Source organism: Sebastes umbrosus, chromosome 2 (genome assembly GCF_015220745.1).
Source record: "Sebastes umbrosus isolate fSebUmb1 chromosome 2, fSebUmb1.pri, whole genome shotgun sequence".
Lineage (NCBI taxonomy): Eukaryota > Metazoa > Chordata > Actinopteri > Perciformes > Sebastidae > Sebastes > Sebastes umbrosus.
Window position 1 is genome coordinate 830,751 of NC_051270.1, and position 125,000 is coordinate 955,750.

General features: G+C 42.1%; 1 protein-coding gene and 1 long non-coding RNA gene across 4 annotated transcripts; one reads left to right on the top strand and one right to left on the bottom strand.

Annotated features, from left to right (window-relative positions):
• Window positions 1-8,050: 8,050 nt before the first annotated feature.
• Window positions 8,051-96,513, top strand: large2 (LARGE xylosyl- and glucuronyltransferase 2). 3 transcript variants are annotated; one of them, XM_037793728.1, is made up of 16 exons: window positions 8,051-8,573; window positions 41,562-41,661; window positions 76,763-76,996; window positions 81,313-81,605; window positions 83,079-83,161; window positions 84,745-84,868; window positions 87,145-87,316; window positions 87,620-87,724; window positions 87,865-87,977; window positions 89,789-89,914; window positions 90,867-91,022; window positions 92,278-92,441; window positions 92,664-92,942; window positions 93,545-93,691; window positions 93,790-93,985; window positions 95,076-96,513. In XM_037793728.1, the coding sequence occupies exons 3-16, from the start codon at window positions 76,897-76,899 to the stop codon at window positions 95,271-95,273; spliced, it is 2,256 nt and encodes a 751-aa protein (XP_037649656.1). In that variant the 5' UTR covers window positions 8,051-8,573; window positions 41,562-41,661; window positions 76,763-76,896; the 3' UTR covers window positions 95,274-96,513. The 3 variants fall into 3 exon arrangements, with proteins under 3 accessions (XP_037649656.1, XP_037649665.1, XP_037649670.1); XM_037793737.1 differs by lacking the exons at window positions 8,051-8,573; window positions 41,562-41,661 and adding an exon at window positions 61,529-61,856; XM_037793742.1 differs by lacking the exons at window positions 8,051-8,573; window positions 41,562-41,661 and adding an exon at window positions 61,869-62,036.
• LOC119502760 lies at window positions 92,841-112,873 on the bottom strand. Its single transcript, XR_005210157.1, has 5 exons — window positions 112,444-112,873; window positions 94,879-94,957; window positions 93,855-93,998; window positions 93,512-93,695; window positions 92,841-92,973 (listed from the first exon to the last, which is right to left on the bottom strand). It is a non-coding gene; the product is annotated as an uncharacterized LOC119502760 (long non-coding RNA).
• Between the last annotated feature and the right edge of the window lie 12,127 nt (window positions 112,874-125,000).

Below are 125,000 nucleotides of genomic sequence, written 5' to 3' on the forward strand. Positions count from 1 at the left end.
ATGTTTAATATTTACCATTTGAAATGGTGTGATGCAGGATGGACTTCACACCACAGGAACATCTGGAAAGATCATCTTTAGATCCATCAAACAATCGGGGCTTTGCTGACGATCATCAGGAGGAATCAGACCCCGATCAGCTTGATTCTAATGTAGTGTTTGACCTGGTATAAGTCAAAAATAATGTGTGTATCGTTGTGATTCAGATCCAAAATGGAACGGGTTCTTCCGTGGCCCGTGCTACGCTTTTCCGCCACGTTTAGTGAAAATCAGACCGGCAGTTTTTTCCGTAATCCTGCTGACAAACAGACCAACAAACCAAACTGAAACATGACCTCCTCGGTGCAGCAGACAGTATTCAGCCCTTTTATCACAGCAGCAACTCAACCGCCCCTGACGTCCTGTAACCTGAACCTTCAAGATCTCCGTGAGTGTTTTCATAGACGGTTCTTCTTTCCACTGTATTTTATTTAATACGCTACAGCGGGACAGACTGTCAACTTCCCAGATGATTGACATTCATGGTTTTGAGAGAAATGTCTCAACATCTGTTGGATGGATTGTGATGAAATGTGATTCAGACGTTCATGTTCCTCTCACGATGAACTGGAATAACTTTGGTGATCCTCTGGTTTTTCATCCAGCGACATCGTCATTTAAATCAACAATCTAAATTAGATTTATGAATAAATACCTGCAAAGTTCACTTTATCTCCTTTAGTACGGCTGTGTGTGTTTTAGTGCTGTTTTATCCATTGTCTGATTTAGTGTGGTTTTTTATGCTGCCATCTTGGCCAGATCTCTCTTTTAGTTCCCAACAACGAACCAGCTTAAATATGGGTTAAAGAAAAGGAAACAGAAAAAATACAACAGTCTCACGGCGGTAATAGTCACACAATTTAATCTATTTGATTCGTGTACATAGACACGAATTTCCCTTTTGTTTCGTGACGCTCAACGCGGCTTTCAAAAAGGTATTTTTCTTGTGCTTTTTCCTACGAATGTCCAGCAACACGTGATGCATGTCTTAATTTCCGCTCCAGTCTTTTCAAAATAAAACTACTTAGTTAGGCTTAGACAACAAAGTACTTAGCTAGGTTTAGGAACAGATGGCGTGGAAGTGCTGTAACTTAAGTATGGACGTTACGTGACAAATAAATCAGCTTTGACGTGTGGTTTCTCTTGGGACACAAACTTTTCATTTACAAGCAGATTCCTCATCATCTACACAAAATAAAATATAATATAAGAACTGTGGAGAACTTTACTTTCAGATACTCTCGTCTATTTCTGGCAGATATTTTAAGTCCTCTTCAGTCTTTGTCTCACTTTTAACAGTGTGTGTGTTAAATTATTGATGTGTGCGTCTGGCTCTTGACTTGTGTCTGCCATTGGAGTTGAGTTCTTTGATCGCAGTAACCCCGCCATCGAAGCACCCACACACACACACACACACACACACACACACACTGGTTGACTACCTATGTGTTAAAGATGCTTATCAAAGGCTCCACTGAGCCATCTGGCAGCTCATCAAATATTAAAGGTCTGTCTGCAGCGACTGCACCGCACATACAAATCCACTGAGAACATGTGAGGACGACACGTCCTCGTAATAGTCCTACTAAACTTTAATGTAACCTTGGAGACGTTGTTGTTGCAGTAGTCTCATCATTTATTGATTCTTTATAGAAGATTTTTCATAATTATCACTTCCATACTTTGCAATTACGTCTGTGCATCTCACAGTGATGAGACGGATATTTCATAATTACAAGATCTGTATAATTACATGAAAAGAATCTCATAAGAACAAGATGTTTTTAATCTTCTTCCTTCTAATTAGAGCTTTGCATCTCATAATACTCAGATCTTTTCTCCTAATAATGAGATGAAAAGTTATTACAAGATGTGACGTCATGATGGAGAGAAAATGTCTCCATTTATATTTTCTTCTGTAAAAGCAATTCTTGTATAATTAGCGGCTGGTTTTCTCTTTTCTGTGCTCGAGAAGAAGACCTTGTTTACTATAAACTGCAGATTCGGTGTCTTTTGGAAGCACAAAGACTTTTGGGTGTTTGCAGAAGTAAAATCCGGGGATCAACGACACGTTTCAGTCATCGTCATCGTCATCGTCATCGGCGTGCTCGGAAGTTTGTTTTAAATTCATAAAACGTGTCAAAATAAATTCAAGGGGAAATGATCTCATGTTGCACATCACAAGATGTGTCTTAGTTTGTTTGGTTTAACGGGATCCAGATTTAAATCTGTTTTAATTCAATGTTGCTCCTTAAAAAACTAAAAAAACACAACCGCGTCTTTCTGATGAAAATCAGTAAAAACCAAATACAGTGAGCTGAAAGCAGAACGTAAAAGAGGGACGTATCCTGCTCATTTTCAGGTTCATACTTTTATATTTTGGGTTTCTACTAAGGCTGTGGGCATGTCTGTAAAGGGGAGACTCGTGGGTACCCATAGAACCCATTTACATTCACACATCTGGAGGTCAGAGGTCAAGGGACCCCTTTGGAAATGCCCATGACAGTTTTTCCTCGCTAAAACTTAGCGTAAGTTTGGAGCGTTATTTAACCTCCTTCATGACCAGCTGGTATGACATGGTTGGTACCGATGGTTCTCTAGTTTACTCTGATGCCAGTATCTTCACTCCAGCTTTAAAACTAATTTGCGTTAACGTGTTAACTTTGACAGCTCTAATTTTAAACTTTAAATACATCATCAAAGTTTTAAATGGAAAAGATGAAGAAAAGAGGAGCAGAAGGCCGGAGAAGGTTAATCACATTGTGTGTGTGTGCGTGTGTGTGTGTGTGTGTGTGGTGTACAGTAACGGGCTTCTCAGGACGGTCGTCCAGCTGTCCTTTAGGCGTCCCATCTGACCTCTGACCCCACCACCAACACCAACACACACACACACACATACCACACACAGAGTAGCTGTGAGGCTGCTGCTGTGACAGGCAGCACATATGGGCTATTTGCATACGATGCCTCTTCTGGATCTCCAGCCTCACCTTGAATATATTTGTATATATATGTATGTGTGTGTGTGTGTGTGTGTGTGTGTGTGTGTGTGTGTGTGTGTGTGGTGAAAGTACTCGTCTCAGAGATGAGTTGCAGCTCAGTGAAAGTTGTCCTCGTCTGATTTATTTTCATGCTCTTATAAAAACAACTTGTCTGAATAATTTATGATCTGCAGGGTTTTTGCTCCTCGTGCTGCTTCACCTTCTTTTCCTCCCTGAATCTAAACTCCCCTCTTCTCTCTCTCTCTCTCTCTCTCTCTCTGTGTCTCTCTCTCTTATATCGTCTTTTTATAACCTCTGTTTTCCAGTAGCAGCGTCTCTGAATCTCTCTCTCTGTGGTGAAGCAGAGCTGCTCAGTGCTTTCTGCCCCGTTGACCACCGTGATGACGTGGTGATGTCAGGACGCCGGCCGCCGTTTGGCCACCGCTGGGCCGTCGTTTAACATCTGTGATGGACCTCCTGTAGTTCTCAGTGTGTGTTATCGGTTCCAGTCAGCGTTATCTGTAGCTGCTGGGTTGACTCAGCATGCTGGAGCAGAGAGAGAGAGAGAGAGAGAGAGAGAGAGAGAGAGAGAGAGAGAGAGCTCTCTGATTGGCCGTTTCACCCAATGAATGAGTGATTTCATCCGTTTTATGTACCGTCCAACTTTCACAGCTGGTTACATGCATTTATGCTCTCGTCTCTTTACCATCATGCAGCACAACAGAGCAACCAAACACCCCTACACATCTCAGGCAGCCGGAAAGAGAAAGTATAAAGCGTTGGATGGTCGTCGTGGATACGACCTGCACCCTCCCATGTTGAGTCCAGCGTGGTAAACACTACACATCCAGTAAAGGATGGAAACACTTTGGGTTTCACACATTGACAGGAAAAGCAGAGCTAGACAGAGCAGAGCTAAAGCTGCATGCTAACTTCTAAAAATGACCAAAATATGTCTGAAAATAAGTCAGAACAAAGGCTGAGAAAAGTCAGAAAAAAAAGCCGAAATACGTCTACATTTAAAAAAAAAAAGGCAGAAATATGTAAAAAAAAAAGGCAGAAAAAATGCCAAAGTATGTCCGAAATATGGCCCAAAAAAATTCCCAAAAAGGCAGAAATATGTTCAAACAAAGGTCTGAAATATGCCTGAAAAAAAGATGAAAAAAGGCAGAAAGCCGGTCGTCGCTCTTGTCTCTGTGGTCAAACGGGCCGGCGCTACGACTGTAGAGCACCCAGATACTGACAGTTGTGTTCTCTGCATTGAAACGCCCCCAATGGAGCTGACCATGGATGGATAAAGAGAACGGAGCTGACGGGAGAGCTAGAGACCACCTTGGAGAAGTTAGAGGAAGTAGACACGTGGGACTACGTCCGCTTTTCAAAATAAGGTGTTAACAAAGAGAACTGTAGATACTAAATACATCTATGGAAATAAGATTGATGGATTATATTCACCAGAAGTATAAAACATTACAAATTAAAAAGAAAACACCACTAATCTGTGAGGGAAATGTCTTTATTCTTTGATTTCTGAGTTGCTGGATAATAAATAATTCCTGACAATGATCCTGATATATTTGACTTCAGGTCATCTCTGACTACATACATACTGAAAATCAAACAGTTTTACTGGATTCATTTAGAGATTTTACAAAGTAAAAGTCCCTAGAAGTGGATGATTCAACTTTTTCCCTTCATGGTTTAGTGGTAAAAAAGTTATAGTATCCAATCGGGAGATAGGTGTATCGTCCCAGCCCTACTTTATATACAAGCAAAGATTCTTTTAAAGCAAGAAGCCTCTTTACTGTGGATGGAGCTACTTTGTAGAATAAGTTACAGAAATGAATCAGAAATGCTGTAATGTGCTTCAGTCGGCTTTATTTTCCTAAAGTAAAGTCATACAAAACAAACATGCACTACATATATTCACTGATATATACACATGTGGACTATACATATACAGCAGTAGTAATTAATCTTCTCTCTCATGGAGGTCAGACAGGAATGAAAAGAGCTGCTCCGTGTCGTATCCGGTGTAATCAGCGAGCTGCAGTCTGATTTACAACAGTTTTAAAATAGCATGTAAACAAGTATAAAATAGAGAGTAAATACTGTTGGTGGTTGAGCAAATGCACGGCGTGCTGTTGCACGCCGTGCATTTGCACGCCGTGCCGTTGCACTGACCTTTCGGTTTTTCTGTGTCACGTTTGACCGTCACGTTCCCTGAAACAGGTTCAGTAAACAGTGAAAATGTTACGTGGTTACTTTCTATTTTTATATCTGTTACTTCTTCAGTCTCTCTTTGAAACTCTCAAACCAGAGTTGGTGTTGGAAGAGTAGAAAACTGTTTTTACGACAAAATGACTGTTTCTGTCAATGGAGTCTGGTGGTTTTGAGGAGAGCATATATCAACTGTTTCTTTTCACATCTAACTCGTGAATTAAGGGTTTATTTCAACCGGGTCTCACGGGAAGGCGTAAAAATACCACGACATTCCACGGATATTCTGCGTGTCATGAGTACGCATTTTAGCGTTTTTGTGTGTCATTTCTCACTCACTCACTCACTCACTCACTCACTCATTCACTCATCTTTAACTCTTATCCGGGGTCGGGTTGGGGGGGCAAGAGCTCCAGCAGGGGACCCCAAACGTCCCTTTCCCGGGCCACATTAACCAGCTCTGACTGGGGGATCCCGAGGCGTTCCCAGGCCAGTGTGGAGATATAATCTCTCCACCTAGGCCCAGGGGGCATCCTGAACCCCCTCAGCTGCACGCAACGCAAATGTCCGCAGTTACCACTTAGTTAGGGTAAGGGAAAACATCATGGTTGGGCTTAAAATAAGTACGTTAACTAAGTAAAACATGTACGGAAACAACTACGGAAAACACGTCACAAACGTCAAAAAAACACGTGACAATCGGCACTAACGTAACTTAACGTAACTTAACGTAAATTAACTTAAATTAACGTAACACCAAGACGTACTTATTGCACGCTGAACACCTTGCGCATTATCGTGGCATTTATACACTTTTGTTGTGCGAACGGGCCGGTTTATTTAGACCAAACCAGAGTTGGTGATTGTTGGAACAGTGGAAAGACTTACGAGTTTTGAGCATTGAGAAATGCATGTAAATGTAAATGTTCAGCTAATTTGTTTTGTTCGTCGGTGGATTATGAAGACTTAAGAGGGATGCGTGGAATACTAAATGAGTGCGACACTAAACGCGTGGAGCGCTCAGTGACTGTGTTATCAGTTTGTACTTGTGTTGTCTCGTAGGTTTCATTATTCACATCGTTTTATCTGCGAGGTCATTCGGTGTCTCATCCTGTTCGTTTACTCGCTCACCTGTTTAGAAAAATGACCGTCTACAGTCTCTTCTAACTGTCCCCCAAAGGTCCACACTGATAACACAAAACTGCTTTTTCTCTGTCTCTTTTGCTGCTCCGATGATGCATTCTTCATATAAAACAGGATTGTTGAGAAGTGGAAGAGCTCCCGTGTTGATCTTAAACTGAATATGAAAAGATGTTGAAGCAGGGATCAGATTTATCTCCACCTGACAGCTAAAGTGTGACGTCTAATCTCAGACTTCGGACTGCTTCTCTACAATCTCCTGTTTCTGCAGGTTTTCTATTTGTCTTGGCAAACTATCGGCCTCTTTACAGACAGGAACAGAGACTATTAGTCTCAATAACACTGTGGTTGAACTCAAACGTCATATTAGAAGGTTAATAATTGACTGAACTGTGTCAATATGTCATCAGAGTTCATTCAAAGGGTCTTTCAGTCACAAGGTTAATGCTAAAGTTTATTCTACTCTATAGTTAGTTTATGAATCACTTATTTCATTATATTCAACTTGTAACATTTTATACTATTTTATTGTTATTTTATTAATCGCTTATTTTATTGTATCCAACTTGTATAATTGTATTCTTTTTATATTGTTATTTTATTGTATTTAAGTTATGTAATTTTATTCTATTTCATTCCTTTTATTCACTTATTTTATTGTTGTATTTAAGTTGTATAATTTTATTATTTTTTATTCATATTAATCACTTATTTTATTGTATTTAAGTTGTATAATTTTAGTCTATTTATTGTTATTTTGTTAATCACTTATTTTTATTGTATTTCAGTTTTCACGCATAAATACATAAAGAAATAAAGAAAGAAAGAAGTAAATAAATACATAAATAAACACATTTAAAAATAATTATAAAATAAAAAAAATAAACGCAAAAGTAAATGAAATACAAATAAATAAAATAAATGCATAAAATAAATAAATAAAGGGGGAATTAAACAGAAGAGTAAATAAATAAATAAATACACACATTTAAAAATAATAATGAAATAAATGAAAAATAAATAGAAAAATAAATAAAGATACATGCAAAACTAAATGAAAAATAAATGCAAAATAAATTACAAATGAATGCAAAAATCAATTAATACATTTTAAAAAACATAAGAGTAAATAAATACACATTTAAAAATAACTATAAAATAAATGCAAAAATAAATAAATAAAATATATGCAAAAAAATAAATGAAAAATAAATACATAAATAAATAAAAGGAAAATTAAACAAAAGAGTAAGTAAATAAATAAATAAATACATAAATAAATACACACGTTTAAAAATAATAAAATAAATGAAAAATAAATAGAAAAATAAATGAAAAATAATAAAAATAAAACAAAAATGGTATTAATTTTAAAATGTATTTGTTGATTTTTAATAAATAGATAAATAAATAAAAGGGAAAAAAATAACAGAAGAGTAAATAAATAAATAAATAAAAATACACATTTAAAAATAATTATAATATATATATATATATATATATATATTAATAAAATTAATTATTTTTGCTACATTTAATGACAGATTTACTTATGTATTTATTGAGTTATTTATTTGTATTAGAATGCAGTTAAATGTGTACAGAAGCGTTTCTCCAGCTGACTGAGTGACTGTCTGCTTCTATTAGAGCTTCAGTCTCTGTGATTGGCTCCCAGCTGAGTCTCAGAGAGGGAGGTCCTCTGCTATTGGCTGAGCCTGTATAGGGGGCGTGGCCTCCTCCGGTGGGGGGTGGTGCTGCTGCAGTGAGCCTCATTCTTCTGGAGGAGCTGAGCAGAGAGAGACTGTTCTTCCTCCTCACCGTGCACATAGACCGGCTCATGCACGAACAGCAGACTCACTGACAGCCAGCAGCACCGACCTCTCTCCTCCTCCGTCCCCGGGTTAGGGTGCACCGTCCTGGGGCTGAACTCTGCGCAGAGCAGCCTCTTCTCTCTGGAGCTCTGGAGCTCTGCAGCCTCGCAGCACAGTCTCTCTGCTGCTGCTCCACCACCTGGCTCTCTCTCTGGCTCTCTGGCTCTCTCTGCATGTGTGAGGACAGTTGTTAATCTCTCACACCTTCTGGAGCCTTTTCCCTGTTTCTGGGTGGATTTGTGAATGATTTACCCCCCTCCTGGATTAAGACATGGAGTGATTCAACTACAGTGGAACTAACAACCTTCAACTACAGACACAGGTGAGGAACATTTACTCTTTATTGTGGCTGTAGCAGAGGAGGAAGCAGCCAGTTTGAGTCTGTAATCTGCTTTAATGGGACCATTAAAGAGTGTGTGCATCAGGTCCATGTGACCTGTGTCCTGGATCAGGTCTTAACTGAGCTACATTCTGATCCTCTGAGCCATGTATGTTCAACCAACCCCCCCTCAGAGCACACACGCACGCACGCACGCACGCACACACACACACACACACACACACACACACATACACACCACCCCCCCCCCCATGGCTTTTCTACAGAATAATTAATGTAAATATTTCTGTGAATAACAAACCACTCCAGTTAAGTGAGTAATTCTGCCACATTTTAAATATGTAAATCATTTAAAATGCTTTTTTAATTGAGCCATATTTATTTTAAGGTCATGGCTGATGACCTAATTCTACTCTTGGATGCATTTTAAAATCCTTAAAAACAAAACATGCAGCTCCTGTAGATGCACTAAATAGTGAAACCGAGAAGAAAATACTCACTTTACTTTTACTGATATATTCACTGACATTCTCCTGCTTCTGTAAGTCAACATCATTTTATTTTAAACAGTTAAGATGAAGGTTTTGCCTCCTCTTCCTTGGATAGGGAGTGGATTATTCCCCACTGATCTAATGCATTTATTCATTTATTAAAGGTTTAATAGTTAAAAATGTTCATTATTTGGAACCATATTCCTGTTTGTTCGGCTGCACTGTGAACAGATAGATGCATCTCTGACTGCTGTCCTCAGTGGTCCATACATGTGGACCTTTAGGGCGTCTCTGGCTCTGAGGTAGAGCGGGTCGTCCACCATCCCCGGCTCCTCCTGTCCACATGTTGACGTGTCCTTGGGCAAAGATATTTAACCCTGAATTCCCTCCGAAGGCTGATCCACCGGTGTGTGAATGAGTATTTAGATCCGATCCTGATGGGCAGGTTGGTGACGACAGCCTCTGACATCAGTGTGTGTGAATGCTGACATGTAGTATGAAGAGCTTTGAGTGGTCGGAGGACTAGAAAGGAGCCTTATAAATGCTATAAAAGTCCATTAACCATAACCATGCGTGATCTGAGAGGAACTGTGCAGTTACCTCCAGGTACCACAGCTGTCTCCAGATCAGCCAGGACTGAACTCTAAAGGATTATAACACCGTTTAGTACCGCCGAAGGCCTCGGGAGGAGGTCATGTTTTCACCGGCGTTGGTTGGTTTGTTGGTTTGCTGGTTTGTCTGTTAGCAGGATTACTCCAAAAGTCTGCGAAGGATTTGAATGAAATCTTTCGGAGGGGTGGGGTGTGGCACAATGAACAATCCATTAGATTTTGGTGGCGAGCCGGCACACCTGGTGATTGTTGGAAAGAATAACGACGACTGTTTACGTGAGTTTTATTGTGTTTCTGTCCAGTTTGAATGAAGTGTTTTCGATGCCACGCTACGTACAGCTGATCTCAACATAAACAAGAATACACGTGAATGATGGCGCAAGCTGAACGGAGAGGGGGGGGGCAATCGTACTCGAGCAGTTTGGCGGAGGTCTGCGCTCTCCGAGTGCCATTCTAGTTACTTGTTAATTTATAGAGGACAGTGCACATGAATCAACTCTGACATTTAACAACATCAGTGCTATAGATGTGCTGAAGTTAGCTCATTGTAACATGACACACGGACAAGAACAGTCTTTTGTTGAACCTGCGTTAATTCTTTTTTTTGCCTATTTACACAAGCAGCAGACCGGCCTAGTCGCATGAAAAGGTGTGTTAATGACATGATAATGTGCAAGGCAACAATAAGAACGCCGCAGGGAGGGGAGGTGGATGGGTCCAACAAACACAGGACTTTCAACCAGGAGAACGTGCTTTGTTTTGTAAGTTTACGTTACATTACGTTACGTTAGTGACGTGTTTTTTAGAGACGTTTGTGACATGTTTATCTGTACTTATGTAACATTGTTTCCATTTGTTGTTTACTTAGTTTCCGTACTTATTTTAAGGCCAACCATGATGTTTTTCCTAAACCTAACCAAGTGTTTTTGTTGCCTAAGCCTAAATTATTGGTTTTGTTGCCCCCTGCTGGTACTGCACATTCATGCACGTGTAATATTCACGCCTCGCTCAGGCAAAATGTGACCTTAACAAGCTGTGCTCAGGTGGACAGGACACTCTTTGGCTTGATCTGGGGTTGAGCAGACACAGAGCAACATGGTCATTCATTAGAAGTTGTATTTGTCTAATATTCTCTCTCTCTTTTAGCTCTGGTTTTGGTCTCCACCATCTCCTGAGAAAATTATCTGTCTCTTTAAGCTGCTAGATTTTCCACTTTCTTCACCAGCTCATCTCTAGGTGTGTCTGTGGAGACACTGAGACGGAACCAGACAGGATGTGTCGCGCAAAACCAAAACGCTATGGCTAAAAATGCTCCGTAAAGCTGAGAGGACCTGCTGAGTCAGGTGATAATCCTTCTGGGTTCGTCACTACGAGAGACACCTCTCATGTTGACACATGTTCATATGAGAATATTGATGAGAGCAGCTTTAAATAACAAAAAGGGCTTTGTAGAAAAATATGCATCTGTTCCATATCTCAGGAATCATATCAGGACTAGACACCCGTACCTCGTCTCCGTTAGAGACAACGTCTACAGAAAACACACACTGTTAATCTCCGGGGTTTACGTTGTACCAGCTGTTACTTCTCTGACACTCTGCTGCTTCCTGTCACTCTTACACCCTGAAAGAAATCCTGCATGCTTTGCCATTTGGCGGATGAAATGCATCATGGGTTTATTTGACTTTCTGCACTTTCTGCTTCCGTCTCCCTCCGTCCCACCCTCTCCGTCCCTCCCTCTCCGTCCCACCCTCTCCGTCCCTCCCTCTCCGTCCCTCCCTTTCTAATAACCGAGGTGAGCACTTCCCCCGCTTGTTTCAGAGAGCAGTATATTTAAATATGCATCACTTGTTAGAAGGTGTTGCCAAAGCGCTGCACCGTGAGGGGGACGAGCGCCGAAACCTCCCGTAGTAGCAGCTCTGCTTGGCTCTCCCCGCCGCCGCCACGGCTGACTCCACACTTAACCCGACCAGGAAGCGTAAAATCAGATTTAGGAAATGAGAAATTCTATTTTACATTCGCTCGGGAACCCTTTAAGTGTGCGATTGGAATTCTTGATGACTCGCCGTCACACTTCACCTCCAGCACTTTTATGTTAATGTTGGTGGCGAGGAGCGGCGACGCGTGTCAGAGTGTATCACGGCGTGGAGGCTGTGGGGGGCGGGCCCAGACTCATACTGGGGGTTTGAGGCCCATATTGATTGATATTTTAAAGGGGCACCACTGACTTTACTTGTCATGTGAAGTACCAGTACTACTACTACTACTGCTGCTGCTATTAGTACTACTACAGTTGTATGATGTCATTAGTGATGAGGTTATTAGTGATGGGGTTATTAGTGATGAGGTTATTAGTGATGAGGTTATTAGTGATGAGGTTATTTCTTCTGCATGGAGTCAAATTTATGACACAAAGACTTACAAACCTGCAGGTGTGGAGTTGGACAGTGATGGGTGTTTACCAGGCAGGGAGTGTCTAATAAAAGGATACCATCAAGTTGCATTATGGGAAATGTAGGATGGAAGGACAATCTTTAAAAGTAGTTAACACAATTTAGTTTTAAAGCTGCTAATTTCATTAACGCAACTTGTGATTTCTAGGTTGTAGCGGGCTCAGTTTTAAAGCTAGAGTGAAGAGACTGGTATCATATGAAACTAGAAAACCTGATGAATCCATCGGTACCAACCATGTTATACTAGCTTGTTGTGAAGGAGGTTAAATAACGCTCCAAAACTTGCGCTACATTTTGGCGAGGAAAAACAAGGGGCGCCCTTGACCTCTGACCTCTAGATCAGTGAATGTAAATGGGTTCTATGGGTACCCACGAGTCTCCCCTTTACAGACATGCCCACTTTATGATAATCACATGCAGTTTGGGGCAAGTCATAGTCAAGTCAGCACACTGACACACTGACAGCTGTTGTTGCCTGTTGGGCTGCAGTTTGCCATGTTATGATTGGAGCATATTGTTTTATGCTAAATGCAGTACCTGTGAGGGTTTCTGGATCAATATCTGTCATTGATTTGTGTTGTTCATTGATTTACAATAATGAATATATACATACAATTTTTGCAAAATCGCAACACCAACTTTTTCCAGAAGGTGGTTGAAGGAATGAAAGAGGAAGGCTGTGTTCGCTGCAGTTTACGTTAATCAGAGTATACACAGCTGCATGTAAACAGGAATATTAATTTTCATTATCCATGTAAACAGCTTAGTAGGAATATTGTCTATTTCTGAATAAGGGGTAAAGAAGTGAATATTTAGTGCATGTAAACGTAGTGGGTGTTGGACCTCTTGTTCCTGATGGGAGTGAATCCCTGCAGCAGGTTCAACATGTGGAGGCTGTTAGAGCAGCACATTATACTGATCATATCTGTGATGAGCTGAAACCTGCAGTGCGTTGGTCGAGCTCCGGTGATTCTGTGTGTTTCTTTTTGCTTCATTAGAAACCAAATCAATCCCATTCCTGAACATGTGGTGACTCACTCTGCAGAGTAACGGAGCGAATAATTACAGAGCTGTTTGTCTACATGTGAGCACACACTTCACAATCGATGGTAATTTTGATCAGTCCGCGATGCGGTGTGACCTGTTACCGTGGGCGACAGATGGCGGAGTTGGTTATTAATCATAAAGAAAGCAAGAGGAGGAGGAGGAGGAGGAGGCTGCAGAAAAGAAATAAAAGATAAAAATGGAGGGAGAGACAGAGAGAGGAAAACAGCAGATGTTCCACAATTATTCTGCAGAACTATCTGGGGAGGTTCAGGTGTGTGTGCGAAAAGAGCTTCTTTTTTTAGTTTATTTTGATTTGTGAAAATCCATAATCCTTAATTTATTCTGTATCTAAAAAACAGAGAATTTAGCCATCAATAAAATACATCAGTCGGGGATGTGAAGAGGTAAAGTGCAGATGTATGATTGAATTAATAACGTGCTATAACGTGATAAATATAATGCAGGTGTTTATGAATTTTCTTTTGGCACCAGGTATTGCTTATTTTATTAATCTAGGGTCCTTCTGAGTGGAAATCTGTGTTCCCTTTTAAATAATAGGATGTTTTGTGGTAAAACATTTATTGTGGTATGAGATGTTCTTCATTGGAGCTGCCGGCAGTTAATTAAATGACGTCAACATGATGACTTTGAGGTTAATACAGTAATTAAAGCACGACACGGTCTGATAATGTACGACAACATGCCTCTAGTGTTGTGGTGCTGCTGTCAGAAGCTGAACTATAAATCACTTCCCACGTTGGAGGTGTGTATGGCACGATTAATGCAGAAGCATAAGTTCACCTGAAGTTGTGGAGTTCCTCAGGGCTCCTTTGTGGGACATGTGATGTTTATGAACCGTGGCTGTATTTATTCACTAAATCCTGTTAGAAAAGTACATTTTTCAAGTTAAGGTAGTGATAAAAAGGTAATTACTGCTGTATTAAGTGTCTTTCAGAATGTATTTGGTGTTGCATATTGGTAGTAATACGCAACAATATTAGCGGTATATAATAATAATTACTGGGAGACGAGGTTGCCTTTCAGACATTCAGATTGGGGGTTCACATTGCTGACATTTGTCGTTGTTTTCATTGAGTAAGAAGTCAAATATAGTCTTCTTCACAATACTCCCGTTCGTACTTCCTCCACCGTCCAAACTCAGCATGTGGAAGCAGCCCTACAAACAGTACTCTACCCTTTTTCCACCAAAATTAGCACATATATGCAGTTTTTTTCAACACTAAAAACAGGTGTCTTTTGCCTATTTTTAGTGGGTTTTCTACACTCTTTCCCATTGCCAGTAGACGAGTACCTTTCTGTATTTATTTGGTGCGATACGCATGTTCAACGTCACGAACGTGCCAGAAAACAGTGTTAGTAAACAGTGAAAATATTACGGTGGTTACTTCTATTTCATTTATGTTACTAATTCAGTCTCATTTCAAACTCTCAAACCAGAGTTGGTGATTGTTAGAACAGTGGAAAGACTCACAGAGACGGTTCTGATGAGTTTTATTTTGTTTCTGTCCAGTTTGAATGAAGTGTGTTTTACGACAAAATTACTGTTTTTGTCAATGGAGTCTGGTGGCTTTGAGGCGAACATATATCAGATGTTTCTTTTCACATCTAACTCGTGAATTAACGGTTTATATCAACCCGATCTCACAGGAAAGCGTTAAAATACCACAACATTCTATGGATATTGTGCGTGTCATGAGTACGCATTTTAGCGTTTTCGCGTGTCATTTGTACGCCATGCAAAAGGCCGTCATGTTAGGTTCAGGCAAGGAGGAAAGAAAGTTAGGGTAAGGGAAAATGTCATGGTTGGGTTTAAAATAAGTACGTAAACTAAGTAAAACACGTACGGAAACAACTACGGAAAACATGTCACAAACGTCAATAAAAAAACACGTAACGTAACGTAACGTAACGTAACGTAACACTCATATATTTCCATCACTGTCGATCGGAGCTGGAGCCGATAAATTACTACTACTACTACTACTACTTGACTACTGCAGAGTTGTTTGTCCCGGAATGAATGCAGATTGTAACCTTTCACACTGAAGACAAAAGCCAGATGTTGGTGGATGATGGTATGTTTTTATCCAGAGGGAAAGGGGCTTCAGAGAAACACATGTGTATGTGTGTGACGTACTCGAACATCAGCTCGCTGTAATGTTTCCAAGTTGAGTTTATACTGTACCTGCTATTATTACCAGAAGATGATCATTATATAATCACTTCCAGTTGATCTCAGCATCAGTTCAATGTTTTATTGATTACTTGGAGGGATGTGAATAGTTTGGAGCAGGTTTATAATCCAAAGCTTTTAAGCCGGTAGAGCTTTATAGTCACAGATCTACTGACCTCAAGCTTAGTTTAGCATATAGTCTCAAAGCAGGGGGGACACAGCTGGTGTGTATGTAAAAGCAAGTTCTGGTTTTATGTGTATTATTTTTTATGATTGGACAAAGCAAAGCTAGCTGCTCCAGTCTTAATGCTAAGCTAAGCTAATGGTCTTCTGGCTGTAGCTTCATATTTCAGGTTGTTCTCATACACCGTTCGTAGCTATAGACACACAAGGTGACACACTGTAATTGGTTTATATCCCAAAAAATCAATTAGTATGTAATCCACGTAATCGTGAACCAGGAAGTAGAAAGAGCGACAAACGTCGGCGTGGATGGGTCAAAAACAGCAGACGGGCTTCATGTCCCGTCTGAAACCAGAAGTCAACGTTGATTTATTTGTCACGTAACGTCCGTACTCAAGTAACGCCACTTCCACAGTTATTTTAACCCAAAGCACCATCTTTTCCTAAACCTAGCTAAAGGCTGCTCCACACTAACAGATGTTCCAGATGTTACCAGATGTGTAAAATGTGAGAGAGCCGACACATAACGACATGTTGTGTTAAATTGAACAGTTTAGTTCCTATAGTGTGAGGAGAGAAACAGAAACACTACACACTAACAGATTCATTCATCAACTACAAGAGTCCCAACTAAAACAACGTTAATCTCTCTAAATCTCTAAATCTCTGAGATCAGACGGGACTTTAGTGTGAACAAACATGGCGGACGACGGAGAGGAAGAATCACTGATGTTAGTTTTTACTTTATATTGAAAACTGAGGATGGATGAAGTCATGGAGACACGTTGAATAAACACTAATCAACAAGTTGCTCCTCCATCTCTGAGCTCCATCTTACTTCTACTTTATACTTCACGTTTAGCATTAACTCATGCGTTAGCTCATGCATTACCTCATGCTTTACCTCATGCATTACCTCATGCTTTACCTCATGCATTACCTCATGCTTTACCTCATGCATTACCTCATGCTTTACCTCATGCATTACCTCATGCATTACCTCATGCTTTACCTCATGCATTACCTCATGCTTTACCTCATGCATTAGCTCATGCTTTACCTCATGCATTACCTCATGCTTTACCTCATGCATTACCTCATGCTTTACCTCATGCATTAGCTCATGCTTTACCTCATGCATTAGCTCATGCTTTACCTCATGCATTACCTCATGCTTTACCTCATGCATTACCTCATGCTTTACCTCATGCATTACCTCATGCTTTTACCTCATGCATTACCTCATGCTTTACCTCATGCATTAGCTCATGCTTTACCTCATGCATTACCTCATGCTTTACCTCATGCATTACCTCATGCTTTACCTCATGCATTACCTCATGCTTTACCTCATGCATTACCTCATGCTTTACCTCATGCATTAGCTCATGCTTTACCTCATGCATTACCTCATGCTTTACCTCATGCATTACCTCACCATGCATACCTCATGCATAACCTCATGCATTTACCTCATGCTTTACCTCATGCATTACCTCATGCATTACCTCATGCTTTACCTCATGCATTACCTCATGCATTACCTCATGCATTAGCTCATGCTTTACCTCATGCTTTACCTCATGCATTACCTCATGCATTACCTCATGCATTAGCTCATGCATTACCTCATGCATTACCTCATGCATTAGCTCATGCATTAGCTCATGCATTACCTCATGCATTACCTCATGCATTACCTCATGCATTACCTCATGCATTAGCTCATGCATTACCTCATGCATTAGCTCATGCATTACCTCATGCATTACCTCATGCATTACCTCATACATTACCTCATGCATGAGCTCATGCGTTAGCTCATGCGTTAGCTCATGCGTTAGCTCATGCGTTAACTCACGCTATTTCGTCAAAGTAGTAGATTGGTTTAAGAGTTGTACTAAAAATAGTATTTCTATCTTCCAAATGTCTTAATCCAGCACCTTTTGAATATCTAATTCTCTCTGTTGTCTCTCCTCCGTCACACTGCCGACCTCCAGCAGTGTTGTAACTTCCCCGTTGGACTCTCCGTCTCTCTGCTCGGGTCTATAAAGAGCTTCCTGCTCTATTGTCTGCATAAAGTGGACCCTAACCATTAAAATATGGCTGATCAATATTTCAAAGCTGCTGTATAATATTAATGTTACGAGCTGTGCTGAGTGAGCCTGAATGGACTCCTACAGCTGATCGTATAATAATACCTTTTTATTCTACCTCTCTTAAACTATAAACTTCTGTCATTTACAGCATTTTTACCTTTAAATGAGAATTCTTCTCTATTAATATACATAAAAGTTTTGACTTTCTAGTTACCGTATTATCTCCTTTTATTTCATGTGATCCTGTTTTTAATTGCTGACCTATCTCCAAGCAGCAGGGCGGCAGACGGATTCATCATAAGCTGAATTAACAACTATTATCTGCTGATTATTGCGCCCATGGCTGCGTTCTCCTCCTCCTCCTCCTCCTCCTCCTCCTCCTCCGTCGTTTCCCTCCATCCTCTCCCTCCGTGCTAATGGTTTCTCCATTAACCCCACCTGATGGCTGTGTGGGTAATTACAGATTTATTTACGGCCCGTGGACACACACAATGAGAAATAAATAACGGGTTTGACCAAGCAGAAAGAGACATTAGCCAGCCGTCCCTTCAGCCACACAGAGACACTGTGACTCTTCTCTTTAATGGAGGCTGCTGCCAGAAGGTTTGACGGTGGCGTCCTTTGTCTCTAGATGTCCTTGCTGCTGCTGCTGCTGTATCTCCAGTTTAACTCGAGCTGCTGCTCTGATGTCAACAAAGTGTTTTAATATAAAATCAATACAGAGTCTGATGTAGGTTGAGCAGAATGCTCTTCACACCGTCATCACTCGCTTTCTCTGTTTTTTGACCGCTTGGGGGCAGCGGACACAAGACCGAACAAAACGCTGACATATCGTTACCTTTTAAATTGACATGTTGAACATTATTTCCACGTCCAGCTGTTACATATGGAGGATGGAACCTGCCAAAATGAGTTAATGAATAAATAAATGACTCAATAAATATATGTTATTAAATGCAGCAAAAATTATAAAAAAAATAAATGTAGCCATTAATTAATTGATAAAAAGTGTTTTAATTTGCTTTTTAATTTTTTTTGGTATTAATTCCATTATTTATTTACTGTTCTGTTTAATTTTACATTTTATTTATTTATGTTTATATTCTTATTCATTTTTAAATTTATTTATTTTTGCATTTTCTTTTATAGATATTAAAAATTACAATTATACAATTTATACCTAAATAAATAAATAAATAAATAAATAAATAAAAGGGAAAATTAAACAAGAGTAAATAAATAAGGGAATTAATACAAAGATAAATAAATAAAAAGCAAATTAAAACAGAAATATCAATTTATGTCACACAATTAATTAGTGGCTACATTTATGACATGTTCATTTATTTTTTGAGTCATTCATTTTTTATTTTTTATTTCGGCAGGTTCCGTCCTCCATAGTTACAGAGCAACATGATGATTCATTAGGACTCTTTGTGTTTGTGTCACCTGATGAATCTGAGTCCAATATTTTCTCTCTTTTAGCTCTGTTTTTGGTCTCCACCAACTCCTGAGGGAAATATGTCTCTTTAGCTGCTAAATGCTCCGCTATGTTCACCAGCTGGTCACTAAAGGCCTAGACACACCAACCCGACATCAGAGAACTAGTGGTGGTGACGAAGGCCACCAGTTGCGTTGCCTTTGTCTTTGCCAAAACGTTGCGCTCGAACACACCGCAAAGACGACAGCTGACGGCCGACTACCTCGTGCGTTCTGCTAGCAAAGAGTATAAAAGAAAAGAGACGAAACTCCTGTGTTTTTTTTTTGACAACAGCCGCTGACGCCATTTTGGACTGAAAACGATTATTATATTTATAATATTTTATTGTTCAATACAGGTCATTTCAGTACAATATGACAATCAAATAGTAATAATGTAGTTTTACTTTGTACGTCACTTTTTAGGCAGACGTTTTACTGGCGTCCGGTAGTCGCTTTCAGTCCAAAATGGCAGAAGCTCTGCTGCTGGGCGCTGACGTTGCAATGGAACGAACAATTGATTTTCACTTCTTGGTAATAAACGTTCTTTGCGGTAGTCTGTATTCGTCATTCAAAAAGGGAAACAGGAAGACCGAGGACGGTGGATATACAAGCTGTTGTTACGATACGTACAGGAAACCTACTTTATCTTTAAGTCGATAGATTTATGTCGGGTTTAAATATTACCTGTTTGTTCATTAAACATTGATGCTGTTATCTCAGACAGGTTTCTTTCTATCTTAAAAACTCTAAAGATGAAATCCTCCCAGACCCGGGGACTTCTTTACTCACTTCTCCATCTGTTCATTTAGTTTAATGTAGAATAAAACGTTACTCTCTGGTTCTACTACATCCAGCTACTGCTGAAGGTAAACACTCATTCATCAGACTGTTTCTACTCCAACTCGTCTCCGTCATCTGATCCTCTCCATGTGTTAGCGTGTACGCAGCTCGTCTTCTCATCATTCCCTGAACCGGATCCAGACGCTCAGACGACCGGTCGGTCTGCCGGGCTGCATGCTAATAATCCCTCTGAAGCTCTGATTGATTTCAGGTCGTTATCCGCTCGCTGTGTTTGTGCTGCTGAGGGTTGTTTGTCAGATCTAAGTTGGCCACAGAATTGAGGATTAAACGGTAACAAGTGAGAGAGTCAGATTCTGCCGTTGGGATGTTTATCACCGCTTTCACAGCACATTTCTACATTTGTTCCGTTTTAGATTTATTCTGTGTCGTTAAAACGTCTGCTGATGGGAGGTTTTACTGACATTTATTCAATCAGGAGCCGGTCTAAAGAGCCTTTTTGTGATTTTAAGAGCGGTTGACATTTTTAGAGAATGATGGGAGCTCGGGAGGAAATTAAATATGAAAATGTTTCTTTGTTCCTCTGAGTGGTTGGATGTTCTAGTTTTATGTTTTTATTTCAGTTGATCGCATGAAAAGTGACAGAAACAGTTGAGTGAAGAATGAAAAAGAGAGCTGAGAGAGAAGTTCAGAGTCTGGATGCTTTCTCACCTTCACCCAGCGCCCAGCGCCCAGCACCCAGCGCCCAGCGCCCAGCGCCCATCACCCATCGCACAGCGCACAGCGCACAGCACCCAGCACCCAGCACCCAGCACCCAGCACCCATCACCCATCGCACAGCGCACAGCGCCCAGCACCCAGCACCCAGCACCCAGCACCCATCGCACAGCGCACAGCACACAGCACCCAGCACCCATCGCACAGCGCACAGCACACAGCACCCAGCACCCATCGCACAGCGCACAGCACACAGCACCCAGCGCACAGCACACTGTGTGGTGCTGGAGGAAACTGAAAAGGGTTCATCCTCTGGGATCTTTCTTTCCATTTACACTTAAATATTGTTGTGTACAAGAGGAAACTTAAAGCCTGTTGGTGTTGACGGGACAAACATCAGGAGGTCAACTACAAACTACAACAACAAAACCTACCAACGCATTTAGCAGGTGAACCAGAACTCTGTAACCGTCTGTAGCTTCCGAGTCCCCTTATCTCTTCCTTATCTATTGGTGAGAAAACCTTTCTTACTGTCTAAAGAAGTTATAAAGTGTGTAGCGTGTCATTGTCACGTTCTGCCTTGTCGAGGCGTGAATATTACACGTGTGTAAATGAAGGTGCAGAACCAGCAGGGGGCAACAAAACCACTTCAATAAGTAGTTGGTAGCTGTTTTGTGTCTCTTTGTAGCCACTTTGTGTCTCTTTGTTGCTGTTTTGTGTCTCTTTGTAGCTGTTTTGTGTCTCTTTGTAGCCACTTTGTGTCTCTTTGTTGCTGTTTTGTGTCTCTTTGTAGCTGTTTTGTGTCTCTTTGTAGCCACTTTGTGTCGCTCTGTTTTGTGTCTCTTTGTAGCCACTTTGTGTCTTTGTAGCTGTTTTACGTGTTTTTGTAGCAACGTTGCGTTTATGTGTTCTTTTGCGTCCTGTTGTGGTTGTTTTGTGTTCCTTTGTAGCCACTTGTTATCTATGTGGTTGTTTATGTCCCTTTGTAGATGTTCTGTTCCTATTTGTAGCCGCTTTACGTCTCTTTGTAGCCGCGTTGCGTCTCTACGTGGTCATTTTGCGTGCTACTTTTGCATCTTTGTGGTCGTCTGATTGACTTTCCCACAAGAACTATAGCTGTAATATGTTGAACATGAGGGTTCATCCTGTGGAGACCATGACTGTCAGCAAACTGATGGAAATGTGGCCTGTAGATGTTGAAATGTGTCTCTTTGGACGGATAGATGGACAGGAAGAACAACATGTTTAGTCTCTGCTGCCGCTCGAGGTGCAGAAAACCGTTAATGGATAAACATCCACCAACATTTACCTGAGAGCAGCAGAGAGCTGATATGATTGGTGAAACCTGGACTGAACCTGTGTTCATATCTGGTCACATCACCACACAGTGCTGTTTGTGTGTGAAAGGTGTGAGAGGTGTTCAGGTTGAATCCAGCAGCAGCAGGAGGAGGAGGACGAGGGTAAAGCCCGACTGACCCGTGTCCTCCTGCTCTTCACGCCGCTGTGTGATGTGAAGCAGAGCTGCTGCAGCGCCGATCGCCTTCAGCGGCGAGCTGCACGTGGGAGTCCATCTCTGATTTAACGCCTTTTATAGAGGACCCTGCTGCTTCTCTCTCTGCGCTCCTATTTCTGTGCACTATGAAAGGTGTGTGAGTGGAAACAGAAACAGGTTTGTAGGTTCTCACATAACAAGGATAGAATATGTGGAATATATCTGGTTTTGAAATGAAAAGCGGAGCAACAAAGAGGATGGACTGTGCAAAATAAGAATCCATGGAGACTTTACGTTAATGTAATGTGTTATAGGTCCAGGAGGAGATCAGAGCCTCGTCACGCTGCTGGCGTTTGTAGCATATAGTGAAAATACTCAACGCTCCCGTTGCAAAGAATTCAAAAAAGAAAAAGCATGAACATAGTGGTCGTGGTGGTTATTGTGACAGTCCTAGATCCTCCAACTGGAGACATGAGATTTGTTAATTTAGAGTTTGAGCTGCAGCTGGATGATGAGACGACTCTACACAGACACCAGCGTTGTTGCTTTATATAGAGACAAACAGAGACAGATGTGTGTGTGTTGCATTAACCCGGTTAGCTACTGCTCAGTAATGGATGAAATAAAACAAACAGCTGCTGGAGGAGAACTCAGAGGCCCAAATGAATCAGGGACGTCGGACCATTTTGACCTGGTATGACCTGGTATGACCTGGTATGACCTGGTATGACCTCGTATGACCTGCGTTTGTGTCTTTCTTACTGTATAAAGACTTCTGGATCTGATGTTTGATTCTTCTTCTGTTGTGTGAAGGATAAATAGTTGAGTTGGGGGTGTGATGTGGCTTCTCAGCATGCCTGGGTGGGGAGGGGACTCCTGCAGGGGAATATGAATGGAGGATCAGGGAGGTGTTGGAGCCTCGGGAGGTGTCAACACGGCTCTTTTGTCCTCGTCGTTCGGCCTCTCGGTATTCAGATAGTGAGAGGTGATCTGATCTGATCTGGTGTCAGTGTGAGAAGAAGCTGCTGGCTGCGTGGAGGAACAGGAGCTCTGCTGCTCAGAAGGATTCGTGTTTCTGTGGTGATGATGATGTTTGTGTCTCTGATGGACGGGATGATGTTTCTCTCCTGAAGCTTCACCTTGAGGTAAGACGTTAACCCTGAACTCAGACCAGTTTTAAACTGATGGAAGCGTAGGAACGGAACGGAGAAGACAAAAACAAATATTGTATGTAGTCCTCATTTCATTAAGTCAGAGTAAACATACATGTGTTTTTGGACGTTGGACCAGGAGGACTTGGAGCTGCACTCAGATACAAAAGACTTCTCCGCTCCTCAGTGAAGGAAGTATGAAGAGGTTAAAGTAACTGGAAAATATAACTGGAACAACTCAAAGGAACTTCTCAGTATAGCATGTCTGATCCTGGTTTAGTGTAGGATATCGATATGAGTTTAAATTATAAAGAACATTTGTAAATAATTCATATTCTGTAGTATTTAATTTGCCACGAGCTATACCTCCGCCATTTTGGACTGAAACTAAAGGACTTCTGGAGGACTAAACCTCATCACGCTGACTTGTTGTGTATACTCACGCTCATGTGACCGTGTTGTAGTTCGTTCATTCACACTTCAATAATCATAAAGTGGTGTTGATTAGTGGACATTATCTTGATGAACAAAATGTTTAAGTATCAGAAACATTTGTTTGCCACAGAGCTGATTTTCTGCAGAAAACCTTCCTGGTTGTTCTGCAAATATACGTCATCCTTGCAGCGCTCACTATAAACTGAACTACTCTGCTGTCCGGGTGTCTGCAGCTGTCTGTGTAGGCGTACGTTCGGGAGTATAATCAAGTCTTTAGAGTGTCGATGTCAGGAAACGTCCAAATGTAATGTAGATAAATCTGAAAACTGTGAAAAGTTGCAGGCTGTGTGCACACTAAACGTTTACTGTCTATTCTAAAAGCAAACACGTTTTATCCAGATGTTTTATCCAGACGTTTTATGCAGTGTTGTTTGTTGTTTACAGATGAGGCATAAAGTATGAAGTGTTCCAGAGGAGAGAGAGATCACATGACAGTCGTGGTTCAGTTGATTGAGTGACAAGTCAGCAGAAGAAGATTGTAAAATGACATTAAACTGAACCTGAACCTTCTCACAGATATTTCTTACAGTGTATTCTAACGCTTTTAAACCGTGGTGCTGCTTTAAGTGCTCGTCTGATTCCCTGGAGAGGAGCCGGCGTGTCATCCTCTCTGCATGTTTCTATCTCGTCTCAGTTCGTCAATCCGACCGCAGCTGAACTTTGCTCCCAGCATGCAGTTATTGTTCCTTTTGATTGACAGCTCCGGGCCCCGGCGGGGGCGTCCGTTGTGACAGCTGATGACGGATCAGCTGGCGACGACGCGTTTGTGTCAGATTCAGCCTTTTTGTGGTGGCGGCGGCGTGTGTGTTTGCTTTGTTTCCTCTCCTGACGTGTGAGCGTGAAGTCCTGATATCTGACTGATATGATCAGCTGGTGGTGCTGATATCTGTCACATGAATCTGTATTTAATAACAGACGAGGAGAAAAACACGAGATGTCTGATGTGACTGAGTGACAACGGCGTAGAAAACGTTATATAACACTAGTTTAACTGTTTCATGATGCAGGTATCGCCCCACTTTTTAATTAATAATGCATATTTCTTTTAACCGTTTTAACCCATCGCGTCAATCGGTTAAACGCTTAATTATTAACATCCCTAATAGCGTCAAATCATAACAGAAGTTATCTGGAGACGCTTTTCATGTAGAGCAGGTCTGGACCGTACTTTATAACTTAGAGACCCAGCTAGAGATCCCCATGAGAGCATTGCATTGTTATGTGACAGTGGCAAGAACTAGTCCCCTTTAGTGGGTAGAAACCTGGAGCAGAACCCGGCTCTGCCTCCACCGGTTGGGTTTAACCCTGTACATCCTGGTCGCTATAGTCCATTAGTTTACCGTTCCAACGTGAAACAGATCCATTAATCTGACAGCGTTCTCTTCAGACTCGTTGGACGTTTTAGTGAGATGTTACTAGATGAACACAGTGAGACTGCCGGACGAGGACACAGACAGTAAAGCCGTTAACACAGTTATGTAACGAGGTCTGAAAGTGGCTTCATGATATATATGATCTGTCTATGTCAGTTTATAAAGTGAACTAAATCATGGAGGACAGTGGCTGGTTGGTGGGAGCCGTTCTAATCCTCCGTCTCTTCTTCTTCTTCTTGTGTCCCGGGCTGACAGGAAGTCGGCCCGAGGCAGCTGGAGGCTTCGTCCTCACTGACTCAGTCAAACTTTGATGATGCCACTCGGCTCCATCCCTGACAGAACACACACTGAGTCTCACACAGCAACCAGTAGAACCCAGCAGAGTTCAGATGTGTGACACGGAGCAGACTGCCGGGGGGTTTACATGCAGAGTTTTTAGATTTGGAAGCGTCTGCTGTGAGCTTTTTTAATCTCCGGCTTCTGTTAAAATGAGCCTCGTCGACGTGTGTGATCCATCACAACAAGCACAATGTTTTCTAAGAAAGTCTCATAACTCTTCCAGCAAACAGCCTCCTGGATTTCATTTTGAAAAACAAAAAAAAAAAGAAGCTTTTTCAGCGTCCAATTATCAAATCTGAGACGTCTGAGTGTCCTCGAATGCACCAGAAACTGCAGCGTCACATTATGATAATGTCACTTTGGCAAATTCAATTAAAGGCAACAAAAAATGTTGACTGTGATGGATGGACTCTCTGCACAACCATTCTGCAAGTAGAATACTGAAATATACCGAAGCCTGGAAGGAAGGACGTCTACAAACTTATAAACTGCTCAGCAGATATTCAGTCAGTTAAAGGGACTGTTTGTAACTTTTTAAGCGTATAAATGTAGCGGGTCGGGACACATGCGCGCTCGCATATGCGCAATCGCGTGTGGCCGGAGCTCGTCTCCTCTGCCTGCTCGCCTTCACTCAGACGGAGTGCGCGTTCTCACGTACTCGCTCCACCTCTCACGTGCATGCTGCTCACTCCACACTGCAGAAGAGTTAGTTTAGCTCTGAGAATATCTAGTGAATGTTCAGTGGACGTTTGTGCAGAAATAACTGCTGCAGCTCCTCCAGACCAACAGAGGTTTCCCGTGTCTTGTGAAGTGACGGGGCTCCTCAACGAGTTACGTTGTTGTCTCGTTCCCTGCTCTCTCCGGCTGCGGCCAGAGTTCCGGAAAAGCCAACGCTAGGATCAGATCTAAATCATGTTCATGGAGAGACCTTCGTCTGGTCAGCTAACATTACTGCCAAGCAGCTGAAATATAGAGTGATATTGTGCTTTTAGCTGACGTGTGTCTCCTCACTGTGTTGAGCGACGCTCGTTCAGGTATATTTAGAGCGAGCAAGCGCAAGCCCGACGCTGACTTTAGTTGATTTCACGCCCACAGGTGTCGCTGTTAAGAAGCATTTCTAAAGACAATCATATATATATGAGAGAGAGAGAGAGAGAGAGAGAGAGAGAGAGAGAGAGAGAGAGAGAGAGAGAGAGAGAGAGAGAGAGAGAGAGAGAGAGAGAGAGAGAGAATTGAAGCCAGCGTTTCAGTTCTTCAGCTGAAACGTACAGTTAGCTCGTAGGTTAAAAGCAAACACTCCAGTAGCTAACATTAGCTTGCCAGTAGCCCCGTTTGGGACAGTAGTTAGCTAACGGGAGGACACGTCAAAGAGACACGTCTTGATCACTCCACAACTCCACCACTTCCTCCATGTTGACTTTCTACTTCCTGTTTGGTGCTTCCTGTGTGGTGCTGGAGAGAGCGCTCCTATTGGTTGTTGACGATGTTCACGTCATTGAACTTATGATAAACTTGATTGAGTTTATTGGAACGTCAAGACGAGAAAACGTTTTATGACCACCTAACTGTAAACGATCTAGATCACGGTAGGACGCCGCAACTCTAGAAAAACTCTCCTGGTTTTATTCCCACATTGGAAATAAGTCTGCGACATGTCAATGAAATCGGTGTCAGGTCGGCCAAAGTAAATGGAGATCTGCTTTCTCTGAGGTCAAGAATGAACTTTAATGCTAAGAACAAAAGATTGATTGGTTGAATCGCGGGCTCTTCTCTGACCGGTAGAGCCTCTACATTCTGAATAGAGCTGTAATTTATACCGTGTTGAACCGAGTCAGAGCTTCAGCTGAACCCATGAATAACAGATGGGCTCCCTCTCATTTACCTGCTCCCCTGTGAACCTGAATGTGACTGTGATGGCAGGAGCTCTGAGTTTGTTTGTGACAAATGGAGGCACGGAGGAGGAAGAGGAGGAAGAGGAGGAGGAGGAGATGCTGAGAGGATGCTGAGTCAGGGTGAAGCTGTGACAGGAGGAACAGAGAGAGGCTGTTGAATATTTCAGGAAGGTCGAGTGGAGCTGCATCTCTCTGTGGGTGTTCCTCCTCTCACAACTGCAGAGCTACATTAAACACCATCTTCACCTAAAGAGGACTTTAGTTTTACTTTTCTCGGGTTACTCACCGGGTGCTTCAGGAAATCACACATGTTCATTCACTGTACAGTAAGTCCTCATATACTGCACATGATGCGGCTCAGTAATCAGATCTTTCAGATTGTCCTGACGTTTGGACTGACGCAGTGAGAGGACAGACTTTGTAGTGAGAGTTGGGGATGCAGAGATTGATTTATGAAATACTCAACACATTATTGTACTTTCACATTTGATGCAAAGATCATACGTCGTCCTATGTTCACTCAATTACGTTTGGAGGGAAGCGTATTTCGTCGTTTGTCTTTGACGTATCACAAATATATTTGTAAGGATAATCCGTGGACGGCCGCAGCAAGTCACGTAGTATATGGAGCGACCGTTAATGAAAGTTACGTGGATTCATAATGAGTATAACGAGCGAGGAAGTCCACTAGAGGTAGATGATGGGTCCAACAGACACAGGGCTTTCACCCAGGAGACCGCTGAAACTAAAAGAACTACGTTTTTTGTTAAAATGTTTAATGATAACCACGTGTTTAAAACTGCGACTGTTATCAGAGAAAATACGTTTCCCTCTGGAGAATACAGTTTAGTTGTCTGGGGACATCATTTAGTAGGAGTCAGGGTTTCACACTATGAGCAATAAACTAACCGGCCACCTACATTGTCGCAGCGTTGCTGTTGAAATGTTGCTGAAGCGCTCGTTGATGTATTCTGTCGTTAAACAGCACTGGGGACCGGCTAGCGGCGGTTTTATGCTCCCGCGCCGACGACAGCCGTGGCCGGAGACATTATGTTTTCAGGTTGTCTGTCCGTCCATCCATCCATCCATCCATCCATCCATCCATCCATCTGTTCGTCCACGAGGTTTTAACTCTTCTAGATTACAAATTAAACTATATCTTTGTGTTTTCTTCTGAAAAATGTTTAAAAATGGAAAAAAGTTAGAAAAAATAATAAAAAAGGAGGTTAAATAACGCTCCAAACTTACACTCAATGTTGCATGAAAAACTGTCACGTCCATTTTCAAAGGGGTCCCTTGACCTCTGACCTCCAGATCAGTGAATGTAAATGGGTTCTATGGGTACCCACGAGTCTCCCCTTTACAGACATGCCCACTTTATGATAATCACATGCAGTTTGGGGGCAAGTCATAGTCAAGTCAGCACACTGACACACTGACAGCTGTTGTTGCCTGTTGGGCTGCAGTTTGCCATGTTATGATGTGAGCATATTGTTTTATGCTAAATGCAGTACCTGTGAGGGTTTCTGGATCAATATCTGTTATTGTTTTGTGTTGTTAATTGATTTATAATAATAAATATCTACATACATTTGCATAAAGCAGCATATTTGTCCACTCCCATGTTGATAAGAGGATTAAATACTTGATAAATCTCCCTTTTAAAAGATAAAAAATGTGTGATTAATTTGCGATAGTGCGTCTTTGTGAGAGCCCAGTTGTTCCTTTACAGCGTGAATCTGAACTGAGGAGACGGACTCATTTAGACTTCTAGAGACGAGTCAGCTCTTCTTGACTTGGTGACGTTTTTAGTTTCCAACATGAAGACTTGGGTCCATGTTTAGCCCTGATGATGCTCGTTGCTGGTACTTGAAGGCACCAGAGTGTAATGTACATGAAGATCCACTCCGCTGCTTCCTCCCTCGCTCTCTACAGTTTGTTCTGTAACTGAACCTCTGAGTAGACTCCTCTTTCTGTTTTTATAGCTCTCTGTGTGGGATGTGATCACACCTCTCTACCTGTTCTCCTACACATGATGCTGCTGATTCGTGACTGTTTGTCTCTCCGTGAGGCCGACTGAAGCTTCCTCATTATCTTCCAGTGGAAGGCGCCGGCGTCTCCATCTGGAAGAGACTTTTAAGCTAATAATGAACCCGGCGAGGCGTGACGTGGCGTGGAGCCAGGACGACCGGCGCTCAGTTCAGTTGAAGCTCACATGAGAGGTCTGCTGGTGGAAGGAGGAGGAGAGGAAGTGAGAACATGGATAAGAGCAGGAAGGAGGAGAGATAAAAAGCTAGATAATGTTTTATACTTCAGTGTAAAAGCGGAAGCGTTACTGAACACGAGCTGTTAATGCTGTTCATAAATAATGCAGCGTCCATTTAGCCCACGCTCCTGAACTCAGCAGCACTGAGTGACCTGGGCTTGGACGGCGAGGAGAGTTAGTTATCTCTTTGTGTGTCTGCTGGTAGGAATGAAGTCATCTCTACATGAGTCTCCCTGAGATCAGCAGCTCAGGACGGGGACGTGGAAAAGAAGAAGTTCGTAGTAGAAGAATTAAAGACACTCTTTATTTCTCTAGTCACAGGATGGTTCAAGAGGAGATTTAAAAGCTCAATCTGACTCCGTCAGTTTTATTTCCTCCGGCAGGTTGATCCATCCAGAGCCTCGGGGTCCTCTTTACATTTAAAGCCTGAACTCTGGGACGGACAAGAGACCTCCAAGCGTTCGCCCGAGGACCTCGACCTGCGTACGACAGGCCGCCGCCGTCGTTTTAGATCGTTAGATGACTTATTATTTCTCATCATGGTCATGTTTGAATCAGAAGTGAGGTGGTAACAAACCGACGCCGTGCAGACAAACTGTGTTCAGACTCAGAGGACTTCAGTTCAACTCCAACGTCTCCAAATATGTCACGTGTTAGGATGGAGCAGCTGTTAACAACTACTTATGAGGAGGAAACTGCTTGTTAAGGCATTACTGTAACCTGTATCTGATTTAAACTGGTTTCTCCTCATTAATCACATTTAAAGCCAGTGACAGGAAATGGAGCATAACGTGATGCAGCAGCTCTGATAGCAAAACACTCAGCATCGAAGTCTCCACTTGTTTTTCACTCTGAGTGATGAAGAGCACCACAAAACAGGAATCTAACAACGCTCCATATATATATATTATATATATATGTAATATATATTATATATAGTATATATATATATATATATATATATATATACTATATATATAATATATAATATATAATATATATATATATTATATAATATATATACACACATACGTAATTAAAGTGTTTTTCCAGAAGCTTGAAACACAAACCAAAGTGCTAAAACAACAGAAAGTGTCATCAGACAACAGACAGTTTCTTCTTCTTCCTCCTCTGTCGGCTTTAAACGGAGACCGTGACTGAATACCGGAGCGGTCGTCATGACAACGGAAACAATGGCAGTGGATATTTTCGTGAGAACACCTAGTGTTTTGTTTAATTATATTTAAACTCAAAATAAGTGTGTATGTACATGGATGGATAAAGAGAACGGAGCTGACGGGAGAGCTAGAGACCACCACGGAGGAGTTACAGGAAGTAGTAACTACGTCCGCTTTTCAAAATAAGGCGTTAACAAAGGGAACTGGATATACTAAATACATCTATTGAAATAAGATTGATGGATTATATTCACCAGAAGTATCAAACATTATAAATTAAAAAGAAAATCCCACTAATCTGTGAGGGAAATGTCTTTATTCTTTGATTTTTGGGTTGCTGGATAATCAATAATTCCTGACAATGATCCTGATATATTTGACTTCAGGACGTCTCTGACTACATACATGCTGAAAATCAAACATTTTACTGGATTCATTTAGAGATTTAACAAAGTAAAAGTCCCTAGAAGTGTACGATTCATCTTTTTCCCTTCATGGTCTAGTGGTCAAAAAGTTAACAATAATCACAATAAATGGTAATATTGAATCACAATACTTTTCAAATCAGCACCCAATCATCGTGATAATATAAAATCGGGAGATAGGTTTCATAATGTCAAAGTTATTGACGATTAATTTTGAGTAGATGGACTAATCCGTTGTGTTTGCTTCTTGTAAAGCGTTCTCCATCATAGATCCAGTTGTGGCTGCTGGGTAACACATCTGTACCGCCACATGTCAGCAGAGTCAGACCTCCTGTTTCTGTGGAGCTGCAGGTTGAACTGAGAGATTGACGAGGTTAATCTGAGTGTAAATGTCAGAGCAGCTTGTTTACATCGTGTGTGTGTGTGTGTGTTCAGCCTGTGTACACGTCCACAGTGTGTGTGTGTGACTGTAACACGTGTGTGTGTGACTGTAACGTGTGTGTGTGACAGGCTGCTTCAGTTTGTCTCTAATCACCAGGTTTCTTTAGTTTCAGTGTGGAACAGCAGTGAGAGTGAAGTGGGACCAACTCCAGGAAATGAAGCCAGAAATGTGTCAGATAAACATGAAAGTTTCCGTAAGGAGGCGTCTTAACGCCGCCTGGATCTCCAGCTACTGGACGTCTCAGGAAATGAAAGAAAAGCTGCTTCAATATTTTACTTTATTTCACTGGCAATATTCACATTGGATCAGAAGAGAGACAGTCACAGTGGAACGGGGAGATTTATAAAAGTTGTTCACTTATAAAGAAATAAACCTTTTATTTTTCTCTTGGAGGTTTATTTTTGATGCCTAAAACCAGTTCAAAATACATTTTCAGATTGCTGAATCAGCCAAAAAGCCTCCGACATGGGCAGATTAGAGCCGACGGTGAGGACACAACGCAAAAACTAGAACGGCAGACGCTCACCGACGCCACCAAAACTGTCCGACGGCCGACCGACGACTTGGTGTGTCGGGACCTTTAAAAGTCTGCATTCATGACTGAGGCTGAGGTTTACGCTGCTGACAAACACAGTCCTGTTCGTCTGAATCTGTAGGATAAAATCCTCAGTGTCCCAGAATGCACTGGGTGATAGACACTTGCTTCAACTGAGTAATAACGATGGATGTTACAGGATTTCTGACTCTTCAGACTGAGGTTTGTGACATTCAAAGAGAGAAAGTGGTGACACTTTGAACGGCTCCGTGAGCGTCACTCATCGTCTGCAGCATCTGCACTCTTTACTCTGCTGTCTCCTGGCACCGGGAGAACCAGATGTGAGTCTAATCTGGCCCGGTTTTAGGGCTCTGGAACTGGGCCAAAGTGGGGCTGAGAAGCATGCAGCACTTGGGCCAGTTGTTGTCCAGCTGTGGACCGACGTTGGCACCTGGAACTTGGCCCGGTTATCTCAGGATGTAAACAGCTGTTGTGCTGAACCCCTCTGGCTTTCTGTGGCTCCTTTTAGTATTTTGATCTTATTTATCCTTCAAATTAGACGCACCGTATTTACACAGCGACACATTTACCAAAATACATCACGCTCAAAATCAAATGTTGGAGTGAAGGTTGTAAAAGCAGAACTGTACGTCATGGTTTAATGTGTTACAGTTTGTGAGTGTTGAGCTGGATAATTCTCCCCGCCCATCCAGGCCTGAGCTCAGTCAGCGGGTCCTGGGTGTGGCGGCGGTGGTGGCGTTGGTGTGGTGGTGTTGGTGTGGCGATGGTGTGGCTGGGATATCTGGGAGCTGAGGGGGGGGTAATGAAGCGTGGAGCGATGCTGTGATAACCTCATTATTCTCCAGCGCTTCGCTCCAAAAATCCTCCACCAGCTACTGAAGCAGCAGAGAGAGCCAGTCGATGGGTTAATCGTGCATGCAGAGTGGATATCTGAGTGCGTGTGCGTGTGCGTGTGTGTGTGTGTGTGTGTGTTAGAGTCTGAGCTGCGGTTACTGGTTGTTTAAAACGCTGCCTACTTTGCAGAATTACATCACTTTTAGTTTCAGCAATTTATCGATATTCAACATATATATTAAAAGTAACATTTAATAAAAGAAAAGGTAAATAATCCAGGTATAACTGGGATTATAAAAGGACCATGGATCTTTAACTTGGACGCTTCTTCTCCTCATCACCTGCTGATCTGTGTCCTCCTACAGCAGCATAAACTCCAGTTTAAATATCAATATAAATGTGTATATTTCAGTGATCGTGAGTCTCTCCTCTGAGGCGACATCCACAATAAGACGTCTTCGTTATAAAACACATAACTTTTGCTACGTTTCTGTCTAGTGTCCACACTACTCCGGCGTTAAAACGGAGACGTTTGAAGACGTTTGAAGACGCTGCTGACGCCGTTTTCATTTTAAGAGTCTGGGTCAGTGTTTCCAGATCTCACGAGAGAAACAAGCAACCAGGTCTGTAGAAACGAGCCCAAAAGAAGCAACTCTCCCCCCAAAAAAAGCCCAAAACAAGCGACCTTACCTACCGACCTCAATATGAGAGAGAGAGGCGGCCTCTTCATCATTTCATATATACACTATGAATGAATTTATTTTAGATTGAATGCATTTCATTGTATTTTTGCATCCATTTTTATCTTGTAACTTTACATGTTTCTTGTTAACTAAACTTAATGCTTAAAACCTTTTAAATGATTGTATTTGGGGGTTGTGTATGGATCCTGCAACAGGACAAACTAGACTAACGGTATAGAGGAGAGAGACAGGAGCACAAATAAGCAACTACACTTTACATCAAGCCCCAAAAAACGCAAACCGCGACTAACCCAACATCACTTATAATACGCAGACTTGGCAACTCTGGTTTTAATCATCACGCCGCATCACGTGAACCTTTTCCAGAAGGAAACAAACGACATCAACGTCGACCTCCAGCGGTTCATTCTAACATGGATAACGAGTTACGAGCGTTGCTGACCTTGTTGTCTCTGCTAGCAGCAATTCTCATGTTCGTTTAGTTTTGAAACGCATAACTCTCGCTATGTTTCTGTCTATCGTCCGAACTACTCCGGCGTTTTCGAACCACTAAAACGGAGACGTTTGAAAACGCTGCTGACGCTGTTTTAGTTTTAAAACTCCCAGGGTTGTGTTTTAGTCTGGACGGACAGAAACGGAGACCTTTTAAAAAGCGATGATGCAGACACCCACGTTGGCTTTCCTGATTGGGTCTCATCAGTCATGACGCGTCCTTCCCTGATCAGCCTCGACCACGGGCGGTTAATTCCAACATGGAGTTAGGAGTGTTGCTGACCTCGTTGTCTCCGCTAGCAGCTGTTGTGAAGTTAAATCCTACATTTCATAATGATACCACTGCCTACATGTGCAGGGATGTGTCCTCTGGAACCAGAAGAGTGGAGGCTGATGGAGCAGCACGTTAATGAACCATCACATAAAGGATAGGTCACATGTCTACACACTTTTGTCCGTGTGCTGTAGTTTATAATGAAGCAGCTGGATGTTTTTAGGTGAGTTGACATGAAGCAGAAACCTTTTATGATACGCTGAAGTATTCAGAAGCAACTGGATGACCTGGACGTGATGTCTTGTTGTCACAGAGACTTCCTGACTGTTACCAGTAAAACACGACTCAGAGTCTGTAGGCTGAGCTCATTAAAGTGGACTTTAGGGAAGGTAGCGCTGCTCTGTGGGGGGGACGGAGGGGGGACGGAGAGGCAGATGGGAGGAGGAGTGAAGCAACAAAAAGAGAGTCTTGTCTTTTATTCTGTCCTCCCCGGCGCTCGCTGCGCTCCGTCCAGATGGCGGCTCGTCTCTGCAGCTCGTCCAGAACACAGCGAGGCGACGTGATGCCCGTCAGAAGAGCCACCAAACCCTGCCCCCGGAGCCCGATGCCAGAGCCAGAGGCCTGTGACGACGCCTCACCCCGCATGCCGACAGTCTAATCTGCATCCACATCAAGGAGGGGGGGTGGGTTTTACTGCAGCTGATAGCGGGAGAGCTGCTGCTGTTTGTGTGCTAACAGCCCTCTGATGGCTCCAGGAGCACGGCCAGATTGGCTCATAGTCTGAGACAACAGCAGCCATTAAAGCTCTATACGACCTGGGGGAAGGATGGAGGGGGGGGGACGGACGGTCATCCACCTCTAACACACCCCGACTCAGTGGGAGGGAGACGGACACTTCTCTCTCTTTGTCCTCTTTGTGTCTTCATTAACATGAGCGTCAGTACTCTGATTCCAGCAGTAGAGTGAGGCTGAAAGGAGAAATGTGATTATCTGATCTCATCTATTCATCCATCAGACATGTGTCTGTGTTACTGAGTCCAAACGTAAACTTCAATGGGTTTAATAAGAGTACACATGTGCACGAAAGACCGAGGGAAGTGTCCTTGTGCCAGCAAAGACATGGGAGATATGCACAAGTTATTGTCTTCTTTCTCCAGTGAACTGATCACTTCTGTTTCTCTTCTCGTGCACTGATTGGTTTAAGATGAACTGGGGCAGACTAGAGCCGATGATGCGGGACACACCGCAAAAACTAGACCAACAGACGCTCACCGACAACCCCAAACTGTCCGACGGACCACTGTCCTCAAGCTCTGCATTTCATGACCGAGTAAAGGTCGACACTTCTTAGAAACACAGTCCTGTTTTGTCTAAATTTGTAGGATAAAACCTGGTCCTCAGTGTCCCAGAATGCACTGGGTGATTGACACCAGTCACTGTTTTAACAAGTCATTTCCAGTGCAGTAAATGTCCAGAAATAAGTATCTTGAAACAAGAAAGTAAAGTAGATTTAGTCCAATCAAGAAGCACTTGATTTATAGAACAATCTAAGACTTTAAGGTGGGAACTCAAGATGACATCATGGTGTATTATCTGTAGATCATCTAATGGGCAGCGTGTTGTGAAGTCTTCCTCCATAGTTTGTTCAGGTTGTCTTCTCTCTCTCCTGAGAACATACGCTGCAGTTCAGCTGGAAAAAAGGAACATTTATTCTACATCTCAGCGTTGTTGGTTACAGTCTCTACATGTTTGTTGTGAAAGCAGCAGCAGCAGCAGGCGTCATGTTAGACGTCGGGATGAATGTAGGTTGTGAAATGTTGAATTCTCAGTATTGTAGCCCACAAAAAGCCGAGGACGCCGCTGCTGCTGCTGCTGCTGCTGCTGCTGCTGCTGCCGCTGCCGCCGTTACTGCTGCTACTGCTGCTGTTATTGCTGCCGCTGCCGCCGCTGCTGCTGGGGGTAAGTGAGAGGGAGGAGCTGAGATGAGAGAGATTTTTAGATGAGTTTAGGGACTCGGGGAGGGATTTGGTTGGAGGTGGGGGATTTGGTTGGAGGTGGGGGAGTGGGGGTTCAAAGCTTCAACTACACTTCTTCTCCTCCTCTCAGCAATGAGAGGGGGGGGGGGGTTAGGGTTGGAGGCTACATCCACACTAATACGAGCGTTTTAGGGATGTTTCAGAACGAATCTCCGTCCATACTACCACGCCTGAAAACGCATATCACATGAAACAGGAAGCAGCGCTGGACACGGGAACTGATGCAAAGCACTCCGATAACAGCTTTCCTCCTGAGCATGTAGTCAGTAGCATCATTATAACATGTAGGATTTAACTGCTCAACAGCTGCTAGCAGAGACAACGAGGTCAGCAACGCTCCTAACTCGTTATCCATGTTGGAATGAACTGCTGGAGGTTGATGTCGTTTGTTTTCTTCAGGAAAAGGTTCACGTGAATCAGGGAAGACCCAAGCCTCCAGGAAGAGCGCCGGTCGTTTATCACAACTTTCATAGCGGCCAAACGGCGTTACTACAACATCCGTGTCCGTCACGTGATGCCATTTGGCCCAAAAAGACTTTTCCCCATAGACTTCCATTGGGAAAGAGACGTCTGTAACTCAGAGGATCATGTATTTTAGTTGAATCAACTCCCCAGTATGAACACTCTAATAGTCCTTATTTAAATCATCAGGTCCTAAAAGTTGTAAAACCGGTAATAGCTGAATCCAGAGTTATTTCCCTTCCTCCGTTCATGTGAATGAGACCCAGACCGAGGCTGGAGCGCGGGCTGGGAGGAGGAGTTAAAGGGAACACTACTGCGCCTGCTCTACGGACCCGATGGATGAGGAAGATCGCCGGATGATTCGGGTACTTTATCACTCGGCAGTCGAGCCATTTGGGCTTCATGCACCACTGAGACACTCTCATAGGAATGAATGGGAGCCCACTTCCAACGCTGGATCCAGTTCTCTTTATACATCCGTGATAAGACCCAATCAGTCAGCCAACGTGGGCGTCTGCGTCTTCGTTTTCAAAGGTCTCCGTTTCTGTTGGTCCAGACTAAAATACAATCCTGGAGTTTTAAAACTAAAACAACGTCAGCAGCGTCTCGAAAACGCCGGAGTAGCGCGGACGCTAAGCAGAAACGTAGGAATAGTTGTTTTTTATAACATATTTTAGAAAAGCTTTATGGAAACGGCAACATTCGATAAAACTTTCTCAAATGGACAAAAGTTTTTATGCTCGCTTGAGGTGTTATTTCTTTGTCTAAAAAGGAGTTGATGTGCTAAACAGGACGTGGAAACGTCTCCGCTGACTTCATCCTGAAGTAGTGAACATTGAACTCACATTACCAATCAGCTGTTTCTGCTGTCAGCGTCTTCTCACATATATATTTATATATTTATATTGTCTTCATCTCCAGATATGAAACAGGCCAATACTGGCGGACATAAAAGAACGATTATTGAAACAAATTCCGGAAATCTTCTCTCCATTTTCCTCTCGTAGATGGATAGATGACCGAGGAGACTTCTTCTGTTCCTGGTTTGCAACCTCTACTTCTTCTTCTACTCTGTTTACTGGCGGATAACAGCCACGTGTCGCCAACAGCACCAACCACTGACCAAATAACACTGTAGCCGAGTTTATTCGCTCCAAACCAGTTGATGGAAACGCGTCTAATTCACGTTTCTTCATTGCGGCATTTCAAAATGTGCCTGACAGTTGAATGGAAACTACTGATGTTGGTGATCAGTTCTGGCTCACAGGCCAGAGTCGGCGTTCCAGTTCATCCTAAAGGTGTCGGATGGGTTAGAGGTCAGAGCTCCGTGCAGACCAGTCGAGTTCTTCCTCACCAAACTGGGAGAACTGTTTCTATCACACTAGAATATGGTTTCATGCTGGAGCATCAAGACTTCCTATAAGGTGTATTTCATGGCTTAAATTAACAACATGATTGATCGGCCTACTGAGCGTTCACTATAAGTCTGTTGAGCTAATTAGCATAATTCCCGTCTGTCTTCTGGTACATGACAGGCTTGTTGTGTTTCTTAATGTCTGAGTCTCAGATGAATCACGGTACGTTCAGCCTCTGTATCTGTAAATCAGCCACAGTAGATCCATCTCATGCTGCGACTGAGAAGTGGCTGCTAATGCTGCTGTAAAAGCCCCAAAGGTTAGCAGCTCTGGAAAGAGCACCGTGTTCTAAAACACAGAGACTGGTAGGTTGTTTTGTCAGTATACTGGAGGGAAGAGGGAAGATGAAGCAGGAAATCCAGTTTGAGTAACAGATCTGTGAATTTGCAAACATGTTTCTGAAGCTCTGAAAAAGGATCTGTCTTTCTTTCAGACTGTGTTTATATACAGTAACACGTTGTAGTTTAGGTTTAGTTAGTTTATATAACACATTGTAGTTTAGGTTTAGTTAGTTTATATAACACGTTGTAGTTTAGGGTTAGTTAGTTTATATAACACGTTGTAGTTTAGGTTTAGTTAGTTTATATAACACGTTGTAGTTTAGGTTTAGTTAGTTTATATAACACGTTGTAGTTTAGGTTTAGTTAGTTTATATAACACGTTGTAGTTTAGGTTTAGTTAGTTTATATAACACGTTGTAGTTTAGGTTTAGTTAGTTTATATAACACATTATAGTTTAGGTTTAGTTAGTTTATATAACACGTTGTAGTTTAGGTTTAGTTAGTTTATATAACACGTTGTAGTTTAGGTTTAGTTAGTTTATATAACACGTTGTAGTTTAGGTTTAGTTAGTTTATATAACACATTATAGTTTAGGTTTAGTTAGTTTATATAACACATTGTAGTTTAGGTTTAGTTAGTTTATATAACACGTTGTAGTTTAGGTTTAGTTAGTTTATATAACACATTATAGTTTAGGTTTAGTTAGTTTATATAACACATTGTAGTTTAGGTTTAGTTAGTTTATATAACACGTTGTAGTTTAGGTTTAGTTAGTTTATATAACACATTATAGTTTAGGTTTAGTTAGTTTATATAACACGTTGTAGTTTAGGGTTAGTTAGTTTATATAACACGTTGTAGTTTAGGTTTAGTTAGTTTATATAACACGTTGTAGTTTAGGTTTAGTTAGTTTATATAACACGTTGTAGTTTAGGTTTAGTTAGTTTATATAACACGTTGTAGTTTAGGTTTAGTTAGTTTATATAACACGTTGTAGTTTAGGGTTAGTTAGTTTATATAACACGTTGTAGTTTAGGTTTAGTTAGTTTATATAACACGTTGTAGTTTAGGTTTAGTTAGTTTATATAACACGTTGTAGTTTAGGTTTAGTTAGTTTATATAACACATTATAGTTTAGGTTTAGTTAGTTTATATAACACGTTGTAGTTTAGGTTTAGTTAGTTTATATAACACATTATAGTTTAGGTTTAGTTAGTTTATATAACACATTATAGTTTAGGTTTAGTTAGTTTATATAACACATTGTAGTTTAGGTTTAGTTAGTTTATATAACACGTTGTAGTTTAGGTTTAGTTAGTTTATATAACACATTGTAGTTTAGGTTTAGTTAGTTTATATAACACGTTGTAGTTTAGGTTTAGTTAGTTTATATAACACATTATAGTTTAGGTTTAGTTAGTTTATATAACACATTGTAGTTTAGGTTTAGTTAGTTTATATAACACGTTGTAGTTTAGGTTTAGTTAGTTTATATAACACATTATAGTTTAGGTTTAGTTAGTTTATATAACACATTATAGTTTAGGTTTAGTTAGTTTATATAACACATTATAGTTTAGGTTTAGTTCGTTTATATAACACATTATAGTTTAGGTTTAGTTAGTTTATATAACACATTGTAGTTTAGGTTTAGTTCGTTTTCAGAGTGGTCAAATAACAATACAAATCAGTGACTGTCCAGCTTACTTTAAAAGGAAGTCCTTGGTATAGGATGGCAGTCTGGAAAACATCTGAACATTACGGCACCCGGTGTCTCTCTGCAGGCGCAGGAGGGAGACGGTAACGTTTCTCTCTGGAGGAGCTGCAGCAGTTATTTCTGCACAAACGTCCACTGAACATTCACTAGATATTCTCAGAGCTAAACTAACTCTTCTGCAGTGTGGAGTGAGCAGCATGCATGTGAGAGGTGGAGCGAGAACGCGCTCGCTGTCTGAGTGAAGGCGAGCAGGCAGAGGAGACGAGGCTCTGGCCACACGCGAGCGCGCATGTGTCCCGACCCGGTACATTTATACGCTTACAAAGTTACAAACAGTCCCTTTAAATGTGAAAATGCAATCAAAATATTTTGTCCCTAACATCTATAAATAATCGTGATTATCATTTTGGTCATAATTGTACTGCCATACTACATATACTTACAGAATCAATGGATGAGATCTGTGTAGGACGGGCCATGATGTTTAATGTTTCATCTCAGCGCTACTTTAGTGTCCGATGTGAAGCATTGGTGACATAACGCCGTCTCCCTGAAGGTCAAGTTCTGATCACTTTCTGTGCTTCAGTGTCACCAAAGTTTCCGTTCAGTTTGAGTTTCTCTGACGGGATGTCGTCTTTATTTAGTTTCAGTTCACCATACTATTTCTTTTCTGCTTATTTTAGTTTTAGTTTCAGTTTTGAACAGTCGCCTCCGGCTATATTAGAAACAGGAAGTTGAAAACATGCCGATCCCAGTCTGCCGTGTTTGATTGACAGGTGAAGCAGAAACACGGTGATGAGAGCTAATGATGGCAACAACAACACCTGAGACGAGATTTAAGAATTGTGATGTGTCTTTAATGACGGCAGCTTTCTCTGTTTGACTGACACTTCACTTGATCCTCTGCTTTGATATTCAGCACTTTCTCTGTGCAGCTCAACAGAAAGCTCTCCGTCTCTCTCTAGACACATTCTTTTATTTGACATCTTCTATATGTTTTTATCTGACGAGTAATCTTCCTGTCACGCCACGCTGTCATCTCATACCTGTTTCTATTTATTCATCTGCAGGCTGGATTTTCTCCGGAGGTTCCCGTTGGAGTCGTCGACTTCGACTGAGCAGCTTCTCCGTCACGGTTCCCCCTCGCTGGGAGTTACATCTGCCAATCTGGTGAGGAACAAATGCTGCTTTTCTGTTTCTGTTTCTTCTTGTTTGAAACGCCACTCGTTCTCTCCTCACTCCGTCTCTTCTGCTCAGTGTGTGTGGGAGTGTGTGACGAGGTTTTATCGACTGCATGTGAAGTGTTAAATCAGCCGTATCAAGACGATAACGGGTAACGTGTTCAGGAACATGCTGGTGGTGGATACAGAGGCGTGTTGTTGGTGGTGATCTCTTTGGTTTTCTGATTATTCTGTTGCTTCGTTGAGAGACATGAGAAGAGTTCAACTCGTTAGGAAACACCTGGTCCAACACAAAGGTCATCTGATAACGATGGCGTCCTGTTAATTGGCTTTATAAGTCATTTAAGGTTGTTTTTCTTCTCAAGGTCTTTCTCCGTTTTCTGCTTCAGGAGTTTTTGAAGCTGCGGTGGAAATTATTAATGTGTGCTTGAAGCATTTTGAGGCTGATTCAGAGGAGAAAAGAAGGAATATGATGGAAAAATCAATACTGCAAGGCTTTTATTAAAGTCTGCTTTAAAGAATCTGATTGATGCTTGTTAAATATGGTGTTTTTTGCAAAAAATAGAGGTTCATCCAGACCTCTGAATCTCTATCAACATGTTGTTAACGATTCAAACAGTTCTGGTCTCAACGACTGAATACATTAGAGCTTCTTTCACTCCACTTTATTTATAGATTTTCAATATAACACAAGATTGTGCACAAAAACATTGAGCTGTTCCAGAGGACAGGCAGAAAGAAAAAGAAAACTACCGTTTCAGATATGACCACCTGACTAATATTGAGTAGGTCCTCCTCCTGACCCGAGGAGGCCTGGACTCCTCTAGACCTCTGAAGGTCTGCTGTGGTATCTGGCACCAAGCCGTCAGCAGCAGATCCTTTAAGTCCTGTAAGTTGCGAGGTGGGGCCTCCGTGGATCGGACTTGTTTGTCCAGCACATCCCACAGACGCTCCATCGGATTGAGATCTGGAGAATCTGGAGGCCGAGTCAACACCTCCAACTCGTCACCATCCACATGATGTAAAAGAAAACGTGATTCATCAGACCGGGCCGCCTTCTTCCATCGCTCCGTGGTCCAGTTCTGATGCTCATTGTAGGCGCTTTTGGCGGCGGACACGGGTCAGCGTGGGGCACCCTGACCGGTCTGCAACTACGCAGCTCCATACACAACAAACTTCAATGCACTGTGCGTTCTGACATCTTTCTATCAGAACCAGCATGAACTGTTTCATCAGTTTGAGCTCCAGTAGCTCTTCTATTGGATCAGACCACACGGGCCAGCCTTCACTCCCCACGTGCATCAATGAGCCTCGGGTCTGACCCTGTCGCCGGTTCACCGGTTCTCCTTCCTTGGACCACTTCTGGTAGATCCTGACCACTGAAGACCGGGAACATCCCACAAGAGCTGCAGTTCTGGAGATGCTCTGACCCCGTCGTTTAGACAGCACTATCTGGCCCTTGTCAAAGTCGCTTACATCCTTATGCTGGCCCATTTTTTCTGCTTCCAACACAAAGTTCAAAATGTTCACTTGCTGTCTAATATATCCCCACCTCCCCCCACTGCCAGGTGCCATGGTAACCAGATAATCAATGTTATTCACTTCATCTCTCAGTGGTCTGAATGTTACGGCTGATCAGTGTATATTATCGGTGTATTATCTGTCAATCGATACAGTATTGAATCACACTTAATCTCATTATTGTCCATAGTTAATCACAATTAATTGTAAATTAATCACACATTTTTTATCTGTTCAAAATGGCATACAGTACATGGTGGGTACCGATGGATTCATCAGGTTTTCTAGTTTCATATGATACCAGTATCTTCACTCTAGCTTTACAACTTGATCCCTCTACAACCCTCGATAGATGGAATAGCAGCCGGGCCTGACGGATTTATCGTCCCCCTGTAACCCACCAGTATGAGAACCAGAGGACTAGCACCTCATACATGAGATCTCTGCTTTATCTCAAGTGTTTTCTGTCAGTAGGTTTTGGTTTTATAAGAGAAAAGGCTTCAAGGATGAAGACTACAGTAGCTGGTGGGTTTAGTAGTCAACTGTCCTTCCTCTGATGAAGAGGATCACCTTTCATCAGGACTGTTTCTGATGCAGCAGACAGACCGTTGGGCCTGTATGAACACATCTCTTCTAAACCTGCACCAGGTGGAGAGTTCTGTTCTGTTTCCTCCTGCTTTCCTTCCACTGTCTTCCACTCTCCCTTTAACAAAAGCGCTTTGCTTTAGATTAGCCTTCATCCAACTTTAAAAACACAATCTCCACAGCGTCGACTCGACACAGAGCGCGCTGCGTTCTCCTGCACGCTGCTACAACTGCACAAAAAGCACGGAGTGGTTTGGGAAGCACTCGGTCAGAGCGTCGTGTTAACAGAAGCAGTCCGAGGCGTTTTGTTTTTGATCAAGATAAGATAAGAAGAGGCAGCGCCGTGTGATCCGCCTCCTTCACTCCTTCACTCCTTCACTCCGGCTCCGGCTGCAGCAGATTATTAGAGTTTGGGAATAAACGGCCTCTGAAGTCAGAGCAGCTTGAGAGGATCCACCGCCGGCGTGTCATCACAACACATGGAAACGGCTGCTAGAATTAGCTCCGTGTGTTCAGCCGTGTGTGTGTGTGTGTGTGTGTGTGTGTGTGTGTGTGTGTGTGTGTGTGTAGGCGGCTTCTGGAGGCGTTTCCATCCCAATTTAACCAAACATCTCCAACAAGAATATTCCACTTGATAAACTAGATGACGTGTGGTTCCTGTGTAACCTGCAGCTCCACTACTGTAGTATATACACCAGTACATACAGCAGTAACATCCAGCAGGACGCTCTGAGGTTAGTATCTGTGGAGTCTTGTTAGGTCGGTTCACTGTCTCTTCTATCCCAAATCATTCTGCCTCCACATTAATGCTTCAGTAGTAATAATTCAATAACATATTATATAATAGTATAATACTCACAGGGGCCATTTTCACAACATTTATTCATAATGGAGTATTTTCATATTGCACTATTGCTAATTTCAGGATCTGAATCCGGGCTCAACATTAATGCTTGCCTTGGGTAAACTAAACTCTGTGTTCGGGCAAATGAAAAATAAACGTGATCTTTATTAGGGTCAAAATATGCAATCTCTAGATCGTCTTTCGTTCGAGTGCCCCGAGTACGCTCCGCAGCTCCGGGAGCGTTCGGTTGTACTTAGCTCCATCCCTCTCGTGTCACTTCTGGTCGCAACAAACCAAGATGGTGACGACCAAAATGCCAAACTCAAGGCTTCAAACCCCGTAGTCCACAAACCAAGAAGTCTCACATCTTTGATGTTACAAATGTTATTCATAAGAGTGTTTTCAGATTTGCCACCTCCTATGTTAAAGGTTTTTTATCGAGATCAGGCAACAACCACTCTACAAAGGAGAGGGAAAGACTGTAGTCATGGTGACATGAAGCTGTTGGTAGGAGACGGGATGTAAACTAGGGCTGTCCTGGTGTTTATTTTTTTTCAAATTTCTTTATTTATCCTGATTTTAGTGCTGTAAAAATAAGCTTTATAGATACTATACTAATACTCGTTTATTGTTAAATGCGGAACACAGAAGAGCAACGAGGCGTAGCGTTCATTTCAGCTGAGACGCTGGGTTCTGTTTAGAAATACGTACAGAAACAACGTAACAGAAGTACGGAAAAAACGTCACAAGTGTAACTTCAAAATAACTCGACACCACAACCAGTCTCCTGGTTGAAAGTCCTGTGTTTGTTGGACCCATCCACCTCCCCTCCGCCCACCGTCAGCTGTCTTTCTCTCTTTCTACTCGACGTCACTAGACGCTCTGAGCGTAGCATATTTCTGTTTACATTGCAGTCCGTACAGACTACACGGCGTACAAATGACACGGCAAAAGCAAAGGCGCTCTTATTGCACGTTAAATGACTTGTGAATTACTGTGTCATTCATACGGCATTCAGTGCGACCGTGCAGGCTGGTAAATACACAACGCTCCCATTGCAAAGAATTCACAAAAGAAAAATAAGTGTTCATAGCTGTTCCATCCCCTGCGGTTGGCGTGTCAACAGCGCAGTGATGCAGATATGTGGTTATTTCAACAGCCCAGATGTGCGCTGTGGAAATGTCTGACACTTTGCTTCTGAGCAAGCGTAGTTTGACTCCCAGGATGTCGTCAGTAACTGACATTCTCCTCCCCCTCTGCTATCTGCACTAATCTGTTTCTGCAAGGTCACCGTGGCGTCAGCCCGTGCTCAGCGCCGCCCAACACCACTGTGATTGGTTTAAAGAGTGTTTTTTGACAGAGCGCTGCAGAGAAAGGTCCAGCCTATCTGAGACTATTACTTTAGCAACTTCAAGAGGTCACATGTCAAAACAACGCAGCCATAACTGTTTGAGGTGTCATGTTTCACCTTGTGGTTGAAGACTTCCTATCTCAGCTTTATGGGCATTTTGAAGTGAAGTCCTTTAGTTGTTGGACTGAGTATAAAAAGTCCTGCACCGTTCTACTCTTTAACCTTGTACGAGAAGTACCTCACTTTTAAATTGAAGTTGTGGAGTACGGCGATAAATCACTGTCACACAGCAGCGCCCCGATACTGTCTGACTGCACTGTATGGATCTGGAGAGAACAGTTAACTGTGTCTGTCGGAGCTGCTAGAGTAGCTAAAGTCTATCAGAGCGTGGGTGATGAAATCAGCTGAGACTGAACCGGACAGGAAATGAGCTAGAAAAAGACAAAACTAGGAGCTAAAAGAGGCTGAAATGCTCTAAAGAGCTGCAGAGATGCTGTGTGTGTGTGTGTGTGTGTGTGTGTGTGTGTGTGTGTGTGTGTGTGTGTGTGTGTGTGTGTGTGTGTGTGTGTGTGTGTGTGTGTGTGTGTGTGTGTGTGTGTGTGTGTGTGTGTGTGTGTGTGTGTGTGTGTGTGTGTGTGTGTGTGTGTCCGTCCTCCTGTGGTTAACTCCCCGTGTTGCCCCGCTGCAGAGAAGCTGTGTGCAGAAAGCCGTCTCCTCTGACTGATTGATGTTCTCTGCTCGCGGCTGCAGATGACCTGTAAGACGTGTAATGAGCTTTTACAAGGTGACAGCCACACGCTCTCCCCCTCCACGGGTTCCACAGCGAGGTGACCTGACATGACCGCAGGGCATTCACCCACAATGCCTCGCTCTCCCACATGCCTAATCCCGTGACCTCTGACCCCTTCCTCTGCTCTGATTGGACAGATGACAAACATCAGAGGTCACGTGATGTGGCGGTAGGGTCGACTGGGCCGCTGGGAGGCCGGAGGTCCGGAGGCTCGGTGTTTTAATTAGTTTGTGTTCTCAGGAGAGGGACAGTTTTCTGCCCTGAGGGGTCCAGAGGTGAAATAAAGCCCAACGTTATGGACCGACCACATGTGTATTAATATCTGACCACATATTAACACAGTATTTATAATAATAGTGTGGTTTCAGATCAATAATCTGTGTGTTGCTTCTCAGTTGATCATGCACCAGTAAAATCTGGTCTACACTCGCTGAAATTGAGCCAATTGCAACGCCTTGACGTTTTACCGGTAGTAACGTTCCTACAAGGCAGCGCCTGCGACGGCTAATACAAGGGAAACATACGGGACGAATAGTCACATAAACTATTAGATTTTTTATAATTTAACGACTGTTTGAAAAATCTAAAATCACAACCCATTCCTAGTTTCCTGCTCGTATCACAAACATTACTGATAAAAGAATCTCAGCAGAAAGTCAATGTATTAAAACGGTACGTTCACACTAAGCACAAAGCAAACCTTTTACGCGGCGAGATTACATATAAAAATGCGAATAGACGTGGAATTGGCGTGTCTCTGTGTGGTGAAAGCCTCTGAGCCTAAGCCTCTCAGCGTTGAGATCGTGCTCCTCTCCTCACTGACGTCCTGACGTTGTTCAATCAGAAGAGGATAAATAAATCTAGTATGTGTCTGTGGTCACCCAGAGCTACGATAGTCCATCACATCTGTCCAGAGAGCAGAAACCACAGACTGACATATCTGGGACTTCACCAACATGTACGAAGTCCATCCATCCATCTGCAACCGCTTATCCCGTTAGGGGTCGCGGGGGGGCTGGAGCCGATCCCAGCCGACGGCAGGGTACACCCTGGACAGGTCGCCAGTCCATCGCAGGGCTGACACAAAGAGACAGACAACCATTCATGCTCACATCCACACCTACGGGCAATTTAGAGTCCACAATTAACCTAACCTGCATGTCTTTGGACTGTGGGAGGAAACCGGAGTACCCGGAGAAAACCCACGCTAACACGGGGAGAACATGCAAACTCCACACAGAAGGGTCCCAAGCCGGATTCGAACCTGCAACCCTCTAGCTGTGAGGCGCCAGTGCTAACCACTGCACCACCGTGCATGTACGAAGTGAGAGTGGTTATTTCTTCCATGGTTGACGGAGGAAATGGAGGAAAGAGAAGTTGTTGGTATCCATGGATACGAGCTCCTCCTCCTATCCTGCATCTCGTGCGAGTGGATTGAGGTGAAAATGCACTTTGTTCTTGGTGTTGATGCAACATTCGGCTGGTTAATGAATGTCAAAGTGACGGCAGGTTTCAGTCTTGTGTGAGTTTTGTTGATGGGATGATCCTGTTTCTCTCATTTGGATCAAAGGTTGTGCTTTAAGGGAATTTCCATTTAGTTTTTCTATTTTTCGGATAACTCTTCTCACCAACTGACCTCCTGAGATGAGGGGACGTTTTGAAAACCATGTTTTGTGACTAGTTCTCTGCTGACCTGGAGGTTTCCAAGGGCACATAACTGTTACTGTAAAATACAAACACTTCCAGTGAATAGTGAACGTTGCCAGAACCTTTTATAACCGTAGCGCTGTGAGGCTGCTGCTCTCTGACTGGAAGAGAGTTCATCAACAATAAATACAAGTTTCTCTCTTCAAAAGAAACTCTTGGGATTTGTGGTGCGGTTGGAGAGAAGCTGTTTGAGTTTTACTGTAGTCTGAATGTGATAAAAAGGTTTATTCTGTCGCTGGCCTGTGGGCAGTCTGAATCCAGATTACTCTCTCCTCGTGGACAGAAGAAGTATTTCTGGTTCTGAACCCACTGAGGATCATCCACGGCAGTTCTTAGGTAAACAATAATCCATACTATTATTAGACTAGTGTCCATTAAAGAGGCAATAGACATGTTTTTTGCTTTAACTTGTCATCATGAAGTCAATGTGGATTGCATAAAGTAGCAGCTATAGAATAATGACTCACTTTCACCATGTTTTTCTGTTGATCTCCCGGGAAAATGAAGCCTCCGTTTACGGCACAAAGGAAGAGCATCAACTAGAGCTGCAACAATTAATGGATTAGTTGTCAACTATTAAATTAATCGTCAACTATTTTGATAATCGATTTGAGTATTTATTTCTGATTGCAGCTTCTTAAATGTGAATATTTTCTGACTTTATGATAATAAACTGAATATCTTTGAGACCTTTGAGGACGTCGTCTCGGGCTTTAGGAAACACTGATCCACATTTTTCACCATTTTCTGACATTTTATAGACCAAACAACTAATCCATTAATCCAGAAAATAATTGACAATTAAAATAATGGTTAGTTCAGCCCTAGCGTCAAATATTGTTCAACCAAAACAGGAAGAGGAAAGCACTCCCCCCCCCCAGCAGCTGTCAGCAGCTATCCACAGTTACTAAAGAGTATGAATGGAAGTTCTTCAGTTACTGTTCCACGTAGAGGAAAATGACGGACGCAGAACAGCGTGTGTCTTGTATTGTGTGTAGTAGTTGTAGTTGTATAGGCTCTGAGGAAAATTTAGCGCGATCCGGTCGTCTTTTGTGACAGCAACAATAATACCACTTGGAAACTAGAGGTGTCATGATTCTCCAAATCCACCATTCGATTTGACTTTTGATTTAAACATGCCGCTGTTAGACGATGGAGTCTTGATTGGTAAAGATCAACAGATGGAAGTCATGCAGTGTAAAATGCCACATGCATGCAGGAGGTGCAGCTGAGTATCGTAGCGACGGGGACGGCCCACATTTCCCATCATGCCTGCCTAGTCCCGAGTGCTTCAGTTTGCTGGGTCATGTTCCAAAATGCAAATGTCACTAGTGTTAGTGTTTGTGATGTAATGTGTCGGTTACATTTCTTGAGTCCAGCCGTAGTTTCCTTCTGACGTGAGAGAAATAAAATCATTGCTGATCTTGCTTTTGTTTGTGATGACTGAGAACGGAAGATGATTTCCAATTTAGAATCTAAATTGTGTAGTTTGATTAATCGATTTGTTCAGTGATGTAAAACTAATGATGTTTGAGTTGTTTCTCATCATGTTGGGCTGATGGGCGTTAGTTGTTCTAGTCCGACAGACGTGTTTGTTCACTTCCAGATGATCAGATTTAGCTGATTCAGTTAACGGTTGATTAGCCGGCTGCTCGCCCCGTTTATCAATCTGTGTCGCGATTTCAGCTCTAAAATAAAATGTTCTCATAACCGATAGAAACGATGCTCCACACTGAAAATAAGACTTGAAGGTTGCCAGCGGCTCCAAACATCACCGCCTCCACCGCCCTCCCATAGTGCTTTGCTGTCCTCTTCTTCATATAGAGAGTAAATGATGAGGCCCTCCCCCCCGAAGCCATCCGCCGCCTTCTGTTGTGACTGCTGGAGAGATGAGATGGGAGGAACGAAGGAGGGAAAGTGACGAACGAAGATTGAGAGAGACGACATGTGATCGGTCCAGTGAAAGGCTTTTATTAATGGATGTGTGTGAGTCCGTCTCCTCATCACACCCCCCCACCCTCCTCCTCCGTTTGCTGTCAGAGAGACGGATCTCTGCTGCTGGACGAGAAGAAACGAAGCCGAGGAAATGAACTCACAACTATACTTAATCATTTACCTCCACCTGCTCTCCTCTCCGGCCTCTCCGGCCCTCTGCCTCTCCCTCTCCCTCTCCTTCTCCCTCTCCCTCTCCCTCTCCTTCTCCCTCTCCCTCTCCCTCTCCCTCTCCCTCTGCCTTTCCCTCTCCCTCTCCTGCTGTCTGACATCTGAGCCGAGATCTCAAAAAATCAAATCCTGAAGCAGCTTCCTGAAAGCGACGCCTCTCAGCACTTCTGTGATTCAGCGGGACGGGACAGGCTTTCAGGAGATCAGCAGCTCGAGGGTGAAATGCAATTTCACAGCTTTTCCTGGATCTCTGTGCTGCTGAATAATTGGTGTTAAAATCAAATGAACACAAATGTAAAATGTTGGAAGCTGAGCGTAAGGCAGAACAAGCGAGAACTGTGAAAACAACAAAAAAGACAAAAACAATTTAACAATGTGATACTTTGAGACCGATGCACGCAAGACAGTAAAATTATATAGATGTAATAAAATTAAATTAAAAGCTATAATAGCAGTAACAGTAGTAAAACAGTGTGAAGTTAAAAACTAGCTTAATAAAAATATCAAGAAAATAGAATAAAATTGTGCAAATTAAATCCAATAAAATAAATGATTAATAATAATAATACATAATCAAATTATATAAATTAAATACAATAAAATAAGTGATTAACAACAATAAAATAGAAGCAAATTATCTTAATTAAATACAATAAAATAGGTTATTAATAACAATGAAATAGAATCAAATTATATAAATTAAGTACAATAAAATAGGTTGTTAATATAATAACTAAATATTTGTTTTGTATTTTGTATTTTTTTGTATATTAGGATTTTGTAGATGTTATTTTTTAAATGTTTTTCCTGATGTCTTTTATTAAATTATTTATTATTATTTTATTTTATATTAATATAGAAGTTTCATTTGTGGACCAAAATGTGACAATGTCTATAAAATACTATAATATAAAAATTAAGAAATGCAAAGAGTAGAAACAGTGAGGATCCTTTAGTCCCTCGTTCTAGTGCCCGTCAGATTACATCTTTGAGTTTAAAACATCTTGTCTTTTTTCTGTAGAGCTGCTCCCTCTTAAAGGTTCTGTTGTCAATTAGTCGTTTTTCATGCTGTTTGATGCTGAATGTTTATTTCTGAGGCTCTTCTGAGCACATCTCTGGTAAACACCAGCTCTAAAGTGTTTTATGTGATTCTTTGAGGAGAAACTCAGTTTACAGTTCTGTTGATTAAATCTACTAATCCGTTCGTGTTAAGGTCGTCGGACAGTTTGGGATCGTCGGTGAGCGTCTGTCGGTCTAGTTTCTGCAGTGTGTCCGAGTGTTTCAGCCGATTCAGCATGTTGAATCAAAGGACCGGTTAAAGCTTTATGTCCTGAGCTGACCTGAGATCAGTTAGTGATTGAAGCCTGAAAGCAGCAGACCGCCTCTGTCACCTCATCATTGATGTTGTCCTGGACAGAAATAGCAGCTTGTGACTCATGGCGTTAACAGAAGGCCGACGACGTCTCGCAGCATCAACCAGCTCTCAGATGCAGATTGTGGACGTGAACACTGGTGATGAAGTCCAGAACACGCACACGTTGGTAGAGCACAGATCCTCACAGAGGCAACGCGTAGCGCAGGTCATCAAAGAATGTGCAAAGGAACGCCATTCATTGTTTTTAGACAACAACAACAGTTGCACCAGTTATCTCATTGGTTGCGCTTTGAAAGGTCAGCGGCAACCGAGGTCAGAGTTGTATAAAACAATATGCTCCAATCATAACATGGCAAACTGCAGCCCAACAGGCAACAACAGCTGTCAGTGTGTCAGTGTGCTGACTTGGCTATGACTTGCCCCAAACTGCATGTGATTATCATAAAGTGGGCATGTCTGTAAAGGGGAGACTCGTGGGTACCCATAGAACCCATTTATATTCACTGATCTGGAGGTCAGAGGTCAAGGGACCCCTTTGAAAATGGACGACAGTTTTTCCTCGACAAGATTTAGTTTGGGGCGTTATTTAACCTCCTTCGTACCGATGCCAATGGATTCATCAGGTTTTTTTTTAGATTCATAGGATATAATGCGTGCATGTGCGTGCGTGTTCGTGTGTGCATGTGCGTGTGCGTCCGTCCTATGCAGAGCGTGTCAGCGCTGCTGTCTGGTCCTGTTAGTGCTGACGACTGACGGCCGTGACGCCACAGAGAGCAGCTTATTAAGACGAGGGACAGGAAGAGGCTGCACACTGCAGGGTTAACAGGACAGCAGCGTGTGTGTGTGTGTGTGTGCGTGTGTGTGTGTGTTGCATGAAAGCATCATCTGTAGGTTTGGATGAATCTCCTGAGACAAACATTCACTCTTGCAGCTATAAAGTTATTTGATTTCTTCTATTTGTCCGTCCTGAGTGACACAGATCTGATGTGTAGAAGCTCTGATTCCTGATTTAATCCAGTGAGTTTAAGTTTCCTCCCCGAGGTGAAAATGACCCCGTTCAGATTCTCTGCTCACATGTCAGTCCACGACTGATGAAACTAAACGCAATCATATTTATCAGATTTAAAATGAAACTGAAAGAGAAACAAACTTCTAGATCAGAAGATCAGGTAAGAAAATATAGAAAAAGTCAAATATTGCGATGTTATGTTTTGTGATAGTGAACTGATTCTCCAAAACACTCTATTGATATTGATTTTTAATTCATATTTAACATGCAAAGATGAACTCATTGGCAAAGAGACGTGTCCTCTCAGTGGACGTGTCCTCTCAGAGTAGAGCTGTGATGTTGGATGTTACAGGGACTGTGAGCGATGCAAATGCAGATCTCTGTTCTGATTGCAGAATAAAGTTCACTTGTTTTACTCAGATGTTATGAATATGGTGGTTTGTTCTTTATACTAGGACAGTTTTCCAAAAATTAGATAACCAAATTGCAATAACAGGTAACCCCTGCATCGTGATACATATCGTATCAACAGATTCTTGCCGACACACACAGCCGTGGTGGAGACGCAGAAAATACTTCTCCATGTGTTGAAAGGTTCTGGCCAAAAGAACACGGCGTCTTTGGTTTGAGTATTTCCATCACAAAGCTTCGGCGTGGCGTCGTAACGAGCAGATTCAGACGACATCGACGGCCGTCTGGACTAAAACAACCAATTTCACACATTCATTGCAACAGAGACACGGACTGTTCCACCTTTCATGATCCTCCTCAAGCAGAGACAAACACCAACGAAGCCAGAAGAGAGAACATGTTTTAAACTGTCTTCATAGAAAACCCTGAAAAGTTTTTCTGACTTTTGGGACCGGTGTGTAATGAAAGACGTCATCCAAGAGGAGGACAGGGCAGAGAGAGTGTGGGCGGACCGAGGCGGACTGAGCAACCTTACAGCTTCAGATTGGACCGCGGTATCTGAGCTGGAGTCGGGGGGGGGGGGGGGGGAGAGAGAGCAGCTGGTAGTTTAGTCGCCTGCAGGCGCTCGTTCTGCCTCCGCTGAGTTTCAGCTGCAGCTCCACCTCATGATGGTCCATTGATTTCCTCTCCAACCCTATAGTGGTATCGAGCCGTGCACGTGGAGGCCATTTTGGGTCCGGTTCCACTCTAGTCAGATTCATCTTTCATCGGTCTAAAGGTCCTGACACACCGAGCCGACGGTCCGACAGTTTGGAGCCGTCAGCTCTCGTCTGTCGGAGGTTTTTCAGCCGTTGATTCGGCGGAGGAGCTCGTCGGTGAGAGAAATCCCTCTGATTGGCTGTTCAGCTTTAACGAATCAGTGCACGAGAAGAGAAACGGACGTGAGGAAAGTCAACATGTGAAGTCAAGACTCTCCTCATGTTTCATCTTCATCTCATCTGATCATTCCAGATGTTTTCACAGCAACATGAACATCTGGAATGAAGCTAAGTGGATAGTGAGAGTGGTGTGAAAATGGTCGGCAGACGCCGCTTTATTTCATGTACGTATCATAACAGCTTGTTTATCCCCTGTCCTCGCTCTTCCTGTTCCCCTTTCTGAATGATGAATACAGACTAGCGCCGCCTGCTGGTGTGGAGAGTTATTTCCTCTAAACGCAGCAGCAGAACGTACGTGCTAACTCATTATTATAAAGTATAAAGTGATGGAGGTGGATGGGGCAATGAGGGACGAAACTGATGAACTCTCTCCAGATGTTTTGACAGATTGTTCACGTTTCCGTCCTTACTAGCAAAAGACTTGTTTCACTTTTGGCAGCGATCATCGTCTACGGTCCGTTTTGTTCTCTCCGCCATCGCCGCTAAGAGCAGGGTCTCTGGTCCGACAGCAGAACCAGTAACGACGGGGCTCGTTTAGTGCCGGGTTTTGGTACTCATCCCTATAGTGACTAACAGCGGCACACTTTGTGAAGCTGGATTTCTAGCTGCTCAGTAATGAGTCACATCGTTACCTGGATGCATCCAGTTCTACGAGTGTAGCGTAACATACAAAACATCAACATGAGGAGACGTTTCTGTGCCATAAAACTGCATGAACTGGTGATGTGTGCAAAGGTTAGTCAGCAGCTGATAGAGGAGCAGACTGATGATGGATGCACCTGCTGCTCACGAGTCGTCCTCAGAGCGAGCACAGAATAAAACCTCCTGTAACAGTGGATACAAGCATGTTAACATTTCAGTGAGTTCCTGCAGTGGTAGAGGTCATACAGAGGGCACTGACGACCTCTCATATGTTGCAGAACTCTTTTACAGTTTGTGTTGTCTCTCCAGAGGGAGGAGAGTTATTTCACAAGAAAGTTTTGTGCAAGAAAGTCAGTTTTTAAAGGCAGGAATCTGAGTCATCTGTATCGATCCACAGCCCTGTAAAACCCCCACAGATATATTATGGTATGTTTGCTCTATACGACATCATCAACCTGTGTGTTTGCTCACAAAACAGCAGGTGAAGATACGGCGGCTGATTGCTAATAATAGTCTCAGTAGAACCTCTGACCCGCTCTGCTGTCCTGAAGCCGACTCTGTGTGTGTGTGTGTGTGTGTGTGTGTGTGTGTGAGAGATAATGTTCAGTGTGTAGGCAGCCACAGAGCTCAGAAACAGACAGAAGAGCTCTTATTGTGGTATTATTTATACAGTCGGTGTGGGTGGGTAGTGCCGAGCCAGAGGGCAGCACATGTTTACACTGAAAGAGATGGAGAGAGATCCTCTCTATCGTCTCTGCAGCGCCAGCAAACACTCTGAATCTCAACGAGCTTCTTGTCTTCTCGTCCTGAAGGACACAAATCTGGCTTTTTCTTTTTTCCGTTTGCAGCAAACTTTTGGTTTTATTTTTGTAGTTTATTATTTTCCACGGCGGCGACAGCTGCGGCCGGAGGCGTTGTGATTTCAGGTTGTTCGTACATCTCAGGAACGCCTCGAGGGAATCTCCTCAAATTTGGCAAAAAAAAATTTCAACAACGACTAAAAAGTCTGTCAGATTGTGTTCATGTTGATCTGGAGCTCAGATCAGCAAACTCTAGTAGAGACAGCGGGTATTAAATCATTTATTAATGCAGGCATTTGGAGGAAGACGCTATCATCATCTTCAGTCCATATGTTAAGGAGGCATCTCACTTGGTGGTGAGTCCCAGTTCGTCTCCTGCTACTCAACATTTTGCTAGGAAATGTTCTTTTAACTAATGAAATGATAAAATGATCCGCTTCCTGTGATTGGTTTAAATGGTGTTCACACCAGAATGAACCACTTCAGAGTTCACTTGACAGCGGACCGAGACCACCCCTTCGAAGCGGACCAGGGAGCGGTTGTTTGGTCTGCACCGGGGTTCGATTCCTGCGTTCACACCGACCCAAACAAACCGCACCACGGGGGGTAAACGCTCCAGGGTTCGGTTCAACCGGACTAAACAAGGCTGGTGTGAACACGCCCTACATGTTGGCTCCTGAAAGCATTTGTCCTTCTATCTTTGTGATGATCATTTAGAGTGTTTAGAGTTTGGACTTTGACTCTGAGGACATTTCTCAGGTCACTTTGTCAAAGGGATATTTGAGGGTTATGATTTGGTTTTCTGGTTAAAGGATAACTGTTTAAGTGACTAATAGGGGACAACACTTTTTGAAACTGATCCAGTATTAAGGGAAGACGCTGCCGCCGCCAGCTGCTAAACCAGCTGCTAAACCAGCTGCTAAACCAGCTGTAATGTAATCACCTGGAGCAACCTGGTTCTGTCAGGTTACGTCCACTAAAAGTGCTCGTCTTTGTCACAAAAACCTGGGGAAATAGGTTCCTGGTTGAAATATTACACAAGTTATCCTTTAAGGTTAGAATTAGATGTAGTTTAAAAGTCGGGTTATCCTAGAAAATAAGTGCCTGTCCGTGCGGGCCGACCCTGTGCAGCCTAAACTCTGAGGACATGTCCGCCTGCGCAGTACTAAAGTAGCATCAACATAACCTCTTGTTCAGCTGCTGTCCGTCTCCTGTTGGAGAATATTCGTCCCTTAAATTCAATTCAGTTTATAGAGTTTAGAGCAGATCTAGACCGTACTCTATACAAGAGATCCCCCATGAGCATGCAAGAAAAACTCCCCCTTAGCGGGTAGAGACCTCGGGCAGAACCCGGCTCTGGGTCCCTCCTCCACCAGACTCTTTCTCTGTTCACCAGAGTAACAGAGAAACTGTAGCCGGCGTCTCTTCACCTTCCTCTTGTTTATGTGCCACCAGTCTGCAGTAACACCCCCCACCCCCGGTGGGCCAGTAAACCTGATCTCTGACCTCTGACCTCATAACAAGGAGGGATGTGTTGATGTTTAGTTGTCAAGTCGTCTAGAGGACGGTCACCTGATCGTCTCCCACCAGCAGCCGGAGGACCGCAGACCAGAAACACAGATGCTGTTGTTCTCGGAGTAAACTGCTGAAAGTGTTGTTGACTTTTTGACCTCTGTTGGTTAAAACCTGGTTTCATCTCAGAGGACAAATAATGCTTCTTTCTCTCTCTCTCTCTCTCTCTCTCTCTCTCTTTCTTTCTCTCTCTCTCTCTCTCTCTCTCTTTCTTTCTCTCTCTCTCTCTCTCTCTCTTTCTTTCATTCTTTCTTTCTTTCTTTCTTTCTTTCTTTCTTTCTTTCTTTCTTTCTCTCTCTCTCTCTCTCTCTCTCTCTCTCTCTCTCTCTTTCTCTCTCTCTCTCTCTCTTTCTTTCTTTCTTTCTTTCTTTCTTTCTTTCTTTCTTTCTTTCTCTCTCTGTCTCTCTCTCTCTCTCAGGTATAAAAAGTTAAAGATGTTTTGTTAGACGCTGTCAGAGCCTCGCGGGTGCTGCTGCTGCTGCTGGAAGCTAAGACTCCTGGGATATGTTGTTGTTGGTTGTGTCAAAGTTCTTCTTGTTTTCTATCAGTCTGCTTCACTACGACGGCTAAACACTTTAAATGCTGCTGCTCTGTTTTAGATTTACAGTTTGCAGCCCGGTCTAGACGTTAGGTTTATATACTTCTAACTTGTGACAGAGAATATGGGTTGAAAGGAATGTAACGCCGCCCGGATCACGTCTTCTATCAGCATAATGAGGAAAAGGTATAATTACTAACGGTGTTTGAGAACAACCGGCAACAGCGCATTTGTTGGGGACTATTTTCAGCGGCGGATTAATCCACATTTGGTGCTCTAGTGAGTATACAGCTAGGTTTATGGACGGCGTAGTGAAGCTGGTGCAAGGTGCGCCTGCCAGAAAATGACGTTTGTGTGAAGTTGTCGCGGTGGTTTGTCGTGCACCTCTTTTTCTGACTATGTGCCGACTGCACGCGCTGCGCCTTTTATCTCAACACGGACGCCTTCGAGGGAAGACCGGCCGAGCAGGTTGGCCTGTACAGACGTCTCTACAACTGTTCGTTGAGAGACCAGTCAGTCACATGACCACAGGGACTGTCACATGACCACAGGGACAGTCACATGACCTCAGGGACTGTCACATGACCTCAGGGACTGTCACATGACCTCAGGGACAGTCACATGACCTCAGGGACAGTCACATGACATTAAATACTTGGAAAGAAATAGGCAACACACTGAGGAAAGAATACAAGAGCTCGTTTTGTAAAAGCTAAAAAAAGATGAAAGTAGTGGCGACCCAAGAGGAAGCACCGAGAGACAGAATGTCCTTTAGACTTGGAGGTAAGCGACAGTAATGATTACAGCTCACAGATGCAATGTTTGGCGGTACGTACGTCGGTGTTTAGTGTTTACTGCTGTTGCCAGGCAACCTACTTTCCTTTCCGGTCACACTCGTTGACTTCTTGCTTATCCACAGAATGTTTAGTTTGTACGCCTCCTGGCGTTTTGGAGCACGTTGCAACGAGCAATGTGCTGAGCATGCTCGTAGCGTGCGCGCCGTCTACGGAGGCCTGCGCGAGTATAAACCAAAACTTTACAGCGGCCTTCTGGGTGAAAGTCTGATGTTTTTTTGACCTCCTCCCTACACGGCGTTTGTTGCTCTTTATACTTCCTGGTTCATGATTACATACAAGTTGTATGTATATGATTTACAGTGTGTTACTTTTCGTAGGTATAGGTACGAACGGTGTATGAGAACAGCCTGCAGTGGCGCATTTGTTGGGGACTACTTTCAGCGGCGGATTAATCCACATTTGGTGCTCTGGTGAGTATCAGTGTCAGCAGGACGGTGTAGGTGGGATTGAGTCAGAATGAACTACAGTGTGTGTGTTCATGGTGATGAAGGAACAACAGTGATGCTCAGTGACGTGTTTTAATGGAGCTCAGAGGAAGAAGAGATCTCAGTCTGAGATACGCAGCAGATACTTATCTTAGAATATGGACGTAAAAGATGCATCATGTTTCAGCTCTTAAGACAGAACGATCAGAAACATACTGACTGAAGCTAATGGAACAGAGGAGATCTCTCAGTTTTTCTAACCTACTGTAGTGAGATATTTGCATTAGTGACTGATAATAACCTGAACTAACGTGAGGATGCAGGTAGAAGTTGTCCCGGGCTGCTCACAGTTTACATTACAGAAGATGATTACCGGCGTTCCTGGCATTGTGGTGTAGAGCCCCCCTACCCTCCCCGGAGGCTACGGCTTGTTGTGTGAGTTGTTTCCGGAGAAGAGATAAGAGCTGTGGAGGTGCAGTCGGTTCCCAGCCTCCCTCCTCCTGATCCGCTCCGCTGATCTCCGTCCTTAATGGAGCATCCATCAGCGGAGCTTCGTTAGCTCTGCAGCTCAGGCATGCAGCGGCGTGCTCCGACCGGCCCGGCGCTCCTCCGGTCTGTGTACTCTTTAATTACAGAGCTCACTCCCCCATGATCCTGCTTTTGTTAATAAGGAATTTATACCTTCATGCCTCCGGGCTCAGAAGAAACAGAGGATGAGCCGGGATGAGTTCACTCCAAATGAAATCATTGTTTGGCAAATACAAAGCTACGAGCAAATCCCTGCTGGCTGCTGCAGCTCCTCCAGGTGTTTGTTTAACGCCGTCTACAGCAGGAAGTCTCAGACAGAGGAAATCACTTTCCTGGACAAGTTACATATTAAACCAGGACCTTAATCTAGAGTAGTTAAAACTGGTTTAGTTACTGTTTGACCACCGATGAACACAAACACCCCAAAGGATGTTCATGTTTTGGTGACAACAATCCTAATCTGAGCTCCAGCATGAACATGATCTCCGCTGTGTTTCCTTTATGAAATAAGATCAGAAACTAGTTTCATGAAAAATATATTTCTCACTGAAAAGGTCCATATAATCCACGTGTGTCCACTGACGGTACTCTGAGGTTAAACCTGCCACCTTGGAGGGTTAAATCAGGTCTTCACCTACACCTCGCCTCGTTCAGACTGACAGCTCAAATCTGTTTGTTTTCACATATCCAGATTTTTTTAATTGTATTTATTAGTTTATTTGACAGGGACAATACATGTAGGCATTGTTACACTTCATTAAAGTGCAACCGATGCAACGTATATAGGACTTCTAGCCTTGTCTAATTTGCAGACCTTACCCTGGTTAGGCTTTTAATAAAAAGATAATATAAATTAAAAAATGCAGAATAGCAATTCATACATAAAATCACATAATACAACATCATACATTACAATCAATTTACAGATTTACTGTATGTTCCCAATCAATAATCAGTGATCACAGGTTTAGTTTAGTTTCAGTGTTTCACCTTTTCATTTAACGTTTTCAGGTCAGGTTTTCTTCTTCTTCTTCTTCTTCTTCTTCTTCTTCTTCTTATTCGTATTCTTCTTCTTCTTCTTCTTCTTCTTCTTCTTCTTCTTCTTCTTATTCAGTGATTTAAACATGACTGATGTTGTGTTCAGTGGAAACATGGTTGAGCAGCTGGAGCTTTGTAGGCAGGATTCAGCATGAGGATGTCATCGCCCCGGGGTCGGAGCTAGAACAATAAGATTTAATGGTGTCACAGTGTGTATGAGATGTTTGCAGCTGTACAGGTTGTTGTAAGTTGATTTACAGAAATAACAATTCTTAAATCAACATAGGTAACTGCTCCTAGCAACCACTACCACGGTTCCTGTATCACACCTGCAGGGTGGATACTCTACTGCAGCAAAACAAAATCACCCCCCCACCAACAAGAAACCTGCTAACATGAACACAACCTCGACTCCTTTCTCCCCGTTGCTGACCGGTTGCAGGTTCATTGGTTGAAAGTGCAAAATGTTCATAAGAGTTGTGCTCGCCCTCCTGCAAACACTGAGACAACCGAATCCAAATGCTTCTTCTTCTTTACTTTCAAAGACTTTTGCATTCCACAGCTTTAAAAAAAAAAGAAAGAAAAGCGAGACAAAGCTCCTCTCTATTATTCCTGACAGTATGTAAGGTGACACCTCTCCTTTCTCCCTCTCGCTTCTCCTCTTTCCACCTTTCTCCTCCCGTCGGCCTGACGGAGCTCAACTTGTTTCAGTAAGAGAGAGGAAGGAGAGGAAGGAGAGGAAGGAGAGGAAGGAGAGGGAGGAGAGGGGGCTGAAATCAGAGCCGTGCCCTCGGAGGTGGAGGCGATTTATGGTGTGTTTGTGCACGGGGAGGAGGAGGAGGAGGAGCAGTGGGAGGAGAGCAGCAGAGGGAAGGAAAAGGAGGGCATGAAGCAGCGACAGAGGTTGAAGAATTGGGACAAAAGTCTGCGGAGAGAAAGAAAAGAGCTCTGGAGTTTATTGTCGGAGCTCTGAAAGAGGAGGATTAGGAGGAGGAGGAGGATGAAGGAGGAAGAAGAGCTCTCAGCTCGCTCTTCACAGCTGAACGTGGACGTGTAACCACATGTTTAGAGCACAGCGAGATATCTCCAGGTAGGACGACAGGGCAAAGGTCTCTGCTGCTGGGTACTGGCTCACTCTGAACATTAGTTCCAGCTTGTTTCTGCAGCGTCATTCTGCTCAGTTTGACTTAAGAAGCTGCAGACGTGGACGTAAAGGACTTGGGACAGGAAGACTAAGTGTATTTATCTGTGTGGATATGAGGAGAAGGAGGTACGCAGCTATCTTCCATTCAACGCTGAGCTTTTCTAGTGCAGATTGTTCTTCCAGCTTCTCCTCTCATCAGGTTTCTGTCTGTTCATTCATCTTCTTTATTTCATCTCTCGGGCGACCGCTGACTTTTATTTATCTGTTTGCCTTTGAGACGTTATTACAGGGCGTCTTTACACCTGCTTGATTTCTTGATGTGTGTTGTGATGTCTTACAAGCTGTTTCACTTTACCTCCTGTGGTTTCTGTCCGTGCAGAATATACATCTGGTTTAGTTTGGTTTGAGATGTTTGTCTCAGTAGGATGGAGATGAACGGGATTTATGTGTGGATAGTCAGACAGATTTAATAAGACGTATGTCTCTGGTAGAAAGTCGTTCCATTGAAAAAGAGATTTGCTGTTGGGTTTTTCAAATGTAATTCATCACCGCTTTGAGCAGCACAAATAAAATGCTATGACCTTCATTAGATCGGGGCGATAAGAGGGGAAGTTAAAGGTATTTGTCTCTTCTCCTCCTACAACATATCTTACCTCTCCAATCGCCTTGCCAGAATCTATATATTTGATCCATCTGAGTCTATACGGAGGTAGAAGGAAGTTACTGCTTTTATTGTGGTAGTCTGAGTAATGTGACGTCATATCCGTTCCGTATCCGTCAACCGAAACAAACCTCAGAGAGTGTAAAACGTTGGAGGGTCGTCGTGGATACGACCTGCACCCTCCCATGTTAAATCCAGCGTTGTAAACACTACACATCCAGTAAAGGATGGAAACACTTTGGGTTTCACACATTGACAGGAAAAGCAGAGCTAGACAGAGCAGAGCTAAAGCTGCATGCTAACTTCCAGAAAATAAGTCAGAACAAATGCTGAAAAAAGCTGAAATATGTCTGAAAATTGTTTTTAAAAAAGGCTGAAAAAATGCCAAAGTATGTCCGAAATATGGCCCAAAAACTGTCCCAAAAAGGCCAACATTTTTTCAAACAAAAGTCCAAAATATGTCCGATAAAAGGCCGATATATGTCTGAATTAAAGTCTGAAATATTTCCGAAAAAAGGCAAAAAAAAAATGAAAATAAATATGTCCCAAAAAAGCAGAAATATGTCTAAATGAAAATTTGAAAAATGTCTGAAATATTTCCGGGAAAAAACGGCTGAAATATTAGAAAAAAAAAGGCAGAAAAATGTCTGCAAAATGTTTGAAAAGAAGTCCGAAAAAGTTAGCAGGAAGCGTTATGGTATGGCGGTGACATTATGGTATGGCGGTAACGTTATGGTATGGTGGTAATGTTATGGTATGGCGGTAACGTTATGGTATGGTGGTAATGTTATGGTATGGCGGTGACATTATGGTATGGCGGTGACATTATGGTATGGTGGTAACGTCATGGTATGGAGGTAACGTTATGGTATGGCGGTAACTTGGCGGTGGAGACGGCCGTCGCTCTCGTCTCCGTGGTCAAACGGGCCGACGCTACGACTGTAGAGCACCCAGATACTGACATTTGTGTTCTCTGCATTGAAACGGCCCCGATGGAGCTGACCATGGATGGATAAAGAGAACGGAGCTGACGGGAGAGCTAGAGACCACCTTGGAGAAGTTAGAGGAAGTAGACACGTGGGACTACGTCCGCTTTTCAAAATAAGGTGTTAACAAAGGGAACTGTTTATACTAAATACATCTGTGGAAATAAGACTGATGGATTATATTCACCAGAAGTATAAAACATTATAAATTAAAAAGAGAATAGCACTAATCTGTGAGGGAAATGTCTTTATTCTTTGAGGATTATATATTTTAATTGATTGACAGCGCTCTATAATATGTTAAGAATAGAAGAGCAGTGATGATGTGAAACCCTGTGTGGTGTTCAGAGAGTAAAATGAGAGACGTGGTCCAGCTCATCTGTGGATAAGAGACAAAGAGAGACAGAGAGAGAGAGAGAGAGAGCAGTGTATCATTGTGATTCCTGCCTGTGTCTGTGGGACTGCTGGGAAATGAAATGAAAAGGTCGTCCCCGGTCACAAACCCACTAATCCCACCTCAGCTTACTCTGATAAATCACAAAGAAATACAGGCGACCTCACCGAGCGGGCCGGCCTGCTGACAGTACAGCAGATTAAGTCGAGCACGCCTTTATGACCTAAAGGAATCCAATTAAAATCTGAAGAGGAACTTAGTGCAGCAACTCTCTGCTGTCACGAGCACAAAAACAAAACAGGCGAGGACGGGGAGCGTCCACAGAGCGAGAAATGAGAAGTTATATTTGACTTGTGAATCTGTATATGATGAAATATGTATGATCTGAGCCACAGACGGATGAACCTGCTGCGAGGCCTCAGGTAGAATACCACCTGGTCTCAGGTAGAATACCACCTGGTCTCAGGTAGAATACCACCTGGTCTCAGGTAGAAGACCACCTGGTCTCAGGTAGAATACCACCTGGCCTCAGGTAGAATACCACCTGGTCTCAGGTAGAATACCACCAGGTCTCAGGTAGAATACCACCTGGCCTCAGGTAGAATACCACCTGGTCTCAGGTAGAAGACCACCTGGTCTCAGGTAGAATACCACCTGGTCTCAGGTAGAATACCACCTGGCCTCAGGTAGAATACCACCTGGCCTCAGGTAGAATACCACCTGGTCTCAGGTAGAAGACCACTAGGTCTCAGGTAGAATACCACCTGGCCTCAGGTAGAATACCACCTGGCCTCAGGTAGAATACCACCTGGTCTCAGGTAGAAGACCACCTGGTCTCAGGTAGAATACCACCTTGTCTCAGCGTTCTGTCTGCTGACTTTTATTAAACACACATACATTTAGCAATATGCTGCAGAGTCGGGAAGATTGAGAGATGTTTAGTCTCTCCTAGTTTGCTCCGTTGTCATAGCGAAAATTCACGCTCAGCGAGGCAAAACGTGACACTGACATGCTGTCCTCTGGTGGACAGGCGGGTCTATTACACGCTTTGGCGTGATATCGGGTTGCGCAAAATATTCGTAGGCGAGTATATCGCATTTTCGTGACGTGTATACGCACTGTACGGCATAGTGTATGGTTTAGTTTTGCAGGCTGCCATCTTTTGAAAATGTGGGTCAAGTTAATAAAAAGAATCGCTAATGACGGTAGTTTGGTTATTTAAAGACGGCGGGTTTGTGCAGGATGTCCCGTGTCGTGCTCGTGACGATTCTCTCTGACCAATCAGTGGTCTGCAGTTTTTAACTCCACCTTCTCCACCTGGACCACGACCGAGGTGGTACCAAAAAAGTACCAGGTACTATCCACAACTTTTGTTAATAATTTCCAGATAGCTGTAATTAGAAATTAATTGCTGAGGTTTTTTTTTTAGATTGATACCATGATTCCCTTTATTGGCAAACTTTACATTTGTATTTTTAATTTGGAGTTGCAGTTTTATGATTGTGTTTCTAATGCTTCTCCTCTCCGTGTCTTATCAATGGCTTTATTAATGTCATTTGATCTTCTTTATATGCAACTAGTGCTGTTATCGCTGAGCTGACGTGTTCTCTCGTCTCGTCATCGTGCCGTTGACCCCGTGTTCACCTACATGTGACAACATGTTCTCTCACTGAGGGCTGTGATGGAACCAGAGGAGTCGTCTGTTTTCACGCTGCAGGACAGAATCAAAGGTTTGTTCCTCCTGCTGCAGAGCTCTGGTTCTGGTCGGAGTCCTGAAGCGTCCGCAGGGTGAGGAGGGAGAAAGTAGGGCAGGAAGATGCTGAAACATGATAAAATAAGCAGCGCTGGAGGGCGATGGACAATACACCGGTGTTTTTAAAAAGCTGCACCAGTTTTTCACACGTTGGCGTTTAGAAGTTTAGAACACCGAAACCCTGAAGATGACGTTAATAAACAACATCCTGTTGGTGAAATGTTGGACAGTATTATGACCTTTGTAGTGACATCAGGACGGACTGTGTGACTCCCAGTGGTACTGGTATTGTGTTGTTAGAGGGTGTGGATGTTTCCTCCTGTGTTTGATATCAGCTGAATGATGCCTGGCCTGAGTCCAGTGCTTCTGTTTCTACGTCTCAGTGTTTACAGCTGCTTCACTAATTATTCAGCCGTGATGTGTGTGTGCTGATAAAGCTGCAGACTGCAGTCTTCATCGCACTTTGACTCAGCAGTCAAACTAATCTGAGTTCAGCATGTCAGCATCAGTAGTTCAGTCTGTAGGGACTTGGCTCGGGTGGCCGGTTTAAGTCCAGCTCAGACTGCTTCATGAAGTACTTCTCTCTCTAGAGGCTCTGTACTGGGTTTTGATGCACGGAGGCGCCTTTTAGCAACAGTATGTGACGAACCGGGCTTTCAACGACGTAGTATTAATATGTGAGAGTCCGTTCAGGGTCGGTGGGAGAGGAGGTGGACGGGTCCAACAAACACAAGACTTTCAACCAGAAGACCGCTGTTCAGTGTCCCGGGAGAAACTAAAAGTCATTTATTGACTTATTTTGTCACGTCAGTCTTTAGACACGTGACTCGTCGGTATCGTCAGTCCCGTGAGTCACTAGTCAGTGAAGTTAACGTCAACCACGACCGTTTCCTAACCCTAACTAAGTGGTTGTGTTGCCCTAAACCTAACTTCCTGTGAAAACGGAAGTTTATTTTGATAGGACACTATGCAAGTAACGAGCATATACACTCACCGGCCACTTTATTAGGCACACCTGTTCAATTGCTTGTTACCACAAATAGCTAATCAGCCAATCACATGGCAGCAACTCAATGCATTACGTCATCTAGACGTGGTGAAGACGACTTGCTGAAGTTCAAACCGAGCATCAGAATGGGGAAGAAAGGGGATTTAAGTGACTTTGAACGTGGCATGGTTGTTGGTGCCAGACGGGCTGGTCTGAGTATTAAACTGCTGATCTACTGGGATTTTCACGCACAACCATCTCTAGGGTTTACAGAGAATGGTCCCAACAAGAGAACAGATCCAGTGAGCGGGGGTTGTGTGGACGGAAATGCCTTGTTGATGTCAGAGGTCAGAGGAGAATGGGCAGAGTGGTTGGAGATGATAGAAAGGCAACAGGAACTCAAATAACCACTCGTTACAACCAAGGTATGCAGAATACCATCTCTGAACGCACAACACGTCCAACCTTGAAGCAGCAGAAGACCACCCGGTACTAGCAAGGTGTACCTAATAAAGTGGCCGGTGAATGTATGCACACGCCATCCCTGTCCATCTAAAAGTAACGCCAGAGGGGAACGCCATGCGTCGGTCTCCGATGCCGAGCAGCACTGACCAGGCGGCACTATTTGACGAGGTGGGGGTGAGAACGTGTTGCTGCAGCATCTCCAGCCAACGTTACCTGAGAAAACGTTCGTCTGTTAGTCCTCGTTTCTCTTGTAAAGTAAAAGCATACTGTTTTTAAAATACGAACAAATAGGAATAAATTAAACCTTTGTGCTACTTTTACAAATACATTTGTCGATAGAAAGCATCCAAACAGGGTGATGATAGAACAGAATAACAGTTGATGATCGGACTAACTTGACCTTCAAGATCAATCTGCTCCTTTGGTTCCATGTGTTAAGACACTTTTACAGTGTTTGTTTTAAAATAAGTGAGTGTTGAGACTCACCAAGTTAATATTAACTAATTCATTAGCTGACGAGCTACAAAGCCGCTGTTTCAAAACATTATAAATCTTCCACTGTGATACATTAATAGGGATGCACCGATTGCAAACTTCTGGTCTGATACCGACGTTTGTTGTTGTTTATTCTGTACTTCTTTATTCCCCCTTTGGTGCCAGGGGAAAAAAAGACATCTTCATTATAAAAAATAATCAAAAGAACTGTCCTCACTCTTAAAGTCATTCATCCGTTCATTCACATCTTGAATGAGCACAAATTAAATCGTACAAATGTATGAAACAAGCTTTTAAATATAACCTTCTTTCACATGATAAATAACTGCTTCAAAAGCCCCTCTAGCCTGAATACAATATTACATGTTTCAGTACTTACAATAGCCCAACAAAACATAAATGAAATGTAATTAAACCAGCAGCTAACAACACAACATTTAGCCGGCGCAAAATGAATGCAACACAACACGTAACCATCGAAAATCTTCCGATACCGATGTTTGGCAGGTAAATCTGTGCATCCCTGACAATGAAGGGTTAAGTTAACCCCAAAAACGTAGGTAGGGATCTCTATGAGCTGCTGTTCTGTCCACCTGATGACGAACAAGCTGGGTTCAGTTCAGTCCACTGTATCGTCGTGACATTCATGTGTTGCCAAAGCAAAATGACTTCTCTCAGGAGGAAGGTGGAACAAACACCATGAAAAGAGAGAAACCACTAATATGACGCTCTCCTGCTGGGCATGAAAACAGCTTAAATGAGATGATGAGAAGCCGGGAAGGATAATTACATTACTGTATGTAAACACAGCGGCGTGTCGTACACGTGAGGACACTCAGCCGGATGTAAAGCTGCGTGAAGACGGGATGACAAACAAATAGACGTGTGAGAGGAGGAGGGAGAGAGAGAGAGAGAGAGAGAGAGGGAGAGAGAGAGGAGTTGATTACTGTCTCCACTCTTTATCTCCGTCCTCCTCTAATGCAGGAAGGAAGCGTCTGCTGATTATTCCCTTAATCAGGAGGACCGTCTCCTGCGTGATTAGCTCGATGCTAAAAAGCCCTTCAGTTTGAATGGAGGTCGCGGCCGCCGGTCCAAAGCGCTACTGTCGGCTCTTAATTGCATTATCATACTGTATGTTTCCCTCTGCAGCCGTGACTGACGGGTTCACTGTGAGGAGACACTCCCTGTAGGTGGAACCCAGGAATCATCCGTTTATCACCAGGTTTCCCTCCAATGTTTCTCTTCAACGTCGACCCGTTAAACCTTATTCTTATTCTTTACCTCGCCACCATTTTATCCAGCAACCCAGAAATCAAAGAATAAAGACATTTCCCTCACAGATTAGTGGTGTTCTCTTTTTAATTTATAATGTTTTATACTTCTGGTGAATATAATCCATCAGTCTTATTTCCATAGATGTATTTTGTATATACAGTTCCCTTTGTTGACACCTTATTTTGAAAACCGGATGTACTCGTCCAACGTGTCTACTTCCTGTAACTTCTCCAAGGTGGTCTCTAGCTCTCCCGTCAGCTCCATTCTCTTTATCCATCCATGGTCAGCTCCATCGGGGCCGTTTCAATGCAGAGAACATAGATGTCAGTATCTGGGTGCTCTACAGTCGTAGCGTCGGCCCATTTGACCATGGAGACGAGAGCGACGACCGGTTCCACCGCACGCTACCGCCATACCATAACGTTTCCTGCTAACTTTTTCAGACTTTTTTCTGACATATTTCAGACATTTTTAAGATTTTTATTCAGACAAATATCTGCTTTTTTTCGTCCTTTTTTCTGACATATTTCAACCTTTTTAAAAAAACATTTCAGACATATTTCAGCTTTTTTCAGCCTTTTTTTCCGAAAATATTTAAGACTTTTTTCAGAATTTAATTCAGACATATAACTGCCCTTTTTGGACATATTTCAGACTTTTGTTTGTACATATTTTGGCCTTTTTTTCTGGCATATTGCAGCCTTTTTTGGGAAATTTTTTGGGACATATTTCGGACATAATTTGGCATTTTTTCGTCTTTTTCTGACATATTTCCCCCTTTTTTTAAAATAGTTTAGGTGTCCTTATATGCATTTGTAGCTCGTTAGCGATCCAGACTGAAATATCTCAGCAACTACTGGATGAAGTACCTTTTGAATTTGGTTCAGACATCCATGTTTCCATGACGATGAACTCTGGTGTTTATGCAGTGAAGTCTTTCCACCCATCTCCGTAGATCTCAAGGCCACCTTCACTTTAAGCATCAGACTAATGTTGAGTAGCGGTGTGAGCGTTCCTTCTCTCTCTGTTATCCTTTCATTTACCGCCATTAGTCAGATATTTGTTGTGCCGCCCACGCAGCCTCGGCCGTCCCTCCAGTGCTGTTCTCAGCTCTGATGATTAGACGACCGAAGGGTCTGCAAACCGCCGCAGTCCTCCCGACTGCTTCCCCCCCGCCTCACACCGCCGGGCCGCCGAGTCCTTTTTTGTTTTTACGGCTACAATTAGAGCCCAGAAGTGTAAGCGTTTTGTGCAGCTCCTGCAGAATCAACAGAAAACGCTGCCTATTAAACTCCTCTTTAGTGGCGCTGTCCCTCACTTTTATATCCTCGCCGGCTTTATGAGTGTTAGAGGCTGAAAGGCCAATACACCTCCATATCCCACAACTCAGCCTCCACCTTATTTACTCTCTCTTTTCTCTCTCCTCTCCGGCAATTTCATCTCCTCTCCGTTGCCTAAATCTCTTCCCTTCTCTTTATTCCGCAGCTTCTGCATCTTTCTTTTCCTTATCGGCTCATCTTTCTGTTTCCTTTTCTTTTCTTTGTCATCTTTATTTGTCCTTTTCTTTCTTTCTTTTTTGTCTCCTCTCCCATTCTTTACAAGCTTCTTCCTTATCTGTCTTCCCCTCTCCTCTCCTCTCTAAGCATTTCCTTTCCCTTCCTCCTCCTCCTCCTCACATCTCTTCATCCTGTTCTTTCCATCTCTTCTCTTCTCTTCTCTCCTCACTTTTTTCCTCCCATCTCAGCACCTTTTCATTGCTCTTAACGACATGCGGCGCATACATCAACCTCACTAATTAACTCATAAATCATCTCCAACGTACTTGGAAAGTTTAAACCTCCGACAGACAGACAGAGTTGTTGGAGTGGATTCCTGCTCTCAGTTTGATCCACTGCAGCAGATAATCACAGTGTGTTTTATTATAATTATGAGCCACTTCTTCTACCTCGTAATGTCGTCGTTAACCAGAAACTACATTTAGTTTTTATAAACCTTTTGCATCTCCCCACAGAATAAACTTTAGACTACGAAGTTCAATGATTCGTCTTAAAAAGTCACTAAAAGGTCAAAGGGTTGAAATCATTTCAAGCATCTTAAAGGTCTGATCTACATCTCTTTAAATGGTGTATTAACATCATGAAGATCAGGACATGAAATGTCATCATTAGAAATGTCTGATTCTGATTTGTTTACGAGGAATCTCTGATTCTTTAACCCTCTGAATACCGACCGACTTTACTGTCTTTCAGAGGTTGTAGCAGGTTCAGTTTTAGAGCTAGAGTTACAGATATCATATGAAACTAGAAGACCGAAGGAAACAATTGGTAACAACCATGTCATACTAGCTTGTCGCAAAGGAGGCTAAATAACGCTCCAAACTAGATATGTGAATGTGTGAGGGTTTTTGTCCGAAAAAGTCAAAAAAATGAACAATAAAAAGTCTGAAAAATGTACGAAAAACATCAGAAAAAAAGTCCAAAGAAAGGTCAGAAAAATGTCCCAAAAATATCTGAAAAATGTTCGAAAAGTATGATAAAAAAAAGTCGTCAAAAAAGTAAAAAAAAAAAAAAGTCCAGCAAATGTCCGAAAGAAAAGGCAGAAGAGAAGTCCGATACTGGTATCATAGTAAACTAAAAAAAAACTGATGAATCCATCGGTACCAACCATGTCATACTAGCTTGTCATGAAGGAGGTTAAATAACACTCCAAACTTAAGCTAAATCTTGTCGAGGAAAAACTGTCATGGCCATTTTCAAAGGGGTCCCTTGACCTCTGACCTCCAGATGTGTGAATGTAAATGGGTACCCACGAGTCTCCCCTTTACAGACATGCCCACTTTATGATTGGTACCAACCATGTCATACTAGCTTGTCGGGAAGGAGGCTGACTAACGCTCCAAAGTTGGCCTCAAGATATGTGAATGGGTTCTCTGGGTACCCACGAGTATAAATGTGTTATTTTCTCCTATTCTAAAATGATGAATTTATTTAGTTTTTGATCCCAAATCACAGCATGTCTTTTTCTCTGGTGTTCCTCAAGGTCTTGGTGTCTTAATGTGGTATTTTGGAGGGAATATTGATCATTTTTGATCAATTCTCCAGTGGTAAAAAAATGGTTAACTTTAGCACCAAATCTGTGTAACAAATGGTATCAACCCCCAAAATTGCTGCAACAACTTATGAGACATAATAGAGCATGGGTTTGTGTGTTTTGGGCTGTGGATTACATTCCCTTTAGTTTACTTTTGGATCCTTGATTATGACTTTAAAGACCTCCTGTGCTAGTTGTTTTACGGAGGAGAATAAATGTTTTCACTCCAGCAGTTCCCATCTGTTTCTGTTGAGTCTTAAAGTTCAGTCTTGACCTTGTAAAGAACATTTACTCAATGGAGCTTGACATAATATTGTTGTCAAATTAAAATTATTGTTTGATGAAAAACAATCCCAACCTTTGGTGAGCTTCTAGCTGCATGTCCTGGTGTTCCTGGGTGAAGTTTACTCTGTTGTCTTCAGTTCTTGTTTCTGTGAAATGTTTCCACGTGGAGCTGCAGAGCTGGAGGGAAGATGATTACAGATGATTATAGATCAGTCAGATTGTTACGTTCAAACTGCCAAATCTGTAACCCAGTCGTTTACAGCTCCAACATTTTCCACCATCGTTCACAAAAATCATAGATAGAAGAAGAAATCTGCTGCAGGAAAGAAACAGAACAATTTCAATGCAACAACAAAACAAGGACGGTTTTAACTAAAGAGCATCGCCACAATCACACGTTTAGAGAAGAGCAGAACTCAACACACCCAAAACAAACGATACTAAAAGCCTCTCTAACACGCCGTCGACTGCAACTTAAAATAATGTTTCTTGAGGTTGAGAGTTGTGCAATAGCGTCATGGTATTCTAATTTTTATCTTCTAGTTATTCTGTTTTTATATAGATCTTTTGCACTATATGTTGTTTGTGGTTTCCATTGTTGTTTGTTTCTATGTATTGATGCTGCTGTGGAGGCAGCTGATGGTGAGCAGCACTGAGTCCAAAACAGATTTCCCCAAGAGGGAATCGCATCGCATCGCATCGCATCGCATCGCATCGCATCGCATCGTTGCGGGGGTAAATGTTTGTCCTGAGGGTGGCATCAGACGAGTCATAAGATCATTATTTTTATTTTATTCAACCTTTATTTACAATATTACAAAAATTGCTAAGAGGTTGCTAAACTCTTCTCAAGGCTGCCAACATTATTAAAATGATTGTCCAAAATGATAGTTCTAGCCTTTTATTAAAGTTGAGTATATTGTCTTAAATTCATGATTTTTTTTAATCAATATAAACATTAATCTAAAACAACTGTAGATTGTAGACACCATAGACTGTAAGTTATGGCTGTGTCGCTATGTAAACCATCACGCAGCGTAGGGCTGCCCTGTTTTGGTCTTAGTTGACTAAGATTTCTTTAGCCGGTTAGTAATTTTTCAAGCTTTCTTCATGCTGAATGACTTATTTCTTTGGGCGTATTCACACCTGCCTTGTTTAGTTGGGTTGAATGGAACCCTGGAGCGTTCACCCTCTCGGTGCGGTTCGTTTGGGCAGGTGTGAACACAGCAATCGCACTCGGGTGCAGCATCAAAACAAGCGGACCGAGACCTCCTTGAAGGGGTGGTCTCGGTTTGCTTCCAAACGAACTGCGGTACGGTTTGGTTCGTTTCGTTTGTGGTGAGAACGTGATCCGACCTCGATCCGGCCCAACTGGAGAAAGCATTGCGCCTTTTTGGATTAAACCAGCTCCGGTAGCGAGCAGCGCTGTACACGTCAACACCAGACAACATTAGTACAAAAGAGCCGATGCTTGCCCTCGCTATTCACATCAGAACTAAACAGGTGTAACGTCAGGCTGTGTTGAAGACCACGGGCATACCTGATGGATCTTCGGACATGTTTTTGGCCGATGAGCACGTCACAGTTTAGGAGGGTTAATGCATGCCTCCTCCTGAACTGTCTTGATATGCGCCTTCAGCGACTCCAGTGCATCAACACATTGTTTTCCAGTCGCAGCCGCGCCTCATTTTCAAACTATATCGTTGCCTTTAGTGAAAAATTGCTACGAGTTAAAAAGAAGATGACCAGGGCCAAGATCAAGCCCTGTAGTTTTGACCGGCAAAAAGATCAGATATATGAGACTGATTGGCCGATCGATCGCTGCATCTCTAGAAACTCCAACAGTGGAGGAAGATCTGATGTTTTTCTGTTTATTTCATGTGTTGTATGTTGAAGGTCAGTTAGAGGTCACCTTCAGGAAGCTGGTGTGTGTTTTTGAAACATGAAGCTGATTCAGCTACTGAGGAGAGAAAAGAGCCGCGACGGCAGAAACGTCCTGACGGAGACGTATGGAGGACGACCACCGTGTCCTCCATTGTTAGGAAGATGTGTTCATCCTGCAGCCGATGACTGACACGTTAGAGAGTTCTTTATTTCTGAAGACTCTTTAAAGTCACCAGCTCTGTTGGGTTCTTTATTTAGTTTGAAGTGTTCCTGTTTTTGAAGTCGGAGAGACAGAAAGACGAGATCAAGTCTCACCTCTCTGTCCTTTATCCCGTCTTTAGATGTTTGTATTTAAACTCTGAAGGTCGACCGTGTTTTGTCTCTTTCTCGTCTCATTGTTTTCCATCCGAGTTTTCTGAACTTCACCGTGTCCTTCAAATAATACACTGAATATCTCAAGTTCATAAAGTATCTCTGAAACACACGAGGCCGCTCAGCAAACAAGTTTTGTTTTGTCTAACAAGGTCGTTACTTCTTATTTTATTGAATTAGAAAACAGAAAAAACTTTTCCAAAATACTAATAATATAGAAAAATGTGTAACATGTTATTTTACAATAATTTTGCAATACTTTCCTTGGATTAACTGTCTCAGAAATCTCTATTGCATCTCTATTTTCTCCAGAATTTAGAGAATTATTTCCAGGTAGTTCCTTTTTTTAAATTATGGACTCATAAAATAAAATTTGGAGCATTATTCATCAGGGTTTTTAGTTTCATATGATACCAGTATCTTCACTCTAGCTTTAAAACTGAGTCGCTACGACCTAAAAATCCAAGTTACGTTAATGTTTTAAAGAAATTAGTGGCATTAAAACGAATTTGCGTTAACGAGTTATTATGACGTTAACTTTGACAGCCCTAGTTTTCACATGAAGAAATGTTCAGTTTGAGTATTAGGGCCATATTGAGGAAAAACAAATCTGAGATTTTGAGAATAAAGTCATAATTTTATGAGAAAAAAAAATGTAATTTATTGGGAATAAAGTCATACTATATCAAGAAAAAAAAAGTTGTATTATTACAAGAATAAAGTCATAACTTTATTATAATTCTATGACTTTATTCTCATAATATTACAACTTTTTTTCTCGTAATAATATGACTTTATTCTTGAAATCTCAGATTTATTTTTTTCCCTCAGCGTGGCCCTAATACTCTGTTGTAGAAAATCACCTGTCGGCTTTGACATGAACATCTTATATCAGAACAATGACACGGTAACCGTGTGAAACGTGAGAGGAAAAACATCAGCAGCACATTATTAATATTTTATTGTAAAACGTGCATCAGGTGAATCATTCATCTGGAACATTTCTACCCTCTCAGCTGCCGTATTCTCAGACTGAAGTGAGCCAGCGTTGTATTTATGTATTTATGTATTTATTTATTTATCCAGAGAGCGGACAGAAACAAATGAGACGTGTTTCCTCTGTGTGGATTCAGCTTAAAGTTTCCGTCTCGCTGCTGTACACTCTGCTGTGTTCTGTTGGTCTTGTTTCCTTCAGGCTCGTGTCTAATTAAAGTGGGATTAATGAATCATGTTGTAAAACAAAGGCAGACCTCCCGCTCTCATCAGGCTCAGCACACAGAGGGACGCCGCCTCAGACAGACCGACAGAGACGCTTTAGAAAGCTGCGACAGCTCGTTCTTTTAAAGGTTTTTTCATGTTTAAATGTTCTAAATGTGACGCTCATTGACTCCCTCTGTCAGCTCAGTTTAACCTCATTATACTGAAACAGTTCAGGATCATCTGACGTCCTCTGATCAGAGACACGACTGTCAGCCTGAAGCTCAAGTTGTTCTGAACAGCGTCTATATAAAAGCTCCCTCACTTCCCACAGAGGATCTCTCCCTTCCTTGGCTGGCACACCTGTTTTAGTTTTGTTTGCTGCAGACATTTTCACATGCCCACACATGCCTACATTACTGATTACTGACTTTACACATTTGTTTAGTTATTTATTGTTAGTTGGTTAAATAAATGCCTTTTACAATTGTAAAACTCGTCCGGTCTCCCATTTTTGTTGCAACCTTTGAGTCGGGTTGTAAAAAATGGGGGATTCCGGACGAGCCCCCAAAACAGCAACCCCAGATTCACTCTCGCTTAGAACGAGCGATGTCTGCTTGGTGTTTCACTTCGCTATATTTACATTTTGTGATGTTTCTTTCAGCGCTGTGTCCGCCACTTTCATAGCTTCCTCTTGGATGCGTGATTATGATCTGGCACCTGGTCGCTACGTTTTCATAGAGGTTGACGCCCAGAAACGTCCTGAATATAGTGATGATAGAGAGGGATTATTTCTGTATCAGTCTGTATATTGTTTTTTTTTAAGAAAAATCCTGCTCATTGTCCCTTTAAAGACCAACTCATAATAAACCTGCAGACCTTTTTTGGACCACACCCCACCAGTTGAGAACCACTGACTTGAAAATTGTCGAGAAATTTGTATATTTTAAAAAAATTAAAAAAAGGATTCAATAAGTGACAAACATCTGTGTTTTTTCTCTCTTCAGATGAAAGGATGCTGCAGGGACCTGACGAGGGACTGAGCCCGACCTGAATCCCCTTCCCCCCCTCCTCTCCTCTCCCCGACCCCTGACTCCCAACCCCCCCGACTCCTTAGAGCCCTCAGCGCCGCCATCCCATCATGAACCTGCTGTGCCGCGGGCGCCTGAAGCTGCTGGTGGCGTCTCTCACGGCCGTCGTCCTGCTCACCTGGCTCTACCTGCTGGCCGGGAACCTGGAGAGTAAGTACGAGCACGTTCACAGACACGTGCGCACATTTAAAGAGGGAAAAAGTGAGTCCTGGCCAGACATTTCTCATTATTCAGTACAATCTGAGGAACCTCACTGTGTAATTTCCAGTGAGATTGGGTTTGAGAAGTCCAAAGCTGATTGATAATGAGAGCCTGGAGCTGTGGTTCGGGTCAGAGAGAGTCTCAGGAATCCAACCAGCGAGAACAGAAAACACCAATTATCAGATGTTTTTTTATGACTCAGCTCAATTTTCTCTTCGATCCGACTATTAGCTTTAATTTTTAAACACAGGGAGCTCGTTTTCTGTTCAGTTTGGTGTTTTGAGAGAGCCGCCGCCGCATCATCGAGCCGCAGTCAGCGCTTTTATTTGGATCAGCTCAGAGAAATCTACAGCCAGACTGGTTCCTGGAAGAGATTTTATAACAAACACATAAAAAAAACACTGAACTTATAGTTACTTTATTACCTCATTTTACAGGACAACAAGTTTCTTTTCTAGATTATAACAGAATCAAACCTACAAATGTGTCCTCGAGTCCATATTAGATACAAATAAGCCTCAGCCACACAGGGAACGTCAGCAGCGTGTGGCGGCGTCCGTGTTAACAGGTTAGAGCAGCCACACTGCGCGCGTGAGACACGTGACAGCTGCATCTCTTCTAGAGATTCGAGGTCTCGCCTATTTTTGACGCGAACCTGCGGTTCACAGCAGCAACAGACAAGGACAATTATCATTTGACAGTATATTGACATCATGTCAGCAACATTACTACAGTTTACATGTCTCTATCTGTACAATATGTTACGGAGATGAAAAAAAAGTAAAGATTTATATTTAAATCAACACTTCCTGCTTTCATTTCAAAATAAAAGCCCTAAAGCATTTTTTCTGTGGACAGAATTCCTTCATTTGTTAACATGAGGCTTTTATTCTGAAATATGTGCCAGGCAGGGTTATAGAACATGCAGTGACTTGCAAAGCTCCATGAATGAATAAAGTACGGGGTTTTAATGGTGGATTATTTCTATTATTTACAAATTACCACACGTTTCTTAACCTTTCTCCGTCTAACATAAATATAAATGAGATTTATAATGAAGTGAAACGGCCATTATTAAAGGCAAACTCTATGTAGAAAGACTCAGCCGCCACGCAGCCGCCACGCAGCCGCCACGCAGCCGCCACGCAGCCGCCACGCAACGCAGCCGCAACACAGCAAAAAGCTGTCGTGGCGCGGCACAAGTCATTTTAAATAACGGGTTTCAGAGCGCAGTGGTGTTGTTGTCACGTTGTGTCTGACCTCCAGTGAGTGAGAGACGGAGAGAGAAATGGAGAGAACTAAGAGAAAGAAATACTGAAGCTGAAGCAAAAATAAATAAAAAAAGATGAAAATGAGTTTATGCCAGAGATGTTTTTCTAAGATATCACACGTCATAAATGGAGTATTTGATGTACATGTTGAGGTTAGCAGTGATTCTCGAAGTGCAACCAGATCTTCTCTCTCTCTCTCCTGGAACATGGATGACTAATGAGTTGTTACGCTGATGTTTATCCGTGATGCTGTTGGAGAGCAGCGACACGTCGCCTCACAAATAACCAGCGTCTTCAATCGCCACGGCGTCTGTCTGTCATTCTGTCTGTCTGTCTGTCTGTCTGTCTGTCTGTCTGTCTGTCTGTCTGTCTGTCTGTCTGTCTGTCTGTCTGACTGCAGATCAGATTTCTCTGCAGTTCTGAGGGTGCTTGAACCTGCATATTTTAATACCAATAACTCTTTATATTTCTACTTTTATCTGACTCCTGCTCTGCAGATTAAACAATGTAAAAACCCAGAATGAGCGTATAACATGCATTACAGTGAATGAAACCAGCCAGCACTATATAAAATACAGCAATGATGTGCTGCCAATATGTTAATGCATCGGTAACAATAATCCAGTAGTTTTCCCCCTTTGTGGATACTTTTATACTTTAAGTACATTTTGCAGATGATATTGTTACGTGAGTATAATTTAATTATACTGGAGTATTTTAATTAGTTATCCCTGAGTGGTTTTGATACTTGTCCTTAAGATGTGAATACTTCTTCCACCACTGACTACACAACACTATATAGAATATACAACTCAAATGATAAAGAATAAATGATAAAAAGCATGCATATATAAATAAATATGAAATCAGGAGTTTCTCTCCTTCCTTCCTCGCTCGTTACTGTCGTCTCCTTTCGCCCTCAGATTAGGGTGTGAACATTCCCAGCATGCCTCACTTCAGCTGTGGGCCAGCTGCTGCTCTAACGGGGTTAGAGAGAGAGGAAGAGGAAGAAGAGAGGAGGAGGGAGAGAGAGGAGAATGAGAGAGAAGAAAATAAGACAGAAGGAGAGAAGAGGATAAGAGATGATTAGAGATTTGTGGAGAAATGGAGGAAACTAAGAATCTTTTGAAGAACTCCAGGGTCTAAATGAAGTTCTGCAGACATGTTACCCCCCAAAAACAACCCTGGTCGGGGTTAGTACTTTCTGAAAGTACAGGAACTTTCTACTTGAGTTTGCAGGGACGACTGTCGCTGATTGGTGAAACACACTCAGCACCGCTGCTTCAACTGTACTGCTTCATTCATAAAACAAGGAAGTACTCTGGTGTCGACTTTAGGACGAGGGGAGAACATTTCTCTTTGTTTGGTAACATTAAAAGTAAAGTTCGACTCTGCTGTCGGCTTCAAGACTCATTTTTTGAAAAGACGGAGAGAAAAAGATTGTTCAAATTGAGAAAGCGAGCGGTAGAAGAGAGAAAGAAAAGTTGTCAGTCAAAGTCAACAGATGATTTACTGTGGAGACAGACTCTCTTAGTTTCATTTCATTCATTACATCCAACATGCAGCAGTAAATAAACAGGATATGCATCAGGACATATCGGTGCAAACCTTTTTTTCCAGCGTGTTTTTTAGAGCAACCAGTCGGACACACTGACCCGCAGGCTGCAGAGTGATTTACCGTTGTGACCATCAGCAGCCCTCGTCACACGTCGTGACGCTTTTTCATACGTCAGTGGACTAATTTGTCTTAAACTTATCAGGTCTTTAGACCGCGGTGGAAACACAGACAACACGGGGCTGAGGGAACCTTTTAATTCCTTGAAAAGTAGGTCCAGGGACTAAAAGTCTGGGGAACTTTTGGTGGAAACCCGACTAATTCGCAGGACGTGCAATGTCAACAATTGAACTGAAACATGTCATGCTACTACCTTTTAGCTGCTTGATACAAAAGAAAAACTCACACGGTTCTCATTTTCCATGACTAATCCAGTGTTTATGATTACATTTTTAATCTAGTCTCCTAATTTTACTCCCTAAAGTGCTCCAGAAGGATGCATTTTAACTTTAAAATGCAGCCTACAAAATTGAGGGTGAATATTCCTGTATTTTTTCATATCGCAATATACAGTATATCGCAGAAAGAACAAATTTTGCAATGTCCGTTTTTTCCAGTTTGGTGCAGCTCTAGTGTGTGAGGATTTAAGCTCCTGACAAATGTAAATGTTATCAAGAAAACAGGATTTCTTTATTCTTCACTCTCCCTTTAACATTTCCATGGTGATGCTCGTGAACAGAGTCTGCTGTTCAGACGAGGAGACGACAATCAAACTAATAACTGCTCTGTTGTTTTGGTGGTCGAGACTATCAGAGGAAATGAACTCTTACACAAGAGGCTCAAACTGAACAAGGTGTTTGTTTGGTCATGAGTAGTGAACGAGTAGTGAACACAACATTAGCATCATTACCTTTCTTTAGTTAATATCATGCAGTTGCTTATTTCCACATCCAGCAGTTCCAGAACAACATGATGATCCAACAGGAGTCTTTGTGTTTGTGTCCACCTTTTCATTTGATTTTAATTTAACCAGGAAGTCCCTTGAGATTAAAATGCACAATCAGTCAGCCAAGTCTGTCAGGAAAGAGCGAGGGCTGCAGGAAGATGCAGAAAGAGGAGAAGGAGAAGAAGAAGGAGAAGAAGAATTGTGATGAGCTCATTTTGAGTGTGAGACTCACGAGAACATGTTGCTCTCAAACTGTCTGTATCATACACCAGAAAAAAGCATGATCACATGTGATGTCACCTCTGGGTTTGTGAAGTGAGGATTTGACACCTGGAGTTCAGGTTCACACTGAAGAGAGAGAGAGAGAGAGAGAGCCTGTTAGCAGCCGCCAGCCTCCATACGCTAAGATATCACTGCATCTTTCTGAAGAGGTGCATGTCCTAATACTAGTACCTAGTCCTAATGTTTGATGTCCCTCCGTCTCCCTCCTCAGATGGTCGCTCCCTCCTCCTGTCTCCCTGTCTGGCCGACACGCCGGCGGCCCAGGTCCTGGAGCGAGCCGTCCTGGAGTCGCGGGTCCGAGAGGTGGAGGAAGAGAACCGGCAGATCCGGCTGCAGCTCAGCCAGTCGCAGGGCACCGCCGGCCACCCGGCGGACGGTAACTACGCCAACCAGCAGTGGGGAGCCTCCGCGGACACGGGGCCGGAGGACGGGGACAACACGGCGGAGGAGAAGAACAACAACCACACGGAGTGTCCTCGATCGCCCACCGTCCAGAAGTGTGAGGTAAAGAAACACAACGTCCAGCTTGGACACTCCATTCAGCACGGAGACACAATAACACACAACGACGTGTCCTGATGTTCAGGAAGATTCATCCATGGTCTCCAGACTGTGTCTGACTTTATCTAGCGCCACCATCGGGTCAACATTCAACCCACTCACCAGAACATATGTTGGTATTGTACTACGGCTGTCAAATAATAATAACGTGTTCACGCAAATCTATTTTAATGCTTAATTAACGCTTAATGCTAGAGTGAAGATACTGGTATCATCTGAAACTATAAAACCTGATGAATCCATCAGTACCAACCAGGTCAGACTAGCTTGTTGTGAAGGAGGATAAATAACGCTCCAAACTGACACTAAATGTTGGTGAGGAAAAACGGGCATGTCCATTTTCAAAGGGGTCCCTTGACCACTGACCTCCAGATCAGTGAATGTAAATGGGTTCTATGGGTACCCACGAGTCTCCCCTTTACAGACATGCCCACTTTATGATCATCACATGCAGTTTGGGGCAAGTCATAGTCAAGTCAGCACACTGACACACTAACAGCTGTTGTTGCCTGTTGGGCTGCAGTCTGCCATGTTATGATTGGAGCATATTGTTTTATGCTAAATGCAGTACCTGTGAGGGTTTCTGGATCAATATCTGTCATTGATTTGTGTTGTTAGTTGATTTACAATAATAAATATATACATACATTTGCATAAAGCAGTTAGCATGCTGACAAGCTAAACTAAGGTGGTGAACATTATTAATATCAGCATGGTATATTGTCACTGTGAGCATGTTGACGTGATGATGATGTGATGATGTGACGTTGTGATGATGTGGCAGCAAACACGGCGACACAATACCTTTTAACGTTATATGGTCGATGCAAGCTGTGCAGGTACGGTGATGATGATGATGATGATGATGGTGATGATGATGGTGATGATGACCTTCTCGCCGTATCACAGCAGTTCATAGAGACTAATCGATGAAGGAGTCAGCGGCGGGTTGACGGGGACTAAAATCGGAGGGAACATTCTTCTCTTTGATGATTTTCAGCCTTTGAGCTCCAACTTTTCAAAGACTTCTGCTGCTGAAAAGCAGAAGTGACGTGAAATCACACATATGAGAGCAGCTAAATGTGAAATTTCACATCAGAGAGAGTGAGAGTGAGAGTGAGAGTGAGAGTGAGAGTGAATGTCCTGGGTTAGGGGGAAGCTGCTGCTCACAAACTAAAAAAGTGGAGCTTCAGTTTTATTTCAGATTCACAGCCGAGGTGTTGATCGCTGCGGTCGCATGTTGTCGTCGTGGTCGGCTGAAATAGACTTGATCTGCAGAGAGACGGACGCTGTGAACGCGTGATGAAAGCTGTCAGCACCCAGAGTGGAGAACTCTGAGCTGTTAAATGTCTTCACAGCAGCCGCTGACTCGTCTTCTGTCTTCTGTCTTCTGTCTTCTGTCTTCTGTCTCTGCAGCTGATCCACGTAGCGTGCGTTTGTGCCGGTCACAACGCCACCAGAGACGTGGTCACACTGGTCAAGTCCGTCCTCTTTCACAGGTGAGTGGCTTCCTCTCTCTCTCTCTCTCTCTCTCTCTCTCTCTCTCTCTCTCTCTCTCTCTCTCTCTCTGTCTTTCTCTCTCTCTCTCCGACCCTGAATCTATAAACTTCATTTCAGCTTTTCCTTTCTTCCTGTGAGGCTGAAGAGGACGAGGCTATATCCTGGATTTGTTCGGGCCTTGAAAGTCTTTGAATAGAAACATCAAGATAGAGAGATTTAGAAAATGAAAGGACGACCTTTCAATAAACTTTTCATAAAAGAAAAACCCTGAGCTGTCTCTCTGAACACACATAGAACATATCTTTATGTGAGAAGATTATGGCGCTGTATTAGGGCCTTTGTAGGTAAAAAAATAATAATTACAGAGCTGGGAAGGCGGTTATATTCAGAGAACAATCTCAATTAAAATTGTAAATTTACAGGGAAAAAAGGTAATATTGTCTAAGATTATAAAATCACAAATTTACAAGAAAAAAAGCAAAGTGAAGTAATGTGTTTCCTTAACAAAAGAAACCCACTGTTTTTCATTACCACGGTTTTGCACCTCACTATTTTTTCTCTTAATTTTGCGACTTTATAAACTCGACATTTTTTTTATGTGTTTATTGGTTTTCAGTTTTACAGATAAGTTCAATGCAAACAACATAAAAGCACAAAAGAACAAACAAATATTAAATATTTGGCAAATAATTAACAACATATATTTATTATATATTATTATATTTATATATATAATAAATATTATAAATAATAAATACATTATTGAAATAATAATAATAATTATTTTTATTTAAAAATAATTATTATTTTAATAACACATATTATATCACTTTTTGCACTATATTCACTTTTTTAATAGTCCCGTATCTCAGTTGTTACCCTGCACTATATTCATTTTTAACAGTTTTCTTCATCTCCTGGTATTTTTATATCAGCTTTATATATATATATATATATATATATATTTTATACTTTGTACTACTTACTTGTGTCTTTTTATTAATATGTTTGCATATTAGCATCCGTAATTATTATTATTATTTTTTTGGCCTACAACGTCCCCTCATGCTCCTAACAGCAGTGAAGACACATCTGTCCTATTTCTGATTTTATGTTTTGGACTCTCAGGGTTTTATATGTTGAGCAGATTTCAGATTTGACCTCAATCAGCTCGGCTGCTCTCGGGATTTCATCCTTTTTATAGAAACGATTTAAACATCAGTGTGGTTATTTTCTTCCTACATTTGACTTCAGCTTATCTGCTGCTGGTTTCAGAGTGAACTTAATGCTCTTCTTTAGACGTATTTTAAACTGATTTCAGATGAAACTCTTGAGTGCTTCCTAATTCCTTTATAAAGCAGTGAAGCCGGTAGATGGTCTGAGTTGGTTCAGGTGGTGTTAGCTTCGTGGTAAACGAGGACACTGATGCTTTTAGACCAGACCAGCCTAAATCTGCCCAAAACTTCCAACCAGATGAACTTTTATTGTGAAAGGAGGAGCTGCGTCAGTGCAACATAATCACCTTTTCATCCCCAGAAGGAACCTCTCGACCTTGACTTCTCTTTTTCTTTCCATTCCTCAGGAGAAATCCTCTCCACTTCCATTTCATCACCGACACAGTAGCCAATCGTATCCTGAGCTCTCTGTTTCAGTCCTGGATGGTCCCGTCGGTGCAAGTCAGCTTCTACGATGCAGACGAACTCAAGGTAAGAACACACACACACACACACACACACACACACACACACCTGTACACATCCCTGCTTCCTGCTCTCTGTTAGGACAAGGTGAGTCAAAGTCAGATCCCACATTTACCATATCAAAGGAAGCAGCAGCAGCAGCGAGCGGCGAGGACGCAGACGAGTCGAGTTAAATGTATTTATAAACCTCCTTTTTAACGGCAGAGATTCGGCTTCACGCGGCATCAAAGAGCGAGAGACATCAACAGAGAGACGGCTCGGTTCAGACGCGTCTCTAATTCTAAAACAGGAGATCACAGCTCGCGTCACACGGTGTGTTACATTAACACACATCAGAGCAGTGAGGGAGTGTTAACTGGGTGTTACATCAGGATGTGACGGAGGGTCAATCTGCAGTTTGACCTCCATGTAGACTGACAAGGGAGGGCCTGGTTCACGTCACAGTTAGTAGTATCAGTACTGTTAATATCGTGTTAATGTGCATGGACAGAATATTAGAAACACCTTTCAGCGTACGTAACACAGTCCAATACGTCAATAATAATAACCACAGAGTGGATAAACTCTTCTTCTTACTTTATAATAATAGGCCTCCGTCCATCAGGGTTTGACCTTCAGGTCTGACTGTCTGGCACAGCGTCTACTTGACGACGGTGTCAGTCTCGATCACAGAGGTCGTATCTGTGTGTGGTTCCCCTCCAAAATGATCTTTATGAACAACTAGAATGGCCCTTGGAGAGCGCAGACCTCCGCCAAGGTGCCTGACTTTAAAAACAGATCACAGCTCCCAGCTGGCGGTACCGTGAGGCGGTCGGCTTGTTATTAACACGGTGTGTTTCCATGTTACGTATCGACGGATGCCTCTCTCATCCAGCAGCCTTGTTATGTCTGTAGAACGTTACACTACGTTGTCTCTCATCCCGTCATCTACCGCTTTGTCTTCCTCACCGCGGACGTACAGCAGCTGCCACCGCACCTCAAAGTCTCGCCACACATCCGTGTTGTTCTCGTCCGTCGTTCACCTCCGGTGTGTCTGAAATCATTCCTGCTGCCGTCCCACAGTTTGCTTATGGGCCACGGCGACCTGTCACGGTTACGTCACAGACTGGGTGCCCTCATTTGCAACCGAATAGGTTTGTCCCGCCCCGTTTGTTAGAAACCCTGGTCCGACCCACCTCTCGACCTCGCAAAGGCGAGTCGATCAACGCAGGTTAACCCTTTCATACACACAGTTGACCCTGGTTCAACCCTGGTTGAGTCCTCGGTGTGAACGGGCTATTAGAGATATCCTGCGCTCCTGTCGCACCTGCCGTTACTAAGCAACCAAAATCTTATCAGTAAAAGCCTCGGTGACTAAACTAAACAAAGTCAAAACAAAGGAATTGCTCTCGCTAATGGAGCTCGCCTTCTGCGCGTCGTCATTGACCACAATTGATCTGAGGGCTCAAAAAACGCACCCCGTGAACGCCCCCTAAAAACGCCAACAAGTGCTTCATAAAAATGCGCTGCAAAGCTACCAGGTTATTTATTACCTGACCACAGTAGATGTTCTCCAGAGTATCCGGTAACCTTGTGTAGCATATCGTGAACACTTCAGGGTGTTATCTCACAGGTTTAAAGTTAAACCGCGACCATCAGCGCAGCACGAGGTTACAAGGTTTTTCTACTTGACGGCAACAATCGGTAATTGAGTCGGACGAGCTGTTGAAACACTTTCCTCCCAAAGTCAAGTGACACTTCAGCACAAAAACAGCAAATCATTTATTTTAACGTCAAGTTGATGAATGTGCTCTCGGGAGTGATGCGGATGTAAGGAGCGAGCGTGGGTAAGAGTGTGTGTGTGTGTGAGAGACTCCAACCTGCATCACATCATCACATTCTCCTCCCTCTCAGTCTTTGTGCTGAACAATGAGTCCTTTGTGCCGTCGGATGCTTCGACCTGCAGCCTCTTTCCTCCGTTTTCATTAGCCGGCATTAAAGCGGAGGGAAACAGACGAGACTCTAAGCCGATTATATTTGCAGATGATGCACTTATGCAGATCCAATTACTCCGAATCAAGAGAATTAATTAAAAGACACTATTTGCAGATTCAGAGGAGAAAAAAGAAACACATTGAGCCTTTGCCAGAATATGCTGAATGTGTCTTTGTGTTCCCCCCACACACAGAATGCTGCTCATACACAGTGAACACTGGAGTCACTTCACCTGTTTACTGACAGAGAAGAGGAGATGATAATATACAGCAACAATAAAATGTTCCTCTTGTTTCCTGTTGTTTCAGTCCGAGGTGTCGTGGATACCCAACAAGCACTACTCAGGGATTTACGGCTTGATGAAGCTGACGCTAACCAAAGCTTTGCCCTCCGACCTGTCAAAGGTCATCGTCCTGGACACGGACATCACCTTCGCCACCGACATCGCTGAGCTGTGGGGCATTTTTAGGAAGTTCACCGGTGAGACATATTTGTGTTATATATTAAAGAAATCTTGTCTGGGAATTTTAGCTTTGTGAATGCCATGCCACGGCGTTGAGGCTGTCGGAGGATCAGTTATTCAAAACTTCAAGTTTCACTTTAATGGCCGCAAAGGTATGAAAAGGACCCGTGTGTAGGATTTTGGGGGATCTATTTACTTTATTCTCGTTATATTATCACTTTTTTCTCGTAAAGTTAGAAACTGTAGACAGTTTGTATGAATAAATAAATAACCTGCTGGAGATTTGTACTGATCAGTGATGTTTGTCGTGTTGTTTTCAGATAAACAGGTGATCGGTCTGGTGGAGAACCAGAGCGACTGGTACCTGGGGAACCTGTGGAAGAACCACAAACCCTGGCCAGCGCTGGGACGAGGCTTCAACACAGGTAACGGCTAGACAGATCTTCTCTGAAAGAAACATTCTGACGGGATCTCACAGGAGACATGTGTTCGCTGCCAAACAGAGACTCCATCTCCAGTATTTATATTCATTTCATTATGAATGATTTCCCGTTCCTTCCTGCAGGCGTCATCCTTCTCTACTTGGAGCGACTGCGGCGAATCGGCTGGGAGCAGATGTGGCGGCTGACGGCCGAGAGGGAGCTGATGAGCATGCTCAGTACATCGCTGGCTGATCAGGTAAAGGGACACCTTCAACCCGCTGAGGACGCCATGAAACATGTTTCTCTGTTTGGTTAGGAACCTGCCTATTACACTTTGATTCATCTCGTTAAGGAACGTTAAGGAAATCTGTCCCATAGTTTCCAGGATGTCTCAGTCTGGACAGATGTCAACTTTAAGCAACAGGAAGCATAAAAGACATCATTCACAGTGAGAGGCAGCTCAGTAAAAGAGATTGATCTCTCATAACGGCTTCACATTCTCACAACCCGACTGCAGTTTGTTTGATACTCTGCAGCTGCAGAAGTCCAGCTGTCATTTAGTCCTAACAGCTGAGGCTCACAGGAGAGGAGACATTCACTAATACGAGTATGGAAGTCTTTCTAAGCCATCCTTACTTACTCCTCTTATATATGATACACATTCACAAACCCATACATGCATGCAATTTAACTTCTATCACGTCGCCCGCTCCTCATTTGCATAAAGTTGAGGGCTAGTCTACTTTATGCAAATCAGGAGCATCCGACGCGACTCGCCGTCTCTGGAAACTCCCTAGAAACTTTTAAACTAATCGTTGTGGATCTTAAGAAAGACAGATTCATCAACATGGATTATTTCTCTCTTAAAATGTGTCAGAAACACATCTCGTTGAACTATCTTCGTGATATAAGAGAAGAAAGTTTCCAAACGAGCCGCCATGTTGGTTCCGGTTTGAAAGCTGCAAGGAGCAGCAGCCCACGGAGGGAAAGAGTTCGTCCAATCAGGTGTCTCGCCGATACCGAGTACCGATACGAGTACTTCTCTGTGCCAAAAGACCCTCGTTAACAGTGACCCCAGGCCGGGGCTCGGCCCACGTAAAAGGCGCCAGGGGTCTGCGGCGATGTCGGCAACCCACCCGACCCGTCTTGAAACACGGACCAAGGAGTCTAACGCACGCACGAGTTAGAGGGTGCAAGCAAAACCCCGTGGTGCAGTGAAAGTGAGGGCCGGCTGAGGTGTGATCCCGGCCCCGCAGGGTCGGGCGCACCACGGGTCCGTCTCGCCTGCACCGTCGGGGAGGTGGAGCGTGAGCGCGTACGATAGGACCCGAAAGATGGTGAAGAGAGGTTAACGTCACGCTGCCGTAAAGTGGTATCGGTGCCGTTGTATCAGAGCTGTTTTGTGAGTACATGAGCACAGTATCGGACCCGATACCGGTATCGGTGCATCCCTACTGTGAAGCGAGGCGTTCCTTTGCGATAAAAAACGCCTCTGTGGACACAAACCATCACTCCATCCCAATAATGAGCCTTGTTTTGTGGAATATAAATATTTTCAACAGTTTGAAGAACCCTGTCTGAATATAATCTAGTGTCCAGTAAAGGTGAAATGTCCTTCCATAACGTTGTTCTTTGTTACACAGCTCAGAAAGGTCGGCAGCATCAGTATCATCTCAGACGTACAGAATGAAACCGTGATGTTTGTTTGCTCTCGGTCTATTTACAGCCACAGATCCGGTACTCTATAGTGTGTTTGTTGAGCTTCGATCTGCGACCTTGATTGCGTTTTAAAAATCCACAATGCGGCCTGCACACGGGGAGCCGTCTCTGTAAACAATCCTACAGAGTGTAAGATGAAAGCTGAGGTTGCCAGGGGAACCAGCAGAGAGATAATACTGCTCCTCTTCTTCCTGATTCAACCAGGACAAAGACCTGAACGCCACGATGACTCACACTTTCAGGAAGCTTGTTTTCTGAGAAACAGCACTGAGTCTGTACACATACAGGACCCAGTAGACCCAGTAGACCCAGTAGACCTGCCTGAATCTGTTTGTTCACTGTGTGCAGGACATCTTCAACGCCTTCATAAAGCAGAACCCGGTCCTGGTCCACCAGCTGCCCTGCTTCTGGAACGTCCAGCTGTCTGATCACACTCGCTCCGAGCAGTGCTACACCGAGGTGTCCGACCTCAAGGTACGCTCAGACACACACACAAAAAATCTTCCTGCTTGATGAACCTCCTAAAGCGTTAAAACCCAAACTGATCGACCGCGCTTTGATCAAACTTTTAGTCAAAACGGATTCATTTTTTTTTTTTTTTTACAACAAGGAAAAATCCTGTTTTTCCAAACATAAGTATAATACAAATCAAAAACTGTCTGCAGGATGTTTTAAGTAGTAGTGGGAGTAGAAAGTAGATTTAAGGAAATAAAGCAGGTCATCATCCAACATGAAAAAAACGGCATCATATTAATTCGGTCTCTGTGAAGCTGCTCAACAGTTTCCCCGACTGGAAATGTGATCTTTGTCAAGTCTGGCTTTCTTGTGGTGGTTGTCTTTTTTTTGTTATTATTATTATTATTATTTTTTATTATTATTGTTATTACTATATTTTATTATTATTGTTTCATTATTATTTTTTATTATTATTTTATGTTTTGTATTTATTATTATTATTATATTTTTAGTATTATTTTTCATTATTATTATTTTATTTTTTAGTATTATTTTTCATTATTATTTTTATTATGATTTATTCTGTCCACAGAAAAAAACACTTGAGGGCTTTTATTTTGAAACAATAAACAATACATTTTTACTTTTTTCGTGTCTGTGACATTTTTTCTACAGATGTCTAGTCATGTAAACTGTAGTAATGTTGCTGGTATGACGTCAATATACAGTCAGTAGATCACCTTCACTGTCTGTTGTTGCTGTGAACAGCACATGTTCTGCAGCCGCCACAGGCTGCTGACGTTCCCTGTGTGGCCCGAGGCTAACAGCTCTCCAAATTAGGACGTTCCCAATAAATTTGCATCCACTACTTTCAGATAAAGGTAGTGGAGTAAAAAGGAACCTTTGAAAGTCCACTGGAGTAAGTGTAGTAACTGTAATGAGTTAACCTTCCCGCTGTGGTTCCTTCCAGGTGATCCACTGGAACTCTCCCAAGAAGCTCCGGGTGAAGAACAAACACGTGGAGTTCTTCAGGAACCTCTACCTGACCTTCCTGGAGTACGACGGGAACCTGCTGAGACGAGAGCTGTTCGGCTGCCCGAGTCAGGCCAGTCCAGAGAGCGTCCAGGTTAGAGACACATTTACATCACACGTACTGACGTTAGCTCGACCTTAATGTGGGACTTCAGCTGAAGCCAATATTCATTTATCAGAACAAGAAATATCTGATAATGATATGACATCATATACAGCCCTTTTGCACCAGAACGTGTAGAAATGCCACGATAATACACAAGGCTTTAGCGTGCTATAAGTACGCCTTTCTTGATTTCCGCGTGTTATATGTACGCCACGTATCCTGTACTGACTACAATGTAAACACATCTGTGTATAAATGCTACGGTAAGAGTTCATGACGTAGAATAAAAAGCAAGAAAGACCACTTTTGGTGGGCCGGTGGGTCCAACAAACATCAGCCTGTTAACCAGGAGACCCGTGTTCCAGACCGTCGGTGACCAGTGTGTCGTTATTGACGTTTGTGACGTGTTTTCCGTAGTTGTTTCCGTACGGATTTTATGTAGTTTACGTACTTATTTTGAGCACAACCATGACGTTTTCCCTCAACATTCCTTATCTAAGTGTTTTTCTTGCCTGAACTGACTGCGGACGTTTGCGTGGCGTACAAATGACACGCAAAAAGGCTAAAGTGCGTCCTCCTGACACGCAGAATGTCCCTGTAATGTCGTGGTATTTATATAGATTTATTACACGGCTGTCTTGAATACTCGATTCTGATTGGTCAATCATGCCGTTCTGCGGTCTGTAATTTCTTTATAACAGACCGTTGCTACGTATAACAGACCGTTGCTACGTATAACAGACCGTTGCTACGTATAACAGACCGTTGGTACGTATAACAGACCGTTGCTATGTATAGCAGACCGTTCTGATGTCGGACTCTGGCGGACCGTTTTTGTGTCATATTATTGATTTCTTCAGTGAGAAGAACAGATGAAAAATGAGATTAATTTGCGATTAAATATTTGAATGGATTGACAGCCCTAGTTTTAACAAACACATTCAACATCATTACGTCATTAGCAGGATAATAATAATCACAACACAGTTTCTGTTCAGGTTTGCCAACAATTCAAATGAATGTAATTGTTATAATTGGTCATGGTGTATTTATAGTCTCGGGTGCCAAAAACTGGACCGAGGAGGAGAAACTTTAATAAGCACTGTTCAGTCTGAAGCAACAAATGTGGCAGAACAGAACAGGAAATGATCATGTGAAGGATTTTCTGTCTAAAAGGAAAAACTGTTGAAGTGTTGAAGTGTTGAGTTGAGTGTAAAAGACTTCTTCCTCTCCGTGTCCTCAGCTGCAGGCGGCTCTGGAGGAGCTGGACGAGGACGATCAGTGTTACGACTTCCGTCGGGAGCGTCTCACCGTCCACAGGGTGCACCTCTACTTCCTGCAGTACGAGTACGCGCCCACCGAGGACGACACCGACATCACGCTGGTGGCACAGCTCTCCATGGACAGGTACCCGCCCGACACGCCGAGCATCCAATCATCCAATTAGTTGATTAAAATTAGAAAAGTAAAGACACAATTATTGATTTTCACAATTTTTTAGTCACTAAAGAATCAATAAATTTAAAAGAAAAATAGAGCTAGTAAAGTAAATTGCAGCTCTAATCATCATCATCATCGTCATCATCATCATCGTCATCCACAATAACACGCGTGTCGTTATCCGTGCAGGCTGCAGATGCTGGAGGCCATCTGTAAGCACTGGGAAGGCCCCATCAGCCTGGCGCTCTACATGTCGGACGCCGAGGCTCAGCAGTTCCTGCGCTACGCTCAGGCCTCCGAGGTCCTCAAGAACCGCAAGAACGTGGGCTACCACATCGTGTACAAGGAGGGCCAGTTCTACCCCGTCAACCTGGTGAGGAACGTGGCCCTGAAGAACGCCAACACGCCCTATGTCTTCCTGACGGACGTGGACTTCCTGCCGATGTACGGTCTCTACGATTACCTCAGGTAGGACCAGCCGCGCGCTCCGGTCTGCAGTCTGGAAGTGACATAATGTACTGTACTATGACCGTTTCTGACTTTTTATGACATAATATCATTACATACTATAATCATTTTTTTTTTAACATACTGTACTACGGCTTTTTATGACAGACTATTTAGACATACTATACTATGACGTTAAATACTTTTTTTAACATACTATACCTTTTTATGACATACTATAGTATTATTGTTTTGAGTTTTTGATATACGATGATTTTTATGACATACTATACTCATTTTTTTTAATATACTATACTATGACTCTTTAGATATACTATAATATGCTGGATCCACTATAATATATAATAGTATTTTCATAATCTGATGACTAGAAAGATGTATTATTGATTATTTTTACTCTGGCTTCAAACCTGTTTTATAATATTCAACATAAATACAGATAAATTCTCTTCCGTCTGAATTATATAAAACGTTTAAGACATGAATACTGTGTTCATCTTACTCGTCCATAACTAGAAATTTTCACTTTTAGTCGTGCCTTCGTTGGCTGCCGCTCACCTGTTGCTCACCTGTGTCTCACCTGTCGTGTTTCCTCCGTGCAGGAGGTCCGTGGTGCAGCTGGACATGGCTCACACTAAGAAGGCTCTGGTGGTTCCAGCGTTCGAGACGCTTCGTTACCGTCTGTCCTTCCCCAAATCCAAAGCTGAGCTGCTCTCCATGCTGGACATGGGGACTCTCTACACCTTCAGGTACCTGAACACCACCAAACACATCAGCGAATGACCAACGATGTCATCATTTCACCTATATCTCACCGTGTCCCCCCCGCCCCCTCCTGCCTCTCCAGGTATCATGTGTGGCCTAAAGGTCACGCTCCTACCAACTATGCCAAATGGCGAACAGCCACCACACCTTACAAGGTGGAGTGGGAGCCGGACTTTGAGCCGTACGTGGTGGTGAGACGAGACTGTCCGGAGTACGACCAGCGCTTCGTGGGCTTCGGCTGGAACAAGGTGTCTCATATCCTGGAGCTGGATGCACAGGTACGTCTGGAGGCTGGGGAGAGAGGGTGGAGCTTTATTCTGACAGTTCAGTGCTACAGCAGGTGCTGAAAGACGATTGTCGGTATTTCAAACGCACCTGTGGTTTTCTAATCTCTGTGAAAAGTATATGATGATTGTCTCTCTCGGAGAGATGTGGTGATAAATCATTATCCTCCCAGCCAGTTTCACCACTTGCATCATAAATACATATAAAGACTCTTCACTTTGAGCTGAATAGATATTTACTTCAGATAGTTTGTAATGCAGAGTTATAACTAAAGATGTCTTATGTGTACAGAAGATAACTTCTTTGATCTTTATTCCACCACTAACATAGAAACTATAGTGTTTATTAAAAACCTTTGTATGTAGTAAACCCAGCATGTCACGAAAAAAAGTCATAGTATAGTATGTCGAAAAATATGAAAAAGTCATATATATATAGTGATAGTCATTATAGGGAAAAAATTCATGATATACTGTAAAAAATGATAAATATAGTATTAATGTATAGTGTATAATGTAGTAAAAAATGTCATGAAAAAAGTAATTTTTCGACACTCTGTACTATGTCACGAAAATAGTCATAGCATAGTATGTCAAAACAATTTCTTGAAAAATTCATGATAAACTGTCATAAAAATGTATAATATAGTATGTCAAAAATGTCACGAAAAGGTCATTGCTGCTATATTCAAAATCATACGAGCAACTTTAAACCGAAATGGAGACGATGCAGCAACTCATAATAAATATTATTGTTACTACACTATAAAACGACCCTCGTCTCTCATGATAACTATAATTATCTGATGTTGTGTGGCGTCTTATATCTGATCACAGCTTCAGTCTGTGAGGAAGCCAACAGTCAGAATAATATAAATATGACTTACTTTATCCATTGAGTTTTAACGGTGTTCTCTTTGTGAAGCCTCTTTCCACCACAGCTGCTCACAGTCTGATGAAACCTGTCTGAATAAACACACAAGAAGAAGAAAACACTGTTTGCTGTTGTAGGGTTTCAGTAAATCACTTCTTTAGAACTGTTTGTGAAGGCTGAACATTTGTGTTTCCTGTTTTTTGTCATCAGGAGTACGACCTGATGGTCCTCCCCAACGCCTTCATGATCCACATGCCCCACGCTCCCAGCTTCGACATCTCCAAGTTCCGCTCCAGCTCCAGCTACCGCAACTGCCTGAACACCCTGAAGGAGGAGTTCCACCAGGACCTGTCCAGGAAGTACGGCTCGGCCGCTCTCAAGTACCTCACCGCCCAGAGGAACATCTAAAAGACCGGGACTGCCGAGAGCCGAGCGAGTCCGTCGGAGCCTCCGAGCTCCTGAGAAGCTGGGACACGTACTGCCGCGGCACCGCGCCGCGGGGCCACATCGCCGCAGGGCGCACACAAACACAGTAAAAGCTTTACAGCCCCCTTTTGAACATTCTCGGGCTCCTGTGCATTAATTCTCCAGTCGACTCCACCTCGAGGTGACGAAGAGGACGAGACGCAGGGGACGACCAACCGGACAGAGCGGCTGCAGCGGGTTTCCTGAAACGCTGTGAGCTGCGAGGGAGCGATGGCGATGGATGAGCGTGGATACCGACGGGACTAGCTTTAAGGCCGGGAAATAACAACCATATTCTTACAACTTGTTCTGACAATCAGGGCTTTTTTTCCCAGAAGACGCACGATGAAAACAGTCCGTCCACGTGGACGTCCGGACACGACGGGACCCGTGTCGTTTTTGGGGAAAGATTTCAAAAAGAGAACATTTGAATCGAGTCGATGAGGCCAGTCGACCTGGAGAAAGATTCAAGCCTTATCACTCTCCATCGTATTTACTGAGGTATTTCATTTCTCTTTTTCTTTATTTGTTCCAGTGTAAATCAGAACCAATGAATAATCGGCATTTACAATGTTTTGATTACGACTTTACATACGTTTATTTTTACTTTCTATATTTTCTGACCTCTTTAAAAAAAGAAAATCCATCTCGTCCCCGAGCCAATAATTTCAGATTTTCTGTGAGCTTCAGGGATGTGCTTCGTGTGTGTGTGTGTGTGTGTGTGTGTGTGTGTGTGTGTGTGTGTGTGAGAGAGAGTGCGTGTGATCCAGCTGCATCATATGGCTCGTCTTCAACACGCTTTACTGATTGTCGTCGATGTCATTCTCGCTCTTGTCTTGATCATATATTTGCCTGCATGTAAAGAGTTGCACATAAGAACATAGTCATAATTCAGGTTTTTGTTTTTTCCATCATTCATCCCTCCGAAAGAAACAAAAACTATTAATGATAACCGATATATCGTTATTACTGATCGGGACCAACTCTGACACCGTGACAGTGAGTTGTTATTAACGAAGCTATTCGCTCTGAAATCAAACTGCTACGAACGACGGACGAAGAGCAGGAGCTTTCTGTTTTTACTTTCTTTTTGTGTTTGTCTCATTACGTTTTAATTACGTCTATAATGAGTCTATAATGAGTCTGATTCACTGGATAGATATATATATATATATATATATATATATATATATATATATATATATATATATATATATATATATATATATATATATATATATATATAAATATATATATAAATATATACGTGCCGTCTACTGAACCACCCGATTTACTTTGTGAAGTCCAACTGAAATGACTAATTGATACCCGTCTGCAGTCAGATTAAATTTAAAATTGACATTTACAGAAATGCTCCTTTAGCCTCCAAACGTATTAACGTTACCAGTTAGATAATGTTAGACTGTTTGACGCTAAAGTTCTAGCTAGCGGGACCGGTTCTAGGTTTTTGGGGGCCCTATGCAAAATCTTGTTTTTTATTGACCAAATGCTACTTTTTCCACATTAAAAATATTTTAATATAACTAACAACTGCATTGCTAACAACAAAATCAAAACAAACATGTAAATTATAAATTAAAAAAACAATAAAATTACTTTTTTAAATATTTTTTGGAGGATAAATTACAAATTAATGAACAAAAATAAACCACTTTTGATGTTTGATTTATGTTAAATGTCACTTTGAATTATTAACTAAAGGTAATGTAAAAACATGTTAGTTTAGAGCCCTGCAGTTAACGCTGTAATTAACTTAAAAAAAATAACCGAACATCTCACAATAACAGCCGGTCGTATGTCACACCAGATACAACAGAAATGAGACGTTAGCTGCCGTTAACAGTCTATTACTGTTTTATGCAGAGAAGTTCTGGATCAATATGAACACACAGACGAGGAGGCGCCGCCTTTAAACCACACGTATAAACACCTCATTTACAGAGCACATCTGTATGTTGCAGCAAAAGGAAAACGTGTAACGGTTTCAGTTGGACTTTAATCTTCCTAATTTCTTATATATTAATTTTGTGGAGGATGGCAGTGTCTCACCTTTAATCTAAACCTGCTGTCAGATTAAAGTCTGATTGACCAAAACTATTGGAAACATTATTGTCCATATTGACTCATTTCATTGTTTATCCAATCAGAATGTTTTAAAGTCTTTTCCTCCAGAAGAGGACAAACTTTAGTTTCTTCTTTAGCTCCATTGAGAGACAGATTGGGGATGTGACATTAGTTTTGTTTTCGATCATTCATCTGAAGTATTGTTTTAGTCCATCACATTGTCCGTTTAGTTTCTTGATCCCCACCTGCGTGTGAACAAAAGGAAAGTCGAGAACTGATTGAAATCTAGTTTCCACAGAGGATACGGCGGAGTTAGGAGCCGGCGTCGGATCACGAGTGCTGGTTTTATGTGACGGGGGCTCAGACGGTTTGTTTGGTGGCGAGTGAGTGTGAACTAAAGAGCCCTAACCCCCCTCCCTCCCTGCTATCCATTGACTTGTTGTTGATTGTGGTAAATGCTAGTGCCTTTGCTGTATTGTGAAACTGGATATTGATTGTACTGTTGTACCGACAGGGCCTGGGGATAGTCAGGCACTCTATTTATTATTGTTGACTCAAATCAATCATATTTTTCTATGTAAGTGCTTTAAATAAAATTTGCCCTTTTTTAACACTTTGTCTGTATTTCTTGTTTTTCTACACCGACTCAGAAAATCTGCAGCATCTTCAGCAAACACCAGTCAAACTGGTGAAAAATGCCTTTTAAACGCTTATAGATCACATTTCCCGTTAGATTTTATGTGTTGTAAACGTACATTAAAGTGGCAGTAGGCAACAATATTTTGGCATAATTTGGCAAAAATTCCATAATAACCTTTCAGCATATTGTAATTCAAGTGATCTGAGAGAAAACTACACCTCTGCACCTCCTCATGGCTCTGTTTACAGGCTTTAGAACATCTAGCCCGTGACGGCAGACTTTGACCAATCACAGGGCATTTCAGAGAGAGCGTTCCTATTGGCTGTTCCACAAAAGGAGATGCGCGTTCACGTCTGGTCTCTGCAGATAGTGAAAGCCTCGGTCAATGGCGGAACAACCTACTGAAAAGCTTGCTATTCAAGCATTGGCAGCAACTGCCTACACCTCAAAACAACCCAAAAAAAGAAAGACAGACTTTCAAAAAGACAGTCCAAACTGTTGATGTCGTTAGAAGGTAATGTGTAGCTCGCTGCGGTAGCCTCCTCAGATGTAGCGAGCACGTATGAAGCGCGTGCATATGCCCGTTCTCGTGTGGGGGGAGGGGCTTCGGACAGAGAGGGGAGAGCGGAGAGAGGAGAGAGAGGAGAGAGCAGCTCGAGGGGATGCAGGATTTTGCGTTTTCCGGATTTCTACGCACTGCAGCTTTAAAGGGGAGGTTATTATCAAGTATTTTTAAAAAATATGCTGCTTTATGTAAATGTATGTATATATTTATTAATGTAAATCAATTAACAACACAAAACAATGACAGATATTGATCCAGAAACCCTCACAGGTACTGCATTTAGCATAAAACAATATGCTCCAATCATAACATGGCAAACTGCAGCCCAACAGGCAACAACAGCTGTCAGTGTGTCAGTGTGCTGACTTGACTATGACTTGCCCCAAACTGCATGTGATTATCATAAAGTGGGCATGTCTGTAAAGGGGAGACTCGTGGGTACCCATAGAACCCATTTACATTCACTGATCTGGAGGTCAGAGGTCAAGGGACCCCTTTTGAAAATGGCCATGACAGTTTTTCCTCACCAAAACTTTGCGTAAATTTGGAGCGTTATTTAACCTCCTTCGCGACAGGCTAGAATGACATGGTTGGTACCGATGGATTCATCAGGTTTTCTTGTTTCATATGATACCAGTATCTTCACTCTAGTTTAAAACTGAGCCACTACAACCTAAACAACGCAAGTTGTGTTAATGTGTTAAAGAAATTAGTGGCGTTAAAAACGAGTTTTCCTTAACGCGTTATTATTGCATTAACTTGACATCCATCAATTAATCAATCTGCAACTTTTAGCGACAAGTGAGGTGTTTGTTCTGTAGCTCTGTATCGCGCTTTACTCTCGGTCCAATTAAAGACGAAGGATTTGATTTACATTCCTTTCATAACTGTACACAGCTTGGGAATACGTCACAGAACAGAAATGAAAGACGCTCTGACTTCTGTTTCGCCGGGACGTTAAGCCTGTGTAAACCTTCCATGTGTGTAATTGGTCCAATCAAAATTTCCAATACAAACTGGATTATTTTGGATGAATACAGACGTCCCCTGATAGTTCTCATCCCGTTTAAATGCTAATCACGACAAAGTAATTGGATACATAAATTTCCCTGCAGTGCGTGTTTAAAAAAAGAAATTACTTTTGTTCAGAAATGATCACGAAATGATTTTCTGAACAAAAGCAACACTTTGTTTGTTTTCTACATTTTTTTTTTGTCAGAAAACAAAAACAAGTAGACAGAACTTTTACCAGAGTTTTGTACATCTGTGTGATGAACATAAATATGACTGATTAAGTACAATAAGCCAAACGTGGTGTGCAACAAGAGTCCCAGACCATCAACATATATGTAATGTACTTCCAGTATCTGTATGCACATACTGTAAATCTTCTGTCTCTCCTTAAACAATGGAACCATAAATGTGATGTCAGCCGTCCTCGAGCTGCCGGGTCACAGCAGAAATATGTCCCTGTCTCCCCTCCAGGTTCTTTATGAATTATTGTTCAGCCTCTCTGCATGTAGGCCAACGAACGCCATCAGCAGACATACTGAACATACAGTACAATATGTACAATGATTCATGCCATGAATTATTTTCAGAATATGTTACGCTACTCAGAAATGCTGTCATTTGGCATCAGAGGTTTACTGTACATTCTCCAGGACAAACTTTATGGAAAAAAAAGAAGTGAACAATTGTAGGTTTTTAACAGGATAAATATCTGTATGATTTTTCTTTGTGAAATTTGTCGTCATACTATATTATATATTTTTATGACAGTGTTTCATGACTTTTTTCAACATACAATAACTAAGATTTTTTTTGGGACATTTTTCAACATGCTATAATATGACTTTATTTCGTGATATTTTTCGACGTACTATACTATGACTTTTTTTGGTGACATTTTTCGATATACTACACTGACTTTTTTTTCATGAAATTTTTCGACATACTATACTTTGAAATTCTTTCACAAAATGTTTCGACATACTATAGTAAGACTTTTCCATAAAACTTTTTCGAAATACTATACTATGACTTTTCTTATGAATTTTTTTGACATAAAATACTATGACTTTTTTATGAAATTTTTGTATAATTTTTTGACATACTATAGTATGATTTTTTCCATAATTCTTTTTTTATTTTTCTATACTTCGACTTTTTTTTCATGAACTGTTTTTGACATACTATACTATGACTTTTTGTCATGAATTTATTTTTTTATTTTTCGAAATACTATAAAATGACTTTTTTATGAAATTTTCAACATACTATACTAGACTTTTTATCATGAAAGTTTTTGTTAAATTTTCAACATGCTATACTATGACGTTTTGTCATACATTTTTTTGACAAAATATACTATGACTTTTTTTATGACATTTTTCGACAAACTAAACTATGACTTTTTTCATGAAATCTTTCTACATACTACACTATGACTTTTTTATGAATTATTTTGACATAAAATATTATGACTTTTTTTAGTGACATTTTTAGACATACTATACTATGACTTTTTTTTAATGACTTTTTTTTAATTTTTCGACATACTTTACTGACTTTTTTTTCATGAATTTGTTTTTTTATTTTTTGACATACTGTACAATGACTTTTTTTCATGACATTTTTTTGACATACCATAATATGAATATCATGTTTTTTTTAATGAATATTTTCGACCTACAATACTAGGAATGTTTTTCATGGATTTGTTTTTTATTTTTCGACATACTATACTATGACTTATTTTTACATGAAAGTTTTCAACATACCATAATGATTTTTTTTTAAATTAAATTTTTCGATATATTATACTATCACTTTATTCATGATTTTTTTTTAAATTAAATTTTTCGATATATTATACTATCACTTTATTCATGATTTTTTTTTAAATTAAATTTTTCGATATATTATACTATCACTTTATTCATGATTTTTTTTTTTAAATTAAATTTTTCGATATATTATACTATCACTTTATTCATGATTTTTTTTGACATACAATGACTTATTTTTCCTGAAATGTTTCGACATAATATACTATGAGTTTTTTATGATATTTTTTATGGCACACTATACTATGACTTTTTATGACTTTTTTAAGACATACTTTACTTTGACTTTTTTATGACATTCTACACCATGACGTTTTTATGACATACAACATATGACATTTATTGGCATATTATACTATGATATCATAATTAACATAGACACACACCTCCTCACAAGAGTTCAGATTAAGCAATTTCCTGTCAGCTGTTTCCAGCGCTGACATTTATTACCACCGCCTGGAAATTGAATTGTCTTTTGCAATGGCGTTTCTTGAATGATGGCCACGTTCTCCAGTTTTCTTTCACGAAACAGAGCGCGGAAAATAACTGTGCAGTCGAGCATTTCCTCATCTCCAATATCTGCAAACACAATGGGAGGTGCTGCGATAATCATCTCCTGCAGGAGAGAAAGCCTCCCAACTCCACAGCCATGCTCACTCAGCAGTGCTCCGTGATGTACTGTTGTTAGATACAAAGAACGTGGAGGAAGCATTTTCAGCCTGTTCTCTAACAGACTTCAAGAGTTACAACAAACATAAAGAGTGGCTGAGGAACAAACACTCTTTTGTGCAACACATCTCTTTCCATCCATCCATCTACTGTGTCGGTATGTATCTGAATCACAAATTAATTATTGTGATGCATGCTTGGTCTTCTGAACAATATTCCCATGATGCACTCTGCTGCAGGAACATCAGCAGCTAACCTCAGGGCTAACCTGCAGGCTACAGTACAATATGCAAATTCATCAACTCATCAAAGATATCGAACACTCACTGTATGTCTGCCTGTAGCCGTGACACGTGGCTCTGAAAAGTTTATAATCATATATATATATATATATATATATATAAATAAATAAATATGAATATAAATATATATATATAAATATATATATATATAAATAAATATGAATAGAAATATATATATATATATATATATATATATATATATATATATATATATATATATATATATATATATATACACACTGTATATCTTCTGCATGGAAACAAAGGGTTAAAATAGCTAAAAGAAAATTACTTGAATGCCGTCCTTTTATAAAAAAAAATACGATTGGTTTCAACATAAAAATATAATTTCATACTTTTACAATTAATTTTTAAAAGAATGATGTAATTGAAATTCTTTATAAATTTAAACTTTACGGATATACGAATTCCTTTTCATCCTTCAAGTGTTTTTCTGATGGGGATTAGAACATATTGTTTTTGTTATGATCATATGGAGGATATGATGTAATTATTTTGGTTTGTTCGTCATGTTCCCTCGTGGGAAGAAATCAAGAGACGGCAGCTTCGTATTCTGTTGCCTTGAGACAACAACAACAAAAATAATACTACTCTATCATTTAAGAAGTAGAACTTTAAATACTACATTCTACTATTGGCTTAAAAAATATTTAAACATTTTTTGTGAAGACAAAAGAAAGTTTGATTTTTACTGAGTTTACTAAAGATATTTTGGTTTATTATAATAACTCCTGCTTTGAGTTCATATGTTTCCAGGACTCATCCCCGTCGCTCTGTGATGACTTCATCAGCTCTCCTCCTGGTCCAGAGCCGGCTGACGGGAGCTGTGTCCGGTGTCCGGTGTCCGGTGTTCGGTGTGGAGCAGCAGGAGGTGATGGAGCCGGAGGAGGTGATGGAGCCGGAGGAGGTGATGGAGCCATCGGGGGGACCGGGCCAATTATTAGTGTCAGAGCCGAGGCAGGATCGATGTGGCTCCAACAAAAACCAACTCCCACCAGCGGACCCAGAGGACTCTTCATCCTCCTCCTCCTCCTCCTCAGATCAATGGCAATAACCACTCCCCCTCTCCTCCTCTCCAGGAGCTCAGTAAAGAGGAGGCTAACACTCCCCTCTCCTCCTCCTCCTTCTTCTTCTTCTCCTCCTCCTCCTTCTTCTTCTTTTTCTTCTTCTCCTCCTCTCCAGGAGTTCAATAAAGAGGAGGCTACCACTCCGTCTCTCCTCCTCCTCCTTTTTCTTCTTCTCCTCCTCCTCCTCTCCAGGAGTTCAATAAAGAGGAGGCTACCACTCCCCCTCTCCTCCTCCTCCTCCTCTCCAGGAGCTCAATAAAGAGGAGGCTACCACTCCGTCTCTCCTCCTCCTCCTTCTTCTTCTTCTCCTCCTCCTCCTCTCCAGGAGCTCAATAAAGAGGAGGCTACCACTCCGTCTCTCTCAGCTGTGATTAGCCTCACAGACGGAGAGCACTGATGTATCCATCATATTTACTCGGGGTGGTTATTGTCCCGTCTGTGTTTTATTGACTGCTGGGTCTCTGGAGACGTCGGGGTTGTCCATTGATGATGGAGTCACAGAGAATAGAAAAGACCGCACAGCAAAAATATTATTAAACTGTGAACGACCAGATTATTCTCATCCTACCGACTGGGGGCCCCGCAGGGTCCACCTCTTCAAACAGATGTTTTAATGCCAGAATCGATATGTTTGCTTCATCTGAGTCTATGTGGAGGTAGAAGGAAGTTACCGCTTTTATTGTTGTAGTCTGAGTAACGTGACGTCATATCCGTTCCGTATCCGTCAACCAAAACAAACCGCAGCGAGCCAAAACAGACTTTTTTTTGGATGTATGTCTGCCTTTCTTCAGCCTTTTGGTATCTCTTTTTTTGTTGTTGTTTTTTTTTTACATTTTTCAGACATTTTATCTGAGTTTTTTCGGACGTATGTCAGACTTTGTTTCTGCCTTTCTTTGGCCTACTTTCGTAAATTTTTGGGACATTTTTCAGATTTTTTTTGTCATTTTTCAGACATTTTTAGGACATTCTTCTGAATTTATTTTTGGATATACGTATGTCAGCCTTTTTTTTTATCCTTTTTCAGACACATTTTTTGGAATTTTTTTTGTCAGACTTTTCTTCTGCCTAAAGAACAAAGTATAAATCGTTGGAGGGTCAGCGTGGATACGACCTGCACCCTCACATGTTAAATCCAGCGTGGTAAACACTACACACCCAGTAAAAGATGGAAACACTTTGGGTTTCACACATTGACAGGAAAAGCAGAGCTAGACAGAGCAGAGCTGAAGCTGCATGCTAACTTCTAAAAAAGGCCAAAATATGTCAGAAAAAATAAGTCAGAACAAAGGCTGAGAAAAGTCAGAAAACAGCTGAAATATTTCCGAAAAAAAGGTCAGAAAAGGTTAACAGAAAACGTTATGGTATAGAGGTAACGTTATGGTATGGTGGTAACGTTATGGTATGGCGGTAACGTTATGGTATGGAGGTAACGTTATGTTATGGAGGTAACATTATGGTATGGCGGTAACGTTATGGTATGGTGGTAACGTTATGGTATGGAGGTAACGTTATGGTATGGAGGTAACATTATGGTATGGCGGTAACGTTATGGTATGGAGGTAACGTTATGTTATGGAGGTAACGTTATGGTATGGCGGTAACGTTATGGTATGGCGGTAACGTTATGGTATGGCGGTAACGTTATGGTATGGCGGTAACGTTATGTTATGGAGGTAACGTTATGGTATGAGGTAACGTTATGGTATGGCGGTAACGTTATGGTATGGCGGTAACGTTATGGTATGGCGGTAACGTTATGGTATGGCGGTAACGTTATGGTATGGAGGTAACGTTATGGTATGGCGGTAAAGTTATGGTATGGCGGTAACGTTATGGTATGGCGGTAACGTTATGGTATGGAGGTAACGTTATGGTATGGCGGTAACATTATGGTATGGCGGTAACGTTATGTTATGGAGGTAACGTTATGGTATGAGGTAACGTTATGGTATGGAGGTAACGTTATGGTATGGCGGTAACGTTATGTTATGGAGGTAACGTTATGGTATGAGGTAACGTTATGGTATGGAGGTAACGTTATGGTATGGCGGTAACGTTATGGTATGGAGGTAACGTTATGGTATGGAGGTAACGTTATGGTATGGCGGTAACGTGGCGGTGGAGCCGGCCGTCGCTCTCGTCTCCGTGGTCAAATGGGCCGACGCTACGACTGTAGAGCACCCAGATACTGACATTTATGTTGAATGCATTGAAACGGCCCCGATGGAGCTGACCATGGATGGATAAAGAGAACGGAGCTGACGGGAGAGCTAGAGACCACCTTGGAGAAGTTAGAGGAAGTAGACACGTGGGACTACATCCGCTTTTCAAAATAAGGTGTTAACAAAGGGAACTGTAGATACTAAATACATCTATGGAAATAAGATTGATGGATTATATTCACCAGAAGTATAAAACATTACATGTCCATTATAAATTAAAAAGAGAATCCCACTAATCTGTGAGGGAAATGTCTTTATTCTTTGATTTTTGGGTTGCTGGATAATCAATAATTCCTGACAATGACTGATATATTTGACTTCAGGACATCTCTGACTACATACATGCTGAAAATCAAACATTTTTACTGGATTCATTTAGAGATTTTACAAAGTAAAACTCCCTAGAAGTGGATGATTCATCTTTTAGCTGAATTGTTGGGCTCTATATCAGATGACATTTCAGACAGGAAGTACAGCGTCGTTATATATCAGAGGAAAAAAACTTCACTGCAATTAAAGGGTCAAAATGGATCCATGAAAGTGAACCCCAGGACGATTTCCAGCTAATGAGAGAGAGGTTGTTTTTCTCTGCTGAATGTTCAAAGTTAAATTTGATCAATATGTGTTATTTGTCAAACGGTGATATTTAACATTTACACTTTAATGAGTTGCTTTGCTTAATGACATAAAGGGACAGCAGGGTTGTGCTGGTAGGATGATTTGGGTGTTACTTTAATTGAGTGCATGTCATTTAGAAATACTGCGCTAATTAGTTTACTGCCTGGAGGGTCAATAAATACATCTGTACTGTCTGTCTGCTCCGCTGGCTTCATAAAACCCTCATTAGGTGGCGTGTGTCATTATTTCACTCACAACATTAAAGAAGATCAAATATTTAACTGTTTTATCTGAACTCTACTCAGATGTGTGTTTCTATTCTAACATCACCTTTGAGTTAAAAATTAAACTGTTTTAGCAGCATGAAGTTAATTAATTCATTTTTTATTTAGCTACATGAAGTTTATTTCCAAATCATCATTTAAAAATACACTTCAGAGGGAAATTGTACTTTTTACGCCACTTAATGTATTTGACACTTATATTTACCGGTTACTTTTTACATAAAGAAACATATGATCTACTTCTATGATACGATGTCCATCAGCTTATTGAAACAAAGAGTCATACAAGTCCTACAGGATCCTGACGGAGACAAATCAATAAAGTGACGAGTAATAAAGAGCAGGAGACACTTACAGTGTGTTCCAATCCACGTACTTCCAGAAGTACACTTCAATGTAGTGCATTTTGTGCACTCTGTACTCACTTGAGTAGTGCGTAAATTTCAGTGGGGTAGGATCGTCTCAAATCGAATACTCTGCGGCGCACTGACCGGAAATGACGATCGCAACATTTGACCGCGGCTCGCTACCCGTCAAAATATCTTATGAAAAAAAATGAAAGCAGAGTGGAAATTACGTTTCCAACGTCGTGGCCTACGATGTGTCCTCCTGTTGGCTGAAAATGCACCGGTATGTTTACGTATTGTATTGTTTTGTTCTGTTATCTACGTATGTTTGAATAGTGGTCGTGGCTCCGCCCCTTCCGCTACGTAGCCAAGATGGCGACAGTTGAGTGTGGAAAGTGTCCAGCGTTCTACACTCAACGATCTGACCGTTAGAGTACAACATCCGGGTACTTTGCCAAACCCTGCTTCGTAGTCCAGACCTCTGGTGTTGAACTGAGATTTAAGGTGAAACTTTTCCTCCTCCAGCAGCTGAAAGTGAAATCAAACTCTGCACAGTGAAGACCAACTCCACCTCTTCTACATCAACACCATCACCATCCCAGGCTGGGTTGAAAACCAGTTAACTGTCCAGTTGATAAGCAGCTTTGTGATCCTGGTTCTCCAGTGATTGGCTCAGAGAGATCATGTGACCCAATGAGAGTCTCACAGCCCTCAGCAGCCACATGTTACAGCAGCCAGATGTTTATCTAATATCACATCCACAACATCCAGTTCATATTTCATGTATTTAAAAACGTGCTCCACATTGGTTCATTTTTACATTAAAATAAACTGCACATTTATTTTCCACTTCATTATTTTTTCCCCCGACGGGCGGCCGGTCGAGGGCCCCCCCCCCCCACCCCCTCAGAGAGCCGTCCTCTCAGTCCCACATCACGTGAATGGAGGCAGCGTTTAATGAGGGCGAAGGGCCGAACACACATTTACACGATGGATTCATTAGAGAGACATATTGCAGCATTTGGTAAATGAAGCCCGACCGGTGCAGCGTTGACGCTCTGCTGAATGTGTGTGTGTGTGTGTGTGTGTGTGTGTGAGAGTGTGTGTCCAACGTGGCCCCAGGTCTCCAATTACAGACCGAACTTCTCATCTGGAACAGAGGCCAAAACACCTGCTCACAACATCTGCTGAGCTCCCTGCAGGACAGTTGTGTGTGAATTAGATGTACACATTGGACTATTACTTTGTGTGTGTGTGTGTGTGTGTGTGTGTGTCTGTGTGTGTGTGTGTGTGTGAAGGGATCAGTTCCTGAAAACATAACTAGTTTTAAAAGGGGACTTCTACTGATTTAATGCACCAAACTGTGTTTACGAGTCACAGCGAGCATGTGGCTGTTTACCAGGCAGGGAGGGCTCATCAAACACACTATCAAATTGCATTCTGGGAGGTGTAGGACCACCGGAGACTAAGGCTGTATTCAAACCCTCACACTATACTATCAGTAGATATGGCCAAAAAAAGAACAACAGCATCCAAAAACAGCTTGTTTTTTTACATTTTTCGTAGCTATTTCATCACTAAATTCACCTCTGAGAATGTTTGAGGCGAGAAATCAACTGTGTAGATTTTGAGAATTGACAGTTTTACGATATTAGACGGTGAATCGAATATTTACTCCGATGTTTTTAGAGTTAAGAAGCTCCACAAACTGTTGTCACAGCTAGCTATATCGCCTGCGGGGGTCGCTGTACCTCTCCAGCCGGGCGGTCCCGCTCACAGACCGCTATGAGCTGCTGGAGCTCTCTAGAGACCGGTCAGTAGACCAGAGGCTGTTATTTCCTTGTTGATGGATAGTTTGTTTAAATATCACAACACAAATGTCCATTATGAATTTTCAAATGAACTTTTTGGAGTTGAAAAGCTCCACAGCCACAATTTCAGACTTTTTTCAGACATTTTTTCTGCCTTTTCTTGGATTTCTTTGAACATTTTTTGGACTTTTTCAAAACATTTTTGGAAATTTTTTGGACCTTTTTACAGACAATTTTAGAAAAGTTTTCTTAATTTTTTCTGGCTTTTTTGGACATTTTTCAAACATTTTATTGACTTTTTTTCAGGCAATTTTTTGACTTTTACTCAGACATTTTTGGAGATTTTTCGGACATTCCTCTGGCTTTTTTTTGGAGATTTTTCAAAGTTTTTTTTTTTACTTTTTTTCCGACAATTTTAGAACATTTTTAGACAATTTTCTGACTATTTCCGAACATTTGTTTGAAATTTTTTGGATTTTTATTCAGACATTTTTGGAATTTTGTTCTGACTTTTTTCAGGCTTTTTTCAAACAATTTTAGAAAATGTTTCTGAATTTTTTTGGACATATTTCGGATTTTTTTCGTTGTATTGTTCGATAATATTGTAATAGTGGTACGAGTTTTATCCAGTGCTTTAAGAGCTGGTTTAAAGGCTAAATGCTCGTCTAGCATACTATTAAATACATCACTTTAACTGTGTCCTACTACATACTACTGAGGAACGCAGTATACAGTATGTATTGTATATTGTATACTGCGTTTGTCAGTAGTATGTAGTAGGCGGTTTTGAATACCGACTAAAAGTCAGGATTATGTCGACCCATGCTGCATCATGTAAACTGAAATTCAGCTGCGTCTTCTCTTCTGAGTCATCAATCAAATGATATGTCTTTGCTTCTTTGCCTTTAACCAATCAAATGGGTGTTTTCTGTATTAATTTGAAACGTATTTGCATAAAGCAGTAGTAGTAGTAGTAGAACAGTAACTGTAGTTGTTTTTTATTCGTGCCCTGCCTCAACCCCGTCTACTATAAATCACATTTACATAATACTAATTTGCAACAGCAAATAGGTTTGGAGTGAAACATAATGGCCCCTAAATTAATTTCACCATAATGAGATGTTGTTAATTAACATTTCTGCAAAGCTGCAAAACGTTCACTGACAACTTATTGCATTTGTTTTTATTACAATATACGCTAGCAGCTAAAGCTTAATGAACGCTTTATGGTTGTTTAGGCAACTCAAAGCACTCGGTTGAGATTAGAGAAAGATGGTGGCTTTGGTTCAATACTGACAGTCAACACTGACTGAAACACACACACAACAATATTTAACCAAAACACATTATTTCACAAACTGATTCCTTCAACGTGTATTTGAGATGCAAAACAACCAACATGAGATCCAAAACAACTACAAAGAGCTACAAAACAACCAAAAAGAGATGCAAAACAACCAAAAAGAGATCCAAAACAACTACAAAGAGCTACAAAACAACCAAAAAGAGATGCAAAACAACCAAAATGAGATCCAAAACAACTACAAAGAGCTACAAAACAACCAAAAAGAGATGCAAAACAACCAAAATGAGATCCAAAACAACTACAAAGAGCTACAAAACAACCAAAAAGAGATGCAAAACAACCAAAATGAGATGCAAAACATCTACAAAGAGATGCAAAACAACCAAAAAGAGATGCAAAACAACCAAAGAGAGATGCAAAACATCTACAAAGAGCTACAAAACATCTACAAAGAGATGCAAAACATCTACAAAGAGATGCAAAACAACTACAAAAAGCTACAAAACAACCAAAAAGAGATGCAAAACAACCAAAAAGAGATGCAAAACATCTACAAAAAGATATGCAAAACAACTACAAAGAGCTACAAAACAACCAAAAAGAGATGTAAAACATCCAAAATGAGGTGTGAAACATCTACATAGATATGCAAAACAACCAAAAAGAGATGCAAAACAACCAAAGAGAGATGCAAAGCATCTACAAAGAGCTACAAAACATCTACAAAGAGATGCAAAACATCTACAAAGAGATGCAAAACATCTACAAAGAGATGCAAAATAACTACAAAAAGCTACAAAACAACCAAAAAGAGATGCAAAACATCTACAAAAAAACAAAAAGAGATTCAAAACATCTACAAAGAGATGCAAAACAACCAAAAAGAGATGCAAAACATCTACAAAAAAACAAAAAGAGATTCAAAACATCTACAAAGAGATGCAAAACAACCAAAAAGAGATGCAAAACAACCAAAAAGAGATGCAAAACATCTAAAAGCCTTTTAAATGATGTGCACACTCCATGCACGTCGGCGTGGTAATGGTGCGGACCCGCTGTTGGACATCATGTTGCTCTCTAACAACACTAACTGATCTACAGTCTGACTGACAGAACATTCAGAATATACAGGACTGTCTCAGAGAATTAGAATATTGTGATAAAGTTCTTTATTTTCTGTAATGCAATTAAAAAAACAAAAATGTCATGCATTCTGGATTCATTACAAATCAACTGAAATATTGCAAGCCTTTTATTCTTTTAATATTGCTGATTATGGCTTACAGCTTAAGAAAACACAAATATCCTATCTCTAAATATTAGAATATTTCCTCAGACCAAGTAAAAAAAAGATTGATAACAGTAAAACAAAATCAAACATTTGAAAATGTCCATTAATGCACTCAGTACTTGGTTGGGAATCCTTTTGCACGGATTACAGCATCAATGCGGCGTGGCATGGAGGCAATCAGCCTGTGGCATTGCTGAGGTGTTATGGATGCCCATGATGCTTCAATAGCGGCCTTTAGCTCATTTGCATTGTTGGGTCTGGTGTCTTTCAGCTTCCTCTTCACAATACCCCACAAATTCTCTATGGGGTTCAGGTCAGGGGAATTGGCAGGCCAATCGAGGACAGTAATGCCATGGGCAGTACACCAGTTACTGGTGGTTCTGGCACTGTGGGCAGGTGCCAGATCATGCTGGAAAGCTCTATGGAGATGAGGATTTCATTTTCCAGCATGATCTGGCACCTGCCCACAGTGCCAGAACCACCAGTAACTGGTGTACTGCCCATGGCATTACTGTCCTCGATTGGCCTGCCAATTCCCCTGACCTGAACCCCATAGAGAATTTGTGGGGTATTGTGAAGAGGAAGCTGAAAGACACCAGACCCAACAATGCAAATGAGCTAAAGGCCGCTATTGAAGCATCATGGGCATCCATAACACCTCAGCAATGCCACAGGCTGATTGCCTCCATGCCACGCCGCATTAATGCTGTAATCCGTGCAAAAGGATTCCCAACCAAGTACTGAGTGCATTAATGGACATTTTCAAATGTTTGATTTTGTTTTACTGTTATCAATCTTTTTTTTTACTTGGTCTGAGGAAATATTCTAATATTTAGAGATAGGATATTTGTGTTTTCTTAAGCTGTAAGCCATAATCAGCAATATTAAAAGAATAAAAGGCTTGCAATATTTCAGTTGATTTGTAATGAATCCAGAATGCATGACATTTTTGTTTTTTTAATTGCATTGCAGAAAATAAAGAACTTTATCACAATATTCTAATTCTCTGAGACAGTCCTGTACATGTTCATCTTACCTTTGGCTGCAGGTTGAGGTCTCTCAAGCAGCTGTCTCTGAATCAGTCTCCAGTCTGTCCTCAGTGTCCCACACCTCCTCTCCTTGTCCTCCTTGTCCTTCTTCTTCTCATGGCAGTATCTCACAGTTCAGATGCATCTGAAGAAGTCCCAAAGAGTAAAGCCTGATGGTGATGAATCTGGTTCTGTTGGTTCTCAGTGGAGGTTTTGTCCTGAATGTCCCCCATCTTGATCTTCTGATCTTCTGACAGACAGAGTCCTGCAGAGTCCTCAGTCTTAGTTCAGTCACAACCTCTCTCTCTGTTCTGTCCTCACATAGTTTTAGTAGTTTTCAGACTCTTTCTGCCATCCAGCAGTTATACTGTTACTAATGATATATTTAAATTAAAACGTGCACAACACAACCCTCCTCCACCTCTCCTCAGTGTGCACCAGAACACAACCCTCCTCCACCTCTCCTCAGTGTGCACCACAACACAACCCTCCTCCACCTCTCCTCAGTGTGCACCACAACACAACCCTCCTCCACCTCTCCTCAGTGTGCACCACAACACAACCCTCCTCCACCTCTCCTCAGTGTGCACCACAACACAACCATCCTCCACCTCTCCTCAGTGTGCACCACAACACAACCCTCCTCCACCTCTCCTCAGTGTGCACCACAACACAACCCTCCTCCACCTCTCCTCAGTGTGCACCACAACACAACCCTCCTCCACCTCTCCTCAGTGTGCACCACAACACAACCCTCCTCCACTTCTCCTCAGTGTGCACCACAACACAACCCTCCTCCACCTCTCCTCAGTGTGCACCACAACACAACCCTCCTCCACCTCTCCTCAGTGTGCACCACAACACAACCCTCCTCCACTTCTCCTCAGTGTGCACCACAACACAACCCTCCTCCACCTCTCCTCAGTGTGCACCACAACACAACCCTCCTCCACCTCTCCTCAGTGTGCACCAGAACACACACCTGCTGCTACTTCCTGCTGATGAACATGAGCTGCAGGAGGAGGTGTGGCTAAACCAGCTTGATTCAACTTCACCTGCAGATTGACAAGATACAAATAAACCAATACACAAGATGAATAAATATTAAATGAACAGAAAATAAACTTTGAACAATATTTAAAACAAATTAAAAAGACGACAAAACAATCAAACAAAGCAGCCAACGAGTTATTATTTTGTATGAATTATTGAACCAGTAGATTCAGTTTATCAATCCGCCCTGAGCTTTATTACCGCTGACAGTTGCTCTACTCATCACTGCATCTTGTATGAAAGGTTGGGTTGGCCTCTCTAACAGTGAGACGTGATATAGGCATCGTGTTTATTTATTTATAAAGCCCTTAATGGCAACTTGCAGCGTCCTTATTAAATTGGTCCTTTATTCATTATTCGTCTCGTTCAAGTGATCGGCTGAAGCTTAAAGTTCCGCGTGAAAACACTACATTTGGGGAAACTGCTTTCGGTGTTTGTGCCGCAAAAACTTTTTACAAAACACATTCAAATGAAACACAATGTACGTCGAGATGATTTTAGATTCATGATTACAAACCTCTCCGCTCTTGAATGTAACCGTTTTTAACGTTGTTCTATTGTCGTCTGGCTGATTGATTCTTGTATTTATGTTCTGTGTATATTTATATTTATATTTATTTTATTATACATTCTGTTTTATTATAATCTCGACATCATTGAAAATGAGGGCCCGCCCTCAATGATTCCTCGAGATTTAAAGGTCCCATATCGTGCTCATTTTCAAGTTCATACTTGTATTTTGTGTTTCTACTAGAACATGTTTACATGCTGTAAAGTTAAAAAAAAACAACTAAGAGATGCAAAACGACTATAAAAGGCTGCAAAATAACCAAAAAGGGATGCAAAACAACCGAAGAGACATGAAACAACTACAAAGGGTTGCAAAACAACCAAAAAGATGCTAAACAACCAGAAAAATGCAGGGAGAAAACAAAAACAGTTAAAAAGTGAAAGTTACATTAGTAAAAAGTTTCTTTTTAATAAATAAAACAATAACAAGTGAAACAAAAGCCTGTCTTGGCGTTTGGTCCTGTCTGGAACACGATTAGATGGCCTGAGCTGCAGACCACTGGGCCAACAGGGACGCCCAACAAGTGCATCTCTAACACCGTCACACATTCAGAGTGGGATCAAATGGTCTGCCAGACTACTTTGTGTGTGTCCCTGTTTGCTCCCGGTCGTCCTAACTGTGGAATAAAAGAGGCGGTTTGAAGCGTCTCTGAGGCGTCGGCAGTAACTCGACAGTGACAGAGCTCGCTGCACGCCTGTCAGCAGTCTTATCTGGACTCGTCGTTTCCAGGCCGACGGTGTGGGAGCCGTCCGGCGTACACACTGTGGTGTCTGAAATTGATTAACTCATTTATATTCATGCCTGCTGCTTATTTGAGGCAGAGACAAAAGAGGAAGTCCCTCCAGCACAACAAGGACAGCAGACAAATAAATTACTGACAACGGCTTCTGTTAATACACCGTAGCATGAAGTTAATTTACTTCTTCAACTTTATTACATTCCACATAAACATACATTTAACCCATCCGAAGCATTTTAGGAGCAGTGGGCTGCTGAGAAGCACCCGGGGAGCAAGTAGGGGTTGGTCAAGGACACTTTGACATGCAGACAGAAGGAGCCAGGGATTCGAACCGCCAACCTTGCAGTTAAAAGAGAACCCACTCAATCCACTGAGCTACAGCTGTGGATGAAAGGCCCTTACGCCGAGGCCACACTGCGAATGACAGTGTCGCATGGCGGCGGCAGCGTGGTGGCGGTGGCGGCAGCGTGGCAGTTGCATGATTCACGCATCTTTATGGTCACACCAGTTGCGTTTCTTCTGCTGCTGCTGTCAGCTCTTTCTTTCTACATAGAGTTTGCCTCATAATGGCCATTTAACTACATTATAAATATAATTTACATTTATTTAAGACAGAGAAAGGTTAAGAACTGTGTGGTAATTTGTTAATAATAGTAATAATCCACCATTAAAACCCCGTACTATATTCATTCATGGAGCTGTCCAAGTCACTGCATGTTCTACAACACTGTCTGGCACATATTTCAGAATAAAAGCCTTGTGTTAACAAATGAAGGAAACACGGCTCGCCTCAAAAATAGGAGCCACGTGTCTCACGCGGCAGTGTGGCTGCTCTAACCTGTTAACACGGACGCCGAAATATAAAAAACAACAGGTAACGCAGCCGCCACGCGCTGCTGACGTTCCCAGTGTGGACGAGGCTTTAGGGTGCTGAAAGGTGCATGATTTGACACGATGTAATTAAGTGGCGGCTGGACTGTCCCCGTCCGGCGGTCTGAGTGGGTGTTGTGACATCACACTGACTCCCCTCAATAGACTAATTGAGCAGCAGAGCGTCATCAGATCAGAAACTGCTTTGTCGGGTACACACTACACGAGAACAAAGACGATTCTGGGTCTCATTCCTCCTGATGATTGTCACTTACGCAGTTACGTGGGAAAGAACGATAGCCATTAGAGAACCAAGCTGATGGAAGTAGGAAGTCATGGCGGCCGTGGCTAACGCCTGAGCTAATGCTGAACGTGAAGCATAAAGTAGTAAGATGGAGCTCAGAGATGGAGGTGCAACTTGTTGATTAGTGTTTATTTAACGTGTCTCCATGACTTCATCCATTCATCATCCATCCTTCCTCAAGTTTCAATATAAAGTAAAAACTAACATCACTGATTCTTCCTGCCCGTCGTCCGCCATGTTTGTTCACACTAAAGTCCCGTCTGATCTCAGAGATTTAGAGATTTAGAGAGATTAACGTTTGTTTTAGTGGAGACTCTTGTAGTTGATGAATGGATCTGTTAGTGTGGTGTTGCTGTTTCTCTCCACACACTATAGGAACTAAACTGTCAAATGTAATACGACATGTCGTTATGTGTGGGCACATCTGTTCAGATTTGAAACATCTTTTAGCGTTAGCAGCGTGGAGCGACCGCATCCACCCACCAACACATCAACAACACAGCTGACACTGAGAGAGTTAACAGACTATTAGACACACAACTTTTCTGGTATATAGCCGACGTGTCCGTTGGTGTCACTTTCTTGCTTGCTATTAAAATTGATTTACCCACAATGCAGTGGGTGTTTTGATGATAGCAGAGAGCTCTGTGGGCCTGAGCCTCCGGGGGGAGTAGAGAAAACAACACAACAACTTTCAGACATAGAAAAGACTAATGTATCTTTACACATTAACGTGGACAGACGTCCGGTCATTCAACCCATATGTGATAGCTGACGACGCTCACATCAACCTGCTGCTCTAACAGCCTCCACTCTTCTGGTTTCAGGCTTTCCACCAGATTTGTGATGCCGGCTGCAGGAAACAGCTCGTCTTCACCAGCCTGTGAAACCTCATTGGATAAAAACAGTTTTAAAATAGGCTGCAAGAGAAGTTTATGAAATTAAATCTTTGCAAGTTTCAGAAGCAAAATGGATCGTATTAAAATCAAAGTGTTCTGTGAGATGGATGAATGAGAGACTTCACAACAAGCTGCTGCTGTGGATCGCCCTTTATATGTGATGCACCGAGACATTTCAAAAGTTTCCACCAAACGCAGCCACAGTTTTTAACCTCAAAGTCTTTTGACCTGAACTTCATCAAATCGATGCTTTCTGAGCTGGAAAGGTTACCGGTCTATCACAGACAGACGGGCAGAGACATTCACAACTCACCTCACCACCCAGTCTGTGGACCGTGGGAGGAAACCGATGACACGTGGAGGATCTTTTCCACTACAGGAACTTAAAGGGAAGATTCACCATGTTTTATGTGGATGTAAGTAAGAAATAAATTCCACAGTGCTGCTACATCGACAGAGATAGCTGGTTTTTCCTGCTGCAGAGTTGCACATGCTGTGCCTACATGTACCAGGATGCATTGCCTGCGAGCGGCGAGTTTGCTACGTCTGATAAATAAACAATATAAACTCACAAAATGTCGATGAAGGAAATATTCTGACACCTAGACAGAAAAATATAACCATACACCTTCTGAATTCAAGTTTCTCTCACTGTGTGGGTTGGGAGCTCACGTTCCTTATTCTCATGAGAACAACACAGTGGGTAAAGCTGTGGCTCGCTTCCTCTCTGAAATGCAATACAATGTAGTGGCCAAACGACTGCAACTTCCGTGTCAGTCACGTGATGCCATCGGCCAAAAAATACTTTTTCCCATAGACTTACATTGGGAAAGACACTAATAGAACTCAGCGGATACATTTTTTTTTAGGTGAATCAACTCCCCAGTATGAACACTCTAATAGTCCTTATTTAAAAAATTCAGTTTTTAAAGTTGTAAAACGCACTAATATCTGAATCCAGAGTTATTTCCCTTCCTCCGTTGATGTGAGTGAGACCCAGACCGAGGCTGGAGCGCCAAGCTGTGACGACGGCGTGACGCTGGGACCCCGTGACCGAGTCATGTGACCGAGCGGACGCTACTGCGCATGTTCCAGTTGACGAAGATCCGCCAAGATACAGGTACTTTACCAGACAGAAGTCGAGCCATTTAGTCTTCATGCGCCAATGAGCAACTCTCATAGGAATGACCGGGGCCCCGCCTCCAACGCTGACACACGTCAGCTAAAAGCACAATATCACTCTATATTTCAGCTGCTTGGCAGTAATGTTAGCTGACCAGACCAAGGTCTCTCCATGAATCAATGCTGATCCTAGTGTTGGCTTTTCCCGCCTCAGCCTCCCGACCGCGGCCGGAGGGAACGGGGGAGACGCCGGAGTTTTGGTCGGAGACGATAACGTTTCTCTCTGCGGAGCTCCGTCACTTCACAAGACACGGGAGTCCTCTGTTGGTCTGGAGGAGCTGCAGCAGTTATTTCTGCACAAACGTCCACTGAACATTCACTAGATATTCTCAGAGCTAAACTAACTCTTCTGCAGTGTGGAGTGAGAATGTGTGAATGTGAGAATGTGTTACCTATTAGGCTAAAGTTGACTGGTTGTCAACTGTTATTTGGGGTCAAAAAGACTAACCACCATATTTGGATGTATAAAACCAATGCCCTCATACTGGTGAACAGTAACCTTCACACTGAGGTACATCACATTACAGTTAAGTAGAACTGATAAAGTCTCCTCTGCTCCCTCATATACTGACAAACTCTCTCTGCAGACTTCCTTCTCTGCGTGTGCACAACAACTAGATCAGATGGTGAGAGTGTTTAGCCTCAGGACGACACCGCAGCCCCCCCCCACCCCCCACGTATACTTCTAAAGCATCTATACAACTTCCTGTTTATCTGCTGCATCACCGTCCATGACAGCCTAAACAAGGGGCTCACATAGAGAACCATTTATAGACTGGAACACTCTTCATTGCCTATATTCACGTACTGAATGCGCTGAGCAAACATGACAGGGAGCGAGGCGATGATCGTACCAATATCTCAGGAAATTAATGTCATCGCCTCTTTTCTTTTTCCAGTCACAGGGCGTCACCACACCCTCCGCCTCTCCGTCTTCAGCGTGTCATCCCAGATTAATGGCCTGTGGAGAGGTGCAGGGGAGGAGATGTCTTCCACGGCGTTTCACAGAGTTAATCTCGGCGGCGGTGTGTTGTCAGCGGGGCGATTTCCCCCGGGGGCGGTCTCGTATCTCTAACTCTCTCTCTCTGTTTGTGAGAGGAAGAGAAGACAGTGAGGAACAGAGATTCACAGAGTATTCTTGTACTTATACTGATCAGATAAGATGCACCTTTTCTACCACTGATATTGGTTACTAATCTTTCATCTCATTTCAGCCTTATTCACTCCTTCAAAATATGTGTGAAGTGTGTGTTTTAATACGACACACCAATTTGGGGTTGATGCAACTGCAATTTCGTTATGCTTGCACAATGACGATAAAGTTCTTGATTGATTGATTGATTGATTGATTGATATAGTCCCGTATATCCAAGAAACAGTAACTAGCTCCTGAAGAGGTTAGCGTAGATGCTGCTATAGCATCAGTTCTATCAGAACTGAATTCAAAATCCAAGAAGACGGTTGATACTAGTCCAAGCATCTAGTGGATGGTAGTCGGGAGGAATTACTGTGTTGAGAGGATATGACGGGTGACCGCTGGCTTAATCTAAATTCAGACATGCAATTCATCACTGGCATGAAAAGGTATCCATTAACAAGACAAAGAAACAAAGAATGATAAAATATACCAAACAGATGGATACAGGTTTCAGTACAGTTCAGTTCATACAGCAAACTCATTCATTAAATAAATATACTTGCCAGGTCGTTGGATTTTTTGGCATTTTCCAAGCGGGAACCCCGACAGTTTTACTGAACACAGGTATTACAGTGATTTATAAAAGGCACCGCAGCTGCAGAAATAATGACCTATAAATTAGTTAATTTTTGTACATTATTGTAGGAAGTGATCAGACCTGGCCTGGCGTTCCTTCCTGGAGTCTGAAAGAAGACAAAGGAGTTAAATATCTGAGTATCTATTAAAAGACCCCTTCAGAGGTGATTAGGCTGTTAAAGTGACTCCTGTTCTACCTGCAGGTCGTTCAGCGTTCAGCAGCAGGTGAGGGAACAAAAACGTCCACTAGTTAACAACCCAGCTAACACGCCATTATATTATATTATATGATATTATATTATATGATATTATATGATATTTGTCCAAAGCCACACGTGCAGTGATTAATTGATTTGGAGACGAGGCATGGGGGAGGCATCTCATGAGTGGATTGGGAGGATTGGGAGGATTTATCTGTCATACTGTATACTATTTGAGTCATGCACTGGTAGATTACAAAAATCATTCCACCCTGTAATCACAGACAATCCTGTTATCTGAGGAAGAAAGGATGTGATGTCTGGCTGTGAGCGTATTCTGCTGCAGCGTCGGCGTCTGTTTGTGTTTAACTCGCGTGGTCGTCATTTCACAAAACGCAACAAAGACGACTACAAAACATCTCCGGCGGCTTGAATCAATATACATAATATCAGAGCATAAATATACATGTAAAACATCGTATCTGCTAACAAGTATTGGATGTGCAGCAACGCCTGAATCATCTTCTTTAAATCTGCTTTAAAGGAGTGTGTGGTGTTGGAGGGTCCCCTCTGTTTGGACGAGATACATGTGACTATAGAGTGCTGCAGGAATGAGTCCTAAAACCCAGGTCAGGTTTTTTGAATGGGTTTTTAGTTAGATGTCTGAAATAAGGTCTGTGGTTCACACAAGCTGAAGAGATTTTAATGTTATACGATATAAAATACATCAATAAATATCCCACTTGTAAATTTTGAAGCCTTTATGTGTCTTAAAAAAGACGGTTTCTAACAAGTGGCTAAATGAGACGACTAAACGTCATCACGCCGACTCGTCCTCCTTCACAGCCTCGTTGTGTTTACTCACATTCATGTCACTGTGGTGTAGTTTGTTTATAGCCTAACGTTAGCTTTTTACATCTGGTGATTGCATTCAAACTTCAAAAATCCTAAAAGTGGTGTTCATTAGTGGAGATTATCTTGCTGAACAAAACGTGTTAGTATCATAAACGTGTGTTTGACACAGAACTTATTTTCTGCAATTATCCAAAACCCAATGGAACAATCCCGTTGGCTGTTAGTGGAGGGAACCAGGGCGATGCTCTTAGTATAATGAATCACTACGCAGTGTGCAATTTTTTATCTGTTCAAAATGAACCTTAAAGGGAGATTTGTCAAGTATTTAATACTCTTATCAACATGGGAGTGGACAAATATGCTGCTTTATGTAAATGTATGTTTATATTTATTATTGTAAATCAATTAACAACACAAATCAATGACAGATATTGATCCAGAAACCCTCACAGGTACTGCATTTAGCATAAAACAATATGCTCCAATCATAACATGGCAAACTGCAGCCCAACAGGCAACAACAGCTGTCAGTGTGTCAGTGTGCTGACTTGACTATGACTTGCCCCAAACTGCATGTGATTATCATAAAGTGGGCATGTCTGTAAAGGGGAGACTCGTGGGTACCCATAGAACCCATTTACATTCACTGATCTGGAGGTCAGAGGTCAAGGGACCCCTTTGAAAATGGACATGACAGTTTTTCCTCGACAAAATTTAGTGTAAGTTTGGAGCGTTATTTAACCTCCTTCATGACAAGCTAATAGTTTTCAGACTTTTTTTTGGATATTTTTCAGACTTTTTGGGACCTTTTGGGACTTTTTTCAGAATGTTTTCGGACATTTTTAAGCTAGTATGACATGGTTGGTACCAATTAGGTTTTCCAGTTTCATATGATGCCAGTGTTTTCAGTTTAGCTTTAAAACGGAGCCCGATACAACCTTAAAGTTGTGTTAATGCGTTCATTAAAACGAATTTGCGTTAACACATTATTATTGCGTTAAATTTGACAGCCCTAATATATATATGTATATGTATATGAATATATACATATATATATAATGTATATATACAAACCAGGTCACGATTCCTATTATTTAAAGTGTGGCTCAACAAAACAAAACAAAACACCCTCACCTGTTTAAATTTAAATTCTGCTGCCAGACTTTAAACTGATTATTTTGTTTAGCCGGTTGGCACGGGTGGAACCAAATAATTAAATTGAGCTTCTACTCAGAATATGGGATTCATTTAACATGAAGGAGTCTGTGTGTGCGTCAGACCGTCTGGAAACCGCCTCGGAAAGAAGCAATCGAATTACTCCGAGACAGGACGGTGAAAAAAAATTAAATAATAAAAAACACATCAGTGCAATAATAAAGAAGAGACAATCATTGTCGGGTCGGAAAATGGATTCCATTTGTGTCGGAGGCACATTTCATTGTAGCTCAGACAATGAATGACACAGTTCATGGTACCCAATTCATCAATTAATCTGCATCCACCTCCATCCATTCACTTCCCCCTCTCTCTCTCTCTCTCTCTCTCTCTCTCCCTTCTTTCTATTCTCTTCTTCTTCTATTGTGTTTGAGGCGGGTCCCATTTTTTCATTGTTACCACTGAGTGGCACCTCTCCATTTTTAATCAAGGACTTCAGGACTAAAGATAGCACCGTGCTTCCATCCAGTCAAAGAGCCGTGGCTCTGTTATTGAATTATTCTATCAGTTTTCTGTCTCCATCATAAAGAATAAATCCTATTGTTAAGACACAGATTCTCATTTGGAGGATCTAAATGGGAGCGTGGGTGAAGAATGGCTCTGTCATGTTACCACCACCCCTCATCTCCTGTGTTCATTTGCTGCTTTGCCCCACACTGAAATTGACTTTAAATAGATGCGGAGGATAACATCGACGTCAGAGGCAGAGCAAATCAATTTAGGAGCTCTGTCAGGTGGAAATATGATGAACTGCATTTGTCCTCAAGATTAGAACTAAATTATTTGCCATTATTGATTTACACGGCTCCATTGTCCGGATCTGAGGAAGTGACCTGAAGGGAAATACAACCAGAGACAAAGTGGAGGGGAGGGCAAAGTGCCAGAAACACAGCCGTGATTAGTTTTCAGGAAAATAACTCAAACTGTATGAAGACTTCATTTGAGTTCAGAAATGATGTGAAAATTATGTCTGTGTTCCGTGCCGTGTTGTGTTGCGTGCGTTTTGTGTTTTTGTGCCCTCTCCTGTGACTCCTCAGGTGATGCCTTTCCCCCCTGTGCAGCTGCAGTCAGTGGAAGCACACGGCTGTGCCTAATCACTCATCAGGGCCTCATCTTTCTTGTTTACACCTCATCCATGGCCAGTCTCTCTCTTTCCTGGGTGAACATTTATTGTTACTCCCTCAATCCCCTGGACCCTAAACAGGGGGAACGTAACAATTAGGGGGCTCGTCCGGGATCCTGAGTTTGGCGTGTATTGCGAGTATTGTGTTTGAATGTCCATTGTTTCAAAGCCATCCTACAGTGTATGAAGGTCCTCTGATAGGTAGGTGAGTGTCCAGCTGGGCTGTATCAGCCTTTTCTTCGGGCACTCGTTTATTATTTTGCCTTTTTTTATTTTCAGAGTATTCTCTGTCTACCACTAAGGGATTATTGGACAAAAGGACAAACTGTACATGCAGCCAACATGTTTTTCATATGTTGATGAAATACGGAAAGGTTGGTGTTAGCACAGGTGGAAGTTGTTAAAGGAGTCTTAAAATTAACCAAATCTACAGAGAAAGTCACAAAGTTGGCCACTGAATCAAGACATTGTCTTCATGTTAGCCATTTGTTTTGCTCCAACCAATCAGCATGTCGGTCCCACTGACGTCAATTTGAGTCGGAACAGAAGCTGTGCTTGTGTTTTGCTATAGGAGTTTATATTTTTTCACAACAATCAAAGATATATGACTTAAGAGTCCTTATCTCTGTTTTATGTGTTTTCATGGACGTAGGAGGACGACGTCTCAATTCTTATTGACGCCTACAAATGCCTGATTGGTATACTAGTGGTGAAACTGCCGTGAACGAGCAAAACACCAGACCTATTTGAAATGTGGGAATCTGTAACAGTCAGCAGCAATGTTCGTGTTTTATTATCATTATTTATCGATTTCATTTTCAACATAACATACATTTTAGATGTCCCTGTTTCCCCAAAAACTTAGTATATACTGTATACTAATGTATGCAGGTATATATGGAGTAGGAGAGTGGTCAGGGTGGACTTTGACACACTGGGTGGTCAGAGCACTAGTTTGGTAAAATAAATGTGTCCTGTCTTGTGCTTGAAGTCACTCTTGACTTTTTCAATATTCAACTGAGACCAAGTGCTGTGAGCGTCTAAACATAATGAAGCATTAGTCATGCTTTAGTTTCTATATGAGCAGTTATTGCAGAAAAACAAATGATTTTCAGAGAGCGTTTTTCAGATACGTTCATTAAGAAATGTTCCCTCGTTATGTTGATAAAAACAATATATATATCCCGGCGGCATTATGTTTCTTTCAAAACATATTTGCAGTTGCAAATCAGCAATATAGAAACATAATTTCTAGGTGACAAGAGTTCCACCGAGTCCTCTAAATGAGTTCTGTTAAGAACAGAGTCTGGTTTGGTGTTGGTGTTGTTGAGTTTGACAGGAGGTGGAGGATAAATAAACACGTCAGTTAAGAGTTTAGATTAACAACTCAGACGCTGTTTGTTGTTTTCTCCTCTGTTTTAATTAAGTGGGTGTGAATGAGTGTAAATATATTCATGTAAACATTGTCAGGTAAAGGAAACAGAACCTCTGGTAATATACATGACGCCTGTGTTGATGCTTATCTAGACTCATTGCAGGCTGTGGATAATATACATTATATAGAAAAGTCCAGCTCCATAATGGCTTTCCCAGTTTGGTGTGGATCAACTTGACTGGTCTGCCCCGAGCCCCGTCTTCAACACCTCAGAGATGAACTTAATATAAAATATGTAACACAAGACACCAAAACGCAGCCAGATGTTACAGCTTCCTCTCCATCCCGTCTCACCTTGGAGTTTTTTTTTTTTTCATCTTGGAACAGCGATGTTTCACTCCCGTT

Coding starts and splice junctions, on each gene's coding strand:
- large2 (XM_037793728.1), top strand. CDS start 76,897: ATGAACCTGCTGTGCCGCGGGCGCCTGAAGCTGCTGGTGGCGTCTCTC. Junction 83,162..84,744: donor AAGTCCGTCCTCTTTCACAG/GTGAGTGGCTTC, acceptor TCCATTCCTCAG/GAGAAATCCTCTCCACTTCC. Junction 92,442..92,663: donor GCACAGCTCTCCATGGACAG/GTACCCGCCCGA, acceptor TTATCCGTGCAG/GCTGCAGATGCTGGAGGCCA.